The sequence below is a fragment of the Streptopelia decaocto genome (assembly GCF_964273445.1).
Source record: "Streptopelia decaocto genome assembly, chromosome: 7".
NCBI classification, from domain to species: Eukaryota; Metazoa; Chordata; class Aves; order Columbiformes; family Columbidae; genus Streptopelia; species Streptopelia decaocto.
In genome coordinates, this window is record NC_138661.1 from 68,611,658 (window position 1) to 68,746,858 (window position 135,201).

At 58.3% G+C, this 135,201-nt stretch overlaps 6 protein-coding genes across 13 annotated transcripts; 4 read left to right on the forward strand and 2 right to left on the reverse strand.

Annotated features, from left to right (window-relative positions):
• Positions 1-363: 363 nt before the first annotated feature.
• Positions 364-28,229, forward strand: CTNND1 (catenin delta 1). 5 transcript variants are annotated; one of them, XM_082057763.1, is made up of 20 exons: positions 364-571; positions 13,769-13,887; positions 14,553-14,866; positions 15,895-15,966; positions 16,186-16,344; positions 16,545-17,077; positions 20,853-21,316; positions 21,426-21,609; positions 21,835-21,952; positions 22,265-22,418; positions 22,817-22,834; positions 23,085-23,153; positions 23,870-23,997; positions 24,404-24,554; positions 24,857-25,049; positions 25,156-25,270; positions 25,673-25,760; positions 26,027-26,074; positions 26,171-26,268; positions 26,687-28,229. In XM_082057763.1, exons 3-20 carry the CDS (start codon positions 14,672-14,674, stop codon positions 26,696-26,698), a joined length of 2,799 nt encoding a protein of 932 aa, XP_081913889.1. In that variant the 5' UTR covers positions 364-571; positions 13,769-13,887; positions 14,553-14,671; the 3' UTR covers positions 26,699-28,229. The 5 variants fall into 5 exon arrangements, with proteins under 5 accessions (XP_081913889.1, XP_081913891.1, XP_081913892.1 ...); XM_082057765.1 differs by having other exon boundaries at positions 26,690-28,229; XM_082057764.1 differs by lacking the exon at positions 364-571 and adding an exon at positions 8,534-8,549.
• A 562-nt stretch (positions 28,230-28,791) lies between these two features.
• On the reverse strand, positions 28,792-31,943 carry LPXN (leupaxin). 2 transcript variants are annotated; one of them, XM_082057770.1, is made up of 9 exons: positions 31,799-31,943; positions 30,904-31,052; positions 30,761-30,816; positions 30,349-30,451; positions 30,126-30,281; positions 29,885-30,058; positions 29,738-29,819; positions 29,426-29,574; positions 28,792-29,351 (listed from the first exon to the last, which is right to left on the reverse strand). In XM_082057770.1, the coding sequence occupies exons 1-9, from the start codon at positions 31,809-31,811 to the stop codon at positions 29,085-29,087; spliced, it is 1,149 nt and encodes a 382-aa protein (XP_081913896.1). In that variant the 5' UTR covers positions 31,812-31,943; the 3' UTR covers positions 28,792-29,084. The 2 variants fall into 2 exon arrangements, with proteins under 2 accessions (XP_081913896.1, XP_081913895.1); XM_082057769.1 differs by having other exon boundaries at positions 30,349-30,454.
• Positions 31,944-34,666: 2,723 nt separating this feature from the next.
• On the forward strand, positions 34,667-54,007 carry ZFP91 (ZFP91 zinc finger protein, atypical E3 ubiquitin ligase). 2 transcript variants are annotated; one of them, XR_014184621.1, is made up of 12 exons: positions 34,667-35,097; positions 35,789-35,814; positions 44,675-44,881; positions 45,011-45,047; positions 45,726-45,812; positions 46,193-46,315; positions 48,450-48,500; positions 48,993-49,071; positions 49,328-49,442; positions 50,276-50,375; positions 50,712-52,245; positions 52,344-54,007. XR_014184621.1 is itself a non-coding variant. In XM_082058372.1 (11 exons), exons 1-11 carry the CDS (start codon positions 34,742-34,744, stop codon positions 51,220-51,222), a joined length of 1,692 nt encoding a protein of 563 aa, XP_081914498.1. In that variant the 5' UTR covers positions 34,667-34,741; the 3' UTR covers positions 51,223-54,007. The 2 variants fall into 2 exon arrangements, 1 of the variants encoding a protein (XP_081914498.1); XM_082058372.1 differs by having other exon boundaries at positions 50,712-54,007.
• Positions 54,008-54,136: 129 nt separating this feature from the next.
• On the forward strand, positions 54,137-55,951 carry CNTF (ciliary neurotrophic factor). The gene is made up of 2 exons (XM_082058381.1): positions 54,137-55,091; positions 55,398-55,951. Exons 1-2 carry the CDS (start codon positions 54,978-54,980, stop codon positions 55,869-55,871), a joined length of 588 nt encoding a protein of 195 aa, XP_081914507.1. The 5' UTR covers positions 54,137-54,977; the 3' UTR covers positions 55,872-55,951.
• A 3,634-nt stretch (positions 55,952-59,585) lies between these two features.
• Positions 59,586-69,296, forward strand: DTX4 (deltex E3 ubiquitin ligase 4). Of its 2 annotated transcripts, none has more exons than XM_082059515.1 (9): positions 59,586-59,919; positions 63,119-63,833; positions 64,749-64,810; positions 64,959-65,120; positions 65,259-65,320; positions 65,643-65,795; positions 66,503-66,691; positions 67,049-67,138; positions 67,527-69,296. In XM_082059515.1, exons 1-9 carry the CDS (start codon positions 59,709-59,711, stop codon positions 67,758-67,760), a joined length of 1,878 nt encoding a protein of 625 aa, XP_081915641.1. In that variant the 5' UTR covers positions 59,586-59,708; the 3' UTR covers positions 67,761-69,296. The 2 variants fall into 2 exon arrangements, with proteins under 2 accessions (XP_081915641.1, XP_081915642.1); XM_082059516.1 differs by having other exon boundaries at positions 66,503-66,664.
• Positions 69,297-69,442: 146 nt separating this feature from the next.
• On the reverse strand, positions 69,443-72,791 carry MPEG1 (macrophage expressed 1). Its single transcript, XM_082059512.1, has one exon. It carries the CDS (start codon positions 72,722-72,724, stop codon positions 70,574-70,576), a length of 2,151 nt encoding a protein of 716 aa, XP_081915638.1. The 5' UTR covers positions 72,725-72,791; the 3' UTR covers positions 69,443-70,573.
• Between the last annotated feature and the right edge of the window lie 62,410 nt (positions 72,792-135,201).

Genomic DNA, 135,201 nt, shown 5'->3' on the forward strand with positions numbered 1-135,201 from the left:
CCCAGCGGGACAGACCCCAGCGGGACAGACCCCACCGGGACTGACCCCAGCGGGACAGACCCCACCGGGACTGACCCCAGCGGGACAGACCCCACCGGGACAGACCCCAGCGGGACTGACCCCACCCGGACAGACCCCAGCGGGACAGACCCCACCGGGACTGACCCCAGCGGGACAGACCCCACCGGCGCTGACCCCACCGGACGCCCGCTCCGCCGCTGCCCCTCCCGCCCAATAGGCGGCGCGGGCGCCGCTGAGCTCCGCCCCCATTGGCGCGGGGCGCGCTGACGCCAGGGGGCGGAGCCCGGCCCCGCCCCGGCCCCGCCCCGCCCCGCCGGAGCAACTTCCATTTTAGGTGCGGGAGCGGCGCGGGGCGCACGGCGCGGCCAGGCCCGGCCCGACCCTCCGACCGCACCGCTCCGCCCGGCGGGGACCCGGCCGCCGCCCGCAGCTGCCGCCCCTTTCCGGGCGCCTCGCCTCTCGCCTCGGATCCCCGTGGAGCAGGCCGGGCGGCCGGGCCGCCGCGGGACGGAACCGCCACCCCCGCCCGTCGCCGAGGAGCCCGGCCACGGTGAGTCCCGCTCTCGGCGTTCCCGCCGCCGCCTGCCCGGGGGAGGGGGAGCCGGTGCGGGTCGGCGTCGGCCGGGCGCCGCGTGCCCCCGGGCGGGAGCGGGGCGGGTGGGGGCGGCCCTCCCCCTCGTCTCCCCGCGCCCCCCTCGGCGGGGCCGGGCCCGGCCGTGTCCTCCCGCCGGCGGCGGTGGGTGCCGGGCCCCCGGAGGCCCCTCGCTGCTGGGTGCCAGGCGGGGCCGCGCCCCGCGGGACCGGCCGGGTGGCGGTGCCCGGCCCTGGCGGGGGCGCTGGCAGAGCCCGGCCCGCCGGAGCCCGCGGGGAGCGACACAAAGGCGGCTGGGCCGGTGGCCGCCCCGCTCCCCGCCCGGTGCCGCCTCCGCCGTTCTCCCTGCCCGGAACAAAGGCCGCCCGTGTGCCAGCTTCCCGCGGCCGGCACCGGCACGGCCCCCCCGCCGCCTTTGTGCGGGCTCTGTGCTCGGTCCCTCCGCGGGGCTCGGCCCGGCTCTGCCTCCCGCCGCGGCCCCGGCCCGGCCGCCTCTGCCCGCCCGGGGACGGGCGCATCCCCGGGATCTCGTTCCCTGCGCCTTTGTTCGGCGGGGCAGGGGCTGGTGTGCCCGGGACGGTCAGAGCGTGGGAGGAGCGGGCAGGTCCCCTCCGCGGAGCAGCTCTGCGTTTAAACACAGCCCAGCGGCCTCGTCTGCCCGAGTCGCAGCTGCCAGGTGACACAGGAGCGCTCCCCGGGAGGCGCGACCCTGCTGTGCTCGCTGGGCTCAGCCGCCTGCTTTTTCTGTATTTCCCCTGTCTGCACTGTCATTGAGCAGCAGCTCAGCTGCCCAGCACCTTCTGTGCAAGGAGCAGGTGACCTTCTGTGGCATCACCGTCTCCTGCAACCTGGGCGCTCCCGTTCTCGGAGCACTGCGGAGCAGAGACTTAGCTTGGGGAGAGCAGGCGGAAGTTTGGGTGGCTCTGTGTCAGGAGGGCTCCTGCCCCCGGGGGGCACAGGCAGGCCCGCCGGCCTTGCAGAGTGACGTGGGGCACCTCTGTTGTGTCCCTGGGCTTTGAGTGCGGGAGCCTGGACAGCAAAGCTTCCTCTGATTGTTAGAGAGGGGGCTGGGCCTGCTGGAGGTGCCTCCCTCCCCAGCAAGGGCTTGGTGCCCTGGCTCTTCCATGGAGCTGGTGGTGATGGGGGTAACAGGGTGTTATTTGGGAGACCCGGGCTGTTCTTCCCCTGCGGGGAGCACTTGGCAGGGCTGAGGGCTCCTGTCCCGGGCTGTGGTGCCTGGCCATGTGCAGGCTGCTGGTGGGCTGGACTGGAGACCGGGGCTGCCTGGGTGTGGGGACTGTCCCCGTATCACCTGCAGCTGCCGACAGTTCCACCCTGTGTCCAGCCTGCACTGTGTGGGTGCTTTTGGACTCAGCTGCCTGGGTCTTGGGTGGAATTTAGAAGAGGCTTGTGCTTTGTGGGGAGCAGGGAAAGCTCAGCGCCTCCAGGACCCAGGCAGGCTGAGAGTCCTGCGGTCGGTGGTCACAGGCCGTGTTTGGAGCTTCCCTTCCTGCGCCTCGCCTTTCCTCCTCGCAGCTCTCCTGGACGTGGTGGATGGGGCTGAGTGGCTGGCTGGTGGCTCGTGGGCTCCCGTCCGCGGTGCCCACGGCGTGTTCTGTGTGTGCCGACCCGCAGGGCGGCTGGGGCAGCGGGAAGAGCATGAGCAGGGACACACTCGGTCCTCCCCGCGGACGCCTGCTCCGTCCTGCTCCCAGGGCTTTCTCGAGGCGGATTATCTTACCTACTGGTGTTCACTTGTGCACTTCAAAGAGAAAAAAGACAGTTTTTAAAAATCTGTTCCCTTTCCACTTGACCGGACTTGGCCGGGGCTCTGTTGCATGCAAACGACTGTCCTTTGCAATGTGCAGCATTTGCTGGAATCTCGTGCGGAGCCTTCCTGGAAGGGGTGGGAGGATGAAAGCGGTGGCTCTGCCGAGCACGCTGGGCTTGCCTGGGCTGCCGCGGAGGGCGAACCTCCTCCCTTCCCGCTCGGAGGTCAGGCCCCATCCCTGTGGCTGAGGAGCCCTCAGGACCATCCCTTCCAAAGGATGGGCTGGGAGTCAGAGCAGTGATCCAGCCCAGATCATGCGCCAGCAGTCCCTGTCCCTGGGATGCTTCTCCTTCCTTCAGCCTCTGGCAATGAAGATAAGACCTCGGTCCATTGTATCTGTGCTGGGAATGGCTTCAGGACAACCAGAAAATAATAGTGTAGCTTGGACCATGCCTGGAAGGTTCTTGCTTCTCAAAATAGCTTACCAGTGTCTGTGACCTTGGGGGACAGTGCTGGTTAAGTCTCTTGGTTTCTCTTCCCAACAGCCCCTTGTAACCATGTCTCATTTACTGCTGGCGAGGACAGATCCCTTTCCCAAGACTGTGGCCATACTGTGTTCGGGGACGTACAGAACTCTGCTGGCTCCGCAAGCCCAGGTCTCTGCAGCGTGGGTGTTTTCCGCTGTCCCTGCCACAACTGTGGGGCTGGGTCGGCCCATAAAAGGCAACAGGTGTTCCCTGGATGCGGTGACAAAAGCCAAGCCTGTTGGTGACTCAGCCGGCTCGGCCGTGGCGCAGGGCTTGGCCGCCGGAGGAGGCCGTCCCCGGGCACAGGGCACGGAGGCATCTCGGTGTCAGCCTGTCGGAAAGGGGCTGGATTTACGGGCTCTCGGCCAAAGTCCTCGACTTCGCCAAGGTGACCACAACCTTCTCTTTGCCTCTTACCATCCCAGGAAGCTGTCTGGGAGGGGGAAACTGTTCCTTAGAGCCAGCTCTTGTGCTGGAAACTCCCAGCAGCAGGGCAGTGAGTCCATCCGGCTCCTGCCTGTCTTGTGCTTTTTGCTAATCTGCCTTCCTCCCCGCGGAGCCCCGTGCCCGCTCTGCGCGGGCTGCCCTGCTTCCTCTGCTCTGGCGCGTTCCTGTGCAGCCTCAGCCTGTTGAGCGGCCTTTGGGGCAGCGGCGGTGCCGTCTGGCCCCACTGCCATGCTGTGCCCTGTCCCCATTTGTTTCCCCGGGGCAAGCTGGAGTTGTCCCCACGAGTGACCTGTGGTGCAGAGGGGCGGAATGAGGTGGCTGCTGAGTGTGGGGCAAACCAGTGACTAATGCGCACAAGCTGCCAGGCGCGGTGCCGGGATGGGTGAACCCGTACCCGGGGTGCCTGTCACCTCTGCTTCGTCTGCTTTGCCCAGCCCAGAGCAGCTGCAGGCCGGCGGTTGGCCGCGGGACGCGCGGTGTGCCCGAGCCTCGGACCAAGGTGGCAGAGAACAGCCTCAGCTGCCGTGCAGGGGAGATGAGCCTCCCCACAAGGGACAGTGACTGAGGAGCAGCAGCTGCCCGGGAGCTGGTCCCCGTGTCCCTAACCTTGTGCTGCAGAGCTCTTACCTGCTGCAAAAATGCTTGTGCCAGCGTGGGCCTGGACGCGTGATCCAGGCTGAGCGCGTCTCCCGTAAGTTTAGTTTGAACAGTTCATTGCCCAGGTGATGTGCCGATGGGAGAGCAGTTTCCTTTGTGAAACCGCAGCCCTGGCCTTTCAGCGTGGCAGAGGCGGGGGTGGCTCTGCGATGGCGGGGGTGCGGGCAGCCCGGCTGGATGCAGCGCTCAGCCAGCACCTCCGTGGGCCAGGAGCCACTGCCTTTCCAGCACGAGCAGGGGGCTCTGGGCAAGTTTGGGTGCGGGGCAAGCCCTGGGGACGACCCTCCTGCAGCCCGGCGGGGGTGGGCCTGCAGTCCTGGGATGCTCTTTGGACGCGCGCAGCCCTGGGGCTGGCTCCGGGTTTTCCCGGGCTGGCAGCAGCGCTGGGCTCGGGCGCGCGGGGCAGAGCTGCCGCGTCTCGGGCCCCGGCGCTCCCGCTCCGCGGGGCGTTGGCCCCGCTCGAAGTTCAGCTGCTCCTGCTGCGGTCGGGGCGCGGGGCCCGCGCGGCCCCCCTGCCCCGCCGCGGCCCTGGGTCGGGGGCGAGGGCGGGGGGCGGGCAGCAAGAGTTCTCTCCCTCGTGTCTCACCAGGGTCGTGCAGCAGCACCTCCTGGGTAGGAGGGCGATTACCTGGGGCCAGGTGGCCCAGCCTGGGAGCTGGGTGGCCTCGGAGCAGATGGACGTGGAGAACCGATTCCCACCCTGGCCAGGAGGAGGAAGGCCTGTTGCCGTCCTCAGCTGACACTTGTTCCTCTCACCCCCATCTCGCGTGATGGTCAGGCTTGTCTTTCCTGGCGAGAGCTCCCAGATCCCGGCTGCTTCCCCGTGGTGCTCCCGGCTGCCCCGGCGCAGCGGAGCTGGGGGTGCCGGGCAGCCGCGACGGGTGAGAGGGAGGGAGGGCGTCGAACTGCAAAGACGAGTTTTTCCGACCTGGAAGGGTGGGTCACCGGTCGTGTTTGCATGCCGCTGGCAGGCCCCTTGCCCAGTGGAGTAACGCATTCTTTAGCGTGTTGCTGCACGCAGCGCTGGCTGCCATGCCGGGCTCAGGCTGCCTCGCACCGGGGAGGGGGCTGTCGCCCCGGCCTGGGGAGGGGGGGCAGCCTGGGGGTGCTTCTGGGAGAAATCTGCTCTGATGTGGGGGGGTGCCTGCTTCAGGCTGACTTTGGAGCCCTTTTTCCACTCTGCTTTTTTCCCCCCTGTGCTCTTACCTGCAGGAGAGAGCTCCCGGGGCCCTGCAGCTCCCCGCGGGGGCACGCTGGTGTGGCACATGGGGAAGCCTGCTCTCCCTTGATCTCTGCCCAGTGACTGTCTGCAGCAGTGGCTTGGGTGGAAAACCACTTCCCTTCCACTTCCCTTCTCTGTTCCCCTTCCCTGGGTGGCGAGAGAAGCCACCCTGGGCAGGTGGGCAGTCCGGAGCGCAGCCGTGGCAGCAGCCGTGCTGTGAGGGGTCTCAGCTTCCCAGGGATGTCCCTGTCCTGCCTTGGGGACTCGCAGAGCGTCAGGCGGCCCTGTGTGTGTGTGCCGTTGGCTGGGGGAGCTGTGCACAAGCAGACGAGGTGTGCAAAAGGAGGCTGGAGAGCAGCGGCGCACGCTCGCTGTGGTCTCCGGGAACAGATGTGCTGGAGTTACGATGTGCAGATATCAAACCCATGTCTAGGCACAGCCGTGTCCTCGTGGCTTTAGAAAATAGCATCTTCTCGTCTCTGCTTGTAGGATGATCCAGGCTGGACAGGAATGCGATACCACCATGGGCAAGGAGCAGTAATATGTGTTCCCAGGGGCAGGACCCCTCCAGCAGGCCAGCCGGTGTCTGGTCTCCTGGGGACCACAGTGCCCGCTGGCTGGCACAGCCGGCTGGGCTGCCGGTGCCCGTGCCTGGTGTCCCCGGTTGGTTCCAGGGTGTCTGGGGGCGGCGGGGAGCGGCCCTTGGCAGGACGTTGTGTTTAGAAGCTGACGGGAAAGGGAAGTCACGATGTCATCTCCCGTCTGACCAGGAAACGCAGGTTTCCTTCCCCTCGGCTCGCGCAGGAGCCTGGGCTGCTCCTCAGCAGGCTGGGGGGCAGCAGCCAGCGGTGGCACCAGCAAAACATTTGGGCGGGGGCTGGGCAGGTGGGAGTCCTGCTCCTCGTTGTCCCCTGCTGCGGGCGCGAGCCCTGGCTCCAGCCAGCCCGCGTGCGCCTCGCCGGGCTGCGGGGCCGCTGTTCCCACAGCCCACCCGCGGCCAGCAGCCCCGTCCCCGCACCCAGCGCGATTCAGTCCCTGGCCCTTGCTGGTGCTTCTCCAGTGGCTTTCCTTCACCCATTCACTGCTGTTTGGCGGGACCCTCGGAGCTGTCTCCGCGCAATCAGAGAGCCGGGCACCTGATGAGGTCACGCGGGATGGAGCTTTCAGCCCGGCCCGGTGATGCTGCGGTGACTCAGGCTGCTGGCTGCCCTACCTGCTCGGGAGGGGGGGCTGGGGTCCCGCGGCTCCTGGGCGGCTCCCTGGGCTGCTCCTGCGCGGGTGGCTGAGGGTGGCTGGGCTTAATCTCGGCAGTTCCCTCCTGGCCGCTCCCACACCAAACATGACTTCAGCGCCTGCCTGTTTGCTCAGCCTGGGGAGGGGACAGGCGTGTGGCCCGTCTGGCAGAGGGAAGGGCGCCCTGTCTGCTCGGGGGGCCCTGGGCGCCTGCCCTTCTCCACACTCCTGGTAATGGCTCCTTGGCGACTCGAGTGCTCCTCGTAGGGACAGTGGATGAGGCAGGCTGGCCACGCTCCGGCCGAGCCCAGTGCTGTGGATCCCAGCGCTTCCAGCCCCCGTGCCCTCCTGCGCTGGTCGGAGCAGGGTACCCAGAACTGAGGGGGGCCAGGCCCTGGGCCAGCCTGGTACAGGTGCTGGGAGAGGAGATGATTTCAAATGGCTTCCCTGGGAAGAGGGATGTGAGGCTGCACTGAGGGCTCAGTGTTGGGGAACGGCGCCCAAATCCACGTGTGTTGGTGCTGGGCCGGACCGCGTTGTCCTGCGACTCTGCACCCTGTGCTGGCAGGGCTGTCCAGGGCAGCGGGTGCTTGTGCCCGTCGCCTGATGGAGGGAAGGTCCCTTCATTTTTCCCAGGACGCTGCCCACCGGGCTGCAGCCTCTGTGCTCGGGAGCAGCCAGCAGCAACATGAGCCCTTGAGGAGGGGGATCTGCCCTGGGATGGGTGCTGGAGCACCTTCACCCCAGCTCCATGTCTTCGTCACCCGGGCTGCCGGGGGGGGCAGCTCCCGTGGTGCTGCAGCCTTGAGTTTAATTGAGGGGGACTTTGCTCCCTGGGCTCTGCCAGCACAGCCCTTATCTCTGCAGAGCCGGGCTGGTGTTTGTTTTAGCTGTGGGAGAGAGGCAGCTGAATGGGCGGTGGGTGGGGGCAGAGACGGGGGTGAAGGGCGGGGGTGCTGTGGCTGGGGGGCAGCCCTGGCCTTCAGCACAACTCCAGGGCTCCAGCAAGCCCTGTGGGCGCAGGGACACCTCGCGTCCCCCATCAGGGTGGTGGCTGTTCCCTGGGTGCAGCAAGGAGCCAGGGATCTGCCCTACGATCCCCCCAGCTCACCTGCTGCTCCTGGGGCCGGGGGCTGGAGCCGGGGGCTGCCGGGGTGAAGCCGGAGCCTGCTGGCCGCCGGAGCGCGGCCGGCCCCGGGAATGCTCTGGCCCCGTTCCCGGAATCCGGCGCTGGGTGTTTGTTTGCTGCTGCGCCCCGAGGTCTGGTGCTACTGTGACAGGAAGCGGGAACGCCGGGGGGGGGCGGCCGGGATGTGCCTGTGAAATCCCTTTGTCCCCGCCGAGCGCTCAGCTGCACATTCCCACCGGGAGGAGAGAGCCGCCTTTGTGCGGCTGCCGGGCTCCCGGCATGTGAACCTCCCGGGGCCGGGCGCTGCGAACGCGGGGCTGGTGCGGAGGGGTGGCGGGGACCCCCCCTCGCTGCTGCCCCCGGGCTGGGCGACACGCACCCGGTACCTGGGCCGGCGCTGGGGCACCCCGGGGAGGCCGGGCGCGGTGGGGTGCTGCTGGCAGGAAGGCTCTGGCCCCGTGGCTGCGTCGCTCGGGGGTTGTGGGTGAGCAGTGTCTGCCTGGAGCCTGGTGGCTTGGCTGCTGTCTTGCTGGGAGGGATGCTTGTCCCCCCGAGGGCAGCTCCGTCTCTTGCTGTGGCGCTGGCTGTGCCCGCGGCCAGCGCGGAGGGGCGGCAGCTCCCGGGCGCTCTCAGCCCAGCGGGAGGGAAGGAGCCTCTGCCGTGCGTGTCCCGCTCAGAGGGACGGGTGGCCCCTCGCGTGCCGGGGCCAGCTGCCCCGCGGCCGGATTGCTGGCATACCAGCAGGACCAGCCCCGCTGTGCGGCCGGCCCCGCGCTGCTCCTCGCCGGCTGCTGCGCTGCCTCCCCTCCATCCCGCTCCATCCCGCTGGGGGGCCAGCGGGCCCACCTGGGGACCTCAGCTGGGCCGGGGCGGATCCCTTCCCCAGGGAATCGCCCACCGTGTTTCACAACCCCAGCTTTGCCCAGCCCCCTCCTGTGGATGCGGACCCGGTGGGCGTTGTGCATTGTCAGCCCCCTGCCCTTGCTGGGGGGCGACTGCCAGCCTTCTGCTTCCTCCCGCCCGGGGCAGCGCGGCCCCGCCCTGCGCCTTATCTCCCTCCTTATCTCCTGGATGCTGTCCCACTCCCTTATAAGGTGCGGTGTGCGTCCCTGCTTGCACCTCCAGGTAACTCCCCTCTGGGGCGGGGGCGGCTTTCCCAACCCGCCTACGTGCGGTCCCTGGCCGCGGTCCCTGGCCGCTGGGGTGGACCAGGCGGCCGTCCCGCTGCCGGTCTGACCAGTCGGGTGTGATGGGCACTGAGCGCCTCCATCCCAGTGTCACCCGGGGCGGCCGCCCCTGGTGCTTCACTCACCCCCTTGCTGGGGCCAGGTGCCCTGGGCACGGCTCCCGGGGAGGAGGGACAGGTAGGCGCCCGAGGCGGGAGCAGCCTGTTCCTGCCCGGGGAGGGCCGCTGGCCGCCCGCCAGCCCGTCCGGAGTCCGGTGCCCGTGCTCTGTAACCTTCCCGGCAGGGCTGGGCTGATGAGGCGGCCGAAGGCCTGGGCAGGAGGCGGGGAGCCGCTCTCGGAGCGGGGTCTGGCAGGGCTGGGCAGCGTCAGCGAGATGTCTTGCACAACCCACGGGCAGGGACGCGTCTGCCCGGGCAGGCGGGTCCCTCCGGGTGTGCCGGCTGCGGTGGGAGCTGGCAGCGCCGGGCGCGGGCACCTTCCTGCCGCAGGGCTGCCAGGAGAGAAGCAGCCACGGCCAGAACTCCATCACCCGCACAGGGACGTGGGACCTGCTCCCCACCGTCACCCGTCCTGCTCCCCCGTGGCCCGGGGGTGTCGTGCTCTCCTGGACTGCACACAGATGGGGACGAGCTTCATCTCGCGGGCTCTGTGCCTGCTTGCTGTGCCCTGGCTGGCGCTAGTGCTTGCCGCTTCAGGCAGGTGGAGGGCTGGGGACCGATGTGTGAGCCTGGACCCTGCCCTGGGGGGGTGGAAAGATGCCAAAGATGTTGGCTCATTTATTTTTTAGCTAATTGAGACTGACCAGAAGCCTGTGGTGAATTAGCAGGGCTGTGAACCCGTGCAGAGCAAGCAAGTGTAATGCACTGCGAGCGCTTGGACAATTGCAGGCTTGAATTATTGATGGGGTTTCTGTTTTTCCTAAGTGCATCATGATGGGCAACTGGAACCAGGAGAATTTGTTGCTTCCTCTGTCTGGATGGGGGTCTGGTGCCGAGAGCTGTCGATGTTCGCTTTCGAAGGGCGGGCAGCCAGCTGGCTCTCCTCAGAGTCCCTCAAATTGATAGGGAAAGGCACATTCTCTGAGTGATGTTGCCGTTGTTCTTGTATGTTCGGTGCTGGGGACCGTGGTGGGGCAGGAGCAGGTTCCTGCGGCAGCGCGTCCCTGCTGCCCCCGGCCGTGAGGTGGTCTGCGGTGCCGGCCGCGGCCTGCGGTGACCGCGCGGAGGGGCTGCTTCGCGGTGCCTCGCTGCGGCGGGGCGTCTGCCGCGGTGACAAACACTGACACTTGCTTGACAGGTGCCCGGGGACGCCAACAAGCAGCAGAGCTGCGGGCGGGCTGGGGCTCGCAGCCGGGCCGTGTGGCTCTGTGCGCAGGGGCTGCGGGCGCCTGGCATCTCCCGGCGGGGGGCTGGGGCAGCGCTGGCGGGCCGAGGCGGTTTCTGGCTCTGTAGGTGCTTGCGTTGGACGGTGTCCAAAATCCTCCCTGCGGCCGTGGCTCCAGGGGTCCCGGGACCACGGGCGGCAGCTCTGCGGGGACACGGAGCAGGGCCGGCGCGGGCGGGCGGCGTGCTGCCGCGGGCGCTGCTCTGGGTTTGCTGTGCCGTGTCTGCCCCTCTCCCGGCCTGTGCCGTGCAGTTCCCGCCCGCGCTGGGCTCCTGCTGGGGAGCCTGCGGGACCCGGGCTCCGCCCTTGGGCAGAGGAGGTGCGGGCGAGCTCAAGGTGCATATGGCTGTGGTTTGGCCCTGGAAATTACTTTTCCAGGCAAAGGATTTATTCTGGGAGAAAGCAATTCCCCCAGGAGGCGGGGGCAAGGGGCTTTGGAAACACGTGCCCCGCGCAGCTGCCCGCGGCGGCAGAGCTCTGGAGGGCTGGCCGGGACGGGTCTGCCCGGCCTCCGTCCCGCCGAGAGGGCGACGGCGGCACGTGCGGGGGTCGCGGCCGCCCCCGGAGCCCGCTGGCCGTGCCCGGGCTGCCGGGCCGCGCGGCGCCGCCTCGTGCCGCGGGCGGGGCAGCGGGGCCGCGCGGGCTCTGCGGCCGGTTCCGGGCCCCTGGTGCTGACAGACGCCGAGGAGCTGGCTCTGGTCTTCTGCCTGCGCTTTCATCTCTGGGCTTTTTTGTGTTGCCCTGAACTGAGCCAACTGAAATATTTTTGGCTTGCTGGGGTTTTTAAGTAACGGGTGTGTCAGCAAGTGCCTCTCTCATGATGAGAAGGCTTTCATGCAGCCGTCCTCGAGGATGGCCAGGGTCTGGCTTTGGAAGAATGCTCTGTAGTTGTATCTTCGGAGGGCTGGGAGGAGGAGGGGCAATGGGTGCAAAGCGGTCCCTGGAATTCCACCCTTGGGGGACCTGGCGCACTTGGATGTGAGCTGTCATGAGCAGCCTGCTGGCCCGCGTGGCCAGGCTGTCCCCATCGTCCCTGTCACCTCGCAGGTGACCGTGCCTGGGCTGATGTTGGGTGGGGGCGTCGGGCTGTGCTGTGCCCAGGCAGCCCCTCTCCCCAAAACACTGGTGTGTGGGCCGCTGCAGGAGGGGTTTGGGGCAGATCCTGCGCAGCTGGAGGGTGCGAGGCTGAGCGGCTGTTTGGGGTTTGTGTGTCAGCTGCACAGGACCGCGGTGCCCGGGATGGCGCTGGCGGCGTCTGCGGGGAGCGCCGGGGACCGCGCTCGCTGGCCTCGCTGGGCCTGCCGCCGCTGCTCGGCAATTTTGTCTTTAACCCTGGATCCCTGGAGGCTCTGTGGCTGGAACAAGGGCAGAGGGCGGTGGCGCGTCCTGACAGCAGGAGGGGAGCCGGGGAGCCCCTCAGCAGCCGGACCTGTCCTGCCGCGCCTCCTGCCGTGATGGAGCCGTGCCCGCTCCGGGCAGGGTGGTGACCGTGCGTGCGCACTCAGTCTCTGTCCCGCTGCTCAGCGTGGCCGGATCTGTGGAGAGACCCTCGGGGCTGCTCTGGAGCAGCAGTGGGGGGGGGCTGATGGGGCTGCAGGGCCAGACCCGCCGCCCGGCCCTCCCCGGCTGCCACCTGTCCCTGAGCCTTCCTGCTCCGACCTGGCGGCCCCACGGAAGGGAGAGCTGTGTGTCCCCTCACCTCCTGCCTGGGCCAGAGGGACACTTGCGAGTGCGCGGTGACAAGAGGAGCTGCCCGGCAGGGACCCGCGTTGTTCCTGCCCCGGCTGTTGTGTTTACTCCCCACGGAAGGGACGGGAAGGAAGCCGCCTCGCAGCTGCTCTGCCCTTATCTGGGGCCCTTAGCCCTGGAACTCTCATTGTTAGGCTGTGCTCCCCGGGGACGTGCAGAGGAGGGACGGCGGCGCAGGAATCTGCTGGGGTTGCTGTTTGTGCTGCCGCCCTCCCGGGCGCGCCGGCTGCTCCGCGTGCTGCTGGGGGCTGCACGCGAGCCCGTGCACAAGAGCAGAGGCTCAGTGGATCTCTCCCTGAATCCAGCATGTACCTTCTGGCTCCCCAGGAATCTGCCCCCTCTGTAGGGAAGGTCGAGGGCACGCCGAGGAGCCATCACGGCTGCTTGGGCACCGTCATGTCGTGGAGATCCTTTCTCTGCAGGGGGTTTCTGTCTGTAAAAGGGCTCAGTGAAATACCGCTCTGGCAACAAATCGCAACAAGCTGGTGGGCTCCTGGCTGACTTGAGGTGCCGAAGTTGTGCCGGGGGTCTGGGCGGTGGGACCATGCCCGGGGCTGTGGTGGGAGATGCTCCCCGGTGGATCCCGCAGGGAGTCCCCGGCTGCAGCAGGAGCTGCGCCGCGTGCCGCGGCTGGGGCCTGCGGGGGTCCCGGCGGCACAGGGTCAGGGTCCCTGCTTGAGGGAGGTGGATGCCCACCGGACACGGGCGACGTTTGACTCAAGGGTGAGAGCTGGGGTGTGTCAGCACTGTTCTGGGAGGCACAGCCTCTTGCTTTGAGATCTGTGGGGCAGCTGAGACCTCGGAGCAGCGAGGGTCAGTCATCCCTGCATTTCCATACAGGGCTCCAGGAGTCAGTCTGTTGAAAACTGCCGCAGGGCAAACCTGTGTGAGGAGTGGAAAGCTGCATGCGTGAGCCAGGGGTCGTGTCTGGAGCCTCCGAAAGGAGCGCGGGCTCCCGAGCCGGGGCGGTGGGCTGCGTCCCAGGCTGCGGGCTGGCGGGCGAGCGTCCCGGCGTCCCGCTGCACTGGGAGCCGCGGCAGTCTGCGGCGGCTGTGCCGCGGCTTTGGCTGTCGCTGGGCACACACGGGCACGAGTAGGGCAACGGGACTTCTTATTGATGAAAGCAGATTACAGGGTAACAGCAACCAGATGTTCAAGTGTGCTGCAGGCAGCCTCCAAAGCACTTGGAAAAAGTCCACCCTGCTTCGCTGGGCTCGTCGTGGTGGTGCCACGGTGGCTGGTCAGCACCAGCGCTGCCTGTGTCCCCGGGAAGCCAGGGGACAGCCACAGGGAGGAGCGGGGGAGGCATTTCAGGAAGGGTTTGGTCTGGGTATGCTTGAGGTACTGTGGGAAACAACAAAACAAAGCAAAGCCCTGCTCTGGGCTCCTCTGAACCAGCACCTGCGCGGGCTGGGACAGGAGGGTCGGGGCTCCGTGCGCGGTTTGGGCTCTGCGGGGCCGTACCAGGGCGGTGGCCCTGGGGGTGGGCAGAGCCGGAGCTGGAGACCGTGGGAAAGCGGTTTCCGAGCCGGCTGCGCGGCGCGAGCGAGTCCCCACACGCCCGCGTGACTGCTGGGGCTTGGGAGCTCCGGGCTTGTCGGGGCCTGGCGGGCGGGGGCCGAGCCCGCGCCGCTCCCCGCGCTGCCGGTCCGTCGGTGGGGAGCAGGCAGAGATGCTGGGGCTGCGGGGGGGCCGCGGCGTTTCCCCCCCGCCAGACACCGCTCTGTCCCTCAGAGACGGGGGCTGGGAGAGAGGAGCCGGGTTCCCTGGTCTGTCGCCTGCCCTGCCGTCTGTTTTGAGATCCCTGGTGTGACTTGTTGTTTGACCTCCTCTCCTGCCGTCCCTGCAGCTCTCTCCCCTCCTGCTTCCTCACTGTGGTGGCTGGGCTATTTCTTCCATGACTCTCTGCATCTAGACCTGGCTGTCCCGTGCCTTTGCCAATCAAACACGAACTTCCTCCTCTGACAGGTCTGTATGGAAGAATATTGCCTTTCTCTGTCAAAATATGTTGATTGTGGTGTGCTCACTCGCTGTTCTCCTTGGGGAGGGGATGTTGGAAAGGTCCAAGCCAGTGCCCATCCCTAGAGCTGTGGGCTGAGGACCTGAGGGGCTGTGGCATTGAGAGCCCTGGTGAGTTTTGGCAGCGAAGGGGCTCGTGGGGTCCCCTTCATGGGGATCCTGTCCCACTTCATCCCCTTTCCGGGGTCGGAAGGAGCTGTGGGGCTGGGCCGGTGTCCCCGCAGGACGTGGGTCGCTGCTCGTTCCGCAGGAGCGTCCCCACTGCTGGCTGCAAACAGCTTTTCCTGCAGCCCGAGGGCCCTCGCGGGAGAGGGACCCTCTTCAGCCCACAGCGGCTCCCGGGCCTGGCTCAGCTGGTTGGTGTCATGCGGGGGCCTTCTTAGCCCAGAGTGACGCTCCTCCAAGCCTAAATGCTGGAGCAAGGAGCATCTGACCCACACTGGGCGGTGCTGCGCCGAGACCCCCTCGACAGCTCTCTGGTGGTGGGTGGGAATGGATGTTAATGCTGTAAGAGAATTTTTTTTTCTTGTTTTGAGTATCTGTTTTAACAAAAATCAGTCTCTTCTGACTGCTCTTCTCTCCTCCTTTCCTCCCCCAAATCATGTGCGGTGAAGAGAGGGGCTCCTGCCCTTCTGGGTCTCTTTTCTTCCCCTCACCTTGACACCAAGCCACCTCCGCTCGTGCCTCCCCGCGCCCTCCGCCCCGCCCTGCCCGTCCCGGGCACCCGTCACCCATGGACGACTCGGAAGTGGAGTCGACCGCCAGCATCCTTGCCTCCGTCAAGGAGCAGGAGGCTCAGTTCGAGAAGCTGACCCGGGCGCTCGAGGAGGAGCGGCGCCATGTCTCGGCCCAGCTGGAACGAGTCCGGGTCTCCCCGCAGGACGCCAGCCCGGGCTTGGCCAACGGCACGCTCACCCGGCGGCACCAGGTAAAAAACCGCCTTGGCGGAGGGAGGTGTGGGGGCTCCCGGAGCCCCCGTCCGTCGGTCCTGCCTCGGGGCAGCCCCGGCTCCCTTCCCCGGCCCTCGGCTGTGCGAGGTGCGGGCGGTGAGGCTGGTCCCGACGCTCCGGTGCTGTACGTGCCCTGGGCTGGGGGGCTCTGGGCTGCGCAGACCCCCTTGGCTGCAGAGTCTGCTGGGAGGAGCGGCTGCAGGGTCCCGCTCCCAGCTCCGCTCTGGTTTGGGCAGGTTGGAGGCTGCCTGGTCAGTACTCGGGCATCTCTGCTCCCCATCCCACTCAGCTGCTTGGGAGGTGCTGACGTGCAGGGCTGGTGTGTTGCTGTGGGGAGCGTGTCTCCCTCTCGTCTGACAATGGGCACGTGCTTGGAGTCTGTCCCCAAACAGCGATACCAGGGCTGTGAAAGATCTCTGTTCTCTGCAGGGCTGGAAATGTGTTCTCATCTGCCTTGGCTTGAGGTCTCTCCCGTTCTCCCTTTCCTGGGCTCTGCTGTGGGGAGGGTGCTCAGGGTCTCTGGGCTGTGGAAGGTGGTGGTAGGAGAGACAGGGGCCGGGGGGGAGCACAGGAGTTGAACGGTGGCACAAACTCTGCAACCAGCCACCAAGCACCTGCGCTGTCCCCTTGCCACGCGGGGGACCCGTGGGGTGTCACCTGCGGCTGCTGTGTCCGGGGACGCGCCAGCTCTGCGGGGCCGTGCCGGGGAGCGGGGAGGGCTCTGGGCCGTGCCGCCAGGAGCGCGTGGGCGCCGCAGGAGAGCCGGGGTGTCCAGAGAGGCCGGTGTGTGACCTCGGCTCCTGCCCGGGCCGGAGCGGGGGCCGGTTTGCTGCACACCACACGGAGCCCCGAGCAGCGCGCTCCGCCCTGGAGGTGACACGGGAGGTCACCCGGGGTGTCCGTTGGGCAGGAGGTGGCCCGGCGGGGAAAGGGGGACGGACACGCGGGGTCCTGGCGGCGGGAGCACGGTGCAGTAACCAGCCTGCTGCGGTACTGTGTGTTTCAGAACGGCCGTTTCTTGGGCGATGCTGACCTGGAAAGGCAGAAATACCCAGATCTGAAGCTCAACGGGCCGCAGGTAAGGGGAGCTGAGCTCTCTGGCTGTGGGCAGCCTGCTTGCCAGGGGGTGCAGGGCTCCAGTGTCCCCACCTGAGCTGGGACAGGGGGACTTGGTGTGAAGGGGCCTTGGGTGTGGGGTTGTTGGTCTCCTCTCCCATGCCAGGAGGGTATTGGGACGCCCCAAGAGATGAGATGGGTGCTGGTGGTGGGGGCTGACTGCCTGTCCCTTGCCCCCCAGGACCACAGCCACCTCTTGTACAGCACCATCCCCAGGATGCAGGACCCAGGCCAGATTGTGGAGGAGACGTACACCATGGAGGAGGACCCAGAAGGGGCCATGTCAGTCGTGTCTGTGGAGACATCAGATGATGGGACAACCCGGCGTACAGAGACCACGGTACAGGCCTGGGGAGAGCATGGAGGGGACAGGGCTCTGGGCAGGGACCCGATGACCAGGGTGTCTGCCAGCTTGCCCAGCTATGAGCTGAAATGGGTGCGAATCTGCCTGGAGGAAGTGCTGGGCCAGAGCGGGACTCTGGGGACGCAGGAGTGCGGTGGGTTTCCTGATGGGAGCATGTCCTGCATCCATCCCCCTAGGTGAAGAAGGTGGTGAAGACGGTGACCACCCGGACAGTGCAGCAGGTGCCGATGGGGCCTGACGGGTTACCTTTGGAAACCTCCCCTGTCACCAGCAACTACGTCCAGACGATGGACAGGAACTTCCGCAAGAATGGCAACGGGGGCCCTGGCGGGTACCTGGGCCAGCCGGGCACAGCCACCCTCCCTCGCAACTATCACTACCCCGACGGCTACAGCCGCCCCTATGAGGACGGCTACCCGGGCAGCGATCACAGCTACGGCAGCCTGTCCCGTGTCACCCGCATTGACGAGCGCTACCGACCCTCCATGGACACCTACCGGGGCCCCAGCCGGCAGGACACCTACGGCCCCCAGCCTCAAGTGCGCGTCGGGGGCAGCAACATGGACCTCAACCACTTCCACCCCGAGCCCTACGGCCTGGAGGACGACCAGCGCAGCATGGGCTTTGAAGATGTGGACTACGGGCTCATGTCTGACTACGGCACGGCCAGGCGGGCAGGGACCCCGTCTGATCCTCGGCGGCGACTCAGGTACGGGGCGGGAGGCGCTGGGGCGGGGGGGTGCCGTGGGGTCCCTCTGATTTCACCCACTTCAGGGGAAGGAGGATTGTGGAGACAGCACCGTGAGCTGAATCACACGTGGTTCATGCAGGAGAAAACTTCCATCCGGTTCTAATTGTCTGCTTAATTGGTGGTTAAAACTCAGTTCTAATTGAGCTGATGGTCCTGCAGCGAGGAGTTCCACTGGGCGGCTGCATGTAGCTCCGGGCCCTGCCCTCTCCGTGCCACCTGTTCCACTGGCGGGACAGTGGGATCATCTGCACCCGGCCTGGCGCGGCGCGCAGAGCTGTGCGGGTGTGCGGCACAGCCCCGCGCCGGAGCAGCAGCCGCGGCACCGCGCTCCTGCCGAGCTGAGAGCGGCCAGGGAGCCGTGCTGAGTCCCGCTGTGCCCGGGCAGCGTTCCTGCAGCACGGGGCGGGGGGAGCGTTCCTGCAGTGTTCCTGCAGCGTTCCTGCAGCACGGGGCGGGGGGAGCGTTCCTGCAGCGTTCCTGCAGCGTTCCTGCAGCACGGGGCGGGGGGAGTGTTCCTGCAGCGTTCCTGCAGTGTCTGCAGCACGATTGTGCAGGGTAGGGCAGAAGAAGCTGCTCAACCTGTTTGGCAGTAGCAGCTTCTCCCCCCGTCTGGTCTGTTTGTCCGTGGGTGATTAGCAGCTCCCCAGCCCAAGGGCTGAGCACCAGCCCCGGGGCAGCCAGAGCAGGGCTTGGTGGTCCCTTCACCGCCCTGCTGGGGTGTGCAGCTGGGTGTCCTGGGGTGTCACAAGCCTGAGGCCGTGACTCTGCAGGCTGGTGCCTTGTGCCCGCTGTGTCTCTTGCAGAAATGCTGCTGCTGCCAGCTTGAGCCTCTTGTTCTGCTCTGCTTGCTGCCCAGGCAGTGAGCGGAGTCTGGGAGGTGCTGAGGTAGGAGTGAGGGTCTGAGCCTGGGTCCCAGGGCTGGGGAGGGGCTGTGCCAGCAGGTGGGGGTGGATGCACATCTCCCCAGGGCAGGGAGCAGACAGGTAAGGCTTGAGCAGAGGCTGCTTAAGCTCCCTGGGCATAAAACAGAGGCAGGAGAGGGAGACCCGAGGCAAAGGGGGCTCCGGCCAGCCCTGCCCAGGCTGCGCTCGGCTCCAGGTGCGCGCTGGGGATCCGCGGTGTCTCCTGGTGCGGAAGGGACTGAGGGAGGAGCTTTGCCCTTTCAGCGGGTGCCAGCACCGGTGTGACGGTTGCTGCGCTGAACCAGTTCAGGCGGTTGTTCACCCGGATTGATTTCCTGGCCCACCCTGCTGTGCGAGGCTGGAGGAGAGCAAGCAGGGCTCCGGCAGCCACCATGTCAGTTCTGAGCGCGTGGCCGGCATGGCTGTCCCCTTACGGGCAGCCCGGTGACGCAGTCGTGTCTGACTTGGGGCTGCAGAGGGAGCGAGTGCCAGCCCAGACGAGGCTCTGGCTGGTGAACCTTCCCTGGGTCTGTGTCCTGCCCGGCACACGGGGCCGGGAGCCCTCCCTGGGTGACCCAGTCTGAACTGCTCGGCCTTTGGGACCATGAATCCCCTCTGCTGGGCTGGGTGGTGCCTGTGTCCTTCAGCCTCTCCAGATCCTGGAGGAAGCATCTGCAGGAACCAGGTGTGGAACCAGGAGCTGCAGCTGGGTGCGAGACCAGGGGACCGGGCCCACAACAGGGGGAGAAGGTCCTGCTTCCCAGCACATCCAAGGAGCAGTCCAGGTGGAGATGTCGCCTTGCCCGCAGGGATGGGGTGGGTGCGGGGTATGGAGGGTGGGTCGGTGCACCCGTGAGCAGGCTCTTCCTCCCCAGGCAGACCGGTAAAGATCGCAGCAATCTGTGGAATCCAGGCACTGTTGAGCCTGGCGTGTCCCCTAACTTCTCAGTTACCATCGGTGCTCAGCTGCCCGGCTTGCGGGAAGGGAACAGGCACGATCAATGTCCCCCTTGCCTCAGAGGTGTTTGTCTCGAGCAGGGCCTGGCTGTTGATGGTTTCCTTCGGGGAGGCCGCCCTGCGGCACAGGAAGGCACAGGAGCGCGCTGGGCCAGACGCAGCGTGTGCGGCTGCCCGGAGCACGCGGTCCCCGCTCGTGGCTCTTCTAGAGCTGCCTCTGCAGGGGAGGGGCAGAGGGGGCTCAGTGGCAGCACAGGATGTGCTCCCCAGCCCCCCCAGCCCATCTCACCTCGGGGGCCGGGGGGTCCAGCACCAAGCGGCTGCCACAGCTGCTCAGGGTCTCCCTTCTGGGGTGCACGAGGTGTGACACGGAGCAGGGTCACTGCTGGCCATGTGGCACCAGTGCCGTGTCTGCAGCGCTGCTGTCGGCCACGCCGTGCTCCTGCCATGTACTGCTGCAGGTGGTGCAGGCGCTTGGTGCAGTGCTGTGGGGGCGACTGCGCAGCAGCCGGGCTCCTCGGCACCGCTCAGGAGCCAGACCGTGCGGCGAGCAGCGTGTTTCCCCGTCGGGACATGCCGAAAGCCACCCTCAGAGCGTGCTGTGCAGCGGCACGCGGGGATGTGGCCGTGAGCGTGGCTGCCAGCTGGAGCTGCTGGGTTCCGTGAGCCCTGTGCCCAGGCTGCAGGGAGAGCAGCGGCGCGAGGAGCAGCACTTGCTACTTTCCTTGCACCCTCCCCGCCCGCCCCTGATCTGGGGCTCTGCAGGTGGGTGAGCGCCCCAGAGCGGACGTGAGCCAGGGGATGCTCCCTCACCTTGGCCCCGGTTGTGTGTCCCCATGCCCGGGCACAGCAAGGGTGACAGCAACACTCAGGCCCCTCCGTTTAAGTGCTAAGTCCCATCCTGTCCCATTCTTTGAAATCGCCAGATTCCTCTGCATGGGTGGGGAAGGGATTATATTGCCTGCGACTACAAAAATAGGGTGAGAATCCAGGAGTTTGTGTAGTGTATGTTCCGGGCGTGTTAAATATCACCTTGGTGCATGGGGGCTGGTTGCGCTGCTGCAGCCTCCGCGTGCTGCCTGGGGCCCGCTCCCGCGCCGGCGGCTCCGTGGGTGACCTGGTCCTGCCCGGGGCTGTGCGACCCCTGCTCCTCCCGGGGCTGAGCCGAGCGGGGCTGGCCCTGCAGCCGGTGCCCCTCGGGCCAGCTCAGCCTGTCCCCGGGCAGCCGTGCAGCGTGTCACAGGGCGTCTGCAGGCAAACGGGTGGAGCCCTGCCCTGGGTAAAACCTTTGTTCTGGCCACGATGCTCTGAAACAGCGGCAGTCGCCTGGTCTGGTAGCAGCTCGTGTGTCCTGTGCTGCTGTGTGGCGATGGGATGTGGCGCTGGTACAGCCGGATGGTGCAGCAGAGAACGGCGTGGCCTGAAACCGGGCTCTGGGTGCCCGGTGCTGCTGTGCCGGTACCACTGTGCCGCCCGTGGCGGGGCCGGCTTGCTCCCCGGCCACCTGCGCTGAACTTGCCCTCTAGCGGCTGCAGGCCCGGGCTGCTTGGTGCCTCGGGCCAGCTCCTGCCCTGCAGAGGTGACGCAGAGGTGACACAGAGATCAGGATCAGCCTCTGACCCACGGGAAGCCCGGTGGGTGGGAGGGCGCTGGAGCAGCTGCTGCGTTGCCTTCTCCTGGGGACCAGCCCCGCTCTGCGCAGGCTGGGGACGCGCTGGGGCAGGATGGGCCCCGGTGCTGCGCTGCTGCCCGGCCCGGCCTGTGCGCTGTGGTGGGACCGGCCGCTGCGTCTGCTTCCGCCGTCGTGTGGCGGGCTGGGGGGGAACAGCATCCCGCGCCCGGGGCTCGTGCTGACGCTGCTGTCTCTCTCCTAGGAGTTATGAGGACATGCTGGTGGACGAAGTGGCCCCTGACCGGTACTACTGGGCGCCCCTGGCTCAGCACGAGCGGGGCAGCCTGGCCAGTCTGGACAGCCTGCGGAAGGGCGGCCCAGCCCCCGGCAGCTGGCGGCAGCCGGAGCTGCCCGAGGTGATCGCCATGCTGAGCTTCCGCCTGGACGCCGTCAAGTCCAACGCGGCCGCCTACCTGCAGCACCTCTGCTACCGGAACGACAAGGTGAAGACGGAGGTGCGCAAGCTGAAGGGCATTCCTGTGCTGGTGGGGCTGCTCGACCACCCCAAGAAGGAGGTGCACTATGGTGCCTGTGGAGCCCTCAAGAACATCTCCTACGGCAAGGACCAGGACAATAAGATTGCCATCAAGAACTGCGATGGGGTCCCTGCTCTGGTGCGCCTGCTGCGGAAGGCCCATGACATGGACCTCACAGAGGTCATCACAGGTAACGGCTCCAGGGAGGAGAGGGGCTCATCTGTTGGGTGAGGGGGCCACCGTGCAGGTTGTTAAGCCCATGTGCTCCGATTGATCACCTCCTGCTTGCGGCACTGCAGGAACCCTGTGGAACCTGTCCTCGCATGACTCCATCAAGATGGCCATTGTGGATCACGCGCTGCACGCCCTGACCGATGAGGTGGTCATTCCCCGCTCGGGCTGGGAGCGAGAGCCCAACGAGGACTCCAAACCGCGCCACATCGAGTGGGAGTCGGTGCTCACCAACACCGCCGGCTGCCTTCGGTACACGAGGGGCTGCTGGCAGAGCTGGGGTGGGCTGGGGCTGCTCTAGCGCTCTTCTGGGCACTCCTGGGGTTGCTGGGGCTGTGGAGAAGCTGCCCTCCCAGGACAGCGGCTGGCAGTGCAGCCCTTGGTCGCTGGAGGGGAGCTGCAGGACTGAGTCTGTGGTGCGAGTTCCTGGCCGGCCCTCAGCTGTCTCTCCTGTGACGGTTCTCTCTGCCCTGCCAGGAACGTGAGCTCGGAGCGGAGCGAGGCCCGTCGGAAGCTGCGGGAATGTGACGGGCTGGTAGACGCCCTGATCTACGTCGTCCAGTCCGAGGTCGGCCAGAAGGACTCGGACAGCAAGGTACCACGGAGGGGCTGTTCCGGGGCACACACAGAGCTCTGCCCTTGTCACCAACTCCAGCAGCGCTCTGCTCTTCATCCCAAGACGGATGAAGCATGGATAGGGATCTTCAGCAGGGAGGGATTGTTTTGGCCCAGTAGAATATGAATTGGTGATAGCAGAGCTGGCCATGGCTGCTTTGGGATGCGGGTGTCCCCCTGATCCCAGCTCAGGCCCCTTGGCCTGGCTCTGGTTGCACTCTGTGGTGGGGCCCTCACTTTGTAGCCACGGGCATGTGCTTTGCCGAGTCAAACTGTCTGACTTTCTCCCCAGCTGGTGGAGAACTGTGTGTGCCTGCTGAGAAACTTGTCCTACCAAGTCCACCGTGAAATCCCCCACGCCGAGCGCTACCAGGAGACGCCGCTGGCCCCTGCCAACGCCACCGGGCCCCCCGCGGCCAGCTGCTTCGGCACCAAGAAGGGCAAAGGTGCGTTGGGCGGCAGCAGCACGGAGGGAAGTGGCACGGAGACAGTTCTACTACGGTGAAGCTGGAGGGTGGTCTGGGGTGTCTGTGCTCCTGCCCTGGCGTCTCTCGTGTGGAGGCTAAGCTGCAGCTTTCTCCAGAGGCACAGTACTCAGTGTCTCCTCGGCTTTGGGAGCTACTGCTTGGCTTACCCAAAGTGTTTGACAAGCTAATGGTGGGTGCCTGTGGTGGTGGGACGGTGATGGAGAGATGTCCACTAACTGCACACCTTCCCTTTTCTCCTGTGTTGTCACCTTCCCTTCCCTTTGCTTTCTTGCCAAACGATCTGCCCCACGATGCTGTCGGCACTTCTCTCCTCCTGCCTCCCCTCTCTCCTGTCCTTCTCTCCGCTTCGCCAATAGACGAGTGGTTCTCCAGAGGTGAGTGTGCTCTTGGTTTTGATTTTTCCATGGTGGATTGGGTCCTTTCTCTAGCTCTGTGTGCCCCCTCCCAGCTGGGCATGTGCTGCCTGCAGTGTGGCTAATGTCCTTGATGTCCCTCCTGGGACATGCTGGCGGCTTAGCTTCAGCTCACCTGTGGGCTTGTTCTTGCAGCAAGTGGTAAAGAGCTGTTGGGCTGATATGGGTGGAGAGAGGAGGTGTCTTACACCTCTCTGCTTGTTCTTTGAAGGTAAAAAGCCGCCAGAAGACCCTGGTGCTGATACAGTGGATTTTCCCAAAAGAACAACTCCAGCCAAAGGTATGATCCTCCGTGTGTGTGCAGGGCTGCTTCTGCACAGCAGTCCAGGAGAGAAGAGAGTAGAGTTGATTTGAATTGAGAGCAGCCCCAGGAGAAGGACTTGGGGTGCTGGCTGATGAGAAGCTCAACATGACCCACAATGTGCACCCACAGCCCAGAGACCACCCGTGTCCTGGGCTGCGTCACCCGCAGCGTGGGCCGTGGGTTTGGGGATCCTGCCCCTCTGCCCCGCTCTGGTGAGACCCCCTGCAGTGCTGGTCCAGCTCCGGGTCCTCAGCACAGGACACACATGGACCTGCTGCAGAGGGGCCAGAGCAGCCCCAGGAATGACCCGAGGCTGGAGCAGCTCTGCTGGGGACAGGTGAGACAGCTGGGCTGTGCAGCTGGAGAGGAGAAGCTCCGGGAGACCTCGGAGCAGCCTCCAGTGCCCAAAGGAGGCTCATAGGGAAGATGAGGACACACTTTTTACAAGGGTAGTGACAGGCTGAGGGGTGATGGCTTTAAACTGATATAGAGGGGAGACTTAGATGAGAGACGAGGGAGAAATTCCTCCCCATGGGGGTGGTGAGACCCTGGCACAGGCTGCCCAGAGCTGCTGTGGATGCCCCATCCCTGGGTAGTAGTTTCCAGCCTTGTCTGCCCATCCTGCTCCTTCGGATGAGCAGGGTGCTGGCAGAGCCTGTCAGTAAGTCCTTCCTGCCCGTGTTCTCTGGCAGGCTACGAGCTCCTGTTCCAGCCAGAAGTGGTGCGGATATACATCTCTCTTCTGAAGGAGAGCAAGACCCCAGCTATCCTGGAGGCTTCGGCAGGAGCCATCCAGAACCTGTGCGCTGGCAGCTGGACGGTGAGTGTCCGGGCAGGGCCCAGGGGCGCTGGAGCGTCACCCGTGGGGCGCTGCCGTGTCGGGCTGTTGACTTGGTGCGCGGTCGCTGCCCAAGGAGATGCCGTGACAGCGCAGCTCAGGCGTGGGCTCTGCAGGGCTCTGTGCTCCTGCCATTCCTTCCCTCGGTGGGCTGGGGCGGGGATGAAGGTTTGGCACTGCCCTGCAGCTCCTTGACCTGCATTCTCTTCAAGTACCTGGGAAGTCTTGCTGGCCTGGCCTGCCGGGGGGCGTTGGGACAGTCTGTCCTGTCACGGGTGCAGCCAGGGCCCTTGGTTCCCGAGATGAGGGTGGGTGCCAAGGCTGCCGTGTTGTCCCTGGGGGACTGTGCCTGCCCAGGCTACACCGTGGTCTCCGTGTCTCCCCCCAGTACGGCCGGTACATCCGCTCGGCGCTGCGCCAGGAGAAGGGACTCTCTGCCATCGCCGACCTCCTCACCCACGACAGCGAGCGCGTGGTGAAGGCGGCGTCCGGAGCCCTGCGGAACCTGGCTGTCGACTTGCGTAACAAAGAGCTGATAGGTGAGGACATGGTGCTCTCTGTGTCCATCTGAGTTGGGCGGGAACGTCCTGACCTGGGCACTGAGGAGGAGTGTGGATGTGGGCACAGCACCAGCCCAGTGTGTGTCTGCTGTTCCTCTCCCAGAGCAGCATGTGCTGAGCTCCCCTGACAGCGACGCCCAAGTGGGTCACCTGTCCCTGAGCCTTCTGCAGGGATTTTTGTTTTGGTTGTTTGGTTTGGATTTGGTTCTTTGGTTGGTTTTGGTTTTTCCCCCCTTTTCAGTCCTCTTCCTTACTCACACCCAGCTCTTTCCCCTTCCCAGGTAAACATGCGATCCCCAACCTAGTGAAGAACTTGCCTGGAGGCCAGCAGACCCCAGCCAAAAACCTCTCTGAAGACACAGTCGTGTCAATCCTCAACACCATCAATGAAGTAATTGTAGACAACCTCGAGGCTGCCAAGAAGCTGCGGGAAACGCAGGGGATTGAGAAGTTGGTGCTGATCAACAAATCTGGGTATGCTCTGTGCTGAGGATAACGCAAGGGTCAGAGAAGGGCTTCTCCAGGACCTGCCTCGAGGTCATGGGTGTTTGCAAACATCTCTTCCTTCACCTCTTTCTAGGAACCGCTCCGAGAGAGAAGTCCGAGCAGCCGCCCTCGTCTTGCAGACAGTCTGGGGATATAAAGAGCTGCGGAAGCCCCTGGAGAAGGAAGGCTGGAAGAAGTCTGATTTCCAGGTGTGGGGGCGTGGGATGCTCTGTGGTGGCTGGGGCAGCAGTGGGGTCCTGCAGCAGGGAGAAGGGTCCTGGAGCTCAGCAGTGCTGGGTGTCAGCTCCGGCCTCGCTGGTGTCCTCTCTGCCGGTCCCCAGGGGACTTGCTCTGCAGAGCTCTGAGCCCCGTGGCCCACACAGCGCACAGATCAGCAGGCAGGAGGGCTCGTGGCACTGAGAGCCACCGCGGCTGTGCTGAAGAACCGGGTTCTCCAGGGCTCAGTTTCGTTCCCAAAAGCTGCGCCTGTCCTTGCTGCTGGGTGCAGCCGCGGGCGCTGGAGCTGTGGGGCCTTGGTGCTGGGGGCCGCAGGGTGGGATGTGCTGGTGGGGAGTGTCTGCCAGGGTGTGAGTGGTCACTGTCTGCCCCAGGTGAACCTGAGCAACACCTCTCGGACCCAGGGAGGCAGCTCGTTTGATGACAGCACCTTGCCTCTCATCGACAGGAACCAAAAAACAGGTACGTGCCTTCCCTTAGCACCTGTCCCCACTGTCCTTTCCACATGTGGGTACCCAGAACAGCTGGCCTTTGTCCCTTTGTCCCCTCCCTGCTCTTCAGCCCCGTCTTCCTTGGCAGCCATAGCTGCTCGCACAAGGCATCAGTTCGGGCTCTGGATGCCACCTCAGGGCTGGAAGAGATGCGCGCAGGTTCTGCTGTGTCCTCGGGTCGGTGGGTGGGCAGCGGCTGCCGGGCCGTGTCTGACCTGCTGCTCTCCGTGTTTGCAGACAAGAAATCCTCCCGGGAGGAGATCCAGATGAGCAACATGGGACCAGGTAGGAGAGGGGCCAGGGGCCTCTCGCCTGGGAGCGGGCAGAGCTCCCGCCTGCGGGGATGGCGCGGCTGACATGGCTGTCCCCTCCCCTGTTCAGACAACTATTCCACGCTCAATGAGAGGGACCACAGCAGGACGCTGGACCGGTCTGGGGACCTCGGAGACATGGAGCCAGTGAAGGCAGCGCCACTGATGGTGAGCAGCTCCGGCTGACGAGGGAGGGCTGAGCGGGCCTGGGCGCAGGAGATGACAATCGCTGTCCTGGCTGGCAGGACGGGAGAGCTGGGCTCCCACAACTAACACCCCCACCCCGCTCCGTCCCCCACTAACCCGTGTGTCTGCAGCAGGAGGAGGGGCAGGAACCACAGCCTGAGGTAGAGGAGGCGCAGGAGGATGCTGCCGTGTTTTCCCCTGTGTCGGTATGTCCCGCAGCATCCTGCCCAATCTGAACGGTGGTGACAGATCCTGCTGCGCTGTTAGGGGTGCTTTGGCCAGCCAAATCCCGCTCTGATCGCTGCTGCCTGAATCGCTGCCGGAGCCGCTGGGGCCGTGATCGCCCTCCGCTGCTCGCTCTGCTCTGGGCGTGCTAACGTCTCTCCCTCTCTCTCCACAGCAGAAGATCTAGCTGCCGTCCCCGCCTCCACTCAGTTTGGGTTGATAATATATTATATATATAAATATATATATATATAACTCTTCGTGGTGGAATGGACCGACTTTTACCTTGTCCTTATTTTTGCATTTTTGCTGGACTGTTTGTGCCAACGGGCCAGCCAAACGACTGGGCCTGGTCCCGGGGCAGCCCGGGCCGCTCTGCCTCCTCCAGACCGCTGCACCTCCCGTCCAGACACCTCAGCCGCTCGCTCTTCCCCCCGCGCTCCGGCCCCTCCTCGCTCCGGAGGGTCAGCCCTCCTGCCTGACTGCCGGGTCGGCCGGTGGGGATGCTGCAACAGGACTCGATCTCTGCCTTGACCAGGAGCTGCCTTCTCTCCCACGCTCCCCTCTGCTCAGAGACGACTGCAGGGACAGAGACTGGGACCTCACTCGCCGCCTTTTTTCGTTCGTGTTGTTGCCTATAGGATATATTTTTGTGCAGGATCACTCTTCAGCCAGGGCTGTGGGGACAATGGGCACGTCCCTCTCTGGCGGCGGGACCAGGGGAGGGGAGCTGGAGCACGGGGGGCAAGGGGAAGGAAAACAGCGTTAACTTCTCTTGCTTTGCTCTAGATGAAGCTTTGGGGACAGGGGATCTGGCTCTGGATCCCGCGGAGGGTCTGGATGGGGCCGCTGGCCCCTGCCTGGTGCCTGCGAGGAGGGGTGTGTATGTGGGAAGATGGTCAGTGCTGGGGTGCGGGACGGGGGTCCCTGCGGGGAGGAGCTGCGGCGGGACCGGGCGCGCCGTGCGGAGCCGGGATCGCCGCCCCGGCTGCCCGCGGCGCTGCCCGCGGACTTTCTCTCGACACGTGCCTTTCTTTTGCCACTGTGAAATAGCTCTCTGAATCGTACTGTCTGGCTCTGCGCTGGGGAAGGGCTGTCCCGGGCTGAGCTTCCCTTCCCCACCGGGAGCCCTCGCTGTCTGCGCTGGGGCTGGATGCCTATTTGGGGGGTCCCAGCCCCTCACTGATGGGGGGTGGGAGCCGTGACACCCCCCCTCCTCCCTGCATTTCGGTGCTGTGATCTCTTGGGGAGCCCTTGGGCTCCCCTGCAACTGGAAGCCTCTGCAGGAGGCTGCAAACTGGAGCGGGAGCCCCCCCAGCCTGGGGCTCCCCCAAATCGGGCTCGCGGGCGCGGGGAGGCTGCGGCGGGCAGCGCGGGGGGCAGGCTCCTGCCTGCACCCTGCCCGAACGCCCCGGCTCCGGCCGAGCCCTCTCTGGCTCCAGCCCCACCTCAGCTCAGTTTGGTTTTGTTCTGGGGTCTAACTGTTTTCTTTTCCTTTAAATATGTAAAACACTAATTCCTTTTTCAATTTTTAATTCCAAATGAACCAAAAAGCAGCTTCCCCTTTCTCTCCTGCCCTGGCTCTGCTGGGCCAGCGCTGCCCTGGGGAGGAGAGGAGCGGGGAGCAATGAGCTGTTCTTGTCTGATTCCTGTGCACACTCTTGTAACGCTTTTAAAACAAAATGATTTTTTTATATAAATAAAGTTTTTAAAGTGTGTCTCTGTGCCTCACACCTGGTGTTTTCTGCTTTGGGGCAGGGCTGTGCTCCTGAGCGTGGCTGGCAGCCCTGGCTCTGAAAGACGCCACCGTGTGACAAATGCTTTCCGGGGCTGGACTATCATTTCCTCCTCTTTCTAGCAAAAGATCGCAGGAAAAGTAAAAAGCGGGAGGTTCTGTACTGTGCCCCTTTTGCAGGGTGTTTGGGGCTGCTCAGAGCTGGCTGGAGCCCCCGCTTCCCCAGGCACGGGGTGTCCTGCTGGAGCCTCTCCCGTGCGCTCTCGGGGCGGGTGGACTTTGCACGAGTGAAGAAATACCGTAATTTCTCTAGTGCTGAGTGTCCCTAAACCCCGGAGCCAGGGGAGCCCCCCGGAGCCAGGGGAGCCCCCCGGAGCCAGGGGAGCCCCCCGGAGCCAGGGCTGCCCCTGCGGAGGGGCTGGGCTGCGCTGAGCTCGTCCCTCCCGGGGAACGCGGAGCCAGGCTGGACCAGCTTGGCTCCCTTTGCTTTCACCTGTGTGTCAGAGAAATCCTGTACATCCGTGGAAATAACTTTTTGGAAGCAGTTTGCTGGTGGAGCAGAGGCAGGGCCAGGTGTTTTATTGCTTCAGATGGAGGGGACAATGCCCAGGATGTGTGGCTTGGCAGGGACAATGCCAGGAATGTCTGAGCGGAGGGGGACAAGGATGGGGTCTGGCTTGGCAGAAACACTGCTGGGGACGCTGGGCTGCGCAGGACCAACACCAGGGACACGGCTGGCGGGACGACACGGGGTGTTTGGCTTAGCAGGGAGGAGGCCTGGCCTGACGGGGCCGGCAGTGGAGCCAGCCCGAAGGGCGCTGCGAGCCGGGGCTGGCGGTCAGAGGAACAGCTTGTCGTGGCAGGCCTGGCAGAACATCTTGTCGCCGCGCTCGCGGAAGGTGCCTTTCTGCAGCTGGCCCAGGCAGTAGGAACAGACGAAGTGCTCGGGGTGGTACCTGCGCCCGGCAGCCGTGACGCAGCGGCCGGTGACGGGGCGGCTGCAGCCGTGGCAGATGCTGCCCTGCCGCTGGTGGAAGTGCAGCTCGCAGTACGGACGACCCTCCAGCTCGAAGAAGGAGCCGCTGTCAAAACCGCTCAGGCACTCCTGGGGAGACGACGGGAGGCTGGGTCGGCCTCGGGACGCGCTCACCCCGCGTCCCGCCAGCCGGCCGCACTCACCGCGCACACGAAGCACTCGGGGTGCCAGACGCCCTGCAGCGCTGACAGGTAATTGTCCGTCACCGCGCGCTCGCAGCCCTGGCATTTTGGGGCAAACATGGCCAGGAAGTCCTGGCGGCAGTACGGCTTCCCGCCCCGCTCGTGGAAACCTGCGGGGACAGCGTCGAGATGGGCACCCCCAGGGGGCTGCGGTGGGGGCAGCGGGGCCTGGCCAGGGGCTGCCCGGGAAAACCTGGGCAAGGGGTGCGAGGGCTGGCGTTGCAGGGGTACCCGGGCTGGGGCAGGACCCCCACACCTGCCCTCTGGACTTACCGTCATCTCCAAACACCTTCCCACAGTGGGCACAGAAGAAGTGCTCGGGGTGCCAGGTCTGGTCCAGCGCCGTGAGGACTTTCTGCAGGAAGAGGTGCGGTGAGGTGCCGCGGTGGCGGGGGCCGGCGCGGGGGGCGGGGGCTGTACCTCACGGATGGGGCTGGCGCAGTAGGCGCAGAGCGGGGAGAAGGCTCGGTGATAGTCCTCCTCGCAGTACGCCCGCCCGCCGCGCTCGAAGAAGGGCCGGCCGCCCAGCTCCTGCCCGCAGCGGGCGCAGGTGAAGTGCTCGGGGTGCCAGGTTGTGCCCAGGGCTGTGAGAACCTGCGAGGACAGGGACGCCCTGAGCCGGGGCAGCGGCGGGGGGGGCGGGGGCTCGCCCAGGGCTCACCTTGCCAGCGACGGGCTTGCGGCAGGCGGCGCAGACGCCCGCGGGGGCAGCGGAGATGCCCAGCTCCTGCAGGTCCTGGGTGAGGCTGCCCAGCATCTTGTCCAGAGAGGGCTTGGGCTCTGCTGCCCCCCCGGCCCCCTGCCCTGCGGTCGCCAGCTGCGGGAAGGAGGACGGTGAGGACGGGGTGCGAACCAGGACCCGCCTGCCCCCGGACGGGGCTCACCTGGCTCTGCATGTGTCCCAGGTCGGCCAGGAGCTCGTCCAGCTGCCGGGCGGCTGCCCTGGGTGGGGGCGAGGGGAGCGGCGGCTGCGGGGCCGGCACAGGGCTGCTGGGCGGGGGTGAGCGGGGATGCTGCGGCTTCGAGGCTGAAGGTGCCTGGGACTGGGACCCCCCCGCAAGGCGCGCCCTTTCCCCACAGGCCCCAGCAGGGGACAGGGCCCTCCCCGGGGACACGCTGCGGGGAGGGGGCTGCTGGCAGCCCAGCCCTCACCCAGCAGCGCTGCCGCGATGCAACTCCCACCCCAGCTCGCAGAAGGACCTTTTCTCTGGGGGACGCACAGGAGGCCGGGTGACCCTGCAGGACACGTCTAAGTGATGTAAAGGGCAGCCCAGGATGGCTCTGGTCACGTTTTACCTGTACAGTGTTGTCAAAGCCTGTCCTGGAGACTGAGCACGAGCTGGCGGCTGCACCTGGAAGGACAAGCCCCTGCAGCAGAGCCAGCAGGATCCCCCGGCACCCTGCCCCGAGCTGAGCAGGCTCTCGGCCCCCCGCGTTACCTTCAGGGCCACCGAAGCGAGCGGCTCACGGCCGGGGGGGCCTGGGGGCCCAGCTGTGCCTGGCTCCGGGTTGCAGGCACTCGGCACCTGCCACCCGCCGTCCTTGGCATCTAGACAAGAGCTCTGCTCCAGTTCTGCCAGCAAAGCATCTGCACGGAGAGACCCGGCTCAGGACTGCAGCCACGGGCTGCCCTCCCTGCCTGGGCACCCCCCGAAAGCGCCACAGCGGCTCCCGCCAGGCACGGGCCAGGGCCCCGAGGGCTGCGTGGCCCTGAGCACGCTCCCCAGAGCCCCGTCCCCAGCGCGGGACAGGCCACTGCACCGCACAGCCCTCCTGAGCACGGGGACCTGGCAACAGGGTCCTGCTTCCCTCGCACACCAGCTCCAGCTCATGAAAAAACATCCACCGGCCCTTAAATTAAACCCAGCACAAGCCCTGGCACGGGAGAGCTAAACCGTGGTGCTTCCTGCACAGCCAGAGCAGCACTTCCCGTGGGAGGGCAAAGCGCTTTGTCCTCCAGCGCCCCTGGCCGTCCCTCGGCACCGCGCTGCCCTGGGTTCGGGACGCGGGGAGGACCCAGCGCAGCCGCCCCCCAGCCCCACCGCTGCCCTCGGGACGCGGTGCCTCCGGCGCCCCGGGACGTGGCGCTGCCCGCGGCCGCTCGGCCCTGCGCGGCCCAGCGCCGGCGCTGCCGCAGCCCATTTCCTGCCCGCGAGCGCTCTCCATTTTGGGCCAAGCACTCGCTTGGGCCCCGTGTGTCCCTGAGATGGGGCGGGCAGGGCCGGAAATGCAGCTCCATCGCTGCTCCCCTCCGCAGCAACCTCCCCAACCCACCGAAGGCACGACCCCGTGCCAGGCCTGGGTGCGGGACTGGCTCTGTAAGGCCCAGCTTACCCAAATCCTCCATCGCGCCCGACGGGGTCCCGGAGCCGTCAGCTGCCGGGCTGCGCTGCGCAGACTTTCGGTTCCGCTCCCCAGCGCCGCCTCCCCCAGGGCCGGGTTTGTCGCTCGGGGTTTCCCTTCGTGGCTGTGCAGTCGCGCCATGTGTACCGGGCGGCGGGCAGAATGCGGCGCAGGGGCTGGGCAAGGGGAGCTGGTGGCAATGCCAGGTTGGGGCTGGAAAGGGAAGGAACTGGGCAGCATGTTGTCCAGGGAGCTCCTGACTCGTAACAACATCCAAGTTCCATGGGCATCCCGTCCGGAAGCCGGAGCACATGTCTGGCAGACCCAGGCCCTTCCAGGGCCACTGGCCGCGTGACGAGGGATGGTGTCCCTGTGCCGGGTGGAAACGCATTAATGCCGCTGTGACGGCAGCAGCCACAGGACCTGCAGCGGGACCTCCAACAGCCTCGCCTTCCAAGAGGATGATCTTGGAGCCTCAACTTGGATTTCCAGGTAACGGTTACAGAATCCCAGGATGTCAGGGGTTGAAGGGCCCTGGAAAGCCCATCCAGTGCAATCCCCCCATGGAGCAGGAACACCCAGCTGAGGTTACACAGGAAGGTGTCCAGGCGGGTTGGAATGTCTGCACAGAAGGAGACTCCACAACCCCCTGGGCAGCCTGGGCCAGGCTCTGACACCCTCACCGGGAACAAGTGTCTTCTCAAATTTAAGTGAAACCTCCTGTGTTCCAGTTTGCACCCATTGCCCCTTGTCCTGTCCCTGGTTGTCACAAGAAGAGCCTGGCTCCATCCTCCTGACACTCCCCTTTCCATATTGATCCCCAGGAATGAGTCCCCCCTCAGTCTCCTCTTGTCCAGCTCCAGAGCCCCAGCTCCCTCAGCCTTTCCTCACACGGGAGATGCTCCACTCCCTGCAGCATCTTGGTGGCTGCGCTGGACTCTCTGCAGCAGTTCCCTGTCCTGCTGGAACTGAGGGGCCACAGCTGGACACAAGATTCCAGGTGTGGTCTCCCCAGGGCAGAGCAGAGGGGCAGGAGAACCTCTCTGACCTACTGACCACCCCCTTCTAACCCACCCCAGGTCCCATTGGCTTCCTGGCCACAAGGGCCCAGTGCTGGCTCATGGTCACCCTGCTGTCCCCAGGACCCCAGGTCCCTTTTCCCTAACAGTTAATCCTGTTGTGTCACTTCGACCCAGCTGCCAACTGGTGACCCCTGTGGCCCAGGGACTCCCGGTGTCGCGGTGCTGGGTTTGGGGTGCAGAGCGCTCCCCAGCACCATCGCTGCCCCGAGCGCCGTGCTCCCGCGCGCCGGCTCAGGGACGTGACCACCCCCCCTCGGGGAGGACGGGGCTTCTCCCTGTGTCCTGTGCCGCAGAAGGAGCAGAGTGTGTCTGTCTGTCTGTCTGTCCGGACCAGCCCGTGCAAGACAGAACACAGGGGCTGGGCACCCCCATTGCGGGAGGGCTTTTGATCCAGACACCCATCAGTGAGACTCCCTGTTCACTCCTGCAATGGAATTTATTTAATAAAATCCCGCCAGTTTAGCCAGTCTGTTCAAGAGCTGTGGGAAAGATGTATTTTCTGATGTCGCCAGTCTAAAATGGTCTGAAATGGTCAGCAGGATCAGCCAAACCCTCCTCTGCAGGAGATGCACAGCAACAGCCCTCACCCCGCAGCACGCCCGGCGGTCACGGCCCGCGGCCGGGGCGGCCACAGAGGCGGCGCCGGGGGCTCCTCGGCTCCCCGCGGGCCGTGTGAGCTCCGGAGGGCCCGGCCGGCCCCGCGGCAGCGGGCGGGGCGGGGCCGGGTCTGGCGCCGTGCTGCCCGGGCGCGGGTCCGCCGCACAGAGCTGCTCCAGCTGGCACCTCCGGCCCCCGGGGCTGGAGGACCCGGGCGCTCACACACGGTGCTCGGTGCGGGTGAGGCACCCGGGGCTCGGAGACACCGGGGGGCTGCTCCCCCGGCGCGGGGGCGCGGCGGTGAGCGGCTGCCGGACCCGCGGCCACCCGCTCGGCAGCGCGCGGGGCGGCTCCGGGGGGAGCGGGGCGGCCGCGCTCACCGGGACCCCGCAGGCCCGGCCCGGCCGCCGCTCCCGGCGTGCCCCGCGGCAACCCCGTCCCGCCGCCCGCGGAACTACAGCTCCCGGCAGGCAGCGCGCATGCGCAGCGGCCGGGCGGAAGTGGGCGGGGCGCCCACGGCAAGCCCCGCCCCTTTTGCGCCGGCCGCCATTTTGTCACCGACTTTCACCCGCCGCCCGACGGGGCGTTTTTTTTTTTCTTAAAGGCGAAGCGACAGCCAAAAGCCGGGCCTGCCGCCGGGCCTGCCGGGACCGCGAGCGGCGCCGCACGCCGCGGCAGGGACCGGCCGCGCGGGGCGGGAGGCGAGCGGCTTTCCCTGCCAGGCCGCGCCCGCAGGGCGAAGGGACTCGGGGGCAGCCGGAGGGGCGCAGGCAGCGGCGGCGGTAGGGAGCTCGGCGGTGCCGCGGGCCGGGCGGCGGCCGCGCGGCGGCCGGGCGAGCCGGGCGGCGGGCCGGCGGCCGAAGGGGCCGCGCTCAGGCGGGCGCCGCGGCGGGGCCGGCCGGGGGGGGAGCGGGAGCGCGAGCGCGGCGGCCCCAGCGGCGCCTGCGCGGCGTGGCGCACGCACGGGGCGCGCGGGGAGCGTCCCGTCGGTTGGCCGCGCGGCAGCGGGGGGCGGGCCCCGACGTAGCCGGGCCGCTCATTGGCCGGGCGGCGCGCGAGCGGCGGAGAAAGGCGGGAGGGCCTCGGGCTGGGGAGTCGGGGCTTGGGGCGGAACCGTTACTTTCCCCGCGCTCGCGGATTGGCTGGTGCACGTGGGGGTGGGCGGTGATTGGGCGCGGCTGAGGCGGGCGGGGGAGGTTTGGCGGGCCGGAGGGAGGAGCGCGCAGCGGCCGCGGCCCCGCCGCTCGCTGCCCTGATGCCGGCGGGCACGGAGCAGCCGGGGGGCGCCGAGGAGCAGCCGCCCGCCCAGGGCCCGCCTGCAGTGGCAGAGAGGCCGCCGTCCTCGGGCCGCCGCCGTCCGCCGCTGCCCGCCGCCGAGCAGGGAGAGGAGTCCGGCGGTAGCCGGGTGCTGAGGGGCGGCCGGGAGCGGGGCCGGGCCGCGGCCGCCGCCGTCTCGGCCGCAGCGGGAGCCGCCGCCGCTGCTGCCGCCGCCTCCCGTCGCCGTAAAGCTGAGTATCCCCGCCGCCGGCGGAGCAGCCCCGGGGCCAGGCCCGCCGCCGAGCAGCCCGCCGCCGAGACGCCGCCCGCTGCCAAGAAGGCTCCCCGGTCCGAGTGAGTGCTCCGCGGGGCCCGGGGCGGGGGCTGGCGGGGGCCCCGGCCGGGCGGCCTCTTCGCGTCCCGCTGGAGCGGCGCCTGCGCCCCGGGGCCGCCTCCCGCCGCGGGGCGCCCCGCGCCTCCGCCTCTTTGTTCCGGGCCGAGCTGGGGCCCGGCCGGTCTCTGCCCGGGAAGGCAGCGGCCCCGGCCGTGCAGCCCGCGGGCTGGCAGCAGAACCAGCGCGCCGGTGTGAGCCGCCCGGGCAGCGTCCCGGGGCCGCTGCTGCCTTTCCCGGCCCGCGTTCGCTCCGGTGCCGGGTCCGGGCGAGGGAGGCGGCCGGACTGGCCCTGGCTGCATCTCGCTGCTGCGGATCTGGGAGCGGGCGTCCGGGCACGTGCACGCGTGTGCTTGGACGCTCGGTACCGGAGCTGGTCTGCCTTGGTCTAACGGCAGAGTCCCTCTGACTTACCCGCAGCTACCGTGGGTGAGACCAGGCTTTGCCTGATGTGTTGTTATAGTTCGTGTAAACTTTCTCCAGATCAAATAATCCATGTTGTTTTAAGGGGTTGAAACCAGTGATTTATGAACAAGACAGTGGGTCTGTCCACAGCTGGGAATTAGGGCTTATTCTCTACATCGTTCAGTTTTTTGCTTCTGCCGCTAAACCATAGAAGCTGTCTCTTATGCTTGCCCTTTGTACTTTTTTCAGGTGCACAGATAAAGCAGCTGGTAAAGGTAAGAGCTCAGTTACTCACTCCTACTGTTATATTCCACCCAGAAAGTCAGGGCTTTCCCACAAAGGCAGTGAAGCATCTGTTGGATCTGCCTTTTAAAGAACATTCTGTTGCTTGATGACATGCAGCTTCTTTCCAAGGTCTCTCTCAACACTGTGGAAGTTTGATAAGCTGCTGCTGATGTTTGCACGTGCGAAGACTTATTCTTCCCAATAACCGCTAGGGCTGTGCTTCGCTGTCAGAAGCGGAGGCCATACCACAGGGTGGCAGCTCCTGTTTGCTGGTCCCGACTGGCCGGCAGAGCCTGGGCTCGCGGCTGTGGCAGCAGGTGTGGGTCCTTAAGAGGCAGGGGAAAGATATGTGCAATAAAGAGTATTCAAATATTTACTCTTGTCCTTTTCTAGCTTTAGTAGATGGTGATTTATTTCTTTTTATATGCTTATGTCTTCAGAGAGGAAAGATAAAAGTTTGGAAGGAGAGAGTAGCTCAATGGGTGTAATCAAGAAAGCCCCGACTGCAGAGAACTGTGACCAGGAGCAGAACTTCTGTTCTTCCACTGCAAACTCTGTGCATCCATCGAACAGCTCCTTGCACAAAAAAAAGTTAAAAGGCTCTGCTCCTTACCCGGTGCTGACTTTTGAAACGGTTCCAAGTGAAAGGCTTTGTGTCATGTTGGTTTTGGTCTGGCACTAGTGGACTGTCACAGAATGAGATGGTGAGGAAAGGTCATACACCTGTGCAAACGAATCCTCCTTTCTGCTGGAGCTGTTCTTGTTTGCAGGCGTTTGTGTCTTAAAGGCTGCCTTTATCCTTGTGATTCTGTAACTTCGTTTCTACAGGTCTGTAGCTTTATTCCATCTGGGTGTTGAAATCCATCACAGTTCTGCCTGGCAAGGTGTATTTGTGCAGACCGAAGCAGCATTAACCAGTGTGTGTTTTATCACCGGCCCTGCTGTGTGCATTCGCCTCTTGCTGCGCGGAGGGTCGGCAGAGTGTTGTGGGAGCTTCAACCTTTGAGGTCAAAGCAAAGCTGCTGAAATAAGTGAAAAGGCATGACATTGTCACTTAATAGATGTGTAGTGTTAACCTCATGTTTTAGTGGTGATTCTCAGTGTTTTGGATAACCTTAAGCAGAAACATTGATGTGGTAGTGGTGGAAAACAGGCAGAATAGTCCCATTTTTACCACAATTTATTGGGATATGCTTGGAAGCGACAAAGGTCACTCTGAACTTTCCCAGATTGGATGACTCTCTGCACTCTAGCTGCTTTAGACTTTAACTTTGGGCTCTGAGAGGTTCAGCTGTCCTTGAATGCGAGAGCGGAAAAAGTATTTATTACATTTTTTTGGGCTCTTTCTTGTTATTAGACCTGCAACCAAAATGGGTGGCGTGAACATCTACAGGAAAACTGGCGATGAGAACTGGCGCCGCCCTGGCCGCGCACTTGCGCTTGTTGGGGAAGACACAGAAACAGACTGAATAAAGTGTCTTGGGTCACACAGGAGGGACCCTGCCCTGCCGCTCCCTCCCTTTGGCCGTCAGCATGAAGTGTGTGAAGCCGCCTCATCAGGGGCTGGTGAGCTGCAGCTTTCCTGGCACCGCAGGGTTTTCGGTAGCCAGGCGTCCTCCCTGCTTCTGGAAGGTGAAACGCCATTCGGCGCTTCACCCCTGGGTGGAGCTGGGTTGAGGAAGAAATCCAGTAAGTCTGCTGAGTGGTTCTTAGTGCGGGCGTTTACTGGCATTGGTTCTGACGTAGAATTTAATTCTGCGTGGCGATTTGCATTATACTGCTATCCTTTGCTGTGAAATACCCAATCCAGTTCAGAACACAGAGTTCTCGTGAGCTCGGCCGTAGCTGTTACTCTGCGCGCAGGGCCAGTGGCCCGTGGAGCGGCGTGTTCTTGTGACGCGGCCACGTGTCTGTCGAGCAGGCGAAAAACGTGCTGCACCCACGTTTGTTCAGTGAGTTTTGTTGCTTTATGTTTGAGATTCTATTTTGAGGTAAGATCACTGGTGTTGCTGTTGGTAGAGAAGGCTGAGAGGCGATGGGCGCGATCGCGGGTGGGTTTGCGCGGTGGGCTGTGAGAGGTGCCGTACCAGAGGAGCGTCTGGTCGCGTTTTGCGCTCCTGCGCGGTGCCGCGGGGTCGGGCTGGGGAGCCGGCGCGGAGGTCGGGCTGCGCAGGGCTGGGGAGCCGGCGCGGAGGTCGGGCTGCGCAGGGCTGGGGAGCCGGCGCGGAGGTCGGGCTGCGCAGGGCTGGGGAGCCGGCGCGGAGGTCGGGCTGCGCAGGGCTGGGGAGCCGGCGCGGAGGTCGGGCTGCGGAGGACGGCGGGAGGATGGAGCCGAAGGTGCGCGCTGTGTCAGAATTACCACGGCAGCTGCACAGTCAGCGGTACCGATTGTATTTCCTATCTCGTCTGCTTAGTCATGCAATTACAGTATTTCCCTAATGTGTTTCTGTAGAAATATTAGTTACATAAGTAGAACATTTAATCTCAGCTTATAAATGAATTAATATAGCTAGAGCCAGACTATGTAGTATAATTCACGTTTGACTTGCCACGACGCTGTACGTTCTTGTGGAAATAATTTTCATTTTAGTTAGACCAGAATAATTTTAGTTACTGGAATATAGATTTAGTGAATACGCTTCATGTCCTTCCATCACTGAACTGAAAACTCGGTGCTTACTGTGACTCCTGAAGTCAGGTCAGCAGTCAAACAAAACCTGCTGCTCCCGTTTCATTTTACACCCAAACCAGTTTCTGACTCTTACCTGCCTCTGGTAAGGTTGTACCCCTGCTGCTGAGGAGCCTCCCGATGGTTCAGATGGCGTCTTCCCGTCAGTGGCCGCGGGCAGCGCGGGCTGTTGGTTGGTGCTCCGGTCCGGCCCCCGTGCTGATCCCACACGGCGCCTGGTCTCCGAGGTTCTGAGCCGAGCTGCAAGGAGGTGACTCCGGGGAGGGGACGAGCGCGCGGTTGGAAGCGTTTGCACAGGCACGATGTGCTGTGGATGAGCACTCGCGTTAATGAATCCCTGTCTCTAATGTTGCTCTTCTGTGTCACATGGCTGAAATGTGCTCCGTGCGGACCCTTGTTTGTGCAAGTTATTTTGTTTGCCTGTTTTCTTCTTGCACCTTTACACTGGACTTGATCCGTTTTTGTGACAATAAGAACGAGATCTGATGTAATACCTTAAGTGCATGTAGGTACACAGCAGTGCAGCAGAAGAGTTTGTTGGAGAGGTGAAACGGGGCCGTGTGCAGCCTGTGTTTAAAGCTGGGATCAAAGGCGACGTGGTGCCATGTGCGTGGAGCCACCTCCTCGGGGGTCCGGTCTCAAAGCAGAGGATTTTGCACCGCGGGTGATGCCGGCAGGACTCGTGTGTTTCTCCAGCACGCGGCCGCAGGAGCCGTGCGCTGGGCAGGGGCCGGGTGGGATACCCGCGTGAGGCGCTCGGAAGCGTCTCGGCGCCGCTGTGCGGCGTCTCCGCGGCCTGAGCGCGCTCGCGCTGCTCTCCCAGCGGTGGGCGCGCGAGCCCCGCGCCGGCTCCTCGGGGCTGGCAGTGCACGGCTGCTCCGCGGCAGCCCGCCGTGAACCCACGGGAAAACCGTGAGGCTCCACAGATTAAAAATGTGGAAAACTTTAAGGCTGTGGTTGTACAAAACAGTTTTGTAGCATAAATAATTCGCTTTATACCTCGTTATTTGTATTCGTAAAGCTTCATGCTTATTTCGCAGCTCTTCAGGGTGGGGAGCCATTTGGACAGAGGTTTACACTAGGATTTTTTTCTCAAGTTTCAGTTTTGCCTGTTCCATTATAAGGTTATATGTTTACTGTCTTATCTCTTTTACATTAAATCTAAGTTGCAGTCTGAGATGCATATATGTTGTGGTGCATTTATTTTCATAATAGTTTTGTAACTTAACTTGTAGTTTATTTTTCCTTACATGGATATTTTCTGAAAGTGTCTACTTTGCAGGGTTAGTAAGATGCTTGCCAATGCTTTATAAATCAAAGTTTAGGAAACATCTTGTTAGCAATCAACAAACTGCTGATTTTTAACAGTTGAAAGTCTTGTTTTTCTCTGCATGGAGGATAAAGTGGCATGGGTGTTTCTTACTGTTGTATGTCAGAAAGAGAAGAACCTGTTATCGCAGTGAGCTGCTGGCTGGAGGTGGGCTGGTGAATAGAAACGTGAACATCCGAACAAGCGCAGCTGGTACAAGCAGGTGTGGAGCAGCAGGCAGCTCCCAGGCCCGAGTACCCGGGCGGGTTTGAGCTGCGGCGCAGCAGGACGGCGCACGGCGATGCCAAAGGGACGGGTTGTGCCCCAGCGGGACCCCCGGCAGCTGCTGCCTTGCAGGACGACACCTGTGCTGGGGAAGCCTCCGCGCGCCCCTCGGCAGGGACGGCGGCTGGGTCCGCGCTCTGGAAACCTGCTTCTCTTTGCCAGCATACGGAGCAGCGTGTGGCCACTGCACCTGCGAGTTCCCAGGGATCAAGGCAGGAGAGCAGCGAACAGAGTGCGATCTGCAGGTCCTGTGATGAAGGAACTGCTGCTGCTTCGGGAAGTGAACGCAGTGGTTCGGGCTTTCCCTCTGCTTTGTGCAGTGAGTAACTGGTGTGTTCCCTCGGCTCGGGTCCGCTGCTCGGCCCTTGTCGCTCTTCACACTTGCTGCCTCCAGTGATGCAGAAAAGCAGCAGCGAGCGCGTTGTGCCTGAACACTCGTGTAGGGAGAATGCCGTGGGCCTGGAGAGCGATGTGTCTGTAGGTGAAGCGAGAGACAAAGCACGAGCAGGTGCCAGTCGCTGTCTTCATGTGCAGATCCTGCCTGCAAAGTGGATTTATGGTGTAGGGAGGAACCGGGAGGGTGAGTTTATCTCCTGGTCTGGGAGACAGTGGGCAAACCTGGGTATTTATCTCTTTTGCTTCAGTTTGTGGCAAAGCTGGTATATGTAGAAAAATACGATACAGGTTCTGTCATAGTGAAGCTTTCACTGGTTCAGTAACCCTGCGTGCTGTGCTCCTTGGACAGAATCAGTGCGAATGGGAACGCGTTTCTGCTGCACAGTGAGATGGGAACCTGTGCTGGCTGGCGTGCTGTGCAGGGTGAGCGGTGCTCAGTGTCTTCTGGCTGTCTAAACAACTAAAATAGCACAACATTATAGTCCTTTCCTCCCAGCCTTCCCTGTCTTGTCCCTTCTCTGAGTGACGGGTGTTTTCTTTAAGATTTAAAGGATGTTTGGTACCTCTTGGGCACCATCACCGAGATCTGTAAGTGTTCCTGCCTCAGACACTGTTCAGTTTAAAGGCTGTTGGGGAAGAATTAGCAGAATGGTGAAAGTTCCTCAGACTGAAAGCTGTTTATCATTAGGTAATTTAAGGGCAAGTTCAATGTAGGAGGAGCCCCATGAGCCGAAACTCCAAAAGGATTGGTAGGAGTTCAGAGAGCAGGTTTTCCGTCTCCGGAGCGGCTCCCGCACGGACCGCGGAGCCGCGGGGCGAGGGGCCGGTGCTGAGTGCTGGCGCTGGAGGGTCGCGGGGGTGTCGCTTTGCCAAGTTACAGCCTCCGTTGCCCCCTCGGTGGAACGCGGCTCGGGCCGAGGGCAGCGGTGCCGGCTGTGGGACCCGTTTGCAGCGGCTGATCGGAAAAGCAAGTGCTCGGCGCCTCTTGTCGCGTTGTGCTGAGGTACCTCGGTAGCTGTTGTGTCCGTGTTTTGTCCTTCCGGACCATGAGTCCTGGTGATGGCCTGGTGTCCATCGCCACTGCTGACACGTGCAGTGAAACAGCAGGATGCTGGCTGATAATCCACTGTCGTGTGTCTTGTGGGAGGACAGGAACCTTCCAGAGGAACGGTGGCTAGCCAGAGCTGGCGGTGTTGGCAAGTTCACGGAGTTTTAAATTCAGGAACGACTGCAGCCTTTCTAAGTTAAAACTTTCCTATGTTCCGGTCTCGAGAGATTCAAGCAGCACTTATTTTTGTTGGAAGAGCAGAGCCTGATTGTCTGTAACAGCAATGTGTATTCCCTCTGTCTTGTTTCTCTTGCTGCTTTGTGCCATGAGCCAAACCTTGGTAACCCAGGAGTGCAGCTTTCTGTGCAAACATTTGTGAGAGGAGGGGGTGACAGCGTTCAGATACAGGGCCGGGGTTTAACCAGGCCAAGTGTGGTACCCAGGGCAGGGCCAAAAATGACTGTGAGGTCCTGGCGTCATCACCTGAGAGACCTGGGCGTCTCCAGCGCCTTCCAGCAGCGGTGCAGAGCCGGGGCAGCCGCGTCCCCGTCCAGGGACAGCCGTGTTCCTCCCCCGAATGCAGATGTGACTGCTGGTACTGGCTGCCCCACGTCAGAGGTTTGGGGAGGGCTCCTCGAGTGCTCCGGTGAGAAGCGCCCGGTGCCCTGGGGCGCCAGGTCGGGCGGCAGGGGGGACATGCTGCTTTGCTGCTTCTCTTTCTGAGCCAGTCGCTGTCTCTGTATTTACTGGGTGGTTTGTAGCTGTGGGGTTGTTTCTATTTATTTATTTCAGTTTGGTTCTTGGTTTGTGTTTGTTTGTTGAGAAGCAGTCTGGATCCGTCAAAAGGCAACACTTGCAAAGGAAAAGGGACATTTAGGTGTGGGAAGGAGACATAAAATTTGTTAAGAACTCCTTGATTTCTCTTCCGCAGCTGCAGCCCCGGGCAGGGCCGCGGTGGACACTGGCTGCGGCGCCAGGGCAGCGCGCTTTGCAGATACAACTTTCCTCCCTGCATAGGGATCTCTGTCCACTGTTGGGAGGGTCTAGAATTATAAGAATTTTCAACTAATAGCCCTATGTTGCTTTACAAGTTCTACTATAAAGTAAATACTTGATGCTTCTCTTAACTGTGGGCCTTTTTGGAGGTGCATAGGTATTCACGGCATGTGGAAGTGCTGTGAATGTGTTAAACGAGCATGCTGAAGCAGAGGAAGAAGTAAACAGGAAAAGTCATCGGGAAAGGCTTATTAAACACCTTCAGAGAAGCGAAGCGGGATTGCGGGGCGAGTGGCGCGCTTTGTAGAAGCGTGTTCCGAGGGAGTCGGTTTCAGTTCCAGAAGTCTAGTCTCTAAAATACCGGCTCTTGCTCAGAAATCGGCCGATGCCTGATCTTGGCAGGGAATAGAGCTCTTTGAGGAGCAGCAGCGCGTGCTGGCGGCACGTGAAGGGGGAGCTTCTGGAGAATGGCTTCAGGTGTCTTTGGGTTCAGTTTAACATGCTAACATACTAAGGGTGTTCACAATTAGGATTAAAACCATAAAGCACTCAGAGTTCGCCTTGAGATCTGCTGAACCAAGAGGCCAGAAAAGGCGTAATTCCCGCTCTGATGAACAGGGATTTGTACGTGGGACACATCAGACTTGGTTGCTGTTGGACAGCAAAATTGTGCCTCACAGCCTGTATTCAGGTGGGATTTTTTCACTCGATGTTGGTTGCTCCCACCCTGTTAAATCAGTGATTGGGGAATGAGACCTGCAAAGCAAACTACATGCTAGAAGTGCAAGGATCATTTGGTTCAAAAGACCTGATGCAAAATCAGAGATTTCAGGTTGGGAGGGAGCTCAGGATGTCTCTGGTCCCAGCCGCTGTGTGGCACGGGTTCAGCACGGGGTTCACATTGTGCTGCTCAGGCTGGAGAAGTGGGGCCATGTGGACCGCCTGAGGTTCAACAGGGCCAAGCGCAGGACCCTGCGCCCGGACTGGGGCAGCCCTGGTGCCAGCACAGGCTGGGGAGCAGCCCCAGGAGAAGGACTTGGGGTGCTGGCTGATGAGAAGCTCAACATGACCCACAATGTGCACCCACAGCCCAGAGACCACCCGTGTCCTGGGCTGCGTCACCCGCAGCGTGGGCCGTGGGTTTGGGGATCCTGCCCCTCTGCCCCGCTCTGGTGAGACCCCCTGCAGTGCTGGTCCAGCTCCGGGTCCTCAGCACAGGACACACATGGACCTGCTGCAGAGGGGCCAGAGCAGCCCCAGGAATGACCCGAGGCTGGAGCAGCTCTGCTGGGGACAGGTGAGACAGCTGGGCTGTGCAGCTGGAGAGGAGAAGCTCCGGGAGACCTCGGAGCAGCCTCCAGTGCCCAAAGGAGGCTCATAGGGAAGATGAGGACACACTTTTTACAAGGGTAGTGACAGGCTGAGGGGTGATGGCTTTAAACTGATATAGAGGGGAGACTTAGATGAACAGTACCTGGGAATTTCAGTTTTTAAGGGATGAACTTGCTCACATAGACATTTTAGCCAGTGCCGTTATCTTGCCAAAACATATCTGGAGATCAGCCAAAAAGAAACCACCTGTAGAAGCTATAAATGAGCGTGAACACCTCAGGCTGGTGGCATTGTGATGCTTTTTGCAGAAACGTCTCGCTCAGGTTCCTCAGGGTTATTGCCAGGTGTACAGTCTTGATTAAATAGCCGTTTGGGGGTTCTCCAAACATGACTCTTAATGGGGTTTGATTTTGAAGCTGGCCTGTTGTAAAGCAGCTGCTGAGGTTTCTGAGTGTCTGTCTCGTAGTGCTTAGGGGACATCAGAGCCAGCAAGTACTCATCTTATAAGTCTTTATCAGAGGGTTTTTAGGTATTTGTGTCTTGGAGGCAGCAGGGAACGTGCTGAGAGTTTCAAGCGAAGGTTTGCAGAGGTGGGGCCGGGCTGTGTCCTGCCCGGCCTGGCAGAGCACGCTCCAGGTCTGAGGGGCTGCGGTTCCCCGTCAGCAGGCGGGGCAGTTGTGCTGTTCAACGCCGCACAACAGAGAGGAGTCCGATTGATGCTTTTTATTGTTTGTTTATTTATTTATTGTTGTATTGTTTATGATGTATTTAATGCGGTTGCAACGGGTGTTTCAGATCCCAAAGAAGAGAAGGAGGAAGAGGAGATCTGCAGCGTCCTGGGCCGCGGCTCCCCGGTGGGCGCGGGCCGGCCGGGCCGGGGCTGGCGCAGCAGCAGGGCCGCCCGCCAGCGCGACCCCGACGGCCCGCGCGCCTCCCGCGCCAGGGCCGGCTCCCTGCAGCTCGTCTGCAAGGCGGAGCCCAACACGGACCAGCTGCAGTACGGTACGTGGGCAGCGCCGGCGCGGGAACCGGCCGAGCGCGGAGCCCCGCGCCACGAGCACCCGGCGCCGCGAGACATGAGCTCGCTGCGGCCAACGCGTACTGAAAACTAATGGCGACTTTTCCTTTCAGAGGTCACAGAACAGCATCAGTCTCCCGCTGGAATCAGGTAGGAAACTTCTTAATTTGTGATACTTCTTCCTATTTAGTGTCCCAAGAAGGGAGAAGAAGGGCCTGAGTTTTCTTCAAAATAAATGGTTCTGTGAAAGGATCTGTGGGGTAATACCTTTGATTTCATTCAGTCCTGAGCCTTTGCGTTTTCAGTCTGAACGGACTGCAGATGTCAGGAGATATCTTGCAGAAAGGGATAGTAGGATTTGACCTGGGCATTCCAGCTGGTAGCTTTATTCCTTCAGGAGCACATGCTGCCGTTTGGGCTCAGGAGGAGAGGGCTGTGTTTGCGCTGTCATCGTGCTCCCCAGCCGGCACAACCCGCAAGCGTTCCCGGCCATGCCGGAGCAGGAGTGCTCAGTAGCAGTGTCTGCTGTCCCGGGAGCCGGAGCAGGAGTGCTCAGTAGCAGTGTCTCCCGTCCCGGGAGCTGGAGCAGGAGTGCTCAGTAGCAGTGTCTGCCGTCCCGGGAGCCGGAGCAGGAGTGCTCAGTAGCAGTGTCTGCCGTCCCGGGAGCTGGAGCAGGAGTGCTCAGTAGCAGTGTCTGCCGTCCCGGGAGCCGGAGCAGGAGTGCTCAGTAGCAGTGTCTGCCGTCCCGGGAGCCCGCGCGCGGAGGCTCTTGCAGTGGCGCTTCAGCTGTTGCTGCTGCAGGCCTCTGTTCTCTGTTTGTCCCAGCAGTGATGACGAGGAGATGCTCATCAGCGAGGAAGAAGTTCCCTTCAAAGATGATCCAAGAGATGAAACCTACAAGCCCCATCTAGAGAAGTATGTTGGATTACATACTTATTGTGGTTTTAGACCAAAAACCTGTGATATCTTAGTCGGATGAGCTTAATGCATCCCAGAGGATGTGTGCTGTTTGCTGTGCGGATGCACACAGCTGCCAAGGTGGAATGGCTCCTCTTGGACACGGTATTTTCTAGATATTGCCTACAGCTATCAGGACTCGTCTTTTCTAATGAACTTTAGCCTTTAGAACCCTGCTGGCTGCCAGATTCTTCCTTAATTCTTGGTCATACTTCTGCTTAGAAATGGGAATTGATAAGTAGACCTGAACTTGAATCCAGTTTTTGCTTAAATCTTTGTAAAAAGCAGACAATGGAAAGAATATTGGAGTAATATGTTGTATTTGTGTGTCTTTGCAGGGAGGCACCAAAGCAAAGGAGAAAAGCTAGCAAGGGAAAGGAGGAAAAAGTGAAACAGAAAGAGATTAAAGTGGAAGTGAAAGAAGAGAGTGAGTTTCGGGAAGATGAAGAACCGCCAAGGAAGTGAGTAGCGCTCTGCGGTTGCATGTCGCAGTGTGCGTCGCGTGTTTTGCGTTCTTGCTGGTGTGCAAGAGTGTGGTGTTGCTGTTGGCTTCCCTGCTGCTCTGGGACGGAAGGACGGCAGGACAGAACCTGTTGTTCTGGCGGCATCTTGGTTTCTAGGATCTTGTGCGTGTTCAGCGAGGAAAAACAAGAGTTGTTTTTTTTCAGTTAGTTCAAGTTGGGGAGTTTTTCTCTGTTCTGTGGTTAGTTGGCCTACCTGGGTGTGGCCACACGGTGTGAAATACTTCAGAGCGTTCTTAAAACTGGTGTCTGTTGTGATGTCTGAGGTGGAGTGGGCTGCATTAGAAAGCCGGTCTGAGAGGCAGCATCTCTTCTGCTGTGTGCTGGAGGCAGGCATGGGAATACTGCGTAAGCGTTTTCTTTCGGTTTGGGACTAACATACCAGAGCTCAGGAGAAACGGCCGAGTTCTTCCTTGTTTTGGAGAAGAAAGAATGAATTGTCGCTACCCAGTCAGTGACTAGTGCTTTGGCAGCAGCCTGGGGACCTTTGGGTTCGCTGCCAGCAGAACTTCACCGGCAGCCGAGGCAGCTGGGTTTGTGTGTGTCAGAACCGCGCTCTGGGACAGCGCGGGGGAGAAGGGCCTTTGTGCTTCAGCGCCTCCCTGAGCAGGGGGAGCCAACGGGCTCCCTCTGCTGGGGGCAGCGTGGGCTCCGCACCCTCGCTTTGCTTTCCCTTGCTGTTCCCGAGCTGCTGCAGAGCTGGTTTACGTTGGAGTGAGGATGCTGACGGTTTGAGAGCTTTTCTTTTTCTGCTAGAGATGGCTCTCTGAGGCTTGTGGTTGTTTGGATCAGACGCTCTTTTTGTGTGCAGTAAAACCTGTGCCTCTTCTGAAGCCTTGGCTCGAATGCTGTGTCTGTTCAGCATGGGACAGGCGTGGTTTCGCTATCAATAAAGACGTCTCAGTACAGGCTGGGAAGTGCTTCCAGCAACAAGTGTCTCTGCAGCGATACGATCAAGCAGGCACAACGTTTGGGGCAGAGCTGTTGCTTGGGACGATGAACTCTACATGTGAGCACATAGGTCTGCTCAGACAGAGCATAGATTTTTTGTCTTGACAGGTGTATAAGCGCTATAGTTAATTCAGAGGGCTGTAGAATAGCTGCTAGATCGTTAATCCCATTATTCCTAGTCATGCAGATGAATGTTTTTCACATGGTATGAAATGTTACCTAACAGAGCAGAGGAAATAAGGTGAAGCATCAATTCTGGACTGTTGGCAAAATGACATGTTTGTAAAAAGTGTGTTAGGAAATGGGAGGGGTGATGAGAACAAGCCACCTAAAGCGTGTGTTTCTCGAGAATGTTGCAGCCTCTGGCTCTGCCTCCAACTCCCACCAGGCTGACTTTTGTAGAGCTTGCAGTTAACAAGGCAATACCTTGCAAACTGCCTGCAGCAGAAGCCTGTGAGAGCAGGATCCTGTGTGCTGATGTGCAGCCTGGAAATGGATAAACTTAACTATAAGATTGCAAGTTGTTTGGACAGTTGCAGGTTTAAAAGAAAAAAGGGTTTGGTAAAGCAGCCCTTCCTCGCTGGGCTGCGGCAGAGGAGCTGGTGCTTCTTGCTGCGACCGCCGGGCTGTGGCGGGCAGGCGCCTGCGCTGCAGCGGCCGGGACAGCTGGCGGGAGCGTGTTCAGAGCGCGGCGCGGGCCCTGGCGGGGGCGCAGCTGGCGTGGGTGCTGGCACAGGCGGGGGAGCTGCGGTCTGCATGCACCACCTGGTGTGCAGGAAACCTGCCACAGGGTGCCGGGAGCACGGGGACCGCAGCTCCGGAGGAGCTGTCTGCGCCGTGTAGCAGGTCTGCAGAACGCGGGGACAGTTTGCGTGGAGACCTGCCCAGCCATCACAGGAGCGTTTCCTTAGAAACCCATCGGTGTTTCGATGGGGAGCGGGTGGGTGACTTGTGGAGCGGCAGACGTGCTGGGCGCAGTGTTACTCTTCAGCCTAAAAGCGCAGAAGAGTTCTGTGGTATTTCTTGTAGTGTGCTCCAGCTTTATAGCATGCCCTTTGAAAAGTCTGCCTGCCACCGGTGTAAAGAAGCCTCTTTCAGCTCTGTTTCTGTAACCCTGTTACAGGAGGGGAAGGAGGAGAAAGGACGACAAGAGCCCAAGGCTGCCCAAGAGAAGGTGAGTGGTTCTCTCAGGTCTGTTCTGACCTGCTCCCCTTGTGTTCTGCACAGAGATGTTGATTGTCTCAAAGCCACCTACCTCTCTCGCATTGTAGAGGAGTCTGCCTTAAAGGGAAACAACAAAAACAAGAAAATAGCGGCATGCCTTGACTTCCTCCTTTGCTTCCCCCTTCTCCACATAGGTGTGATTTCTTACAGCTGAACCAGCCCCCCTCTCCCCCATTTCTGAGTTGGTCCCTCGCCTGGCATTGCCTTGCAAGCAGCTTCTGGGAACTCTGTGTCTCTGGGGCTTCTCGGCTCTGGGGAGACCCCCAGGCAGCGCTGGGGCGGAGGCAGCTCGTGGGCCGCGTCTGTCAGCGCAGCCCGGACGGGCGCGTTGGAGCAGCAGCTCCTCTGCTCCGGCCTGGCCAGGCTGCCCTCGCGCTCGCTCGCGTCGCGCTGCCCGGGCGCGGTGCAGCAGCCAACTCTGCCCGTGTGCTCTCTGACGCAGGAAGAAGCCCCCGATACAGTACGTGCGCTGCGAGATGGAAGGCTGCGGCACGGTCCTGGCTCACCCGCGCTACCTGCAGGTGGGTGGGGATTTTTTACTTCTGTATGGCACGCGTGAGGGCAGGGAACGGCAGCTAATCCTCCGCTAACACTGGAGCTCTCCTTTCTAAATCTTCCTGGTAGACTTAATCAATTGTGGCCGCATGTGTCTCTGTATTTGTCCTGTTGCTAGATGTCCACTTTTGTTTGGCTTACTTCTCTCAATGGAGACCAAGGTGTTTGTGTTCCTGGTGTAGCCATTGAAAGAGTCTACAACTCTTCACTCTTCCTTTATAGCATCACATAAAGTACCAGCACTTGCTGAAGAAGAAATACGTGTGTCCTCACCCCTCCTGCGGTCGACTCTTCCGACTGCAGAAGCAGCTCCTGCGGCACGCCAAACACCACACAGGTACGGGGAGCGGGGAAGGAGTTACAGACTCCTCCGGGCAGAGAGCAGAGGAGCTAAAAAATGGAACAGCCTCCAGAGCTTCTGGGAGAGTGAAGCCAAGGCAGGTGGCATAGATTTGCAGCAGCAGCAGGGTATTATTTCCTTCTGGTTTACCATCTTTTAAGGAAATAAAAGAAATAGGCTATAGAGTATGTAATCACCCCCTGGCAAGTATGACTCAGGGGTTCTGTAAAGGAATAAACGAAGCCAAGCTTTATCCTAATTTCAGAGAATCCCAGGATGTCAGGGTTGAAGGGCCCTGGAAAGCCCATCCAGTGCAATCCCCCCATGGAGCAGGAACACCCAGATGAGGTTACACAGGAAGGTGTCCAGGCGGGTTGGAATGTCTGCACAGAAGGAGACTCCACAACCCCCCTGGGCAGCCTGGGCCAGGCTCTGCCACCCGCACTGGGAACAAGTTTCTTCTCAAATTTCAGTGGAACCTCCTGTGTTCCAGTTTGCACCCATTGCCCCTTGTCCTGTCACTGGTTGTCACCCAGAAGAGCCTGGCTCCATCCTCCTGACACTCACCCTTTATATATCTGTAAACATTAATGAGGTCTTCAGTATTGGTTGGAATGGATAAGTAGCTCTTAGGAGAGTCTTAATAATTCCTTAACTCTCCATATCAGCTGCTGCGGTGTGTTGTGGGACAGCCCTTCCTTGCTGCGCCTGCTGGCCTCCCCACACTTCCAGTGCTGCTGCTTCTTGGGCAGCTTTACTGGTGACATGTGAGAGCCGGGGAAGGGAGCAGGTCTGCGGGAGAGTGATGCTCCACTGGTGTTGCTTTTCAGATCAGAGGGATTACATCTGTGAGTACTGTGCCCGGGCCTTCAAGAGTTCTCATAACCTGGCGGTGCACCGCATGATCCACACGGGCGAGAAGCCCTTGCAGTGAGTACCCGTGCCTGCCTCTTGCTCTCGGCTTTGGGGGACCCCGCAGACACCCGCCCTTGGGCCGCACCGAGGGCGGCTCTGGAGTCAGGGCTGGCGCGTGCTTGTGGTGTCCCAGCTCTGCTCAGACACACACCGGTAGGAGTGTTCGGGCTGCCCCTTGCCTCACCTGCTCCTCGAGGCCGTGTCCCAGTAGCGATGTGAGGAGCAGAAGCCCTCTGCCAGTAAAACTGGAAGAGCTGGAGCTGTGGTGCCATCCCATTTTAGTGAACCCCTGCTGTTCTCCTGTCCCCACAAGTGTCCCTTACTTGTGACCTCCCCGTTCTCCCCTCTCAGGTGTGAGATCTGTGGATTCACCTGCCGACAGAAGGCTTCCCTCAACTGGCACATGAAGAAACACGATGCAGACTCCTTCTACCAGTTCTCCTGCAACATTTGTGGCAAGAAATTTGAGAAGAAGGACAGCGTTGTGGCCCACAAAGCCAAGAGTCACCCCGAAGTGCTCATTGCTGAAGCACTGGCGGCCAACGCGGGCGCCCTGATCACCAGCACTGACATCCTGGGCACGAACCCCGAGGCCATCGCGCCGCCCACCGACGGGCAGGGCCTCCCGCTCCTTCCCGACGCGCTGGGCAGCGCGGCCCCGGCAGACTGCCTGCTGCTGGGCCCTGACGCCGTGCCCAAGCCGTTCTGCGGCGGGGCCGAGCGCGTCAGCCTGGTGGCGGACGGGAAGCTGTTTGTGGGCAGCGGCAGCAGCGCGGCCCCGGAGGGGCTGGTGATGAACACGGAGATCCTGGGCACCGCCACCGAGGTGCTCATCGAAGATTCAGGCTCTGCTGGGCCCTAGTGGGCAGGGAGCTCGTGGGTGCTGGGACAGTTTGGACTCTGTATTTAAAAGGAAAAACAAAACAAACAAACACTTACTGAAAGAGGGCAAAGAAAACTTACAATACTAGTAAATAACCGAAGGGTCTGCTCCCCCAGCCTGGATCACAGCACATCTTCTTTCTCCCAACCACTTCTCTCTCCCGCTGCTCCTCTGTAGAAGGGGGCACGTGCTGCCATTACCAGAGCAAGCTGGACAGAGCGGCGGATTTCTCCGAGGGAGGGGCCCTACTGACACCCTTCACTCTGCCCCAAAGCAGGTGCCTTTCTGGCTCCTTGGTGTGGCCCCGCTCGCAGACTAGATAGCCTTTGGTGTGCTCTGGGTGAGTTTTTAGGACTCCCTCTCGCCCCGGTCCCGCCGTCTATGCATCGCTGCACTCCGGTCCTTGCAGTCTCACTCTTCCTCCGCGGGGCTGGGAGCGCGGTCGGCACTGCAGGCCCCTGGGCAGGCGAGCTGCGGAGCGGCGCTCCCCCGTGCCCGGCGCTCCCCCGTGCCCGGCGCTCCCCCGTGCCCGGCGCTCCCCCGTGCCCGGCGCTCCCCCGCGCGGCGCGGCCCGGAGCGCGGGAACGCCCTGGCGCGGAGATCCTGTTTGCTCGGAGAGGCCCGGGGGCCGCGGGAGCTCTGCGTGGGAGAGGCGAGGAGGAGCATCCCAGTCTGACGACAGTAATTTGCACTTTGAACATATGTTTCGTTTTTGTGTTGTGGTAACAAGATTCCTTATTTATTGATTTAAAAAGGGTCGGTATTTTTTAGTTATGTTCTTAGGGGGTGGGGATGGAAAGGGCTCGGGCTGTTTCCCAGCAGGCTCCTTGGCGCTGGCGAGCTGCGGGGAGCACGTCGTGCCGTCGGAACAGCGGCTGGGACGGCCAGGGTGAAGGCTCTGCGGTCAGATGTGTCTCGCAGCTTTTCCAGAGTAGAGGGAGAGCCCCTGGAGGGGAGCCGGTGTGCGGGGCGGTCTCTGCGGTGTTCTAGCGGGAGGATGAGGTGAGTGACGCGCGCTGTTGTCTCCCTCCCTCCCAGCTTGGGGTGAGCTCCTCGCATTAAATGCTCTTTTTTCTTCCCCTTCGCCCCCGGGCTTTCAGGGAAGAGCGTCATTAGCCAGGGACTTGTTCTCGGGACTTAGGACAGTTGTGAGCTGCTTGCTGCTGGGGGATGTTGTGCTTCTCGTCCAGCTGTGCCTCTCCAGGTCTAGACAGGTACAGAAGCAGGGGCTCCATGTGGTTATCTCAGGCTTGTTTCTCCAAGGCAACAGACTGACGTGGGACTAAGGGGCTGTCAGCGTCTCTCCCTGCCCCGTCGGGGGGGTTGTTGTGCAGCCATGTTCTCAAAGCTGCTCTCTTCTGCGCAAACAGCCCCGCTGTCCGTGAGACGTGGCGGCTCAAGCGTCGCCGGCCGGTGTAGTTAGGACAGCCCTTGGAAAAGTTTACATAGGATACGATGTGTCGGCTACGGAAACTTGGATCTTTTTGCTCTTATCTGAAACTTTGTGTGAAGATTCGGTGGCCTTGAATTGGTCGTGTTTTTGGAAAAGGTGAAGGATAACCTGGGCTTTTTGTTCATTTGCTTGTTTTTTTTCAGTTGGGTTTATGTGGCTGGGGGCAGAGCTGAAGGATCTTGTCTGAGCGCAAGGTCAGCCACGCTGGTGTGCGGCACACGGCAGCTGGGCTAAGTCAGGTACCTGGGGTCTGAGAATGGCAATAAAACATGGAATTCAATTGAAAACTGACCCTGAACACCCACTCTGTCCCCTGTGCTGCCTGGAAATCCAGCTGTGGCCCCAGCCCCACAGCTTGTGTTGGGCTGCGTGTCCTGATTTGCCCCCTCCCGCTGTTATGCTGATCCCTGCCAGAGCAAGTTGAAACACTTCTGGTGCTGGGGTGGTTCGTGGCGGAACAGTTTGCGCCCTGGTGTCTCACACCCTGGGTGCGGGCGCCCCACGTTCTTGCTGTGGCAGCAGCATGGCTCTGGTGCCACAGGAGACGTGTCCGGCCACGAGCCGCTCCGGGGACAAGGACAGGGCCCTGCGTCCCTGAACGCGCGTCTCCTGGGACCCTGCACGTCAGGTCCAGGGCGGTACCGCGTGAAATTAAAACACGTTCTTCAGTTGAGGCGATCCAGGTTCTTACTTCGATCACACCATTGTGATTTGCAGCAGGAAGCTTTCGGGTGGTCAGCCGGTCCCCTCCCCTTGCAAATGGGGGAGAATCAGCACCCTGAGACACTCAGCCCCGCGCTGGTGGTTTCTCGCCGGATCTGCTGTCCGGGAGCCGGGGGAGGCCGAGCTCGCCGTGCGGGGCACGTCCTGGGCCCCGCGGCCGGAGCTGTTCCTGGCGCCCCGGGAGCTGTGGAGCGGCAGAGCACGGCACAGAACACTAAATGGAGAGCTGTGGGTTTGTTTTCGGAGGGATGGCACTCAAAGCTTTTGGGTCAGGGACCTGCTCCCCTGGTGACACAAGGCGAGGGGGGTGCCTGGTTCCCTCAGCCTGAGCGAGCGCAGCCGTGGCTCCTCTGCCGCCCAGCCCCGGTCGCCCCGTGTCCCCGTGCACACTCCCCGTGGCTCTGTCCTGCCCCGGCCGCTGGCCTGTCCGTGCGGAGGGACCGGCGCAGCTCCTCCCTGCGCCGTTTGACGCCCTGCGCTGCCGCAGCCGCCCTGCAGCTCCTGCTCCCCTCGCTGTCTCCTTCACCCGCATGCAGTTTGCTTCAATAAATTATTGTAGTAGTTTGCAATAAACTTTTTTGTATTTTTTTCCCTGTATTTATTTTTTTCTCCCCCGGGAGGGGTGCAGGGCCCTTCCCCCGCCCAGGGTGCAGGTTGGGGCCGGGGCTGTGCAGCCCCAGCCCGGGGCTCTGGGCTACCAGTGGCGCTTTCTGCAGTAGCCACCAGGTGGCAACGGCGCCGCTGGGCTGGCCACCGGCCGGGGAGGCCCCAGCCCGCTTGGGGCAAGGCTCGGGTACTGTGATACCCAAGGGAAACTGCTTTTCAGCTCCTGTTTTTTCTCTTAATCTGGGTAATACATAACCAAAATAAACATGCTGAGGAAAAAACAAACCAACCGAAAGGGCTGTTTTTGTCTGGGTGCATGCAGCTCACCCGCGGCAGGCGGGGGGACCTGCTTCCTTGTCTGCAGCCCCTCTGGGGAAAGGGGTCGGAGCTGGGAGATCCAGCCCCGGGCAGCCGTGGGGATGAGAGGGCTGGAGGCAGCTGGGCCGGGCCTGGCTTTCTGCCGGGGTTTGGGCTGCAGCCGGTGCCGGGGCTGCAGCCCAGGGCTCCGTCCGTCCCTCGCGGGTGGGCCTGCGGCTCCGGCCCGGCCTGGGCTGCGGTGTTGAGCAATGTCGGGGCCGCTCGCCTCTTCCCAGCAGCAGCTTCCCGCACTCTGGCATGAGCTGGGGCTTGCGTCGTGCTGATCGCTGTGTGTCTGGCAGGGGGGAGTGGGTCAGAGCGGGGCTGGGAGCCCCTGGCCTCTGGGCAAGACTGTTCCGGGCAAGGCGCTCGGAGCAGTGAAGCATGGGGGAATTAGGGAAATAATCTGTTGCTGTTGATCCCAGAGGCGGGAATTTGCAGCATCGTGCCAGGCCCCAGGCGCGGAAGAGGGGGAGAGCCCGGCCAGCGGACGTGTGAGCAGAGCTCCCGGCTGGAATGCACCAGCTCAGCAGGGGATTGTCCTCCCGGGGCCGGGCAGGCGCTGCGCCCTGAGCCTGTGACGGCTGCCCAGGCCATGGCGGCCCCAGACAGCCCCTCAGCCGCCCTCCAGCGCCGTGACCTGTGCAGCCGAGGCATCCGCCTGGCTGGGAAGATGCGCTCGGACGTTGTTGACCTCCTGGACGCCTACGTGAGTTTGCCCGGGGGGCTGGGAGTGCTGGTGGGGTGGCCGCTGCTACCAGGGTCTGCGGGGCTCTGGGCAGCTGGTGCTGGAGCACAAGGGCTCTGGTGCACAGCAGAGATGAGGGATGAAACGCTGCCGGTATCTGCTCTGAGCCGATGCTTGGGCAAACCCTGAGCCCCTGGCCTTGCGCTGCCCCGAGCGTCTCCTGGCCAGTGTTGAAGCTGAACTGGGGTCCCCTGGAGCCGGTGCTGGTGGTGCGGGGAGCCCCCCGTTTCTCCTGCCAGGGCTGACCCCGGCCGCTCCCGCCCGCAGGTGGAACGTCAGGGCTTGGACGCCTCGGCCAGCGTGGCGGCAGTGGAGGGGGTGCCGGCGGCGGCAGCGGAGCGCTGGGACGAGCAGACGGGGACGCAGCGGTTGCTGGAGAACCTGGCGGCGTACCGCGCCTTCCGCGCGCTGCTGGCGCAGATGCTGGAGGAGCAGCGGGAGCAGCTGGGCGAGGCGGACGCCGCGCTGGGCCGGGCGCTGGCGGCCGTGCTGCTGCAGGTCTCGGCCTTCGCCTACCACCTCGAGGAGCTGCTGCGGCTGGAGAGCCGCGGGCCGCCCAGCGAGGAGGCGGCCGGGCCCCCCCCGGCCTCTCACCTCAGCCTCTTCGAGAGGAAGCTGCGGGGCCTGGGGGTGCTGCGGGAGCTGGCCCAGTGGGCCGTCAGGTCCACGCGGGACCTGCGGCAGCTCGCCAAGCCCAGCCCGGGCAGCAGCTCGGCCCCCAGCCCAGCTGAGAGCCTGTGAGGCGGGCGCGGGGCGGGGGGCTGGGGTTCGCTGGGCCGTGGGGGGCCCCTCGCCCATCCCTGCAGAGGGCTGCTGACAGCGACGGGGGTTGTTCAGGGGAGGGGGCGGCCGGGAGAGACAGTGTCATTAGTCCTGGGGTGCCACTCTCTGCGAGCCCTTTCCCTGTGGGGAGGCGGAGGCGTGGGCTGCGCTGTGCCCGGGGAGCGGGGGTCCCTGCGGGTGAGCCCGGGGGGGCTCGGGCTCTGCCTGCTGGGGGTTGACGTTGTCCCCCAGGGAGCAGTTTTGCCACTTACTCGCGGGCCTGGAGGCCGTAACCGTCAGCAGGCTGTGGCGCTGTGGCCTTTTCTTTGGGATTCGGTCGCTGCCCGGCTTGCCATGGCCAGGCGCTGCCTCCGGCGCACAGAAGATGCTTCGGGACTCTTGTGGTGGACACAAGGCAGGAGCAAAAGGGCAGAAGAATATCACCTAATGAAAGGAGGCTTGGGACCTGTCCCCTGGCTGCAACACAGGTCTCTTTTCTCCTGCCCTGCTCGCTTTTTCTGTGCTTTGAATTTCTGCTCTAACTGCCTGGGGCTTTTTTGAGAGGGAGGGAGTGTGGGGTTACAATCAGGAGGGGGACACATCAACCGCCTGTCCAAGGTAACAGAGAGGAGCTTGTAACTGAAGGCCATGATTCAGAAGACCCTCTGCAAGGAGGTTTGTGTCTCCAGGTGTTGTTTTGGGACTGAAGACAGCGCAGAGGGTTAAACAGCCCCAACCGCATCGCTCGCCCTGTGGAGCGGAATGCTGCGAGCTTGTGCAGCTGCCTGGGCCGTGTTTTCTTGCTGAATGGACGCGATGGCTTCTAGCTGCCGAGTGAATAAAAGGGCTGGGATATCTACTGTGGCGATGTGACTTCTTGGGGGAGGTGGGACAGTGGGGCTCAGCCTCACTGGAGAGCCTGGGCTGCCTATTCCCACCCCAGGGAAGGGTTGGTCTCAGTGGGGTTTGCAGGGGACGGGACCTGCTGGGAGGCCAGGGCAAAGGTGAAGGAGCTGGCGAGGGAGGAGGCTGAGGTGGCAGGAGGATCAGGAGGAGGTGGGGAGGGTCGCTGGAGTCGTTCCCCATGCTGGTGTGGCCCTGCGGGAGAGAAGGCAGCATGGAGGGACGCTGGCGGCACAGGGCGGGGAGGAGGCCGGGGACGCGCCTGGCTGGCCCTGCACAAAGCGGCTTTGTCCCGGCAGGCGGTGGTGGCACCAGGCGCAGCGCCTGTCCCAACACCAGTGTCTCTGTGGGCACGGGGGGCCCTGGGCGCTGCGGGAGGACGAAGCGCAACGGTGAGGCAGCGACCCCTGCGCCCACCCTGCCTGCCGCTCTGGCTGCATCAGGGCAAGCGGGGCCGCAGGGCTGGGGCTGCCCTGTGGCGTCGGGGTGAGGGCGGTTCGATGGTGCCTGTGGTTTTGTGCGTGATGCCCAAGAGGAAGAATGTGCACCTTCTTCAGTTGCTGCTTGCTGCCTAGCCTCAGCTTTGCAGGTTTGACTGGCTTATTTGAAATGTTTCTGTGTCCCTGCACTCGGGAATGACAATTTCTGGCCTTTTTTTTTTTCCAGGATTAGTCAAAGTGCGTCCCTTTCCCAGCAAGTATTTCTCTCTCCCAGTCTTGTCTGCCTTGTGCCCGTGAAGCCATCCGCTTTTCCCGTCGCGCCCCGCTGCCCAGCAGCGGCCGGGCGTTCGCAGGCACGTCCGTCTCTGAACCGAGCGACCCGCGCGGGCAGGAGCAGACCCCTCCTCCCTCACCCAGCCCCCGAGGTGACCTTCGCCTCCGGGGAGCCGGCCCCGGCGCTGGCAGCAGCCCCAGACACTCGATCCTCCGGGTCGGCTGTGGCCGTGCTGCCAGCTGAGCTTGGCCGCTGCGGAGCTGAAACAGCACAGGGGATTGAAGGTGGAGGAGGATCGTGCTCCAGGGGCTTCCACAGGCTGTGCCCAGCAGCACGAATCGCCATTTTTGCAACCTTGCTTATTCCTTCCTTGCTACCATGCCAGCAGTACTGGGCACGTCTGTTTGCAAAGCACCCGCAATGCTTTGGGCACCGCAACCAGCGTAAAACAACAAACTACAACCCAAACCTCCGTGGTCTGGCTGAGTGAGAGGTACCAGGTCCTGAGCTTTACCTGCCAGGAAGCGCCCACCGTGCAGTAGAGATGTGGCCAGGTCCAAGCCTGCTGGGTTTTAATGCTGTTTTTCAGCCGCAACCCCAAAGGGAAGCACTCGCACACTGATTTGGCGAGAGCGGGGCGCTGGCCGGCAGAGCTGCCCTGCTGCTGGCAGCCCCTTTGCACTTGCGTCGCACTTGCGTCGAGGGCAAGCTGGAAGAAGGACAGATTTGCTTGGACTTCTGCAGTTGGCCTCCTCTCTCACCACAGTGCTAGCCAGCTGGCATCACTGCCGTTAGTTCCCACCTGCTTCTTCGCCCCTTGTTTTTTCTTCTGTTCTTTCCTGTATAAAGATCTTGCTGATGGTTTCTCACGCGAGCGCTGCTGGCGGCCGCTCCGCGGGCTCGCGGCGCTGGGACACGCGTCTGTCAGGAGAGGGGCCGCACGGCTGCCGGGAGCCGGGCAGCGTCCAGCGGCAGCGCCGTGGGGCCCCGTGTCCTGGGGACGGGTCGCCCTTCGAGCCGACGTGGGCCATGGACCAGGGCACTTGCTAGTGCTGGTAAACTCGTGCGCATGGAACACAGATGCAATTTGTACAGTTCTCCCCAAAACAGGCAATGGTGGGTGTTTTGTTTAATGTCCAGGAAAACTAGTGGGTTTTGTGTCTGAACACAGGAGTGCTAAATGAGGTGAGACCTGATGGCTGCACCTGCCTGTTGGTGACATCCTGCTGTTCCGGGTGTCCCTGTGACGCTGTTCATGGGGCTCAGCAGAAGAATAAGCTCAGGATGAGCTTTTTATCGTGCTGCAGGGAAGGGCCAGCACTGTCTGCCCTGCTTCCAGGTGGCCACTGTGAAGCAGAGATGTCCGGGTGGCGCTGCCAGCGGGGCCACAGGGGGTTTGGTTGCACCAGTTCCACGTGCACAGCAAAGCCAAGGCGCGGGTACGTTGGAGGAGCTTCCTGAAGGATTTGCAGTCTCATGCCAGGCTGAAGCTGTGTGAAATCTCCCCAGGAAGCAATTCCCAGGGAGACCGAATTGCGGCGGGGACAGCTGGGGTTACAGCCCAGTGCCCGCGGGGAAACGTGGCGGTGTTGGGCTTTGGACCCATGTTTGCTGCTCAGGGCCCGCGGCCGGGGACAGCTGCAGACCAGGGGAGGGGACGCTCTCACACCGCGTGTCACTGTCTCGGCACACCGAGCGGGGTCCTGCCCCGGCGGCTCGGGGTGTGACCCCCGGACTGGTTGCCATTGCTGGGGGCTGGGGGGCACAGCGGGGTCTCCCTGCGGCGTCGGGGCTGCTGTCCCCGTTGGGGGTGTGGGGAGCACCGGGGGTCCTTGGCTGCGGGTGAACAGCGTGCACCGGGACGGGTCCCGGGGTGCCGGGTGCGGGAACACCGGGATCCGCGGGGTGCGCGCGGTCGCGCCCCCCACCCCGGGCCGGGAATGGTTTGTCCTGACCGCACTCCCCCCCCTCCCCCCCCCGACGGATGGTCCGTGCCGCCGGGCCGGGCGCGGTGACGTCAGGGGCGGGGCCGCCCCTCGCGCTCGGTGTGGGCGGGCCGCCTCCTGGCGGCGGGGCGCGGCGCTGCGCGAGGGGCGGCCCCGGCCGGCGCCGCTGGCGGACGCTGCGCCGCGCCGAGCATGCGAGTGCCGGCGGGGCGGGCTGCAGCGGCCGGCCGGAGCCGGGGCAGGCGGCGGAGCCATGCTGCTGGCCTCGGCCGTGGTGGTGTGGGAATGGCTGAACGAGCACGGGCGCTGGCGGCCCTACAGCCCGGCCGTCAGCCACCACATCGAGGCGGTGGCCCGCGGCGGCCCACGGGCGGGCGGCAGCGTCGTGCTGGGCCAGGCCGACAGCCGCCTGGCGCCCTACATCATCGACCTGCAGTCCATGCACCAGTTCCGCCAGGACACGGGTGAGTCAGCTGGACCCCTGCCCGCCGTGTGCAGCCCGGCCGGGCCTGCCCCGGGCTCCCCGGCCTGGCCTCGCCCCGCCCTGCGCCGCACAGCGCTGCCCGGTGCCGGGGCTGCCGGCCGGGCTTGCGGGGCGCTCCGTGCTCGGGAGCTGCACCGTGCTGCGCGTTCCAGCGCCGCCCGCTCTCGCTGCAGTTCGTGCTGCCCGCTCTGCAGCTGCATTGCACCGCCCGCTCCCGCCCGCGCTGCCCCGTCCCGGCCGCCGGGCTGTGCTGCCGGGCCCCGCGCTGCCTGCGCCGTCAGGTGCTTTCCTGCCTGACACGGCTCAGCTGGATTTGCTCTGTGAGGTCCCTCGTTGCGTTGCACTGGGTGGTGTGGAGTTCAGTGTGCTGCCAGGGCCGGTGTTGTGCAGCGCTGCCTGACCTGGAATTGCATTGCACGGTGTTGCACAATGCTGTGCTGCTGGGTCCCATGCTGCATTGCACTGCTGATCTGGAGCTGGCTCGTGCTGCACTGCTTTTCCCGGTCCCATATTGCATTGTGCTGCGTTGCCCTGCGTTTTGTCCCATCGCCTGCTCTGCCGTCCTGTTGCTGGCTGTGCTGCGCTGTGCTGGGTGCCGTGCCGCGTTATGCTACCCGATCCCGGATTGCATTGCCCTGTGCCCTGGTGTATCTGGATTTACCCTGCGTTGCCCGGCTCTGCCTGCCCACAGCTCTGCTCCTTGCTGCCTCGTCCCATGCCGCTGCCACCCCAGCTGTGCCGCCCAGGGCTGCCAGCCTGCGTTAGGCCGTCCCACCTGCTCCCCAGGTGCTTGCTGTACCCCGTGCCGAGCGGCCCTGCCCGTGCGTTCCTGGTCCCTTATGGAGTTGTGCTGCCCACCCTCCTCCCTGCTGCACCTCCCCGGGCTCTATTGCCTGCTACAGCCTTTTCCTTTCCCATCCCACAGTCCCTTTGGACGTGGAGCCCGTCCCCTGCAGACCCTTCCCAGGGCCCTGCCCTGCCATGCCCAGCTCCCTCTGTGCTGCCATTAGCCCCGAAGGCCTGATGCTGTATGGTGCCTGGGGGCCAAATCCTGCCCTGGGTCACAGCAGCCCACAGATGTGCCTAGGGTGGGGGCGCAAGCAGGTGGGGGGATGCTCAGGGAGGACACAGACGGGTGGGGAATCCCCAGGGCGGGGGCTTTGACAGGTAAAGGGAGGTATTTGGGGGCAGAGGGGGGCGCAACGACCGGCCGTGGGGGTCCCTAGGGTGGTGGGGCACGTGTCGTCCCGGGGGAGCTGGGCTGTGGGGCACAGGCACATGCCGGGGACAGGTTGGCACAGGGTATTTGTGCCCCCCAGCACCCCAGTGGTGGCCATAGGAAGGGGACCAGCCAACGTCTGTTGTCCCTGGGACAGGGGCTGCTGGGGGCAGTGGAGTGCCCAACACCCCGCCCTGTCCTCCCGGGGGCTGGCAGGGACCCTCCCCTGCCCGGGCTGTGGGGAAGGGAGACCTGGGCGGGCTGGGGCCAGCCTCTCAGGGCTATTGTCGCCTGGGGAGGAGGCCTGAAAGGGGGATTGTTCTGTCTCTCGCTGGGTTGCTGGGGATGTTGGTATTTTGGGTCATTAAACAGCTCTGATTTGGGGGGGTCGCGACCCTGGCAGGCCATGAATAGCTATTGTCCCTTTTCTTCCCCTGCTGAATGGGAGGCCGGCTGGCTGCGCAGGGCTGGGGGGACGGCCGCGTTCCCACACCGCTGCCTGGGGACTGCCAGATGCTGCTGCGTGCGCGCTGCCCTCCCCGCCTGGCGCCGGATTAGGATAAATCACCACCCGCTCCCCTCGGCCCCGCTTTGTGCTGCTGACGCCAGCGATTCTTCTCCCCCCCGGCACCCCTGTGCAGGACGGGGATGGGTGGCCTGGCTTGCCTGGGGTGCAGCTGCACCCCCTTCCCATAGCGGGGTGCCTGTTGTTAGTGCTAATAAGCAACTTTTCCTTTTGAACCCAGTTTTTCGTGGGAAGTGGTCCTGTGTGGGGGCTGACGGTGACGGCTGCTCCCAGTGGAGGAGGGGAGGAAAAGGGACTGAAATTCTTGCAGGCTTTGCAAGACACGTGGTGAAAAGCCGAAGAAGCAGGCTCGTTATTTCTTCTCTTCGAGCTTTCTCGTTCCTGCCACTGGCAGTGGGGCTGAGCCGTGGCGTTTCGCAGAAGGGCGCGGAGGCAGCGATGCTCAGCAGCCCATCCCACCTGTTAATCAAAAAACTCTGGGCACTAGTAGCATGCTCAGGATGCGATCCCTTGCCCAAGCCTGGCCGTGTTCAGCCTGCCCTGCTGTGCTGTGAAACATCCCAAAGAGGAGGACTTTCTCCTCATTCTAGGAGTTTCCAAAATTTGCATCCATGCTTTGAATGTGTCCTAGTCACCTGGGAGCGGTGACAAAGGAAACACCTAGGAAAAATAAGAATGCAAGCCACAAAGCCTTCGTGCTTTGCGCTCTCATCCCACTCTTAATGCTTACTTACGGGGGAGCAGGAGCTGGGCACGAGGCGCTACTCCCACTCCTGTGCTCAGCCTCGTGGGGATTTTCGCTGTGCCACGGGCTGGGTTTTTGTCGCAGCTGCAGACAGTGGGGCTGGCACAAGCCATGCCCCCGCGCGTGTGGGTGCGTGTGCGTCGCTGCTGCAGAGCTCAGACCTGCCTCCTTAAATCTTTTATTCCCCCATCCCAGTCCGTAGCTGAGAGGGAGACGGGGCCATGGTGGGCACTGCAGGAACCTGGTCCTGCCTAGCGTGTGGCTTCATGAGACTCCCGCGGCAGGTCCCGGGAGTGGGTTGGAGCAGCCGAGTTTGTGGTTCTGTGTTTCCCCATCAGGGCTGAGTGGCTGCACGGTGGGGCTGGGAGAGCAGCCGCCACCGTAAACTGATGGGGGTGAAACTGGCCCTTCCCTCACGCAGGTCACGCTGGGAGTGCACGTACAGCCCCGGCGCTCCCTCCCCCGTGGGTGTGCTGGTGGCGGGGTGGCCTGCAGGCAGCGGCCTGGGGGACCAGGGTACACCAGTCCCCTGGCAGGGCGGGGACAACAGCCAAGCCAGAGAGCTGTCCTGTTTGGTGTGGTGTCCCCGTGCTGAACGTCACCGGTGGGGCAGGTTGGGGTGGTTTTGCTCCCTACGTGCGGGTGGGTGCTGGCGCCAGGGTCTGACAGCGTCTCTCACCCTTCCCCAGGCACTATCCGTCCTGTCCGGCGCAGCTACTACGACCCATCGTCAGCGCCAGGCAAGGGTGTCGTGTGGGAGTGGGAGAATGACAGCGGGTCCTGGACGCCGTACGACATGGACGTGGGCATTACCATCCAGCGCGCCTACGAGAAGCAGCACCCGTGGGTGGACCTGAGCGCCATTGGCTTCTGCTACGTGATTGACTTTGCCACCATGGGCCAGATCAACCGGCAGACCCAGCGCAAGCGCCGTGTCCGCCGCCGCCTCGACATGGTCTACCCGCTGGTGTCGGGCACCCTGCCCAAGTCGCAGTCCTGGCCAGCAAGCCCTGGGGCAGCGGCAGCCCCCCTGGCCCCCACCTGCACCTGTCCCCAGTGCCTCCTGGTCATGAGCGTCAAAGCCACCGTGTCAGCCACCGGCCCTGGCACCGCCACCCTGCAGCCCCGCAAAGCCCCCCCTGCGCCACCCGCTGCCCTCAAAGCCCCCGCACCGGCCGCAGGGGCCAAGGCGCCCGACAGCGTGGCAGTGGCGCGTGGCTCACTGAAGCCGCCCGCAGCCCAGGGTGCCCGGCGGCAGGCGGCCAGCGCGCCGGCCCTGGGCTCTGCCGCCAGCCCCCCCGGCACAGGCAGCAGCAAGGCGGCGCACCCTGGCCTCGGCACCCTGAACCGCAGCCACCTCCAGCGTCTGGCCATCGCCCAGTCACGGGTGCTCATCGCCTCTGGGTGAGTCCCACCGTGTGGGAGCGAGAGGGCAGCTGCGGGGAGAACAGGGGCAGTGTGGTATTTTTATATATATAGATATATATATAGATATATCTTTTTTTAAATCAGTTAATTTTATTTTCCCCTCCCCAGGGCACAGGGACTGCAGCCCTGTGGACCCTCCCCACTGCAGGGGTGCTGTCACCCCTGAGCCTGGTGGGAGATGAACCTCAGCGGTCCCCAGCCTCCCGCAGGTGGAGGTCTCTGTGGGGCCCCTCGCCTTCCCCGCGAGTTCCCCAGGATGGGAGTGGGGACAGGGTGGCTTGTGCATCTCAATGAGTAGGCTGAGGCTGCTCTTTCTCTTGGTGGCAGGGCATGGGTGGGGGACGGTGAAAGGCCTGAAGAAAAGCCATTCAGGCCCCTTGAAAAGGGGTCCCTCCAGACCCCCACCCTCCCAAGACACATTTTTTGAAATGGGTGGGCATTTAATGAGCCTGTTTCTCCCCTTTGTCTGGCTCCGCCATCAACCTTCTGTTGCAGCCTGGCCCCTTTCCTCTCCCTCTCCTTTCTCCCCCTTCCCTGCGCTCCTGACGCGCTGGGAAACTTTCCCATGGAAGAGAGCCTCAAGGGGCGGGGGTGGAAAGAGCTGCGGCAGCGGCCGAAGGAGAACAGAGAAAAATAAACAACAGACAGGCTCAGGGAGTGGTGACAAAAAGGGGCCATGAATGGAAACACAGGCAGGGTTTCTAAAGAGTGAGAGAAAAGGCAGCAGTGGGGCAAGGGGGGCAGGTTGCCCCGTCGGGAGAGTCTCTGTTTCCAGCCAGAGCCCGTGCAGTTGCTCAGGCAACCGTTGTCCAGCCCCCACTGGCCCCGGGGGCTGCAGGGAAGTGGGTGCCTGTCGCTGGCCCTGACGTGGTCTCTGCTGGCTCCTTGCAGGGTCCCCACTGTGCCCGTGAAGAACCTCACCGGCTCCAGCCCTGTCAACCCAGCACTGGCAGGTGAGGATGGGGCTGCAGTGGGGCACCCGACGCCCGCAGCTGCTGGCCTCCTGGGGGGAACCCGCTCCAGCGGGGTGGTTTTCGGGGGAACATCTTGGGTTTGGGGTGATGCTTGTTCCTCAGTGTCATTTCTAACCCCCTCATCCAGGGATCACCGGGATCCTGATGAGCGCAGCTGGGCTGCCAGTCTGCCTGACACGTCCCCCCAAGCTGGTGCTGCATCCCCCGCCCGTCAGCAAAAGCGAGATCCAGTCCATCCCTGGTATCTCCCACACCTGTCGCAAGACCACCAAGAAACAGGCCAAGAAGGGTGAGAGGCCCTTGACCCCTGTTCCTGTTTGCCCTTCCCTAACTGGTTCACCTGTCCCCCGTGTCCCCTCCCACTGCCCCCAGCAGTGCGTGTCCCCCGTGCTGCCCTCCGTCCCCTCTGACTCCTGCTCTCCCTCAGGTAAAACCCCGGAGGAGGTACTGAAAAAATACCTGCAGAAGGTGCGGCATCCGCCAGATGAGGTGAGAGCAGCAGGGGTTGTGCTGGGGTGTCGCCGGGGCGCTTTGCTCTGGGAAGAGGGACTGGGGACATGGGTGATGCCCCTGTGCCACACAGAGGTCTCCCACCACCCCCGTGGCTCTGCCCTGTCCCCGTCCGCCTCCAAAGAGGGGCTGCATGCTGCATGTACGTGTTGGCCAGGCCCTGCGGTGGCCTGGGGTGACAGCACAGCACCAGGGATGGGTGCTGGTCCCTGGGCACGAGCGGGGCAGCTCATCAGCCCTGTGTCCTCGGCGAGGCTCCGGCTGCATCCACCCATCTGACCCTCTCCTTCCTCCTGCGCAGGACTGTACCATCTGCATGGAGCGCCTCTCTGCCCCCTCCGGCTACAAGGGACCCCAGCCGGCCGTCAAGCCTGACCTGGTGGGGAAGCTGGTGAAATGTGGCCACATCTTCCACCTCCACTGCCTGGTCGCCATGTACAACAACGGCAACAAGGTGCAAGGCTGCAGCCCGGAGGGCGCCCAAGCTCCTGGCCCACTGACCCGTGCTGAGCCCCACCTGTCCTCGGTGGGATGGTGCTCGAGTCCTGCTGCCCGCAGGGCTCTGACCCCCCGCCCTGGCGGGGAGTTCTGTTTTTAGCAGCAGCAAGCACTTTGGGACTGCTAAATCAGAAAGTAGGATTGTGTGGGTGTTTTTTCCCCCACTATGCCCAGCTTTATGTCCTTGTTTTCTTCCCCAGGGCCAGTGGCACTGAACTTTGATCCGTGCCTGTCTGAGCAGAGCTCCCTGGCGTCTGGTGCCGGGCAGAGCTTTTCCAGCCACAGGTGGGCTTTCCTGAGCCCCCTGCAAGTGGCCCTTGTGCTCGGCATTCCCAGGAAAATGCGTTTCACATGGTTTGGGGTTTTTAAATGTTTATTATCCTTCCCTCTTTGAAAAAAACAAACAAAAACTAACAAACCCAAAACAGAGGTGGGGAAGGTAGGAAGGACCGTAAAATGATGAGGAAGAGAATGCAGACCTCAGGTTTTTGGTTGAAGTTGGGTCACTGTAGCAAATTCTCCCAGCCCTATTCCCTGAGCGTGTTGGAAATCACTGTTTTCATGATGAAAATGTCACTTGGTGCTGCTCAGGGACAAAGTGTCCGGTCTGGCTCAGTGCTGGGGGATACCAGTTTCATTATGTTCCCGTCTTTTCCTGCTCAGGATGGGAGCCTGCAGTGTCCCACCTGCAAAACCATCTATGGGGTGAAGACGGGGACGCAGCCGCCAGGAAAGATGGAGTATCACCTCATCCCTCACGCGCTGCCGGGCCACTCTGACTGCAAAACCATCCGCATCATCTACAACATCCCGCCAGGAGTGCAGGTGCGGCCCGGCCCTACGCACAGCGGGGTACGTGGGTGGTCCCTTGTGGGGCTGGTGGCCCTTGTCACTGCTCCGTCACCCCTGGGTCATGCTGCAGCTCATGCCTTGCCTCACGGCTCTGGGTTCAACGGTGTCTCAGGAGCTCTGCGACCATGACCATAACGATGTTGTGGGAAGTCCCAGCTACCTCTGCGTTCAAGTGCTGACCCAGTCTGCCTGGTGGCCAGGGGACCGTGGTGTTGAGGGCCACCGTGCTGGAGGGCGGCTGCCCAGCACAGCAGCGAGCAGCTCTGCATCCGCTGAGGCTGGGGGGTTACCTTGTGCCCAGAGCATCATTCCGAGCTCTGAAAGGGTTTTGTTCCTCTCCCACTCCACACACTGCAGGGACCAGAGCATCCGAATCCTGGGAAGAGCTTCACTGCCCGCGGCTTCCCCCGGCACTGCTACCTGCCAGACAGCGAGAAGGGCAGAAAGGTGAGGGGCTCACACAGGCAGCTCGAGCTGGCCAGGGCATGCTCAAGGGCATAGTGAGGTGGGGAGGGAGCGAGCAGCTATTTGGAGCATGGGGAAAAGCAGATGGGGCTTATGCAGGCAGATGCTGGGTGGAGGTTTTGCCTGTAGCCCATCCAGCGTACTCTCTAGATGCCCAGTGATGTTCCCATGTGCCGGGGGGAGCTTTGCAGCGTGGTCCCGCTATTTGGTGATGGTTGGGCTGGGATCCCAAGCTCCCTGGTAGGGCTTGGCTGTGGGTTGCCAGTGTTGCTGGGGCACACCAGGGTGCTCAGGCGTGCAGAAATGAGCAGAAATGGCTGCGTCACCCACGCATTTACCTTCTTGCCTGTCCCACCTCTCCCCTTGACAGGTACTGAAGTTGCTGCTGGTAGCCTGGGACCGGCGTTTGATCTTTGCAATCGGGACCTCCAGCACCACAGGTGAGTCAGACACAGTGATCTGGAATGAGATCCACCACAAGACAGAGTTTGGCTCCAACCTCACTGGCCACGGCTACCCTGACATCAACTACCTGGACAATGTCCTGGCTGAGCTGGCGGCCCAGGGCATCACAGAGGAGAGCCTGACGCAGGAGAAGGACTGAGACCGCGGCAGGGAGGGAAGGGGTGCCCGTGCGCCCCCACAAGCATGAAGCTGCTGGAGAAACCCATCTCGGGGCTTTGCGGGGGCCACCTGGAGCACCCTGCTCCTGGTGGCACCCACCCAGGGGAGTAGCCCCAGGCTGGCTGGGAACATGGGAGAAGGTCCTTTTGGCCGTCCCCTTCCCGCCCACGAGGAGGGAGCTGAGCCGCACCGAGCCACGGGACTCTGTGCTGGTCTGGCTGTCCGGTCCCCACTGCCGCCATGCTGAGGGCTTTGGGGTGCCAGGCTCCCCCACTTCCTCGTCCGTCGGACACCTCTGGCACCCACCTGGTGCTGGGACGTGGCCTGGGTGAAAGGGCGGCCATGGGAGTCCCCCTCACTCTGCCTCGTCCCTCAGCCGTCTGTTTGTTCGTTTGTCCTGTCCGGTACCTCCCCACTGGTCTCCTGTGTCCACAGAGGCTGAGGGGGGCCAAATCTGCCTCAGCTGTCCCCCAGCCCCGTGCCCCCTTCTCCTCTTGGCTGTGTCTGAGCTGTGCCCTGCAGGATCCCCTTGTCTGGGCTGCCCCCCGCACCGTGCACTGGGGAGGGAGGGGGGGAGGCACATTTCCTGGCCTGGCTCCCACCCCACACTAGTGGGTTCCTTGAACTGTTTGTATGGGGGTGTCCCCGTGTTGAATTTTTATATACCTCGTGTTTTGGGGTTTGTCGTATATATGTACTTATAGTTGGTGGCGTTTTGGGAGGGGTGCTGGGGGAACGTCATGCTGTGGCCAGCCAGGGGGCTGAGCCCAGTGGCACTTGGGGGGGATGGGGTGGGGGCAGCACCACTCCCCCACGTCCGGGACCCCCACCCCGAAGGCAGTTAGTGCCCCACAGTGGGGCTGTCGCCAGTGGGTCCTGGTGGGACCAGGCACAGTGTGCGTGGGAGCTGCTGCCCTTCCCGCTGGGTCCCGGCACCACCTCACAGGTCCCGGGGGGGGCAGATAGCTGGCGGTGCGTTGGCAGTTTTGGGCTGTGGCCGGGGGGTTGGCGTGGGGAGTGTGGGTGTTGGGGGTGGGGGGGGGTTGCATGGGGTTCACACTGCCAACCCCTGGGGACTTTATAGGGCCTCTCAGAGCCACCTGTGATGCAGTGCTGGGGGGTACCATGGCTTTGGCGACTGTCCCGGAGGTGCTCTCCCCATTCATGGGGACTGGCTGTGCTCATGCCCCGGACCTGCAACACCCCCAGGGTTGGGGAGCGGAGTGGGGGCAGCAGCCGCCGCTGCCCAGGCTGTCTCCAGCCCTGCACCGCTGCTGCCAGGGGCTCGGGGCCTCCCAGCCTGTCTTGTTGCATTCCCCTCCTGGTTTTCCTGCGCCCCAGGGGACTCTGGTTGGGAGGGGTGCCCGTACCCATCCTGCTGTGCGTGGTTCTGTTGTCATCACCGTTTTTCCTCTCTGTGGCCGGGGGGGGTGTGTCACCCTCAGCTGCCCACCCCATGGAGCCGGTGGGGGGGGGTCAATAAAGCGGACGGCAAGGGATGCTCGCTGTCCCTGCACGGCCTGGCCTCTCTGTTGTCTTCTGTCCGTCGTCTGTGTGGCCAGGTGAGCGAGGGGGCACCGTGGGGAGGGCCAGGCACCCCTCATCTCCCCAGTGCTCCTTTGCCTGGGTCTGACCCCAGACGTCCTTAGCATGGAATGTTATCTTCTACCTCAAGGGAGGAAACCTCTTTCCCCAGGAAAACCCCTTTTTGGGCAGCTCTGCAGCGCTGCGATTTCTCCTCCACCCAAGCCCCAGGTCTTCCCCACCACAGAAAAGCCCTGGCTGGAGCTATGCAAAACCCTCCTGTGATCTAGGGGAGGAAACGGGGTTCCCCATCCTCCCCGGGTGCTGGCCCAATGGCTCTTAACATGACTCAGTCTTTTCACCACATGACTTATTTTTCTGTTTTAATGCCACGTTGCCTGCACAGTTAGTTGCTGGCTGAAATAAAGCTGACCGGTGCCTCTCTGCATGCGTGTGTATATCTATCCCGATAGATATACATGGAGATGGGTTGCCCCCTGTTTGCGGCGGGCAGGAATCGGCGGGTGACTCGCGAAGCGTTGCCAATGCGTGTGTGCCGGCCCTGGTGCCGGCAGCAGCCGGGGGGCTCTGCACCGGGGGTGGGGGCTGTTCCCAGAGCTGGCTGCGGCGCACTCCCTGGCCCAAGCAAGGTTTTTACAGGCAGCAAGTCTCTGCTGGGCGTGAACCGGGGCCCTGCCGGTGCTCTCGTGTGCCGGCGGAGGGGAGGGGGCTGCACAGCTTCCCCGGTGTTTTGAGTGCAGCCTGGGGCGATGAGGATGACTGTGATCAGGGTTTCCTTCTTGTATGGCCCAGTGTCCCCAGTGACCTGCTGAAGGGCCATGGGTCCCCTTTTTTTGGTTTTGGGGTGGGGTCACAGCTGGGACATGACTTGCAGTGGAAACTCGGTTATCTCTGAAGGGGCAGAGCCCTGGGCCTGGTTGCAGCGGGGAATGCAGCCGCAGAGGTGCCGGGGTCATGATGACGGGCTGACCCTGAGAGGCGGCCGCCACACTCAGCGGGGAGGGATGTCTGAAGGGCCCTGGAGCCTCCCAGGGGCTCAAGGCTGGAGCTTGGGGGTCTGGCGGAGGGTGAGAGCTTGTGTCGCTCTGTGGAGGGGTGAACGTGGGACCTCTGTGCGGACAGGGTCCCTCGGCCCAAGGTGGCTGGTGGCATGGCACAGCTTTGACCCCGGGAAGGAGGGTGGGCAGGGGGGTTTGCTGGGGTTTGGGGCACAAGGCAACACCTGGGAGCTATGGGGCAGGATGACGCTTATGCCATCAGCCCCTCTGTCTCTTGCTGGTACCCCTCACCCACGCTCAGCACAGTGCTGTCCTCGGGGCTCGCGGATGCCTGGCTGTCCCCTTTGCCCATTGTGCTGTACCCCCTTGCCCTGTACCTCCGGCGGCTGTACCAGACTGTTGCCAGGATGGTGGCCAGCCCTGCCAGAACTGCGGCGGTCACGCCAGCCACTTCGCCCCCTGTCAGCCCCTGGCCCTTCACCATCTCTGCCGCGTGATGCATCTCCTCTGGCTGGGCCAGCCGCCACGCCTGGCTCTGCCCGTCCCGGACCCAGGCGCTGTCCCCGTCCCCGCTGCTCACCAGCACCGTGTCGATGGCCGGCAGGTTGCTGGGGGGTCGGGTGAAGGGCGGCAGGCGTGCGGGCGGCAGCGAGCCCCCTGTGAAGATGCCAGCCTGGACACAGTACTGCACCTGGCAGCTATCGCTGATGAGCGCCAAGTGCTGGCTGAAGCCTGGGGGGCAGCTCTTGGCCTGGGGGTCTTTGGCAGTGCCCCGGTGCCGCCCCACCAAGGGGTTCCCTGCCTGGCAGCTGAAGAAGCCCCCGAAAGGCACCGCATACTGGCCACCGACCTCGTAGTCCTGGCTCACGCACACCCTGAGCTCGTCAAAGAGCCTCAGTGGGAGGTACCCCGAGGGGCAGGACTGGGCACCGGTGATGGCGTTGGCACTGTGGGTGCTGAACAGCCCTCCAAAGAGGTATCCTGAGTCTGGGTCCACCAGCCCGCTCGTAGCACACCAGTAGGCACTGAATTGCACCCGGGAGAGCCAAAAGACGTCCCGGCACTCACGGTGGCAGAAGATGCCCAGGATGCACTTGTTGTGGCACTCAAGGTGGCTGTGGCCTTCCTCCCGCTCCTGCACGCCCAGCAGCACCGGTGTGTAGGCGGTGGGGCAAGAGAAAGCCCCAGTGAGGGGGTTCCTCTGCTCTAGTGCCTGGCACAACGTGCTGGTGTCAGGGCCAGCCAGCCCAGCACACTCCTGGAAGACTCCCCCAAAGGTGAAGTTGGTCATGGTGCCCTTGCAGGAGCCATCGTCGGCATTGGCGTGAAAGTTGAAGTTGGATGAAGTGGCGTCTGTGCAGCCCGGGTAGGTGTTGAAGGTGTAGTAGCGGCGGATTGCCATTTCCACTCGCCTGGCCAGCTTCTTCACCGTGGGGGTGGGCAGCTCTGGCAGGGTGCCGGGGTTGATGAAGAAGTAAAGGGGCAGCCCTGAGCGGTCAAGAGCCACCAGCTGGTTTCTGATCCCCTCCTGCCAGCTCTTGAGGGTGATGCCTGGGTAGAAGGGGGCCCCGCCAACGCTCTCTACCCTGGAGTTGGTGCGATTACCCAGATACTGCCTGGTGAAGCCGGAGCTGCTGTTCAGGGACTCCTGGTTTTTCACGCTGATGATGCTGTGGAAGACCACGCCAGCCGAGGTGGTGACAGCATTCCGTGTGGCCCAGCTGTCCTTCAGGAAGCTTGCCTTGATCTGATCCTCTTGCACCAAGCTGGCTCCGGCATCCACGGAGGTGATGGTATGGGTGCCGTAGTTAAGCACCAGCACCTCTGCCAGAAAATCGGCCATCCGCGTCTGGTTGTTCTCCAGGTGGCTGGCAATAGTCAGCAGCTGCTTCTTGAAGCCCTTGTCCAGGACTGCTGCGGGGTCGACCTTGGCAGTGTAAACCACGTTCCTGACTTGCACTCGGGTGGTGACAGCGCGGTCTTTCACTTGGTGGGTCTTGGTCCGGTGGAAGTCATAGGAGAACTTGCCATTGATGGAGGAGAAGAGGGACAGCTCCAGGTTGATGGAGGCGGAGGTGAGGCTTTGGTAATCTTTCCAGGACTCGATGATCTCAGAGTTCATGTCCAGGTTGCTCTGCTTGCGAGGGATAGTGAAGACCTCATCAGGGATGATGTAAGATCCATCTTCTGTGGTCTTGCACAGTGAGTAGCCCAGGTTGATGACTCTGCCCATATCCACATTCCTGAGGTTGTCCCAGCCGCCCCCCGGCAGGACTTCCAGAGTTGGGAGGTTCAGGGCCTTCTTGCAGTCCGGAGAGCCCGCAGAGGAGGGCAGCTCAGCCCCTCTTGCCCAAGCCCCTGACACCCAGGCGAGCAGGACCCCCCACAGCACCCGGCCCATGTTGACCCGGTGCAGGGACCTCACCAGACGTCCGAGCGGTGAGGCTGGAGCTGGGAAATGAGCTGGCTGGGGTGCAGCTGCAGGGTGGTTCCTCCTTCTGGGGGCTGAATTAACAAAAGGGAAAGGAGAAGTGAGAACTGATGAATGTGAGAAAACACGGACTGCCACCGAGACAAGCGGGTGGGGAGCAGAAAGCAGAGGTGCCTGCCTGTTGCCTCCCTGTTGAGAGGGTTCCTTCTCCCCATGAAAGCTGCTCTGCTGGGGATGGGACAGAGAAATCTCACCCTCAGCTCTCCACTGTGCCCAGGGAATGTCGCTGTGTGAACCTCCCTCAGCTAGTGCATGGGTGGCTCCCCAGGTGAATCCTCTGTGCCCCTGGGTGACTCTGGCTCCTGCCTGCCACGCAAGGGACCTGTCCCCAGCCCCGCAGCCTTGGGGTTCCACTTACACGATGGGGTGAGATCTGGCCCTGGTCCCACAGGCTTTGCTGTTGACCCCAAGGCTTTCCTTTGTGGCGGAGGTGAGGAGGAGAAGCGGTGCCCTGTGGTTTCAGTGTGGGGGACAGTGCAATGCTGTGTCCCTTCTCTCTTGGGGAGGAGGCTGCCCGAGACACTTGGGCAGGTACTAGTGGGTTTGGAAGTTCCCCCATGGGGGGCAGCCCGTGGCACAGGTGTCCCCCATGCAGCACCATCTGCATTAGGGACCTCCACAGCCTCCTCTAGCCCATCACTGTCCTTCCCCCAGCCGAGAAAGCGCCTCCTGCTCAGGATCGGTGGTTCTGGTGGCACCGAGCCTAGGGATGCTGGTGTGCGGCTGGACCCACGTTCAGTGGCACAGGGCAGCTGCTGTGTGTTTTGGGGAATAAACCATTAAAGCAGCTTCTGCTGTGAAAGCTGTGACTCTTTCCATATGAATGGGATCACTTCCCCTATTTTTGCTGGTTAGTTCCTCTTCCCAGGATGGTTCTGGCAGATGAGAAGGCTGAAGTGAGAGCTGCGATGGAGGGGGGATGACTATAGATATGCGTGTGTGATTTTGCCAGGGTAATGTAATGCTGGGAGTGGGGGGGAAAGGATGACCTGGAATTTTTAGGGCTCTGTAAACCATCTTGACAGGGCCAGCTCATTCACCAGCACAGCGAGGAGCCCAGGGGGGCCCTGGGGACAGTTACACTGCACCACTGGGACCGGCGGTGGCCACCACACGCTCAGAGACGGCAAGGCTGGGCGGGAGGAGTAAGCGCATCCTGCCTGACCTCTGCGCACCCGAAGCCAGCTTTGGTCATTCCTGTTCCCTGCCTCATCTGATGCTGGCCGGTGCTTTGAGTTGCTCTTCAATTAATATCATTTAAACCCACTGTTTTTTTCCTCTTTCTGTCCCATGTTGCTTGTGCAACCTCTGTCACCGAAGGTGTAGAAAACAGTCTTTAATGTGGTTCTCCTTACGTCTGTCCGGCTCTCCCTCCGTCCTGCTCCCTGACTCTGTTTTCTTGCTGCATCTCTCTGCAGGCTCTTCATCCCGATTGTTTTCCTCCACCTCTCTCACCTTTTCTTTGGACCTTTCTCTCTCAGATCCTCAGTCTTCTCCCTTGTCTTACGTTTCTCTTTGTAGCCCTCTCTCTTGCTCCCCATCACTTCATTAAATATTAGTGGGGAGCGGGCGCGGGCGGGGCCGGGGCGGGCGGGGCCGGGGCGGGCGCGGGCGGGGCCGGGGCGGGCGCATGCGTGACCCCCGCAGGGCGGCGGGCCGGCCGCGCCGTGCGGTGCCGCGCCGTGCGGTGCCGCGCCGTGCGGTGCCGCTCCGAGCGGGGCGCAGCCGCGCCGGGCGTTGCGGGCCCGTGGGCGCGATGTACGGCGGTGCTGGCTCCCACCATTTCGCTGTGGTCGCCCTTTCTTCCACCAGGAAAGAACCATGGAAGGATTTTTCTACCCTGAAAACGGAGGCGGGGGAGTCCCGAGGGCTCTGCCCGTACGAGGTGCGTCTGCCGTGCGTGTCTGCGCTTCTCCTGAGGTACTTGTAGAGCGGACTGTAAGAATGCACTGACTCCCCTTCTATGTCTTTAATACGAAATGTTTTATCACAAATACTAGACATAAGGTCTGCTCCGGAGCGGGGTACGCCAGCGCACAGCTCACCTCCCTCCGTTTATTTTCTCTTCCTGAAAGCGTAATCTTCTGTTTCTGTGGGCTTACTGTTAAATGATACAGTGGAAATGATTCTGTACTAAAAGAGGGAAGGAGGTGTTTGTAAGAGCTCAGGTGTCCGGCAGAAACAGCTGTTTAATGACAAATGCTTTGTTCTTTTTCAGCCAACAGGTTTTTAAAATAGCTTAGAACAGTACTCAGAAAGCTGACTGAGATACGGGCACCTGGGCAGATCGGTTTTGTTCTGCGCATTTGCCAGGTGTTCCCAAGAAGCACTTTCAGCCTCGTAACTGGCGGCAGTGAGTCCTGGTGTGGTTTGGGTGAGTTATTGTTTCAATAATGACTTTTTTCTCTTAACGTACAGTGTGTAGTTCTGACTTCAGTTGGCAAGTAGTCTTCCAGAACGGCAGTGTTCCTCATTCCAAGAAGCTGCGTTTTATGAACCTGCCCTCCGAGTGGATCTTCCCAGGTGATGTAATGGGCAGTGGCCTCATCAGCAACAGGACCGTTCATTTTCTTTGAAACAACCAACCCAAGTCCATTTCCTTCCAGAGAGCCCAGCACAGCAGGCCTGGCAAAGGTCGGTGGCACCGCTGGGCTTTGGGTTCCCGGTTGTGACAGTCGAGCTGTCACAGACACGTGTTCCCCTGTGTGCTGCGGCGCAGCCAAAAGCGTTAGCGAGTCTGATGCTCCTTTTTCACAGCCTTATGCTGTACTGCAGGAATGGGGATATTTATTTATCTTTAAGTAAACCCATGTCTTCTATTTCACTGATTTTCCTATCATCAATGAAACTTTAAACAAAAAAATGGTCTAATTTACATGTTGAGTTCCATAGTTAAAAGAGTAATTGCTGAGTAGGCGCAGCATATAATTAGGTGTACTTAAGCAGATGGGTATTTGTTCTAGACGCTTACAAAGACAGGCAACTGGAGGCTATGAGTGTTTTCCCGATATTTGGCAGAGATGCTCTGGCGTACTTTATTTGTCTGGTTCCATGGCGCGTGTCCCCGGCGGGTCAGGGCTGCGCCTCTCGCTGGGCCCGTGCGGCCACGTGTCGCTGCTCATCGTGTCACACGCCACGTGGGAATCGGTATCTCTGTCTAAATACATCATTGTAATAATATGATTGTAATAATGTGCCAGCAGCTGCAAGTCTAAAAAGATATTTGTGTCCAAAGAAAAGGCTAAACAGGTGCATAAGTATAAATAGATATTCTAGGTAATGTGTTGATATATAAGCGTAAACAGATATTCTGTATAAGTTTAAGCATATATATACGTGTAAATACGTACGCAAGTGTGTAGATGTCTAAGTAGATATATATTACAGTGGAAATAGATGATACATATGAAACAAAGATATTCCCTAAATACATATGTATGTGTAAAAAGAGACATAAGAGTCAATGTCAGTGATGTATAAGGTTTTTAAAATGCAAAGAAATCCTGTTTATAGAAAGGATTAAGAAACTCATCCTCCCCTGGAAATGTCTCTGGCGGGTGCACTCGACGCCCCAGCCAAAGCAGCGGCGGTTCAGGCTCCGCAGAGGGAAGGGCCTGAGCTGCCCGGGGAGCAGAACGGCCCCTGCGCCCCGTCCGCGGTGGGAGCGGGGCTGCTGTGGTCTGTGTGCCAGCCAAGCGCTTTATTCCATGGCTGCGGCAGCCGGGAGCTGCTGCGAGCTCTCTGAGTGACTGTGTGTGGTGGGTTTTACTGCTCACAGGTCACTGGATGAGCCCAATTTAGTTTTCATGTATCACAGTATCACAGTATGTTTGGGATTGGAAGGGACCTCAGAAGCTCATCCAGTGCAATCCCCCCATGGAGCAGGAACACCCAGATGAGGTTACACAGGAAGGTGTCCAGGCGGGTTGGAATGTCTGCAGAGAAGGAGACTCCACAACCCCCCTGGGCAGCCTGGGCCAGGCTCTGCCACCCGCACTGAGAAGTTTCTTCTCAAATTTAAGTGGAACCTCTTGTGTTCCAGCTTGATCCCATTACCCCTTGTCCTATCATTGTTTGCCACTGAGAAGAGCCTGACTCCATCCTCGTGGCACTCACCCTTTATATATTTATAAACATTAATAAGGTCACCCCTCAGTCTCCTCTTGTCCAGCTCCAGAGCCCCAGCTCCCTCAGCCTTTCCTCACACGGGAGATGCTCCACTCCCTCCAGCATCTTGGTGGCTGCGCTGGACTCTCTCCAGCAGTTCCCTGTCCTGCTGGAACTGAGGGGCCACAGCTGGACACAAGATTCCAGGTGTGGTCTCCCCAGGGCAGAGCAGAGGGGCAGGAGAACCTCTCTGACCTACTGACCACCCCCTTCTAACCCACCCCAGGTCCCATTGGCTTCCTGGCCACAAGGGCCCAGTGCTGGCTCATGGTCACCCTGCTGTCCCCAGGACCCCCAGGTCCCTTTCCCCTACACTGCTCTCTAATATGTAATTTCCCAACCTACTGGAACCTGGGGTTGTTCCTGCCCAGATGCAGGACTCTACACTTTCCCTTGTTAAATTTCATCAGGTTATTCCCCGCCCAGCTCTCCAGCCTGTCCAGGTCTCTGATGGCAGCACAGCTTCCAGTGTCAGCCACTCCTCCCAGCTTGGTGTCATCAGCAAACTTGCTGACAGTCACTCTATTCCCTTGGCCAAATCGTTAATGAATATATTGAATAATAATGGCCCAGCACTGACCCCTGAGGCGCTGCACTAGATACTAGATAGGGACAGGGATTGATACGGGATCGGTACATCAGGGACAGGGATTGATACGGGATCGGTACATCAGGGACAGAGGTACGCGATGTTTCAAATGCAAACCTGAGTTTGTATTAAATGTCTCTTCGCATCTTAAAGAGAGTCTGTGCCTCATTTGCTACACCCCTTTATCTGTTTCCCAAATTGCGATTTAAACACCATTGTAAAAATAAAGCTTTCTCCCCTTAATTTTTTGTCACATATTGTAATTAGAATTAATAGAGATCTTGAAGCCCGTCCTAGCTAAACTGGAGAAAAGACAGCAGCCATGTGTATTTTTAAATAAAGACTAAATCAAGTCTGCTAGCTCAATATCTTTAAGCGTTTTCCTGTGATCACCTCCCTCCCAGGGTTTTGTGTCTGTTGTCACCCACGGCCACAGTGGATGAATCACCGTGGGCACAACGCCAGGAACCGCCTGTTGGTGTCCAGGATATCCACTCCAGCAGATGCTGTTAGTAGAAGAGCACATCATGGAACTGAAAAACCATCTGATTGTGTCATTATGCACATTCACTGCTCTTTTTTCTGCTTTATACCCCTTGTAGCACACGGAGCCCGATTTTCCTTCTCTAGGGCCTTTCACCCGGTTCACCGCACCCGTGTGATCATTGCGCTGCACGTGGGCAAAATCAGCCGTGCCCTGTGTTTCTCCTGTAAAATAGTAAGAATGATAATATAATCGGGCCAGGAACTGCCTTCACAGTGAATATTTGAAGGAACCCACTGCTAATGTATTGTTAATTGGTACTTGCATTATGAATTAGATGCAACAAAAATCCATACTTTCTTTTATCCTTTGCTGTACAGGAGGTGGTTGAACTTTTCTATAGCAGATTCAGTCACCTGTTGTAAAGCAAGATGCTTGTCTCCTGTGAGGAAGCAGGGTAGATTTATCCATACTCTATAAGCACCATGGATGAGCTATATAGAGTAAGAGCTTAAAAACAAACAAACCAACAACAAGAAGCTAATGATAAAAACAACAAAAGAGGCAAAAAAACCCCAAACAAACCAACCCAAAAGTGCAGAGGCTCCTGAACGCCCCCTGTCAGTGCTGTGATGTCCATTTTCCAGGGAGCCCGTGGGGTGTCCCCAGAACCACAGACACAGGTGGCCCGGCTGGGTGGTGCCAGCAGAGAACAGTTTGTGTGACCGACCCGCTGGGCTGCCCTGGGAAAGCCGGGGACAAAGGGCCGGGCCGGGGCATCGGGAGGTTGGTTCCAGCTCACGGAACAACTCACAGCGCCTGCGGAAACAGCCCCGAGCCGGGACGCGCCCCCGCCGTGTGCTCCTGTCCCACCGCCGCGGGCTGTCCTGGCTCTGGGCATCGCTGCGCAGGATCGTTTGAGAACCGTTCCTGAGGGATGCGAAGCACCCAGAACAGCAACACCTGCCCGGCTGCTGCTCAGCTGCGGGTAAGGGCTGGAACTGACCCCGTAACAGCCCCAGAGCTGCCACAGCTGCGGAGGAGCCGAGTTATTGCTGCAGACAAGACACGGGCACAGGCAGAGGCAATATATTTTATTAGGCCAGAAGACATCTTGAGGAAAAATAATACTTTATAAATGTCGGGGTTTTATCTTTTATCAGTGTGTCTGCCATGTCCGCGGCTCTGGGAAAGCGCGCTCAGGGAGCTCAGGCCGCCCACGGGTCAAGAAAAGGGCCCGCGCTGCGGGGCCCGGGGGGCGCTGCGTGACCGCGCTCGGTGCTGCCGTCTGGTGGCCACATCCCGGTACTGCAGCTGGGGAGCGGCGCCCTGTGCCCGTGCCGGGGGACGAGGGGGCGCTGCCGCTGCGGGCGGGGTCGTGCCGGTCAGAAAGGGGGGGCAGCGGTCGGACGAGCCGCCGGGAAACAAAGAGGCCCCCGGCTCTCCGGGGGCAGCCCCGCTGCGAGGGGAACGGGCGAGGCGGCAGCAGGAGGCGGCGGCGTCTCCTCGGTCCCGGGCACAGGGAAGAGAAACCTGCCGGCCGGAGCTCCTTAGGGCTCTCTCTGTTCACAATGAATTTATGGGTAGGTGACCACCCGCCGCCCTTTTCAGTGTAAAGCAAATGAGCGCGGTTTGTTGTTCCATTTTAAACGCGGCTGCTGGAAGCCGCGCGGCCAAAGGGCGTGGGGGTCTCGGCAGAGCAGGCGGGTGAGGATTCAGAATGGGCCAATCAGATCGCTCGGGAGGGCTGGAGAGGCGGAGCGCTGATAGGCGGGGAGAATGGCAATTGATGTGCGTAGGCAGCCAATGAGATTGCGAGAGAGGCGGGCGTTCAGGTGTCGGTACTGCGCATGCCCAAATTGCGCAGTCCTCAGTCAGGTCCAACCCTGAGGCGGGCACCTGGGCGTGGACCGCGGGAAGGCGCATCCAATGGGATCACGGCGCGGTGGGGTGGAAAGCAGCCAATCAGAGCGCGCCGACTCAATCCCGTTTGAACAGCTGCCTGCCTGGCCAACGCGTCCGTGGTGTCTCGGCGCGGGTAGCGGGAGTTAACGGGGAAACGGGGGTCGGGGCGAGAGGGGGGAGGCTGTGGAGCGCTCGTTTTGGCCTCTCCGTCCCGTTTGCCTCGCTCTCCCTCTCGCTGTGTCACCTTGTCTGGCTCCCTGTCACTGTCTTTCTCTGATAAGCTGACCTGCTCTTTGCTGTCCCTTTTTGTGGAATCACAGGCTCGTTCTGCTTGGAAAAGACACGTGCAATTTTAAATTTGGGGTTGACTTCTAGGGGTTTTTTTCCCCATTAGTGTAAATCGATGGCACGTTGTCCTGCGGCTCAATCCCCGTTCTGTCTGTGGAGTCTTCAATTTAGGATGTTCAGGTAAGAAAGTTTGTCCTTCCAGAAAAGGAGCAGTCATTGGTAGGACCGAGAGAGGCTTTGAAGTGCACGATCAGAATTGAAGCCAGATTGCACTTGCCGTTGCTGCTGTCAGTCTTGGCTTTCACTGGTTTCCCCACGGCTCCCTAGTGTTTGGGAGCGGTGAGCGGGCGGGTGATGATGCAGAGCGGGCCAATCAGATGGCGCGGGAGGGCTGGAGGGCTGGAGGAGCGGAGTACTGGTTGGCTGCCTAGGCACGTCAGTTGCCACTCTGTCCGCCTATCAGGTTGCTGGAGGGGCGGGCGTTGAGGGCTCCGTACTGCGCATGTCCCAAAGAGCGAGCGCTGATAGGCGGAGAACATGGTGATTGGCGTGCAGCCGGCAGCCAATGATGTTGCCGAAGAGGCGGGCGTTGCGGTCTCCCTACTGCGCATGCCCCAATAGCGAGCGCTGATAGGCAGCGAGAGAGGTGATTGACGTGTCCTAGGCAGCCAACCGGGACGCGGCAAGGGGCGGGTGCTGCGGTATCCCTACTGCGCATGTCCAAACCGCGAGCGCCTCGGTTGGGGGGGGGTAACCGGGATCGAACGGGAACGGGGGTCGGGGCTGCTGCGGAGCGCTCGCTGCGGCCGGCGGGGTCGGTGCCCGCGGAGCCCGGCGGGAGAGCGCGAGGGGAACGGAGCGGCGAGAGACGCGGCAGGTGAGTGCAGCCACGGGGACCGTGCCGTTGGAACGGGGGGAGCGGGATGGGCTCCGTTTCCCCCCCGCCCTTACGGCCGAGCTGGCGAAGCTGGTGGGCGGCGTGCGAGCCCGAGGGCAGGTGCGCTGAAGGCTTGCGGGCTGGAGCCGCGTCTCCCTCCGGCGCAGCGCCCGTGCCCGGTCCGGCAGTCCCTCCGGGAGCGGCGCAGCCCCCGTTAGTGGGGGCGCGTTTAAAAGCGGAGCTGAGGCGCGGTTGCAGGCTCGGTGCTGGGGCGCCGCTTCGGCGGGAGCTCGGGGCGAGGCGCGGCGGGTTCCGTGTCCTGTAGGCGCGGCTTCCGTGCCGCGGCTCTCCGTGTGCTTTTTTGTTTTGTTGCGTTTGATTTTTGTTTTTTTTTTTTTTTTTTTCGGGATTCCCGCGACACGTGGCGCGACCGCTCGCCCGGGGCTGCCGCGGCGCGCCTCAGTGCTGCCGCCCTGTGGCGAAACTCGGGTACTGCAGCGCACGGCCAGGGGGCAGAGACGCTGCTTGCCCCGCAGCAGCCAGAGGAGCCAGATAAGAAACACAAGCAGTCAGAGGTGCCAGATAAGAAAGAACCGTCAGAACCGGCAGGAGCTGCGGCTTCACAGCTCCATCAGCGTTGATCTTATGAGTCTGATGTTGATGCTAGTCATTTTGACTTACATTATGCTACAGTGTTCTGTTTGGCGCTGCTAGTGGGTAACAAATAATTGTGCTGTACCACAGCACGAGATGATAATATTTTGTAGATTTATACTGTCAAAGAATTTGCAAGTATATTGCAAAGGGGGGAATTCAAGAGAAGCTGCCAAGTTAGTGTATGCTGTGATGAAGTTATAGAACTCATACCCTCGTTAACCAGTTGATGTGAGGTAAAATGCTTTCTGACCCCCTGCACGCTGAGGGGATATTTTTCACCTTTTAGATCCTTCTGCATGAGAGGAGGGAGACAGAAGATTAAATAACACGTTGTTTAGAAGCAGAGTGCTTAGTTTCTATTTAATAGGTGTATTGTCAGTGTATTGGCCAGCGTGCCGCAGAGGAGCAGGAGGCGCCAGCCGGCCGGGGGCAGATGCCGGGTGCGTCTCCAGCTCGCCAGAGCTCCCCCTGAGCCTCCTCCCGCGGCCCCGCTCGCCCCGTGCAGCCGCCCCCAGCCGCGGCAGCTCCTGCGAACCCGTCCCGTGTTCCCGGGCCGCTCCCGAGCCCCACGGTGAAGGCGGCAGGCCGGCCCTCGGCACCTCTCCGGTGGCCCGTGCGGAAGGAGCAGGCTCAGGCAGGGGTGAGCTACGGTGCTAACAGCTGCTGCTTCTTCTTTCCCGCTCCCAGAGGCCACGCTGAGGATGCGGCCGTTCGCTGCCACCCCGGGGATGCCGTCGGCTGCGCCCGCCTCGGGCTGGCGAGGCTCGTCTGGCAGCGCGTCGGGAAAAGGGACGGGTGCTGCCGCGGCTGGAGCCGGAGAGGTAAAGAGGAAGAAATGCGGGGCCGTCGGCCCGACGTCTGCTTCCTGCGGCGGGCAAGAGAGGGAGCCCCTCTCTCCGGGTGGCGAAGGGTCCCTCTGCGTGGCGTGCAGCGGGCCAGGCCGTCAACGTGCGCGGCAGGTCCGTGCGCGTATCCCGGAGCGGGACGGCTGCGTGGCGAGCGAGCCAGCGAGGCTCCGTGTCCCCGAAGCCTCGTCTCGTAGCAGCCCTGACACCCCACCGTGTTCTCCTAGGCTGAGGACAGCCGAGCGCCCCGAGGGAGGAGAGGAGGGGACAGGAGCGTCTGAGCTGTTAGAAGCCTCCTGGCAGCCACCGAAAGCGAGAGCCGCTGTGAGTCCCTGGCCCTCGGGCCTCGTCCCCGGCTTCTGTGTCCTGGTGCCTCCCTGCCCCTCCGTCTCCTTTTTCCCCACGCTTTCTCTGGCCCGTTCTTGTCCCCGCTGTTCTCTTGTCCCCACTGCGCTCTCGTGTGCGTCCGTCCCCCCGCTGCGCTCTCGTGTGCGTCCGTCCCCCCGCTGCGCTCTCGTCCGTGTGCGTGTCCCCCCGCTGCGCTCTTGTCCGTGTGCGTGTCCCCCCGCTGCGCTCTTGTCCGTGTGCGTGTCCCCCCGCTGCGCTCTTGTCCGTGTGCGTGTCCCCCCGCTGCGCTCTTGTCCGTGTGCGTGTCCCCCCGCTGCGCTCTTGTCCGTGTGCGTGTCCCCCCGCTGCGCTCTCGTCCGTGTGCGTGTCCCCCCGCTGCGCTCTCGTCCGTGTGCGTGTCCCCCCGCTGCGCTCTCGTCCGTGTGCGTGTCCCCCCGCTGCGCTCTCGTCCGTGTGCGTGTCCCCCCGCTGCGCTCTCGTCCGTGTGCGTGTCCCCCCGCTGCGCTCTCGTCCGTGTGCGTGTCCCCCCGCTGCGCTCTCGTCTGTGTGTCCCCGCGCTCTTCTCTTCCTCTCTGTGTCTGTACGTGCTGCTCTGTCCCCCGACCTTCCTGTCTTTCTCTTTCCTTCCTCCCTCCCTTCGTCTTCTCTCTCTGTGCCTTTGTCGTGCTCAGCGTTGCTGGCGTTCTTCGTTCTGTACGGCGCTGTTCCCGTCCTCGTTCCTGTTCTGAGCCTTCGTGCTGCCCCCCGCCCCGTTTTTCTCTTTTTTTGTTGTTTTTTGCCTGCCCTCCGTCTCTCGGGCGGGCTCCTCATTCCTCTCTTTCTTCCTCCAGCCCCCTGTGCTCCCCGCGGTCTCTCTCGCTCTGCCATCGGTTTTGCCTGTTGCTCTCCCTCTTGCTTCCCGTTGATAGGAGGAACAAAAATCTTTTAGAAAGCCCTCGGCATAAGGTAGCAAGACCAGGCCTAACGTAACAGAAACCGAACAGAGAAAAACTGGCTCTACAGGGACTGGAGGTGGCGCAAAGCGGGATGTGGTTGGCTCGCAGGCTGGGAAAATGGAACGTTCCACTGAATGGAGAAGGAGCTACTTGAGTAGCAGCACAAAATGACAGTGGGCGTGCTCAAGAAATGAGGTCGAGAAGCCGACACCGGGGCGGGGGGGCACCGGGGACCGCTGGAGACCCTTGGTGGACACGCTGGCACACCAAGGATGGACTGCCAGCGAAGGGTGGGGTTATGGAAAGAGCTTCCGTCTAATGCATTAACTAAGCGCTGGGAGCAAATGAATATCCAATAGGTAGACGTAATAAATACCAAGAAGCGTGAGTCACATGCACGCTCGATTACAGGGGCGATCCTTGAGCGTGCGGTGCGCTGTATTGAAATTGCCTGCCGTTTAACACTTTCAGAACAGTGTTCAAGAGTCTTTTTTGCCGACGTTTTGGTACCTCCCCGCGTCCCGTGGTTTCTCGCTGCGTCCCCGTGTCCCGCTCCCTGCCCGTGGCCGCGTTCCTCTCTGTCCCATTGACCGTGCTGGGCTTTTTTCCTCCGTCTCCGCCGCGCCGATTTGTTTCTTCCTCTGCCCTGTTCCTCGGTGCTCTTCCGGCCTCTTTTCCTCTGTCCCCCCCGCTGCTGTGTTCTCTGCCTTGTTTTTTCAGATCCCTGTCCCTGTTTTCTCTTCTCGCTTGTGAAGAGAAGCTGCCAGGGGGCAGAGACGCTGTGTGACCCGCGGGGTTCGCAGTCAGGTCTCCGCGTGTCAGCGTCCGTCCCCCCGACGGGGGTCAGGTCCCCGTTTGTGTGCAGACAACATCCCTCCCTCGGTGCCTCCTTAGAACGTTTAATGACGTAAATATTGCTACTGCTAACGTTGTCGGCGCGGCTTCTTTCCTCAGCGGATCCGTCCTGCAGTCGGTGGCCCACGAATGCTTGGCAACAGCAGGAGCGGATTGAAAGGACCGGCCGCTGGAGGATGCCGAAGACTCCCGGGTCACCGATGGAAGCAGCTTTGCGTAAAGCAAGGGGTACGTGAAGGCGGGCGTGCGGGGACGGCTGCCCAGCACGTAGTGGGAGCTGAACCTTTACCTCCAGGGACTTCTGCCCAGAAAGCTGAAGAACTTGCTCTCCCGCGAGAGAGCGAAGTGGGGTATCGATATTGGCCGGCACGAACAGCTCCCTGCTCAGGCTGGCCAGCAGCATTGCCGTGCCGGGGGGCAGCTGCCGGCCTGTGGGCCGGGGGCTGCGGCTGTTTGGGGCGCTGCCCCCGCTTTGTTTTCCTAGGGGAGCCCCCCACTTTTGGGGGGTGGTGGTATGTGCACGTGTAAATGACACGATGTTCCTTTTGTTGCCATTTCAGGATCTATAGGCACGGCTGAGATTTGCATGGCTTGGAGTACTGAATGTATTAACCGAATAAAGCACGGGATCATACACGGTACAAACAGCTCCCCCAAAGAAGTGATCCCACCAATGGCCGGTAAGTATAGAATTCCATTTCTGTACTGGGACATGCGCAACTCGTTTTATCTCCTCTGCTATTTTCATGATAGCTTCCCCATTACCATCTATTTCTAAACAACACTCAGAAGTATTCCATTTCCCACAGACACCCCCTTCTTCAGCTAAAAGATAATCTAAGGCTACCCGATTTTGGTCCACTGCAGCCCTGGTCTGAGACAACTGTCTCGCTATGAGATTCAGTGCCTCAGCTGTCCGGTTGCTTCTTATTTCAACCACTGCTTGCAACCGGATAATTCGGTTTAGCATGTATATTGGGGTACGGTATCCCCAGCTTCCATCTTGGGCCCAGGTGGCTGGATCATAGTATTCAATTATCCTTTTCGCAGGCCATTCATCATCTTTCCAAGTTTGCGTTCCTCCTATGGGGACATTTGTTAAACCCCTCTTCTCTCTCTTTAAAGTTTCGTACAGAGGTTTCCCCAGATGACTCCCTTTTTCCTTTGGGAAAAGGAAAAATGCTGGTTGAATTATCCCTATTGTACAAGACCCTCTCCATTTAGGCATTAACTCATTCTAAGCTCTGTTCCCACATATCCAAAATAATCCATCGGGGGCTTTCCATGGTTCGTTGACATCGGTAGAGGCAGGATTCTGCCAAGATCTCCGTAAATCCCCCATTTCCTCCAAGGGGTTTGCTTTGCTTCGATTCTTCCAGCATATCGTTTCATTTCCCAGGCTACAATTTCGAGACCAATATCCATTAGGAGGACAAGATCCTCACGATGTCCCACTTTTATATGAAGTATTCACGTGAATGGGATGTTATACACAGTCGGTCAGTTTCTCGGTCACCTGTTTCTTGTTGCCCCTCTTGCAAGATGTGAATCTGACCTTAGCAACAAGTTAGCATTCCAGTGCTCTGTTTACCACAACACGTATCTGGTTCTCCAGGAAAATGCAGCTAATATGAAGCTTTAGCTGACAGGCAAATTCAGTAAAAGAGAAGCTTGTTTTGTAACAAAACCAGCACAGCCCCCCACCGCGAGGGGCATGTTTTTTTCCCCCAGGAGTTCCGGAGGGGGACCCAGGAGTTCAGGAGGGACCCGGGGGGACAGAAATGCCATTTGTGCCGCGGCGGGTCTCAGTGTCGCCGTCCTGTGGACAAAGCGCGGTGCTGCACCCGGCCTCCCCAATGTGGTGCCGCGGCGAAACTCGGGTACTGCAGCGCACGGCCAGGGGGCAGAGACGCTGTTTGCCCCGAAGCAGCCGGAGGTGCCAGATAAGAAACACAAGCAGTCAGAAGTGCCAGATAAGAAAGAACCGTCAGAACCGGCAGGAGCTGCGGCTTCATAGCTCCATCAGCGTTGATCTTATGAGTCTGATTTTGATGCTAGTCATTTTGACTTACATTATGCTACAGTGTTCTGTTTGGTACTGCTACTGGGTAACAAATAATTGTGCCGTACCATAGCACGAGATGATAATATAAGGAAGATGGCTCAGCCTCAGATAGGGCAGACGTGAAAGGAAGGGTGGGCTACACTGTCTGTACATGCTGGATTTTAGGAAAAATAAATTTATCACGGCCTTATTCAAATCTGACTGTCTAAAGCCAGGCATTTCTGTTCCTCAGAGCTCTGCCCCAGGGGAGCTGGTGTGCGGGAAAGTAAATTCAACTGGAGGCGGCTTAGTTTTTAAACTGCGTGATGTGCTTTTTCTGGGGTGGCATTAACCTGAGAAATTTGGGAACTCAGAAAAAACCATAAAATTTATCTGCACTGCCACTGCCTGTTGTCAGCCCAGCATTTTCATCAGGCAAGGCGAGGTCTAACCTGAGAATGGGCTGCTCACAACCAGAGACCCACGGTTCAGGGAAGCCAAAGGATTTTATCACGGGGTTGTTTTGGGAGATGTTCTGATATGTGACGGGTGTCTGCTTTTGGTCTTACACAGGAATAAATCAGTATGGCTTAATGCACCGTATATCAGCAGGTCTATGTGTCAGGTGGACTTAATGGGTCTGAACAGCTTCACCTGGGACCTCACCCACAGCCTGACCACAGGCCCTGGATCCTATTTAAGCTCAGCCCAGGGCTCTCACCTGCTCTTTGAGCTCTGCTGCAGGAGTGCTGGTCTGCAGCCTTGTTGTTGCCTGTGCTCCTTGGACTGATGCTGTCGGTAGGTGTCTCCTGGATGGCCCCTTGCGTATGTGTTGTGGCTTGTCTGGTCCTGTCTGCATTTGCTCCTGACTGGGTTCCTTGGGTGGCCCTGGGCCTGTTCATCCCTTGGTGGTTCTGTTTGCTGTGTCTGGGCTCTGTGGGAGCTGGGCAGAGCCCTCACTGGGGTTGCTCTTGGTTCCTTTCCCTCAGGGAGCATCTGGAGCAGTCGCTGTAATGAAGCTAAACCACCTTGTATGTTGCTTATGTGCATTGTCTTTTCAGGAAGTAAAGAAAGGAACTCTTTCTTCGTGAGCTGGGAGTTGCATTGTTTAAATTAGGGAGGAGTTCCCCCAGACCGTCGTGTTGGTGGGAGAGCATTTCTTCGTCCATGTGAGTAAGAGTACATGAGCTGGCCCCATCTGCCTCAGACATCAAGCTCTATGAAAGGGCATGAGTTTTTTGGGATCTTCCTCAAGCAAAGATAATATATAATGGTTTCTGACTTCTATGGCGCCTCTTTCCTGCTCTGAAATGGTAATTCTGACAAAGGCGCAATATCTGAGTATGTATTTCTGTAGCTGTCACCCTGATTTCACTAAAAAGCAATACTGCCCCCCATCTCTTTATTTTCCTGTTATAAAAATTACTGTGAGCAAATATGTCTCTTGTAGGCATGGACTTAAACTTTTGGAGTGAACAAGTAATTCTGGTTCACGGGAAATTATCACCTTGCCAAGGGAAGCAGATAACTACAGGAGTAAATCCTCACGGCTCGTTAAAACCACGCTGTGGGTCTAGCTGGTGACAAACCACATCTGTCAGACTGGAGATGAAAGTGGCTGTACCTTTGTCAAAGCACTGTGTAGGCTGAGGAGCTTGGTTGTTAGTATAGCTATGCTAATCTGAGAATGACGTTCAGATGGAGGCAAAGAAAGGCTGGGAAGGTGTCTGGGAACTCCCCGTGTTGTTGGCTGCAGTCTGGGAAAGTGGATGTGTTGCCGGATGCTGCTTCCCCAGCGCCTGGGACCACAGGGTGGGCAGCACTAGGGATACCTGCAAGACTTGCTTAACTTGTTTTTCTCAGGCTCCTTGGCTTTTTTTGAAGTATCAGTTTATTAGTGCTCTTCTCTAATTGACCTCTCATCACATTGAGTTTCACATCAGGTTGGTGATGGTCAAGTCACTTATTCCTTTTGTCTTTCTTTGGAGCTTGCTTTAGAGACTAGACCAAGTGGGCTGGCACCCTGGTTGAATTCACTGTGGTGGGTGATTTATTACTAATATACAGGGAAGGACCACTTTGGAGGTCCTGCTGAGATGGTACAGATGTAAATGGCATACAAAATAAAGATGGGAAATGGTAGCAATGCCTAGCAGTAAGCTGTCACCTCAGAGCAATAGTCCAATGAGGTCTGTGCCCAGGAGTTCCCTGGTTTCAGTCTTTTACTGGAGTTAAATCCAGTTTTAGCAGAAATCTTGACTGCAGCTAGTCTAGCTTTGGGCAAGAACAAGGCTGAGCTCCTTTAAATCAGTACTGAAATGGGTATCAGCTGCTGATTATCAACCAGCAAAGAACTGAAGTGTGAGGATGAATTAACATTGTGTGTCTTTTAGGATGAGTTGGCTGCTGTGTCCTGCAGCCTGGCTTCTGGAACCCCTGGGATCTGCAGTCCTGTAGGGGCTGGGAGTTGGAGTGGCAACTCTCACTCGAGTGTCAGAGGAAATTACACAGCCCTTCAAACTAAACCTTGCAAGCAGGGCTGAGGGGCTGTGAGTTATTGCTGTGATTAAGCTGATCCAGTCCTGAGGAGGCTAAAGGGTTGCTTAGCGATACTTTAGCAATGACTAACAGTGCTTTACTAGGCTTTCACTGTTTACTATGGCTTTAATACTGGCTCAGTGGGTTTTTTTTTAGTGGAACGTTCTTACTATTTTTGTAATGGTCTCCCTTCTTGAGAAACTGTCAAACTCATCACTTATAGTGACCAGGCAGCAGTTAGCAAGCATTTGATTGCTGATCATGTGTTGATTTTTTGGCCTGACCTCATTAAGTTTCTTTATCTCTACCTTCTCTTTCCCTAGCAGTCCTTAAATGAGCTACAGAGATTAGATAATTTAAGTGCTTTTCATATAAATGCCTCCTAGTCTGTTGACTTTTCCTAAACCACCCCTTGTCCGTGTGGAAGCTTATTTCTGGTACTTAAAGGAGAGATGGACTGGGGAAGAGATGGTCTGAACCAGCCCAGAGCCACATCTCACAGAAAACTTTATTATGGTCTTCTGTAAAGCCCTTTAACAGGACAAGATGTATATTGTTCATTTAATGTTCTTCAGCAGCATAACTGTTAAGACAGGTCTCCTTCCTGATGTCAAGAGGCTGCTCTAATATGTAGTATATTCACATAATTTCCGTTAAAAAGTATATTGAGGGCCAAGCTCTCTATTAGTATTTTTAAATTCTGAGCTGAAAAATGCAAGCACACATCAAATAAATGGAACTTCCTTTTCTCTACTGAGGTATCTGAGTCATGGCTGTCACCATCAAAAATGTCTAGTAATATTTTGGGGAAAGGAAAACCCATTAAAGCTGAGGAGGGCATCTGGAGGAGTGCAGAGGAGCAGGAGGCGCCAGCCGGCCGGGGGCAGGTGCCGGTGCAGAGACGCCGTGTGACCCGCGGGGTTCTCAGAGGTAAGAACCTTTCGATTTGTTCTCCTCAGGGCACGTCCCTTTGCCTCTGGCCCCCTCACAAGCTTACTCGCCTAATGTCGCCATAAGCAGAAGGGACGAAAAAGGGCAAAGAGGACAAGATCCTCATGATCTCCCACTTTTATATGAAGTATTCACGTGAATGGGATGTGCGGGAGGGACCCGGGATTTCTGGGGGGACAGAAAGGACGTTTGTGCCGCGGCGGGTCTCAGTGTCGCCGTCCTGTGGACAAAGCGCGGTGCTGCACCCGGCCGCCCCAATGCGGTGCCGCGGCGCGCCTCAGTGCTGCCGCCCTGTGGGGAAACTGGGGTACTGCAGCGCGCGGCCAGGGGGCAGAGACGCTGTTTGCCCCGAAGCAGCCAGAGGTGCCAGATAAGAAACACAAGCAGTCAGAAGTGCCAGATAAGAAAGAACCGTCAGAACCGGCAGGAGCTGCGGCTTCAGAGCTCTGTCAGCGTTGATCTTATGACTCTGATTTTGATGCGAGCCATTTTGACTTACATTGTGCTACAGTGTTCTGTTTGGCACTGCTAGCGGGTAACAAATACTTGTGCTGTACCACAGCACGAGGTGATAATATTTTGTAGATTTGTACTGCCAAAGAATTTGCAAGTATATTGCAAAGGGGGGAATTCAAGAGAAGCTGCTAAATTAATGTATAGTGTGATTAAGTTACAAAAGACAAGCCTGTCATCAGGCAGTTGACATAAGAAATGCTTTCTGGAAACGTGCAAAACGAGGGGCTATGTTTCAAGAACTCTCATGTGGAATTGCTGTGTTTCAGGGGGAGCTGTGACCGCCCCATGCTCAGCAGACCCCCAGCCCCGGTGGGGGGAGCAGCGCCGGAGCGGGAGACGCGGCACCGTCGTCCGTCCCCAGCGTGCCGGGGGGCGGCTGCCGGCCTGTGGGACGAGGCTGCGGCTGTTCGGGGCGCTGACCCCCGGGTTTGGGGGCTCTGGTATGTACGTATGTGAATGGCATTTTAAAGTAATGAGCTGCCCGCTGGGGCTGTTTTCCTTTTCTAACTTTTTTTTTTGGAGTGAATCAATGGGGGAACTCGGGGGATGACGATGATGTTACCGGAGGAGCAGGCCAGCGAGAGATGGGGGCTCACAGCCCCAAAATGCCTGAAGAATCAGGGTGTTCAGTGGCACTGCGGGGAGGAGAAATTTCTCCCTGTCCGCTGCAGGGAAAACAGAACAATCCCCCATCAAAGCTGTCCTAGAGAAATACTTGCTGTTTGTCATTCAGGCTCTAGAACGGCCCAGTGTCCCGTTAAAGGTTGCGGTGGTGCGGGTCAGGGATCCCCAGGCTGCGCCGGGCCCACAGGACGGCTGCTGGTGGAACCCAAAGTCCAGGACAACTTGTCGGAGGTAAGAACCTTTCGATTTGTTCTCCTCAGGACACGTCCCTTTGCCTCTGGCCCCCTCACAAGCTTACTCGCCCCCTGGTTCCCTCAGAAACCCATTTCCTTCCAGCTCCTCTGCGATGACCCTGCCTGCCTTTGGGTCCCTGCAGGCTCTTTGGTGGCATCACGGTGCCCGTTTGACCTCTTGCCCCATTAAATTCCCCTCTTTTCTCTCTTCCCCTCAAAACTTCCACATTTGCCCTTGACACATCCCAGAGGCCTCATTTTTTCCCTCTTGTCTCCTCTCAGGACCCCCCATCTGTTGGCGCCTGTCGAGGGCTTAGATTGCGGGTGACAGTAAAACCCTGGCAGGTGTATTGTTAACCCCCTCTCCCCCCCACTTCCCCCTTTTGCCCCTCCCTCTCCCCCCGTCCCACTCAGGACAGGCGATCGGGAGGGGGAGAAGGACAGAGAGAAGAGAGTTGGAAATATTAACAATGTTTTACTAATGCTACTGATAAGAATAGAGAAAATAATCCAAAATATACAAAACCAGTCTTGAATGTCTCAGCACCTGCAGAGCCGGCACCCGAAGCGTGGTGAGCCGGCACCCAGCCGTGGGGCTGGTTGGGCGCGTCGTTGGCGGAGCCGGCACCGACGATCTCTGGACGCGTCGAGGCGCTGCGGTGGGTTTTCCTGGAAATTCCAAGGCCCTGGTGTTTTATGATTGTAACTACTTACTTACTGTAAGACATTTAGAATGAAAACGTGAATAAGAGTAACCAGAAGAGTCTTTGGGAGTAAATAATGCCTGTCATCTACTCTAGCTGTTACTCAAAACTCTGCAGACAGTAATTATCTCCAATTGATGTAGTAAAATTTAAAAGAGTGGAATATAAATACTGGAGCACTAATTGGAAGTAATACCTGTGGAGAAAAACTCTCTAGTTTATAATAAAAAATAATGTGTGCTAGTTAATCCGGCTGGTAGTAATGTAATGATAAAAATGTTAAAGTGTAAATAAATGAAATTATTTAGGCGTGAGCAATAACTGAATTTAATTTCAGCTATTACTTGTTGGTGAACTAGGCAGCAGTTATTCCCAATCTGACTCCTAGTTTAAAAACCACATTGTTTGGAATTCCTTTGAAATGGTAAAGGCAGAAAACTAATGTGGAGTCATTGGTAGCTCCATTTGCACAACCGTTATGAAATAAACTGCAGGCACGAATGACTGCATAGGAAACAAAGTAAGGAAGCTTTAGATTTTAAACAGCATTGGAAAGTAATGGGGAGTGTTTAGTATTTAAATTATAACAGAGCCATGAGATTGGAGGCAACAAAGCTCAGAACCAAACGGAGTCAAAACGTTACTTTTTTTTTTTTTTTTTTTTTTTCAAAGAGAAGTAAAAAGGAACCACTAAGTAGCGGCTGTTTCTAAATGGTGAGGATTCAGAATGGGCCAATCAGATCGCTCGGGAGGGCTGGAGGGGCGGAGCGCTGATAGGCGGGGAGAATGGCAATTGATGTGCGTAGGCAGCCAATCAGGTTGCCGGAGGGGCGGGCTTTGGGGTGTCCGTACTGCGCATGCCCAAAGTGCGCAGTCCTCAGTCAGGTCCGACGTGAGGCGGGCACCTGGGCGCGGACCGCGGAAGGCGCATCCAATAGGAGGACGGCGCGGTGGGGTGGAAAGCAGCCAATCAGAGTGCGCCGACTCAATCCCGTTTGAACAGCTGCCTGCCTGGCCAACGCTTCCGTGGTGTCTCGGGGCGAGGGGGGGAGGCTGTGGAGCGCTCATTTTGGCCTCTCCGTCCCGTCTGCCTCGCTCTCCCTCTCTCTGTGTCACCTTGTCTGGCTCCCTGTCACTGCCTTTCTCTGATAAGCTGACCTGCTCTTTGCCCTCCTTTTTTGTGGAATCACAGGCTCATTCTGCTTGGAAAAGACACGTGCAATTTTAAATTTGGGGTTGACTTCTAGGGGTTTTTTTCCCCGTTAGTGTAAATCGATGGCACGTTGTCCTGCGGCTCAATCCCCGTTCTGTTCCGTGGAGTCTTCAATTTAGGATGTTCAGGTAAGAAAGTTTGTCCTTCCAGAAAAGGAGCAGTCATTGGTAGGACCGAGAGAGGCTTTGAAGTGCACGATCAGAATTGAAGCCAGATTGCACTTGCCGTTGCTGCTGTCCGTCTTGTCTCTCACTGGTTTCCCCACGGCTCCCTAGTGTTTGGGCATGTTTTTTCCCCAAGGAGAGGCCGTGCGGGTGAGGATTGAGAGGATTCAGAGCGGGCCAATGAGATGGCGCGGGAGGGCTGGAGGGCTGGAGGGGCGGAGCGCTGGTTGGGTGCCTAGGCACGTCAGTTGCCACTCTGTCCGCCTATCAGGTTGCTGGAGGGGCGGGCGTTGAGGGCTCCGTACTGCGCATGCCCCAAAGAGCGAGCGCTGATAGGCGGCGAGAGAGGTGATTGACGTGTCCTAGGCAGCGAACCGGGACGCGGCAAGGGGCGGGTGCTGCGGTATCCCTACTGCGCATGTCCAAACCGCGAGCGCCTCGGTTGGGGGGGGGGGGTAACCGGGATCGAACGGGAACGGGGGTCGGGGCTGCTGCGGAGCGCTCGCTGCGGCCGGCGGGGTCGGTGCCCGCGGAGCCCGGCGGGAGAGCTCGAGGGGAACGGAGCGGCGAGAGACGCGGCAGGTGAGTGCAGCCACGGGGACCGTGCCGTTGGAACGGGGGGAGCGGGATGGGCTCCGTTTCCCCCCCGCCCTTACGGCCGAGCTGGCGAAGCTGGTGGGCGGCGTGCGAGCCCGAGGGCAGGTGCGCTGAAGGCTTGCGGGCTGGAGCCGCGTCTCCCTCCGGCGCAGCGCCCGTGCCCGGTCCGGCAGTCCCTCCGGGAGCGGCGCAGCCCCCGTTAGTGGGGGCACGTTTAAAAGCGGAGCTGAGGCGCGGTTGCAGGCTCGGTGGTGGGGCGCCGCTTCGGCGGGAGCTCGGGGCGAGGCGCGGCGGGTTCCGTGTCCTGTAGGCGCGGCTTCCGTGCCGCGGCTCTCCGTGTGCTTTTTTGTTTTGTTGCGTTTGTTTTTTGGTTTTTTTTTTTTTCGGGATTCCCGCGACACGTGGCGCGACCGCTCGCCCGGGGCTGCCGCGGCGCGCCTCAGTGCTGCCGCCCTGTGGCGAAACTCGGGTACTGCAGCGCACGGCCAGGGGGCAGAGACGCTGCTTGCCCCGCAGCAGCCAGAGGAGCCAGATAAGAAACACAAGCAGTCAGAGGTGCCAGATAAGAAAGAACCGTCAGAACCGGCAGGAGCTGCGGCTTCACAGCTCCATCAGCGTTGATCTTATGAGTCTGATGTTGATGCTAGTCATTTTGACTTACATTATGCTACAGTGTTCTGTTTGGCGCTGCTAGTGGGTAACAAATAATTGTGCTGTACCACAGCACGAGATGATAATATTTTGTAGATTTATACTGTCAAAGAATTTGCAAGTATATTGCAAAGGGGGGAATTCAAGAGAAGCTGCCAAGTTAATGTATGCTGCCATGAAGTTATAGAACTCATACCCTCATTAACCAGCTGATGTGAGGGAAATGCTTTCTGACCCCCTGCACGCTGAGGGGATATTTTTCACCTTTTAGATCCTTCTGCATGAGAGGAGGGAGACGGAAGGTTAAGTAACACGTTGTTTAGAAGCAGAGTGCTTAGTTTCTATTTAACTAATAGATGTATTGTCAGTGGGAAATGAAACATTTATAACTAACATAATCAGTAATTTCTTAGGCTAGATATATTGTATGTTTAAAATTCCCCAAAATTGTAATGAATATGTAGCAGTTGTGTGACTATAAGCAATGCAAGAGCATCCAGTCGTGGGAGCACTTACAGAGGACGACCCCTGGAGCTCCCCAGTGCTGATGAAAGAAACATTGCCTGCTCAGCAGTGTCATTGACTCTGCTGTCTCGCTTATTGCTCCGTTTCAGTACGAGCCCGTCCCGTGGCCTCACAGGGCTGTCTTCTGTGGCGCTGCTGCGGGGAAGGCGCGAGATGCTTTCCCGCACCAGTGGGAGTGTTTGCTTTTATACTGAGCGTGTCCTAAACGGTGTCAGTTTGTCTTAATGCCGTCTGGCGTTGCTCCAGTCGCTCTGGTTTCTCAAGGCTGCCTTGCGTTTCGAGGCAGCCCATTTCCCTGGAATCCTGCGTTAGCTCAGCTGCTCTCCTGTCCCTTCTCCTGACTAGTTCCTCTGCTTTCTCCTGCTCTATTTTTTTCAGCCGCTGAACTCTAATTTGGAATTTCTGTTTTTCAGAGGCGGAGCTGTGAACGCCCGATGCTCAGCAGACCCCCCAGTCCAGGCGGGGAATGGAACGGGGATGCTCCAGGTGGGGAGCAGCGCCCGGGTGGGAGACGCGGCGCCGTCCTCCGTCCCCATCGTGCCGCAGAGGAGCAGGAGGCGCCAGCCGGCCGGGGGCAGATGCCGGGTGCGTCCCCAGCTCGCCAGAGCTCCCCCTGAGCCTCCTCCCGCGGCCCCGCTCGCCCCGTGCAGCCGCCCCCAGCCGCGGCAGCTCCTGCGAACCCGTCCCGTGTTCCCGGGCCGCTCCCGAGCCCCACGGTGAAGGCGGCAGGCCGGCCCTCGGCACCTCTCCGGTGGCCCGTGCGGAAGGAGCAGGCTCAGGCAGGGGTGAGCTACGGTGCTAACGGCTGCTGCTTCTTCTTTCCCGCTCCCAGAGGCCACGCTGAGGATGCGGCCGTTTGCTGCCACCCCGGGGATGCCGTCGGCTGCGCCCGCCTCGGGCTGGCGAGGCTCATCTGGCAGCGCGTCGGGAAAAGGGACGGGTGCTGCCGCGGCTGGAGCCGGAGAGGTAAAGAGGAAGAAATGCGGGGCCGTCGGCCCGACGTCTGCTTCCTGCGGCGGGCAAGAGAGGGAGCCCCTCTCTCCGGGTGGCGAAGGGTCCCTCTGCGTGGCGTGCAGCGGGCCAGGCCGTCAACGTGCGCGGCAGGTCCGTGCGCGTATCCCGGAGCGGGACGGCTGCGTGGCGAGCGAGCCAGCGAGGCTCCGTGTCCCCGAAGCCTCGTCTCGTAGCAGCCCTGACACCCCACCGTGTTCTCCTAGGCTGAGGACAGCCGAGCGCCCCGAGGGAGGAGAGGAGGGGACAGGAGCGTCTGAGCTGTTAGAAGCCTCCTGGCAGCCACCGAAAGCGAGAGCCGCTGTGAGTCCCTGGCCCTTGGGCCTCGTCCCCGGCTTCTGTGTCCTGGTGCCTCCCTGCCCCTCCGTCTCCTTTTTCCCCACGCTTTCTCTGGCCCGTTCTTGTCCCCGCTGTTCTCTTGTCCCCACTGCGCTCTCGTGTGCGTCCGTCCCCCCGCTGCGCTCTCGTGTGCGTCCGTCCCCCCGCTGCGCTCTCGTCCGTGTGCGTGTCCCCCCGCTGCGCTCTCGTCCGTGTGCGTGTCCCCCCGCTGCGCTCTCGTCCGTGTGCGTGTCCCCCCGCTGCGCTCTCGTCTGTGTGTCCCCGCGCTCTTCTCTTCCTCTCTGTGTCTGTACGTGCTGCTCTGTCCCCCGACCTTCCTGTCTTTCTCTTTCCTTCCTCCCTCCCTTCGTCTTCTCTCTCTGTGCCTTTGTCGTGCTCAGCGTTGCTGGCGTTCTTCGTTCTGTACGGCGCTGTTCCCGTCCTCGTTCCTGTTCTGAGCCTTCGTGCTGCCCCCCGCCCCGTTTTTCTCTTTTTTTGTTGTTTTTTGCCTGCCCTCCGTCTCTCGGGCGGGCTCCTCATTCCTCTCTTTCTTCCTCCAGCCCCCTGTGCTCCCCGCGGTCTCTCTCGCTCTGCCATCGGTTTTGCCTGTTGCTCTCCCTCTTGCTTCCCGTTGATAGGAGGAACAAAAATCTTTTAGAAAGCCGTCGGCATAAGGTAGCAAGACCAGGCCTAACGTAACAGAAACCGAACAGAGAAAAACTGGCTCTACAGGGACTGGAGGTGGCGCAAAGCGGGATGTGGTTGGCTCGCAGGCTGGGAAAATGGAACGTTCCACTGAATGGAGAAGGAGCTACTTGAGTAGCAGCACAAAATGACAGTGGGCGTGCTCAAGAAATGAGGTCGAGAAGCCGACACCGGGGCGGGGGGGCACCGGGGACCGCTGGAGACCCTTGGTGGACACGCTGGCACACCAAGGATGGACTGCCAGCGAAGGGTGGGGTTATGGAAAGAGCTTCCGTCTAATGCATTAACTAAGCGCTGGGAGCAAATGAATATCCAATAGGTAGACGTAATAAATACCAAGAAGCGTGAGTCACATGCACGCTCGATTACAGGGGCGATCCTTGAGCGTGCGGTGCGCTGTATTGAAATTGCCTGCCGTTTAACACTTTCAGAACAGTGTTCAAGAGTCTTTTTTGCCGACGTTTTGGTACCTCCCCGCGTCCCGTGGTTTCTCGCTGCGTCCCCGTGTCCCGCTCCCTGCCCGTGGCCGCGTTCCTCTCTGTCCCATTGACCGTGCTGGGCTTTTTTCCTCCGTCTCCGCCCCGCCGCGCCGATTTGTTTCTTCCTCTGCCCTGTTCCTCGGTGCTCTTCCGGCCTCTTTTCCTCTGTCCCCCCCGCTGCTGTGTTCTCTGCCTTGTTTTTTCAGATACCTGTCCCTGTTTTCTCTTCTCGCTTGTGAAGAGAAGCTGCCAGGGGGCAGAGACGCTGTGTGACCCGCGGGGTTCGCAGTCAGGTCTCCGCGTGTCAGCGTCCGTCCCCCCGACGGGGGTCAGGTCCCCGTTTGTGTGCAGACAACATCCCTCCCTCGGTGCCTCCTTAGAACGTTTAATGACGTAAATATTGCTACTGCTAACGTTGTCGGCGCGGCTTCTTTCCTCAGCGGATCCGTCCTGCAGTCGGTGGCCCACGAATGCTTGGCAACAGCAGGAGCGGATTGAAAGGACCGGCCGCTGGAGGATGCCGAAGACTCCCGGGTCACCGATGGAAGCAGCTTTGCGTAAAGCAAGGGGTACGTGAAGGCGGGCGTGCGGGGACGGCTGCCCAGCACGTAGTGGGAGCTGAACCTTTACCTCCAGGGACTTCTGCCCAGAAAGCTGAAGAACTTGCTCTCCCGCGAGAGAGCGAAGGGGGGTATCGATATTGGCCGGCACGAACAGCTCCCTGCTCAGCCTGGCCAGCAGCATTGCCGTGCCGGGGGACAGCTGCCGGCCTGTGGGCCGGGGGCTGCGGCTGTTTGGGGCGCTGCCCCCGCTTTGTTTTCCTAGGGGAGCCCCCCACTTTTGGGGGGTGGTGGTATGTGCACGTGTAAATGACACGATGTTCCTTTTGTTGCCATTTCAGGATCTATAGGCACGGCTGAGATTTGCATGGCTTGGAGTACTGAATGTATTAACCGAATAAAGCACGGGATCATACACGGTACAAACAGCTCCCCCAAAGAAGTGATCCCACCAATGGCCGGTAAGTATAGAATTCCATTTCTGTACTGGGACATGCGCAACTCGTTTTATCTCCTCTGCTATTTTCATGATAGCTTCCCCATTACCATCTATTTCTAAACAACACTCAGAAGTATTCCATTTCCTACAGACACCCCCTTCTTCAGCTAAAAGATAATCTAAGGCTACCCGATTTTGGTCCACTGCAGCCCTGGTCTGAGACAACTGTCTCGCTATGAGATTCAGTGCCTCAGCTGTCCGGTTGCTTCTTATTTCAACCACTGCTTGCAACCGGATAATTCGGTTTAGCATGTATATTGGGGTACGGTATCCCCAGCTTCCATCTTGGGCCCAGGTGGCTGGATCATAGTATTCAATTATCCTTTTCGCAGGCCATTCATCATCTTTCCAAGTTTGCGTTCCTCCTATGGGGACATTTGTTAAACCCCTCTTCTCTCTCTTTAAAGTTTCGTACAGAGGTTTCCCCAGATGACTCCCTTTTTCCTTTGGGAAAAGGAAAAATGCTGGTTGAATTATCCCTATTGTACAAGACCCTCTCCATTTAGGCATTAACTCATTCTAAGCTCTGTTCCCACATATCCAAAATAATCCATCGGGGGCTTTCCATGGTTCGTTGACATCGGTAGAGGCAGGATTCTGCCAAGATCTCCTTAAATCCCCCATTTCCTCCAAGGGGTTTGCTTTGCTTCGATTCTTCCAGCATATCGTTTCATTTCCCAGGCTACAATTTCGAGACCAATATCCATTAGGAGGACAAGATCCTCACGATGTCCCACTTTTATATGAAGTATTCACGTGAATGGGATGTTATACACAGTCGGTCAGTTTCTCGGTCACCTGTTTCTTGTTGCCCCTCTTGCAAGATGTGAATCTGACCTTAGCAACAAGTTAGCATTCCAGTGCTCTGTTTACCACAACACGTATCTGGTTCTCCAGGAAAATGCAGCTAATATGAAGCTTTAGCTGACAGGCAAATTCAGTAAAAGAGAAGCTTGTTTTGTAACAAAACCAGCACAGCCCCCCACCGCGAGGGGCATGTTTTTTTCCCCCAGGAGTTCCGGAGGGGGACCCAGGAGTTCAGGAGGGACCCGGGATTTCTGGGGGGACAGAAATGCCATTTGTGCCGCGGCGGGTCTCAGTGTCGCCGTCCTGTGGACAAAGCGCGGTGCTGCACCCGGCCTCCCCAATGCGGTGCCGCGGCGAAACTCGGGTACTGCAGCGCACGGCCAGGGGGCAGAGACGCTGTTTGCCCCGAAGCAGCCGGAGGTGCCAGATAAGAAACACAAGCAGTCAGAAGTGCCAGATAAGAAAGAACCGTCAGAACCGGCAGGAGCTGCGGCTTCATAGCTCCATCAGCGTTGATCTTATGAGTCTGATTTTGATGCTAGTCATTTTGACTTACATTATGCTACAGTGTTCTGTTTGGTACTGCTACTGGGTAACAAATAATTGTGCCGTACCATAGCACGAGATGATAATATAAGGAAGATGGCTCAGCCTCAGATAGGGCAGACGTGAAAGGAAGGGTGGGCTACACTGTCTATACATGCTGGATTTTAGGAAAAATAAATTTATCACGGCCTTATTCAAATCTGACTGTCTAAAGCCAGGCATTTCTGTTCCTCAGAGCTCTGCCCCAGGGGAGCTGGTGTGCGGGAAAGTAAATTCAACTGGAGGCGGCTTAGTTTTTAAACTGCGTGATGTGCTTTTTCTGGGGTGGCATTAACCTGAGAAATTTGGGAACTCAGAAAAAACCATAAAATTTATCTGCACTGCCACTGCCTGTTGTCAGCCCAGCATTTTCATCAGGCAAGGCGAGGTCTAACCTGAGAATGGGCTGCTCACAACCAGAGACCCACGGTTCAGGGAAGCCAAAGGATTTTATCACGGGGTTGTTTTGGGAGATGTTCTGATATGTGACGGGTGTCTGCTTTTGGTCTTACACAGGAATAAATCAGTATGGCTTAATGCACCGTATATCAGCAGGTCTATGTGTCAGGTGGACTTAATGGGTCTGAGCAGCTTCACCTGGGACCTCACCCACAGCCTGACCACAGGCCCTGGATCCTATTTAAGCTCAGCCCAGGGCTCTCACCTGCTCTTTGAGCTCTGCTGCAGGAGTGCTGGTCTGCAGCCTTGTTGTTGCCTGTGCTCCTTGGACTGATGCTGTCGGTAGGTGTCTCCTGGATGGCCCCTTGCGTATGTGTTGTGGCTTGTCTGGTCCTGTCTGCATTTGCTCCTGACTGGGTTCCTTGGGTGGCCCTGGGCCTGTTCATCCCTTGGTGGTTCTGTTTGCTGTGTCTGGGCTCTGTGGGAGCTGGGCAGAGCCCTCACTGGGGTTGCTCTTGGTTCCTTTCCCTCAGGGAGCATCTGGAGCAGTCGCTGTAATGAAGCTAAACCACCTTGTATGTTGCTTATGTGCATTGTCTTTTCAGGAAGTAAAGAAAGGAACTCTTTCTTCGTGAGCTGGGAGTTGCATTGTTTAAATTAGGGAGGAGTTCCCCCAGACCGTCGTGTTGGTGGGAGAGCATTTCTTCGTCCATGTGAGTAAGAGTACATGAGCTGGCCCCATCTGCCTCAGACATCAAGCTCTATGAAAGGGCATGAGTTTTTTGGGATCTTCCTCAAGCAAAGATAATATATAATGGTTTCTGACTTCTATGGCGCCTCTTTCCTGCTCTGAAATGGTAATTCTGACAAAGGCGCAATATCTGAGTATGTATTTCTGTAGCTGTCACCCTGATTTCACTAAAAAGCAATACTGCCCCCCATCTCTTTATTTTCCTGTTATAAAAATTACTGTGAGCAAATATGTCTCTTGTAGGCATGGACTTAAACTTTTGGAGTGAACAAGTAATTCTGGTTCACGGGAAATTATCACCTTGCCAAGGGAAGCAGATAACTACAGGAGTAAATCCTCACGGCTCGTTAAAACCACGCTGTGGGTCTAGCTGGTGACAAACCACATCTGTCAGACTGGAGATGAAAGTGGCTGTACCTTTGTCAAAGCACTGTGTAGGCTGAGGAGCTTGGTTGTTAGTATAGCTATGCTAATCTGAGAATGACGTTCAGATGGAGGCAAAGAAAGGCTGGGAAGGTGTCTGGGAACTCCCCGTGTTGTTGGCTGCAGTCTGGGAAAGTGGATGTGTTGCCGGATGCTGCTTCCCCAGCGCCTGGGACCACAGGGTGGGCAGCACTAGGGATACCTGCAAGACTTGTGTCGAGGGTTAAGATTGCGGGGTGACAATAAAACCCTGGCAGATGTATTGTTAACCCCCTCTCCCCCCCACTTCCCCCTTTTTGCCCCTCCCTCTCCCCCCTTCCCACTCAGGACAGGCGATCGGGAGGGAAAGAAGGACAGAGAGAAGAGAGTTGGAAAAATTAAAGATGTTTTACTAATGCTACTAATAAGGATAGAGAAAATAATACAAAATATACAAAACCAATCTTGAAAGTCTCAGCAACTGCAGAGCTGGCCACCAAAGTCCTGGATTAGACTCTGCAGCCAAGCGGAGCTGGATTCAGTCTCTCACTAGGCCTCAGTTCTCAGGGACGACCAGCCAGATCCTCTCCTAAGGTCGGCCATAAGCAGAAGGGGAAAAGGGACGAGATCCTTGTGATCTCCCACTTTTATATGAAGTATTCACGTGAATGGAATGTTATACACAGTTGGTCAGTTTCTTGGTCACTTGTTTCTCGTCGCCCCTCTCGCGAGATGTCCATCCGTGCTTATCAATATGTTTGCATTCCATTGCTAGGTTTACCAAAACATGTGTCTGGTTCTCCAGGAAAATGCAGTTAATATGAAGGCTTTAGCTGACAGGCAAAATTCACTGAAAGAGAAACTTGTTTTTTAGCAAAACCAGGACATTCCACCCCTTATAATATGCCATTTACTGAATACTTAAACCTTATCAATACAATCTATCAACACAATCTAATTAATCATTACTACTATATATATATATATATATATATATATATATGTACATATATACACAGGAGTAATTAATCAGTGGACCATCCTTTAAAAAGTTCATTAAGTTCATTTTGTCACAACAGTCTCCCAGGGCAGGAAAAAATGGTACAAGTGCATCTCATGACCACTTTTTGTGGGTTAAAAACATCAACTTCGAGGAATTTGTCAGGCGCCACTCGAAGAAGCTAGCTCTGGTTTCATCATCACTGTCTTGATCTGAAAAACACTTATTAAACACTGTTAGTACGGCAATTCACATCATGCAGTTCAGTATTGAATATTTTCACCCAAACTCAAATCCCCTTGAGGTACACACCGAACTTCTCCATCCTTAAGCATCACCCACCAGGTGCTGCCAGGTCCCTGGGCAAAAACAATCCCACGAATGGGCTTGCCTTTGCCTGAGGCAGGAGTAACCCAGACTGCCTTTCCTAGCATGTTTTTCATGTGTACTACAGGGACTTTATCTCCTTCTACAGTCCGCAGAATTTCTGATTGGGCAGGCCCGGCTCGATTGGTTGATCCCCTGGTGTTGACCAACCAAGTGGCTTTTGCTAAATGTGAATCCCAGTTTTTAAAGGTTCCACCACCAAGTGCCTTTAGTGTAGTTTTTAACAAACCATTGTACCTTTCAATTTTCCCAGAGGCTGGTGCATGATATGGAATATGATATACCCACTCAATACCATGTTCTTTGGCCCAATTGTCTACAATACTGTTTTTGAAATGAGTACCATTGTCTGATTCAATTCTTTCTGGCGTACCGTGTCGCCAAAGGACTTGCTTTTCAAGGCCCAAGATAGTATTTCGGGCTGTAGCATGAGGTACAGCATATGTTTCCAACCATCCAGTGGTTGCTTCCACCATTGTAAGTACATAACGCTTACCTTGACGAGTTTGTGGAAGTGTAATATAATCAATCTGCCAAGCTTCTCCATACTTATACTTTAACCATCGCCCCCCATACCATACAGGCTTTAAACGTTTCGCTTGTTTGATTTCAGCGCAAGTTTCACATTCATGAATAACCTGTGAAATAGTGTCCATAGTTAAATCCACCCCTCGATCGCGAGCCCATTTATATGTTGCATCTCTACCTTGATGCCCTGAAGCATCATGGGCCCACCGAGCTAGGAAAAGTTCACCTTTATGTTGCCAGTCCAAGTCCACCTCAGCTACTTTAATCTTAGCAGCTTGATCCGCTTGTTGGTTGTTTAGATGTTCCTCGGTGGCTCGACTTTTAGGCACATGAGCATCTACATGCCGAACTTTCACAGGCAGGCTTTCTAGCCGAGCAGCAATATCTTGCCACAGTGTGGCAGCCCAAATGGGTTTACCTCTACGCTGCCAGTTGCTTTTCTTCCATTGCTGTAGCCACCCCCACAAGGCATTTGCTACCATCCATGAGTCAGTATAGAGATAAAGTATTGGCCACTTCTCTCGTTCAGCAATGTCCAAAGCCAGCTGGATGGCTTTCACTTCTGCAAATTGACTAGATTCACCTTGTCCTTCAGTGGCTTCTGTAACTTGTCGTGTGGGACTCCACACAGCAGCTTTCCACCTTCGATGTTTTCCTACAAGACGACAGGATCCATCTGTGAACAGTGCATACTGCTTATCAGTCTCTGAAAGAGTATTATACAGTGGTGCTTCTTCAGCACGTTTTACTTCCTCCTCATCTGGAGACATCCCAAAGTCTTTAATTTCTGGCCAGTCTGTAATCACTTCTAAGATACCTGGGCGATTGGGACTTCCAATTCGAGCTCGTTGCGTGATCAATGCAATCCATTTACTCCACGTAACTTCGGTTGCATGATGTGGAGAGGGAACCGTCCCTTTGAACATCCAGCTCAGCACTGGCAGTCGAGGTGCTAGGAGGAGCTGTGCTTCAGTACCGATCACTTCTGAAGCAGCTCGAACTCCTTCATATGCTGCTAGTATCTCTTTTTCAGTTGGAGTATAGTTGGCCTCAGATCCTTTGTATCCTCGACTCCAAAAACCTAAGGGTCGACCTCGGGTTTCTCCTGGTGCTTTCTGCCAGAGGCTCCAGGTAAGTCCATTATCTCCGGCTGCGGTGTAGAGCACATTTTTAACATCTAGTCCAGTCCGAACTGGTCCAAGGGCCACCGCATGAGTTATCTCACGCTTAATTTGTTCAAAGGCTTGTCGTTGTTCAGGGCCCCACTCAAATTGGTTCTTTTTACGAGTCACTCGATAGAGAGGGCTCACAATGTGGCTGTAGTCAGGGATATGCATTCTCCAAAAACCTACAACGCCCAAGAAAGTCTGTGTCTCCTTTTTATTAGTAGGTGGAGACATTGCTGCAATTTTGTTGATCACATCCATTGGGATCTGACGACGGCCATCTTGCCATTTTATTCCTAAAAACTGGATCTCTCGTGCAGGTCCCTTGACCTTGCTTCGTTTTATGGCAAAACCAGCATCCAAAAGAATCTGAATTATTCTCTCACCTTTCTCGAAGACTTCTGTCGCTGTGTCGCCCCATACGATGATGTCATCAATATATTGCAAGTGTTCTGGAGCTTTACCTTGCTCCAGCGTGGTCTGGATCAGTCCATGGCAGATGGTAGGACTGTGTTTCCACCCCTGGGGCAAGCGATTCCACGTGTACTGGATGCCTCTCCATGTGAAAGCAAACTGCGGCCTGCACTCTGCTGCTACAGGAATAGAGAAAAATGCATTAGCAATGTCAATTGTAGCATACCACTTAGCTGCCTTTGACTCCAGTTTAAATTGCAGTTCTAGCATGTCAGGCACAGCAGCACTCAGTGGTGGTGTAACTTCATTCAGGCCACGATAGTCCACAGTTAGTCTCCACTCATCACTAGACTTACGCACTGGCCAGATTGGGCTGTTAAAGGGTGAGCGAGTCTTACTGATCACACCCTGGCTTTCCAACTGACGGATCAACTTCTGGATAGGAATCAAAGAGTCTCGATTGGTGCGATATTGCCGGCGATGCACCGTCGTGGTAGCAATTGGCACCTGCTGATCGTCAACCATCAGCAGTCCTACAACAGAAGGATCATCTGAAAGACCAGGCAAATCAGACAGCTGTTCAATTTTCTCAGTGTCCACAGCTGCTATACCAAATGCCCACCTATACCCTTTTGGGTCCTTAAAATACCCTCTCTTGAGGTAGTCTATGCCAAGGATGCACGGAGCATCTGGACCAGTCACAATGGGATGCTTTTGCCAGTTTTTTCCAGTTAGGCTCATTTCAGCCTCTACAACAGTCAGTTCCTGGGATCCCCCAGTCACTCCAAAAATATTGATGGATTGCGTTCCTTTATAATTAGAAGGAATTATCGTGCACTGTGCACCAGTGTCCACTAAAGCTTTGTACTCCTGGGGGTGTGTTGTACCAGGCCATCGTATTTGTACAGTCCAATAAACTCTGTTATCCCTTTCCTCCACCTGGTTGGAGGCAGGGCACCTCTAATTTCTGTTTTGCACAGTCTCTGGGTGTGAATTAGAGGTTCCTTCAAGAGCATCAGAATCTCTTCTGCTCCTTTTGTAAACTGGAGCAGCCACCTTCCTAGGAGTTTTTCCTTTTATCTCACGTACTCGTTCCTGAAGTTCTGAGGTAGGTCTTCCATGCCACTTATTCATGTTTTCTCCCTGCTCATGTAGGAAGAACCACAGTGAACCTCTTTTTGTGGGCTGCCTCTGTCCTCTCTCTCGAGACTGGAAATGCCTTTTCCTAACAGCTGAAACATAGGTTTGTGCAGGTCGTGAATGGTATGTGTCTTCTCTGAGTTCTTTGATTTCTTGCAACAGCTTTTCAAACCGATCATCAGATTTTTCACACAGTTTCTCTACAGCAGAGACACAAGCCCGTAGAGAACCAGCAAGGCTGTCCTCAAAGTTCCGGAGCTGCTCAATCACTTCAGTAATATCTTGTATACCTCGTGATGACCAGACCATTCCTGCCAATGACTTAGCATATGCAGGTGGTGCACTTTGTACAAATCTGCGCCACAGAGGTCGTGTACAATTGATTCTGTCTGGGTCTGTCCCCTCTTGGCTGTTTGGTTCAAAATAGATGATCTCTCGCACAGCTAATTCTCTCAGGAACTGAATACCTCTCTCCATAGTATTCCAGTTCCCTAACTTGGATATACAATCTTCCTTGTAGGGAAATCTTACTTTCATAGCTGCCAGGAGTCGGGCCCAGAGAGTAGTGGCATTAGACTCTCTTGAAATTGCCCTATCAATGGTGGAATCTCTTGACAGAGATCCCAGCTGCCTGGCTTCACCACCTTCCAATTCAATTGTCCCTGCCCCATTGTCCCAGCATCGGAGCAGCCAGGTTAAAATATTCTCGCCTTCACGACGACTAAAGTCTTTTCGCAGATCTCTCAGCTCACCTGGAGAAAAGGACCGAGTGATGGTCACTTCATCTCCTCCCTGTCCTGATGATGATGGCCCTTGGGTTGATGTTGGCCCTGTGCCATCATCTGCTGCACGGGTAGTCTTTCTAGTGACTTTCTTACAACCGGCAACTGATGCTGATATGGGTTTACCATCATTTGATTCACTTCCAGAGTCTGAATGACTGTCACAGTGGTTACTGTGGTTACAGCAGCAACAGTGCCCAGTGTGTGAAGAAGGGGGGGCTGCCTTAGCCTGTGAGGCTGGAGAAGTAACCTTATCAGTAGCGGCAGAGGAATTCTGCGTAGGAGTTGTACCTTCAGCCTGCGAAACGGCGGCAGCTGCTTTTGCTGTTTTGCTCTTTCTCGAGCGGCTAGGAGAGCTTTTTGCTAAAGTTTCCGAAGACGCACCGCAAATCTCAGGACAACAAAGAGACGCAAACCTCCTGTTGAACGCCATTTCTCTTAACAGAAGCACAAACTGACACACATTCAGCAAACCAGATAACACCATAACAGTTCTGTCAAAACTCCAAGGATATTCAAAATTCTCTAAAACATTTGCGAACTCTCCTAGCGACAAAACGAAAGTATTGTTAGTCAGCCTTTCTAAAGATTCGCTTGACCAATTAGCAAACACAGAGCCGTTCTGCTCTTTAATCTCTCCTGGAGGCTTTTCAAGGTAAAGCAGAAGCGAGTAGAAATTAATTAGCGGCTGCAGTACAATGAAATAAACCAGTGACAAACCACACAGTATCATCATAATCATTGTCCAGTTCCTTGTTGTTATATAATGAATACTTCGATTTAAAAAGAAAGCCCAACACAGATATGGAATCAGCGAGCACAATGTAGAAAACAACTGATACAACTTATGCCATAACATCTTTAAATCAATGTAATTCACTTTGCCTTAATACCACTGAATAACGTCCGAAGCAAACAGACGCGCGAGTATCACAACTCTAAGAGCTGGCACCATGCCAAGAAAACTGAAAGGTACGTTAGAGCAGTAGAAAAGCCAAAAATCTTTAAATTTACCCCTTTCTCTGGCCCCACGTTGGGCGCCAATTATCTGTCGAGGGTTAAGATTGCGGGGTGACAATAAAACCCTGGCAGATGTATTGTTAACCCCCTCTCCCCCCCACTTCCCCCTTTTTGCCCCTCCCTCTCCCCCCTTCCCACTCAGGACAGGCGATCGGGAGGGAAAGAAGGACAGAGAGAAGAGAGTTGGAAAAATTAAAGATGTTTTACTAATGCTACTAATAAGGATAGAGAAAATAATACAAAATATACAAAACCAATCTTGAAAGTCTCAGCAACTGCAGAGCTGGCCACCAAAGTCCTGGATTAGACTCTGCAGCCAAGCGGAGCTGGATTCAGTCTCTCACTAGGCCTCAGTTCTCAGGGACGACCAGCCAGATCCTCTCCTAAGGTCGGCCATAAGCAGAAGGGGAAAAGGGACGAGATCCTTGTGATCTCCCACTTTTATATGAAGTATTCACGTGAATGGAATGTTATACACAGTTGGTCAGTTTCTTGGTCACTTGTTTCTCGTCGCCCCTCTCGCGAGATGTCCATCCGTGCTTATCAATATGTTTGCATTCCATTGCTAGGTTTACCAAAACATGTGTCTGGTTCTCCAGGAAAATGCAGTTAATATGAAGGCTTTAGCTGACAGGCAAAATTCACTGAAAGAGAAACTTGTTTTTTAGCAAAACCAGGACAACTTGCTTAACTTGTTTTTCTCAGGCTCCTTGGCTTTTTTTGAAGTATCAGTTTATTAGTGCTCTTCTCTAATTGACCTCTCATCACATTGAGTTTCACATCAGGTTGGTGATGGTCAAGTCACTTATTCCTTTTGTCTTTCTTTGGAGCTTGCTTTAGAGACTAGACCAAGTGGGCTGGCACCCTGGTTGAATTCACTGTGGTGGGTGATTTATTACTAATATACAGGGAAGGACCACTTTGGAGGTCCTGCTGAGATGGTACAGATGTAAATGGCATACAAAATAAAGATGGGAAATGGTAGCAATGCCTAGCAGTAAGCTGTCACCTCAGAGCAATAGTCCAATGAGGTCTGTGCCCAGGAGTTCCCTGGTTTCAGTCTTTTACTGGAGTTAAATCCAGTTTTAGCAGAAATCTTGACTGCAGCTAGTCTAGCTTTGGGCAAGAACAAGGCTGAGCTCCTTTAAATCAGTACTGAAATGGGTATCAGCTGCTGATTATCAACCAGCAAAGAACTGAAGTGTGAGGATGAATTAACATTGTGTGTCTTTTAGGATGAGTTGGCTGCTGTGTCCTGCAGCCTGGCTTCTGGAACCCCTGGGATCTGCAGTCCTGTAGGGGCTGGGAGTTGGAGTGGCAACTCTCACTCGAGTGTCAGAGGAAATTACACAGCCCTTCAAACTAAACCTTGCAAGCAGGGCTGAGGGGCTGTGAGTTACTGCTGTGATTAAGCTGATCCAGTCCTGAGGAGGCTAAAGGGTTGCTTAGCGATACTTTAGCAATGACTAACAGTGCTTTACTAGGCTTTCACTGTTTACTATGGCTTTAATACTGGCTCAGTGGGTTTTTTTTTAGTGGAACGTTCTTACTATTTTTGTAATGGTCTCCCTTCTTGAGAAACTGTCAAACTCATCACTTACAGTGACCAGGCAGCAGTTAGCAAGCATTTGATTGCTGATCATGTGTTGATTTTTTGGCCTGACCTCATTAAGTTTCTTTATCTCTACCTTCTCTTTCCCTAGCAGTCCTTAAATGAGCTACAGAGATTAGATAATTTAAGTGCTTTTCATATAAATGCCTCCTAGTCTGTTGACTTTTCCTAAACCACCCCTTGTCCGTGTGGAAGCTTATTTCTGGTACTTAAAGGAGAGATGGACTGGGGAAGAGATGGTCTGAACCAGCCCAGAGCCACATCTCACAGAAAACTTTATTATGGTCTTCTGTAAAGCCCTTTAACAGGACAAGATGTATATTGTTCATTTAATGTTCTTCAGCAGCATAACTGTTAAGACAGGTCTCCTTCCTGATGTCAAGAGGCTGCTCTAATATGTAGTATATTCACATAATTTCCGTTAAAAAGTATATTGAGGGCCAAGCTCTCTATTAGTATTTTTAAATTCTGAGCTGAAAAATGCAAGCACACATCAAATAAATGGAACTTCCTTTTCTCTACTGAGGTATCTGAGTCATGGCTGTCACCATCAAAAATGTCTAGTAATATTTTGGGGAAAGGAAAACCCATTAAAGCTGAGGAGGGCATCTGGAGGAGTGCAGAGGAGCAGGAGGCGCCAGCCGGCCGGGGGCAGGTGCCGGTGCAGAGACGCCGTGTGACCCGCGGGGTTCTCAGAGGTAAGAACCTTTCGATTTGTTCTCCTCAGGGCACGTCCCTTTGCCTCTGGCCCCCTCACAAGCTTACTCGCCTAATGTCGCCATAAGCAGAAGGGACGAAAAAGGGCAAAGAGGACAAGATCCTCATGATCTCCCACTTTTATATGAAGTATTCACGTGAATGGGATGTGCGGGAGGGACCCGGGATTTCTGGGGGGACAGAAATGACGTTTGTGCCGCGGCGGGTCTCAGTGTCGCCGTCCTGTGGACAAAGCGCGGTGCTGCACCCGGCCGCCCCAATGCGGTGCCGCGGCGCGCCTCAGTGCTGCCGCCCTGTGGGGAAACTGGGGTACTGCAGCGCGCGGCCAGGGGGCAGAGACGCTGTTTGCCCCGAAGCAGCCAGAGGTGCCAGATAAGAAACACAAGCAGTCAGAAGTGCCAGATAAGAAAGAACCGTCAGAACCGGCAGGAGCTGCGGCTTCAGAGCTCTGTCAGCGTTGATCTTATGACTCTGATTTTGATGCGAGCCATTTTGACTTACATTGTGCTACAGTGTTCTGTTTGGCACTGCTAGCGGGTAACAAATACTTGTGCTGTACCACAGCACGAGGTGATAATATTTTGTAGATTTGTACTGCCAAAGAATTTGCAAGTATATTGCAAAGGGGGGAATTCAAGAGAAGCTGCTAAATTAATGTATAGTGTGATTAAGTTACAAAAGACAAGCCTGTCATCAGGCAGTTGACATAAGAAATGCTTTCTGGAAACGTGCAAAACGAGGGGCTATGTTTCAAGAACTCTCATGTGGAATTGCTGTGTTTCAGGGGGAGCTGTGACCGCCCCATGCTCAGCAGACCCCCAGCCCCGGTGGGGGGAGCAGCGCCGGAGCGGGAGACGCGGCACCGTCGTCCGTCCCCAGCGTGCCGGGGGGCGGCTGCCGGCCTGTGGGACGAGGCTGCGGCTGTTCGGGGCGCTGACCCCCGGGTTTGGGGGCTCTGGTATGTACGTATGTGAATGGCATTTTAAAGTAATGAGCTGCCCGCTGGGGCTGTTTTCCTTTTCTAACTTTTTTTTTTGGAGTGAATCAATGGGGGAACTCGGGGGATGACGATGATGTTACCGGAGGAGCAGGCCAGCGAGAGATGGGGGCTCACAGCCCCAAAATGCCTGAAGAATCAGGGTGTTCAGTGGCACTGCGGGGAGGAGAAATTTCTCCCTGTCCGCTGCAGGGAAAACAGAACAATCCCCCATCAAAGCTGTCCTAGAGAAATACTTGCTGTTTGTCATTCAGGCTCTAGAACGGCCCAGTGTCCCGTTAAAGGTTGCGGTGGTGCGGGTCAGGGATCCCCAGGCTGCGCCGGGCCCACAGGACGGCTGCTGGTGGAACCCAAAGTCCAGGACAACTTGTCGGAGGTAAGAACCTTTCGATTTGTTCTCCTCAGGACACGTCCCTTTGCCTCTGGCCCCCTCACAAGCTTACTCGCCCCCTGGTTCCCTCAGAAACCCATTTCCTTCCAGCTCCTCTGCGATGACCCTGCCTGCCTTTGGGTCCCTGCAGGCTCTTTGGTGGCATCACGGTGCCCGTTTGACCTCTTGCCCCATTAAATTCCCCTCTTTTCTCTCTTCCCCTCAAAACTTCCACATTTGCCCTTGACACATCCCAGAGGCCTCATTTTTTCCCTCTTGTCTCCTCTCAGGACCCCCCATCTGTTGGCGCCTGTCGAGGGCTTAGATTGCGGGTGACAGTAAAACCCTGGCAGGTGTATTGTTAACCCCCTCTCCCCCCCACTTCCCCCTTTTGCCCCTCCCTCTCCCCCCGTCCCACTCAGGACAGGCGATCGGGAGGGGGAGAAGGACAGAGAGAAGAGAGTTGGAAATATTAACAATGTTTTACTAATGCTACTGATAAGAATAGAGAAAATAATCCAAAATATACAAAACCAGTCTTGAATGTCTCAGCACCTGCAGAGCCGGCACCCGAAGCGTGGTGAGCCGGCACCCAGCCGTGGGGCTGGTTGGGCGCGTCGTTGGCGGAGCCGGCACCGACGATCTCTGGACGCGTCGAGGCGCTGCGGTGGGTTTTCCTGGAAATTCCAAGGCCCTGGTGTTTTATGATTGTAACTACTTACTTACTGTAAGACATTTAGAATGAAAACGTGAATAAGAGTAACCAGAAGAGTCTTTGGGAGTAAATAATGCCTGTCATCTACTCTAGCTGTTACTCAAAACTCTGCAGACAGTAATTATCTCCAATTGATGTAGTAAAATTTAAAAGAGTGGAATATAAATACTGGAGCACTAATTGGAAGTAATACCTGTGGAGAAAAACTCTCTAGTTTATAATAAAAAATAATGTGTGCTAGTTAATCCGGCTGGTAGTAATGTAATGATAAAAATGTTAAAGTGTAAATAAATGAAATTATTTAGGCGTGAGCAATAACTGAATTTAATTTCAGCTATTACTTGTTGGTGAACTAGGCAGCAGTTATTCCCAATCTGACTCCTAGTTTAAAAACCACATTGTTTGGAATTCCTTTGAAATGGTAAAGGCAGAAAACTAATGTGGAGTCATTGGTAGCTCCATTTGCACAACCGTTATGAAATAAACTGCAGGCACGAATGACTGCATAGGAAACAAAGTAAGGAAGCTTTAGATTTTAAACAGCATTGGAAAGTAATGGGGAGTGTTTAGTATTTAAATTATAACAGAGCCATGAGATTGGAGGCAACAAAGCTCAGAACCAAACGGAGTCAAAACGTTACTTTTTTTTTTTTTTTTTTTTTTTCAAAGAGAAGTAAAAAGGAACCACTAAGTAGCGGCTGTTTCTAAATGGTGAGGATTCAGAATGGGCCAATCAGATCGCTCGGGAGGGCTGGAGGGGCGGAGCGCTGATAGGCGGGGAGAATGGCAATTGATGTGCGTAGGCAGCCAATCAGGTTGCCGGAGGGGCGGGCTTTGGGGTGTCCGTACAGCGCATGCCCAAAGTGCGCAGTCCTCAGTCAGGTCCGACGTGAGGCGGGCACCTGGGCGCGGACCGCGGAAGGCGCATCCAATAGGAGGACGGCGCGGTGGGGTGGAAAGCAGCCAATCAGAGTGCGCCGACTCAATCCCGTTTGAACAGCTGCCTGCCTGGCCAACGCTTCCGTGGTGTCTCGGGGCGAGGGGGGGAGGCTGTGGAGCGCTCATTTTGGCCTCTCCGTCCCGTCTGCCTCGCTCTCCCTCTCTCTGTGTCACCTTGTCTGGCTCCCTGTCACTGCCTTTCTCTGATAAGCTGACCTGCTCTTTGCCCTCCTTTTTTGTGGAATCACAGGCTCATTCTGCTTGGAAAAGACACGTGCAATTTTAAATTTGGGGTTGACTTCTAGGGGTTTTTTTCCCCGTTAGTGTAAATCGATGGCACGTTGTCCTGCGGCTCAATCCCCGTTCTGTTCCGTGGAGTCTTCAATTTAGGATGTTCAGGTAAGAAAGTTTGTCCTTCCAGAAAAGGAGCAGTCATTGGTAGGACCGAGAGAGGCTTTGAAGTGCACGATCAGAATTGAAGCCAGATTGCACTTGCCGTTGCTGCTGTCCGTCTTGTCTCTCACTGGTTTCCCCACGGCTCCCTAGTGTTTGGGCATGTTTTTTCCCCAAGGAGAGGCCGTGCGGGTGAGGATTGAGAGGATTCAGAGCGGGCCAATGAGATGGCGCGGGAGGGCTGGAGGGCTGGAGGGGCGGAGCGCTGGTTGGGTGCCTAGGCACGTCAGTTGCCACTCTGTCCGCCTATCAGGTTGCTGGAGGGGCGGGCGTTGAGGGCTCCGTACTGCGCATGCCCCAAAGAGCGAGCGCTGATAGGCGGCGAGAGAGGTGATTGACGTGTCCTAGGCAGCGAACCGGGACGCGGCAAGGGGCGGGTGCTGCGGTATCCCTACTGCGCATGTCCAAACCGCGAGCGCCTCGGTTGGGGGGGGGGGGTAACCGGGATCGAACGGGAACGGGGGTCGGGGCTGCTGCGGAGCGCTCGCTGCGGCCGGCGGGGTCGGTGCCCGCGGAGCCCGGCGGGAGAGCTCGAGGGGAACGGAGCGGCGAGAGACGCGGCAGGTGAGTGCAGCCACGGGGACCGTGCCGTTGGAACGGGGGGAGCGGGATGGGCTCCGTTTCCCCCCCGCCCTTACGGCCGAGCTGGCGAAGCTGGTGGGCGGCGTGCGAGCCCGAGGGCAGGTGCGCTGAAGGCTTGCGGGCTGGAGCCGCGTCTCCCTCCGGCGCAGCGCCCGTGCCCGGTCCGGCAGTCCCTCCGGGAGCGGCGCAGCCCCCGTTAGTGGGGGCACGTTTAAAAGCGGAGCTGAGGCGCGGTTGCAGGCTCGGTGGTGGGGCGCCGCTTCGGCGGGAGCTCGGGGCGAGGCGCGGCGGGTTCCGTGTCCTGTAGGCGCGGCTTCCGTGCCGCGGCTCTCCGTGTGCTTTTTTGTTTTGTTGCGTTTGTTTTTTGGTTTTTTTTTTTTTCGGGATTCCCGCGACACGTGGCGCGACCGCTCGCCCGGGGCTGCCGCGGCGCGCCTCAGTGCTGCCGCCCTGTGGCGAAACTCGGGTACTGCAGCGCACGGCCAGGGGGCAGAGACGCTGCTTGCCCCGCAGCAGCCAGAGGAGCCAGATAAGAAACACAAGCAGTCAGAGGTGCCAGATAAGAAAGAACCGTCAGAACCGGCAGGAGCTGCGGCTTCACAGCTCCATCAGCGTTGATCTTATGAGTCTGATGTTGATGCTAGTCATTTTGACTTACATTATGCTACAGTGTTCTGTTTGGCGCTGCTAGTGGGTAACAAATAATTGTGCTGTACCACAGCACGAGATGATAATATTTTGTAGATTTATACTGTCAAAGAATTTGCAAGTATATTGCAAAGGGGGGAATTCAAGAGAAGCTGCCAAGTTAATGTATGCTGCCATGAAGTTATAGAACTCATACCCTCATTAACCAGCTGATGTGAGGGAAATGCTTTCTGACCCCCTGCACGCTGAGGGGATATTTTTCACCTTTTAGATCCTTCTGCATGAGAGGAGGGAGACGGAAGGTTAAGTAACACGTTGTTTAGAAGCAGAGTGCTTAGTTTCTATTTAACTAATAGATGTATTGTCAGTGGGAAATGAAACATTTATAACTAACATAATCAGTAATTTCTTAGGCTAGATATATTGTATGTTTAAAATTCCCCAAAATTGTAATGAATATGTAGCAGTTGTGTGACTATAAGCAATGCAAGAGCATCCAGTCGTGGGAGCACTTACAGAGGACGACCCCTGGAGCTCCCCAGTGCTGATGAAAGAAACATTGCCTGCTCAGCAGTGTCATTGACTCTGCTGTCTCGCTTATTGCTCCGTTTCAGTACGAGCCCGTCCCGTGGCCTCACAGGGCTGTCTTCTGTGGCGCTGCTGCGGGGAAGGCGCGAGATGCTTTCCCGCACCAGTGGGAGTGTTTGCTTTTATACTGAGCGTGTCCTAAACGGTGTCAGTTTGTCTTAATGCCGTCTGGCGTTGCTCCAGTCGCTCTGGTTTCTCAAGGCTGCCTTGCGTTTCGAGGCAGCCCATTTCCCTGGAATCCTGCGTTAGCTCAGCTGCTCTCCTGTCCCTTCTCCTGACTAGTTCCTCTGCTTTCTCCTGCTCTATTTTTTTCAGCCGCTGAACTCTAATTTGGAATTTCTGTTTTTCAGAGGCGGAGCTGTGAACGCCCGATGCTCAGCAGACCCCCCAGTCCAGGCGGGGAATGGAACGGGGATGCTCCAGGTGGGGAGCAGCGCCCGGGTGGGAGACGCGGCGCCGTCCTCCGTCCCCATCGTGCCGCAGAGGAGCAGGAGGCGCCAGCCGGCCGGGGGCAGATGCCGGGTGCGTCCCCAGCTCGCCAGAGCTCCCCCTGAGCCTCCTCCCGCGGCCCCGCTCGCCCCGTGCAGCCGCCCCCAGCCGCGGCAGCTCCTGCGAACCCGTCCCGTGTTCCCGGGCCGCTCCCGAGCCCCACGGTGAAGGCGGCAGGCCGGCCCTCGGCACCTCTCCGGTGGCCCGTGCGGAAGGAGCAGGCTCAGGCAGGGGTGAGCTACGGTGCTAACGGCTGCTGCTTCTTCTTTCCCGCTCCCAGAGGCCACGCTGAGGATGCGGCCGTTTGCTGCCACCCCGGGGATGCCGTCGGCTGCGCCCGCCTCGGGCTGGCGAGGCTCATCTGGCAGCGCGTCGGGAAAAGGGACGGGTGCTGCCGCGGCTGGAGCCGGAGAGGTAAAGAGGAAGAAATGCGGGGCCGTCGGCCCGACGTCTGCTTCCTGCGGCGGGCAAGAGAGGGAGCCCCTCTCTCCGGGTGGCGAAGGGTCCCTCTGCGTGGCGTGCAGCGGGCCAGGCCGTCAACGTGCGCGGCAGGTCCGTGCGCGTATCCCGGAGCGGGACGGCTGCGTGGCGAGCGAGCCAGCGAGGCTCCGTGTCCCCGAAGCCTCGTCTCGTAGCAGCCCTGACACCCCACCGTGTTCTCCTAGGCTGAGGACAGCCGAGCGCCCCGAGGGAGGAGAGGAGGGGACAGGAGCGTCTGAGCTGTTAGAAGCCTCCTGGCAGCCACCGAAAGCGAGAGCCGCTGTGAGTCCCTGGCCCTCGGGCCTCGTCCCCGGCTTCTGTGTCCTGGTGCCTCCCTGCCCCTCCGTCTCCTTTTTCCCCACGCTTTCTCTGGCCCGTTCTTGTCCCCGCTGTTCTCTTGTCCCCACTGCGCTCTCGTGTGCGTCCGTCCCCCCGCTGCGCTCTCGTGTGCGTCCGTCCCCCCGCTGCGCTCTCGTCCGTGTGTCTGTCCCCCCGCTGCGCTCTCGTCCGTGTGTCTGTCCCCCCGCTGCGCTCTCGTCCGTGTGCGTGTCCCCCCGCTGCGCTCTCGTCTGTGTGTCCCCGCGCTCTTCTCTTCCTCTCTGTGTCTGTACGTGCTGCTCTGTCCCCCGACCTTCCTGTCTTTCTCTTTCCTTCCTCCCTCCATTCGTCTTCTCTCTCTGTGCCTTTGTCGTGCTCAGCGTTGCTGGCGTTCTTCGTTCTGTACGGCGCTGTTCCTGTCCTCGTTCCTGTTCTGAGCCTTCGTGCTGCCCCCCGCCCCGTTTTTCTCTTTTTTTGTTGTTTTTTGCCTGCCCTCCGTCTCTCGGGCGGGCTCCTCATTCCTCTCTTTCTTCCTCCAGCCCCCTGTGCTCCCCGCGGTCTCTCTCGCTCTGCCATCGGTTTTGCCTGTTGCTCTCCCTCTTGCTTCCCGTTGATAGGAGGAACAAAAATCTTTTAGAAAGCCGTCGGCATAAGGTAGCAAGACCAGGCCTAACGTAACAGAAACCGAACAGAGAAAAACTGGCTCTACAGGGACTGGAGGTGGCGCAAAGCGGGATGTGGTTGGCTCGCAGGCTGGGAAAATGGAACGTTCCACTGAATGGAGAAGGAGCTACTTGAGTAGCAGCACAAAATGACAGTGGGCGTGCTCAAGAAATGAGGTCGAGAAGCCGACACCGGGGCGGGGGGGCACCGGGGACCGCTGGAGACCCTTGGTGGACACGCTGGCACACCAAGGATGGACTGCCAGCGAAGGGTGGGGTTATGGAAAGAGCTTCCGTCTAATGCATTAACTAAGCGCTGGGAGCAAATGAATATCCAATAGGTAGACGTAATAAATACCAAGAAGCGTGAGTCACATGCACGCTCGATTACAGGGGCGATCCTTGAGCGTGCGGTGCGCTGTATTGAAATTGCCTGCCGTTTAACACTTTCAGAACAGTGTTCAAGAGTCTTTTTTGCCGACGTTTTGGTACCTCCCCGCGTCCCGTGGTTTCTCGCTGCGTCCCCGTGTCCCGCTCCCTGCCCGTGGCCGCGTTCCTCTCTGTCCCATTGACCGTGCTGGGCTTTTTTCCTCCGTCTCCGCCCCGCCGCGCCGATTTGTTTCTTCCTCTGCCCTGTTCCTCGGTGCTCTTCCGGCCTCTTTTCCTCTGTCCCCCCCGCTGCTGTGTTCTCTGCCTTGTTTTTTCAGATCCCTGTCCCTGTTTTCTCTTCTCGCTTGTGAAGAGAAGCTGCCAGGGGGCAGAGACGCTGTGTGACCCGCGGGGTTCGCAGTCAGGTCTCCGCGTGTCAGCGTCCGTCCCCCCGACGGGGGTCAGGTCCCCGTTTGTGTGCAGACAACATCCCTCCCTCGGTGCCTCCTTAGAACGTTTAATGACGTAAATATTGCTACTGCTAACGTTGTCGGCGCGGCTTCTTTCCTCAGCGGATCCGTCCTGCAGTCGGTGGCCCACGAATGCTTGGCAACAGCAGGAGCGGATTGAAAGGACCGGCCGCTGGAGGATGCCGAAGACTCCCGGGTCACCGATGGAAGCAGCTTTGCGTAAAGCAAGGGGTACGTGAAGGCGGGCGTGCGGGGACGGCTGCCCAGCACGTAATGGGAGCTGAACCTTTACCTCCAGGGACTTCTGCCCAGAAAGCTGAAGAACTTGCTCTCCCGCGAGAGAGCGAAGGGGGGTATCGATATTGGCCGGCACGAACAGCTCCCTGCTCAGGCTGGCCAGCAGCATTGCCGTGCTGGGGGGCAGCTGCCGGCCTGTGGGCCGGGGGCTGCGGCTGTTTGGGGCGCTGCCCCCGCTTTGTTTTCCTAGGGGAGCCCCCCACTTTTGGGGGGTGGTGGTATGTGCACGTGTAAATGACACGATGTTCCTTTTGTTGCCATTTCAGGATCTATAGGCACGGCTGAGATTTGCATGGCTTGGAGTACTGAATGTATTAACCGAATAAAGCACGGGATCATACACGGTACAAACAGCTCCCCCAAAGAAGTGATCCCACCAATGGCCGGTAAGTATAGAATTCCATTTCTGTACTGGGACATGCGCAACTCGTTTTATCTCCTCTGCTATTTTCATGATAGCTTCCCCATTACCATCTATTTCTAAACAACACTCAGAAGTATTCCATTTCCTACAGACACCCCCTTCTTCAGCTAAAAGATAATCTAAGGCTACCCGATTTTGGTCCACTGCAGCCCTGGTCTGAGACAACTGTCTCGCTATGAGATTCAGTGCCTCAGCTGTCCGGTTGCTTCTTATTTCAACCACTGCTTGCAACCGGATAATTCGGTTTAGCATGTATATTGGGGTACGGTATCCCCAGCTTCCATCTTGGGCCCAGGTGGCTGGATCATAGTATTCAATTATCCTTTTCGCAGGCCATTCATCATCTTTCCAAGTTTGCGTTCCTCCTATGGGGACATTTGTTAAACCCCTCTTCTCTCTCTTTAAAGTTTCGTACAGAGGTTTCCCCAGATGACTCCCTTTTTCCTTTGGGAAAAGGAAAAATGCTGGTTGAATTATCCCTATTGTACAAGACCCTCTCCATTTAGGCATTAACTCATTCTAAGCTCTGTTCCCACATATCCAAAATAATCCATCGGGGGCTTTCCATGGTTCGTTGACATCGGTAGAGGCAGGATTCTGCCAAGATCTCCTTAAATCCCCCATTTCCTCCAAGGGGTTTGCTTTGCTTCGATTCTTCCAGCATATCGTTTCATTTCCCAGGCTACAATTTCGAGACCAATATCCATTAGGAGGACAAGATCCTCACGATGTCCCACTTTTATATGAAGTATTCACGTGAATGGGATGTTATACACAGTCGGTCAGTTTCTCGGTCACCTGTTTCTTGTTGCCCCTCTTGCAAGATGTGAATCTGACCTTAGCAACAAGTTAGCATTCCAGTGCTCTGTTTACCACAACACGTATCTGGTTCTCCAGGAAAATGCAGCTAATATGAAGCTTTAGCTGACAGGCAAATTCAGTAAAAGAGAAGCTTGTTTTGTAACAAAACCAGCACAGCCCCCCACCGCGAGGGGCATGTTTTTTTCCCCCAGGAGTTCCGGAGGGGGACCCAGGAGTTCAGGAGGGACCCGGGATTTCTGGGGGGACAGAAATGCCATTTGTGCCGCGGCGGGTCTCAGTGTCGCCGTCCTGTGGACAAAGCGCGGTGCTGCACCCGGCCTCCCCAATGCGGTGCCGCGGCGAAACTCGGGTACTGCAGCGCACGGCCAGGGGGCAGAGACGCTGTTTGCCCCGAAGCAGCCGGAGGTGCCAGATAAGAAACACAAGCAGTCAGAAGTGCCAGATAAGAAAGAACCGTCAGAACCGGCAGGAGCTGCGGCTTCATAGCTCCATCAGCGTTGATCTTATGAGTCTGATTTTGATGCGAGCCATTTTGACTTACATTATGCTACAGTGTTCTGTTTGGTACTGCTACTGGGTAACAAATAATTGTGCCGTACCATAGCACGAGATGATAATATAAGGAAGATGGCTCAGCCTCAGATAGGGCAGACGTGAAAGGAAGGGTGGGCTACACTGTCTATACATGCTGGATTTTAGGAAAAATAAATTTATCACGGCCTTATTCAAATCTGACTGTCTAAAGCCAGGCATTTCTGTTCCTCAGAGCTCTGCCCCAGGGGAGCTGGTGTGCGGGAAAGTAAATTCAACTGGAGGCGGCTTAGTTTTTAAACTGCGTGATGTGCTTTTTCTGGGGTGGCATTAACCTGAGAAATTTGGGAACTCAGAAAAAAACATAAAATTTATCTGCACTGCCACTGCCTGTTGTCAGCCCAGCATTTTCATCAGGCAAGGCGAGGTCTAACCTGAGAATGGGCTGCTCACAACCAGAGACCCACGGTTCAGGGAAGCCAAAGGATTTTATCACGGGGTTGTTTTGGGAGATGTTCTGATATGTGACGGGTGTCTGCTTTTGGTCTTACACAGGAATAAATCAGTATGGCTTAATGCACCGTATATCAGCAGGTCTATGTGTCAGGTGGACTTAATGGGTCTGAACAGCTTCACCTGGGACCTCACCCACAGCCTGACCACAGGCCCTGGATCCTATTTAAGCTCAGCCCAGGGCTCTCACCTGCTCTTTGAGCTCTGCTGCAGGAGTGCTGGTCTGCAGCCTTGTTGTTGCCTGTGCTCCTTGGACTGATGCTGTCGGTAGGTGTCTCCTGGATGGCCCCTTGCGTATGTGTTGTGGCTTGTCTGGTCCTGTCTGCATTTGCTCCTGACTGGGTTCCTTGGGTGGCCCTGGGCCTGTTCATCCCTTGGTGGTTCTGTTTGCTGTGTCTGGGCTCTGTGGGAGCTGGGCAGAGCCCTCACTGGGGTTGCTCTTGGTTCCTTTCCCTCAGGGAGCATCTGGAGCAGTCGCTGTAATGAAGCTAAACCACCTTGTATGTTGCTTATGTGCATTGTCTTTTCAGGAAGTAAAGAAAGGAACTCTTTCTTCGTGAGCTGGGAGTTGCATTGTTTAAATTAGGGAGGAGTTCCCCCAGACCGTCGTGTTGGTGGGAGAGCATTTCTTCGTCCATGTGAGTAAGAGTACATGAGCTGGCCCCATCTGCCTCAGACATCAAGCTCTATGAAAGGGCATGAGTTTTTTGGGATCTTCCTCAAGCAAAGGTAATATATAATGGTTTCTGACTTCTATGGCGCCTCTTTCCTGCTCTGAAATGGTAATTCTGACAAAGGCGCAATATCTGAGTATGTATTTCTGTAGCTGTCACCCTGATTTCACTAAAAAGCAATACTGCCCCCCATCTCTTTATTTTCCTGTTATAAAAATTACTGTGAGCAAATATGTCTCTTGTAGGCATGGACTTAAACTTTTGGAGTGAACAAGTAATTCTGGTTCACGGGAAATTATCACCTTGCCAAGGGAAGCAGATAACTACAGGAGTAAATCCTCACGGCTCGTTAAAACCACGCTGTGGGTCTAGCTGGTGACAAACCACATCTGTCAGACTGGAGATGAAAGTGGCTGTACCTTTGTCAAAGCACTGTGTAGGCTGAGGAGCTTGGTTGTTAGTATAGCTATGCTAATCTGAGAATGACGTTCAGATGGAGGCAAAGAAAGGCTGGGAAGGTGTCTGGGAACTCCCCGTGTTGTTGGCTGCAGTCTGGGAAAGTGGATGTGTTGCCGGATGCTGCTTCCCCAGCGCCTGGGACCACAGGGTGGGCAGCACTAGGGATACCTGCAAGACTTGCTTAACTTGTTTTTCTCAGGCTCCTTGGCTTTTTTTGAAGTATCAGTTTATTAGTGCTCTTCTCTAATTGACCTCTCATCACATTGAGTTTCACATCAGGTTGGTGATGGTCAAGTCACTTATTCCTTTTGTCTTTCTTTGGAGCTTGCTTTAGAGACTAGACCAAGTGGGCTGGCACCCTGGTTGAATTCACTGTGGTGGGTGATTTATTACTAATATACAGGGAAGGACCACTTTGGAGGTCCTGCTGAGATGGTACAGATGTAAATGGCATACAAAATAAAGATGGGAAATGGTAGCAATGCCTAGCAGTAAGCTGTCACCTCAGAGCAATAGTCCAATGAGGTCTGTGCCCAGGAGTTCCCTGGTTTCAGTCTTTTACTGGAGTTAAATCCAGTTTTAGCAGAAATCTTGACTGCAGCTAGTCTAGCTTTGGGCAAGAACAAGGCTGAGCTCCTTTAAATCAGTACTGAAATGGGTATCAGCTGCTGATTATCAACCAGCAAAGAACTGAAGTGTGAGGATGAATTAACATTGTGTGTCTTTTAGGATGAGTTGGCTGCTGTGTCCTGCAGCCTGGCTTCTGGAACCCCTGGGATCTGCAGTCCTGTAGGGGCTGGGAGTTGGAGTGGCAACTCTCACTCGAGTGTCAGAGGAAATTACACAGCCCTTCAAACTAAACCTTGCAAGCAGGGCTGAGGGGCTGTGAGTTATTGCTGTGATTAAGCTGATCCAGTCCTGAGGAGGCTAAAGGGTTGCTTAGCGATACTTTAGCAATGACTAACAGTGCTTTACTAGGCTTTCACTGTTTACTATGGCTTTAATACTGGCTCAGTGGGTTTTTTTTTAGTGGAACGTTCTTACTATTTTTGTAATGGTCTCCCTTCTTGAGAAACTGTCAAACTCATCACTTACAGTGACCAGGCAGCAGTTAGCAAGCATTTGATTGCTGATCATGTGTTGATTTTTTGGCCTGACCTCATTAAGTTTCTTTATCTCTACCTTCTCTTTCCCTAGCAGTCCTTAAATGAGCTACAGAGATTAGATAATTTAAGTGCTTTTCATATAAATGCCTCCTAGTCTGTTGACTTTTCCTAAACCACCCCTTGTCCGTGTGGAAGCTTATTTCTGGTACTTAAAGGAGAGATGGACTGGGGAAGAGATGGTCTGAACCAGCCCAGAGCCACATCTCACAGAAAACTTTATTATGGTCTTCTGTAAAGCCCTTTAACAGGACAAGATGTATATTGTTCATTTAATGTTCTTCAGCAGCATAACTGTTAAGACAGGTCTCCTTCCTGATGTCAAGAGGCTGCTCTAATATGTAGTATATTCACATAATTTCCGTTAAAAAGTATATTGAGGGCCAAGCTCTCTATTAGTATTTTTAAATTCTGAGCTGAAAAATGCAAGCACACATCAAATAAATGGAACTTCCTTTTCTCTACTGAGGTATCTGAGTCATGGCTGTCACCATCAAAAATGTCTAGTAATATTTTGGGGAAAGGAAAACCCATTAAAGCTGAGGAGGGCATCTGGAGGAGTGCAGAGGAGCAGGAGGCGCCAGCCGGCCGGGGGCAGGTGCCGGTGCAGAGACGCCGTGTGACCCGCGGGGTTCTCAGAGGTAAGAACCTTTCGATTTGTTCTCCTCAGGGCACGTCCCTTTGCCTCTGGCCCCCTCACAAGCTTACTCGCCTAATGTCGCCATAAGCAGAAGGGACGAAAAAGGGCAAAGAGGACAAGATCCTCATGATCTCCCACTTTTATATGAAGTATTCACGTGAATGGGATGTGCGGGAGGGACCCGGGATTTCTGGGGGGACAGAAATGACGTTTGTGCCGCGGCGGGTCTCAGTGTCGCCGTCCTGTGGACAAAGCGCGGTGCTGCACCCGGCCGCCCCAATGCGGTGCCGCGGCGCGCCTCAGTGCTGCCGCCCTGTGGGGAAACTCGGGTACTGCAGCGCACGGCCAGGGGGCAGAGACGCTGTTTGCCTCGAAGCAGCCAGAGGTGCCAGATAAGAAACACAAGCAGTCAGAAGTGCCAGATAAGAAAGAACCGTCAGAACCGGCAGGAGCTGCGGCTTCAGAGCTCTGTCAGCGTTGATCTTATGACTCTGATTTTGATGCGAGCCATTTTGACTTACATTGTGCTACAGTGTTCTGTTTGGCACTGCTAGCGGGTAACAAATACTTGTGCTGTACCACAGCACGAGGTGATAATATTTTGTAGATTTGTACTGCCAAAGAATTTGCAAGTATATTGCAAAGGGGGGAATTCAAGAGAAGCTGCTAAATTAATGTATAGTGTGATTAAGTTACAAAAGACAAGCCTGTCATCAGGCAGTTGACATAAGAAATGCTTTCTGGAAACGTGCAAAACGAGGGGCTATGTTTCAAGAACTCTCATGTGGAATTGCTGTGTTTCAGGGGGAGCTGTGACCGCCCCATGCTCAGCAGACCCCCAGCCCCGGTGGGGGGAGCAGCGCCGGAGCGGGAGACGCGGCACCGTCGTCCGTCCCCAGCGGGCCGGGGGGCGGCTGCCGGCCTGTGGGACGAGGCTGCGGCTGTTCGGGGCGCTGACCCCCGGGTTTGGGGGCTCTGGTATGTACGTATGTGAATGGCATTTTAAAGTAATGAGCTGCCCGCTGGGGCTGTTTTCCTTTTCTAACTTTTTTTTTTGGAGTGAATCAATGGGGGAACTCGGGGGATGACGATGATGTTACCGGAGGAGCAGGCCAGCGAGAGATGGGGGCTCACAGCCCCAAAATGCCTGAAGAATCAGGGTGTTCAGTGGTAGTGTGGGGAGGAGAAATTTCTCCCTGTCCGCTGCAGGGAAAACAGAACAATCCCCCATCAAAGCTGTCCTAGAGAAATACTTGCTGTTTGTCATTCAGGCTCTAGAACGGCCCAGTGTCCCGTTAAAGGTTGCGGTGGTGCGGGTCAGGGATCCCCAGGCTGCGCCGGGCCCACAGGACGGCTGCTGGTGGAACCCAAAGTCCAGGACAACTTGTCGGAGGTAAGAACCTTTCGATTTGTTCTCCTCAGGACACGTCCCTTTGCCTCTGGCCCCCTCACAAGCTTACTCGCCCCCTGGTTCCCTCAGAAACCCATTTCCTTCCAGCTCCTCTGCGATGACCCTGCCTGCCTTTGGGTCCCTGCAGGCTCTTTGGTGGCATCACGGTGCCCGTTTGACCTCTTGCCCCATTAAATTCCCCTCTTTTCTCTCTTCCCCTCAAAACTTCCACATTTGCCCTTGACACATCCCAGAGGCCTCATTTTTTCCCTCTTGTCTCCTCTCAGGACCCCCCATCTGTTGGCGCCTGTCGAGGGCTTAGATTGCGGGTGACAGTAAAACCCTGGCAGGTGTATTGTTAACCCCCTCTCCCCCCCACTTCCCCCTTTTGCCCCTCCCTCTCCCCCCGTCCCACTCAGGACAGGCGATCGGGAGGGGGAGAAGGACAGAGAGAAGAGAGTTGGAAATATTAACAATGTTTTACTAATGCTACTGATAAGAATAGAGAAAATAATCCAAAATATACAAAACCAGTCTTGAATGTCTCAGCACCTGCAGAGCCGGCACCCGAAGCGTGGTGAGCCGGCACCCAGCCGTGGGGCTGGTTGGGCGCGTCGTTGGCGGAGCCGGCACCGACGATCTCTGGACGCGTCGAGGCGCTGCGGTGGGTTTTCCTGGAAATTCCAAGGCCCTGGTGTTTTATGATTGTAACTACTTACTTACTGTAAGACATTTAGAATGAAAACGTGAATAAGAGTAACCAGAAGAGTCTTTGGGAGTAAATAATGCCTGTCATCTACTCTAGCTGTTACTCAAAACTCTGCAGACAGTAATTATCTCCAATTGATGTAGTAAAATTTAAAAGAGTGGAATATAAATACTGGAGCACTAATTGGAAGTAATACCTGTGGAGAAAAACTCTCTAGTTTATAATAAAAAATAATGTGTGCTAGTTAATCCGGCTGGTAGTAATGTAATGATAAAAATGTTAAAGTGTAAATAAATGAAATTATTTAGGCGTGAGCAATAACTGAATTTAATTTCAGCTATTACTTGTTGGTGAACTAGGCAGCAGTTATTCCCAATCTGACTCCTAGTTTAAAAACCACATTGTTTGGAATTCCTTTGAAATGGTAAAGGCAGAAAACTAATGTGGAGTCATTGGTAGCTCCATTTGCACAACCGTTATGAAATAAACTGCAGGCACGAATGACTGCATAGGAAACAAAGTAAGGAAGCTTTAGATTTTAAACAGCATTGGAAAGTAATGGGGAGTGTTTAGTATTTAAATTATAACAGAGCCATGAGATTGGAGGCAACAAAGCTCAGAACCAAACGGAGTCAAAACGTTACTTTTTTTTTTTTTTTTTTTTTTTTCAAAGAGAAGTAAAAAGGAACCACTAAGTAGCGGCTGTTTCTAAATGGTGAGGATTCAGAATGGGCCAATCAGATCGCTCGGGAGGGCTGGAGGGGCGGAGCGCTGATAGGCGGGGAGAATGGCAATTGATGTGCGTAGGCAGCCAATCAGGTTGCCGGAGGGGCGGGCTTTGGGGTGTCCGTACTGCGCATGCCCAAAGTGCGCAGTCCTCAGTCAGGTCCGACGTGAGGCGGGCACCTGGGCGCGGACCGCGGAAGGCGCATCCAATAGGAGGACGGCGCGGTGGGGTGGAAAGCAGCCAATCAGAGTGCGCCGACTCAATCCCGTTTGAACAGCTGCCTGCCTGGCCAACGCTTCCGTGGTGTCTCGGGGCGAGGGGGGGAGGCTGTGGAGCGCTCATTTTGGCCTCTCCGTCCCGTTTGCCTCGCTCTCCCTCTCTCTGTGTCACCTTGTCTGGCTCCCTGTCACTGCCTTTCTCTGATAAGCTGACCTGCTCTTTGCCCTCCTTTTTTGTGGAATCACAGGCTCATTCTGCTTGGAAAAGACACGTGCAATTTTAAATTTGGGGTTGACTTCTAGGGGTTTTTTTCCCCGTTAGTGTAAATCGATGGCACGTTGTCCTGCGGCTCAATCCCCGTTCTGTTCCGTGGAGTCTTCAATTTAGGATGTTCAGGTAAGAAAGTTTGTCCTTCCAGAAAAGGAGCAGTCATTGGTAGGACCGAGAGAGGCTTTGAAGTGCACGATCAGAATTGAAGCCAGATTGCACTTGCCGTTGCTGCTGTCCGTCTTGTCTCTCACTGGTTTCCCCACGGCTCCCTAGTGTTTGGGCATGTTTTTTCCCCAAGGAGAGGCCGTGCGGGTGAGGATTGAGAGGATTCAGAGCGGGCCAATGAGATGGCGCGGGAGGGCTGGAGGGCTGGAGGGGCGGAGCGCTGGTTGGGTGCCTAGGCACGTCAGTTGCCACTCTGTCCGCCTATCAGGTTGCTGGAGGGGCGGGCGTTGAGGGCTCCGTACTGCGCATGCCCCAAAGAGCGAGCGCTGATAGGCGGCGAGAGAGGTGATTGACGTGTCCTAGGCAGCGAACCGGGACGCGGCAAGGGGCGGGTGCTGCGGTATCCCTACTGCGCATGTCCAAACCGCGAGCGCCTCGGTTGGGGGGGGGGGGTAACCGGGATCGAACGGGAACGGGGGTCGGGGCTGCTGCGGAGCGCTCGCTGCGGCCGGCGGGGTCGGTGCCCGCGGAGCCCGGCGGGAGAGCTCGAGGGGAACGGAGCGGCGAGAGACGCGGCAGGTGAGTGCAGCCACGGGGACCGTGCCGTTGGAACGGGGGGAGCGGGATGGGCTCCGTTTCCCCCCCGCCCTTACCGGCCGAGCTGGCGAAGCTGGTGGGCGGCGTGCGAGCCCGAGGGCAGGTGCGCTGAAGGCTTGCGGGCTGGAGCCGCGTCTCCCTCCGGCGCAGCGCCCGTGCCCGGTCCGGCAGTCCCTCCGGGAGCGGCGCAGCCCCCGTTAGTGGGGGCACGTTTAAAAGCGGAGCTGAGGCGCGGTTGCAGGCTCGGTGGTGGGGCGCCGCTTCGGCGGGAGCTCGGGGCGAGGCGCGGCGGGTTCCGTGTCCTGTAGGCGCGGCTTCCGTGCCGCGGCTCTCCGTGTGCTTTTTTGTTTTGTTGCGTTTGTTTTTTGGTTTTTTTTTTTTTCGGGATTCCCGCGACACGTGGCGCGACCGCTCGCCCGGGGCTGCCGCGGCGCGCCTCAGTGCTGCCGCCCTGTGGCGAAACTCGGGTACTGCAGCGCACGGCCAGGGGGCAGAGACGCTGCTTGCCCCGCAGCAGCCAGAGGAGCCAGATAAGAAACACAAGCAGTCAGAGGTGCCAGATAAGAAAGAACCGTCAGAACCGGCAGGAGCTGCGGCTTCACAGCTCCATCAGCGTTGATCTATGAGTCTGATGTTGATGCTAGTCATTTTGACTTACATTATGCTACAGTGTTCTGTTTGGCGCTGCTAGTGGGTAACAAATAATTGTGCTGTACCACAGCACGAGATGATAATATTTTGTAGATTTATACTGTCAAAGAATTTGCAAGTATATTGCAAAGGGGGGAATTCAAGAGAAGCTGCCAAGTTAATGTATGCTGCCATGAAGTTATAGAACTCATACCCTCATTAACCAGCTGATGTGAGGGAAATGCTTTCTGACCCCCTGCACGCTGAGGGGATATTTTTCACCTTTTAGATCCTTCTGCATGAGAGGAGGGAGACGGAAGGTTAAGTAACACGTTGTTTAGAAGCAGAGTGCTTAGTTTCTATTTAACTAATAGATGTATTGTCAGTGGGAAATGAAACATTTATAACTAACATAATCAGTAATTTCTTAGGCTAGATATATTGTATGTTTAAAATTCCCCAAAATTGTAATGAATATGTAGCAGTTGTGTGACTATAAGCAATGCAAGAGCATCCAGTCGTGGGAGCACTTACAGAGGACGACCCCTGGAGCTCCCCAGTGCTGATGAAAGAAACATTGCCTGCTCAGCAGTGTCATTGACTCTGCTGTCTCGCTTATTGCTCCGTTTCAGTACGAGCCCGTCCCGTGGCCTCACAGGGCTGTCTTCTGTGGCGCTGCTGCGGGGAAGGCGCGAGATGCTTTCCCGCACCAGTGGGAGTGTTTGCTTTTATACTGAGCGTGTCCTAAACGGTGTCAGTTTGTCTTAATGCCGTCTGGCGTTGCTCCAGTCGCTCTGGTTTCTCAAGGCTGCCTTGCGTTTCGAGGCAGCCCATTTCCCTGGAATCCTGCGTTAGCTCAGCTGCTCTCCTGTCCGTTCTCCTGACTAGTTCCTCTGCTTTCTCCTGCTCTATTTTTTTCAGCCGCTGAACTCTAATTTGGAATTTCTGTTTTTCAGAGGCGGAGCTGTGAACGCCCGATGCTCAGCAGACCCCCCAGTCCAGGCGGGGAATGGAACGGGGATGCTCCAGGTGGGGAGCAGCGCCCGGGTGGGAGACGCGGCGCCGTCCTCCGTCCCCATCGTGCCGCAGAGGAGCAGGAGGCGCCAGCCGGCCGGGGGCAGATGCCGGGTGCGTCCCCAGCTCGCCAGAGCTCCCCCTGAGCCTCCTCCCGCGGCCCCGCTCGCCCCGTGCAGCCGCCCCCAGCCGCGGCAGCTCCTGCGAACCCGTCCCGTGTTCCCGGGCCGCTCCCGAGCCCCACGGTGAAGGCGGCAGGCCGGCCCTCGGCACCTCTCCGGTGGCCCGTGCGGAAGGAGCAGGCTCAGGCAGGGGTGAGCTACGGTGCTAACGGCTGCTGCTTCTTCTTTCCCGCTCCCAGAGGCCACGCTGAGGATGCGGCCGTTTGCTGCCACCCCGGGGATGCCGTCGGCTGCGCCCGCCTCGGGCTGGCGAGGCTCATCTGGCAGCGCGTCGGGAAAAGGGACGGGTGCTGCCGCGGCTGGAGCCGGAGAGGTAAAGAGGAAGAAATGCGGGGCCGTCGGCCCGACGTCTGCTTCCTGCGGCGGGCAAGAGAGGGAGCCCCTCTCTCCGGGTGGCGAAGGGTCCCTCTGCGTGGCGTGCAGCGGGCCAGGCCGTCAACGTGCGCGGCAGGTCCGTGCGCGTATCCCGGAGCGGGACGGCTGCGTGGCGAGCGAGCCAGCGAGGCTCCGTGTCCCCGAAGCCTCGTCTCGTAGCAGCCCTGACACCCCACCGTGTTCTCCTAGGCTGAGGACAGCCGAGCGCCCCGAGGGAGGAGAGGAGGGGACAGGAGCGTCTGAGCTGTTAGAAGCCTCCTGGCAGCCACCGAAAGCGAGAGCCGCTGTGAGTCCCTGGCCCTCGGGCCTCGTCCCCGGCTTCTGTGTCCTGGTGCCTCCCTGCCCCTCCGTCTCCTTTTTCCCCACGCTTTCTCTGGCCCGTTCTTGTCCCCGCTGTTCTCTTGTCCCCACTGCGCTCTCGTGTGCGTCCGTCCCCCCGCTGCGCTCTCGTGTGCGTCCGTCCCCCCGCTGCGCTCTCGTCCGTGTGTCTGTCCCCCCGCTGCGCTCTCGTCCGTGTGTCTGTCCCCCCGCTGCGCTCTCGTCCGTGTGCGTGTCCCCCCGCTGCGCTCTCGTCTGTGTGTCCCCGCGCTCTTCTCTTCCTCTCTGTGTCTGTACGTGCTGTTCTGTCCCCCGACCTTCCTGTCTTTCTCTTTCCTTCCTCCCTCCCTTCGTCTTCTCTCTCTGTGCCTTTGTCGTGCTCAGCGTTGCTGGCTTTCTTCATTCTGTACGGCGCTGTTCCCGTCCTCGTTCCTGTTCTGAGCCTTCGTGCTGCCCCCCGCCCCGTTTTTCTCTTTTTTTGTTGTTTTTTGCCTGCCCTCCGTCTCTCGGGCGGGCTCCTCATTCCTCTCTTTCTTCCTCCAGCCCCCTGTGCTCCCCGCGGTCTCTCTCGCTCTGCCATCGGTTTTGCCTGTTGCTCTCCCTCTTGCTTCCCGTTGATAGGAGGAACAAAAATCTTTTAGAAAGCCGTCGGCATAAGGTAGCAAGACCAGGCCTAACGTAACAGAAACCGAACAGAGAAAAACTGGCTCTACAGGGACTGGAGGTGGCGCAAAGCGGGATGTGGTTGGCTCGCAGGCTGGGAAAATGGAACGTTCCACTGAATGGAGAAGGAGCTACTTGAGTAGCAGCACAAAATGACAGTGGGCGTGCTCAAGAAATGAGGTCGAGAAGCCGACACCGGGGCGGGGGGGCACCGGGGACCGCTGGAGACCCTTGGTGGACACGCTGGCACACCAAGGATGGACTGCCAGCGAAGGGTGGGGTTATGGAAAGAGCTTCCGTCTAATGCATTAACTAAGCGCTGGGAGCAAATGAATATCCAATAGGTAGACGTAATAAATACCAAGAAGCGTGAGTCACATGCACGCTCGATTACAGGGGCGATCCTTGAGCGTGCGGTGCGCTGTATTGAAATTGCCTGCCGTTTAACACTTTCAGAACAGTGTTCAAGAGTCTTTTTTGCCGACGTTTTGGTACCTCCCCGCGTCCCGTGGTTTCTCGCTGCGTCCCCGTGTCCCGCTCCCTGCCCGTGGCCGCGTTCCTCTCTGTCCCATTGACCGTGCTGGGCTTTTTTCCTCCGTCTCCGCCCCGCCGCGCCGATTTGTTTCTTCCTCTGCCCTGTTCCTCGGTGCTCTTCCGGCCTCTTTTCCTCTGTCCCCCCCGCTGCTGTGTTCTCTGCCTTGTTTTTTCAGATACCTGTCCCTGTTTTCTCTTCTCGCTTGTGAAGAGAAGCTGCCAGGGGGCAGAGACGCTGTGTGACCCGCGGGGTTCGCAGTCAGGTCTCCGCGTGTCAGCGTCCGTCCCCCCGACGGGGGTCAGGTCCCCGTTTGTGTGCAGACAACATCCCTCCCTCGGTGCCTCCTTAGAACGTTTAATGACGTAAATATTGCTACTGCTAACGTTGTCGGCGCGGCTTCTTTCCTCAGCGGATCCGTCCTGCAGTCGGTGGCCCACGAATGCTTGGCAACAGCAGGAGCGGATTGAAAGGACCGGCCGCTGGAGGATGCCGAAGACTCCCGGGTCACCGATGGAAGCAGCTTTGCGTAAAGCAAGGGGTACGTGAAGGCGGGCGTGCGGGGACGGCTGCCCAGCACGTAATGGGAGCTGAACCTTTACCTCCAGGGACTTCTGCCCAGAAAGCTGAAGAACTTGCTCTCCCGCGAGAGAGCGAAGGGGGGTATCGATATTGGCCGGCACGAACAGCTCCCTGCTCAGCCTGGCCAGCAGCATTGCCGTGCCGGGGGGCAGCTGCCGGCCTGTGGGCCGGGGGCTGCGGCTGTTTGGGGCGCTGCCCCCGCTTTGTTTTCCTAGGGGAGCCCCCCACTTTTGGGGGGTGGTGGTATGTGCACGTGTAAATGACACGATGTTCCTTTTGTTGCCATTTCAGGATCTATAGGCACGGCTGAGATTTGCATGGCTTGGAGTACTGAATGTATTAACCGAATAAAGCACGGGATCATACACGGTACAAACAGCTCCCCCAAAGAAGTGATCCCACCAATGGCCGGTAAGTATAGAATTCCATTTCTGTACTGGGACATGCGCAACTCGTTTTATCTCCTCTGCTATTTTCATGATAGCTTCCCCATTACCATCTATTTCTAAACAACACTCAGAAGTATTCCATTTCCTACAGACACCCCCTTCTTCAGCTAAAAGATAATCTAAGGCTACCCGATTTTGGTCCACTGCAGCCCTGGTCTGAGACAACTGTCTCGCTATGAGATTCAGTGCCTCAGCTGTCCGGTTGCTTCTTATTTCAACCACTGCTTGCAACCGGATAATTCGGTTTAGCATGTATATTGGGGTACGGTATCCCCAGCTTCCATCTTGGGCCCAGGTGGCTGGATCATAGTATTCAATTATCCTTTTCGCAGGCCATTCATCATCTTTCCAAGTTTGCGTTCCTCCTATGGGGACATTTGTTAAACCCCTCTTCTCTCTCTTTAAAGTTTCGTACAGAGGTTTCCCCAGATGACTCCCTTTTTCCTTTGGGAAAAGGAAAAATGCTGGTTGAATTATCCCTATTGTACAAGACCCTCTCCATTTAGGCATTAACTCATTCTAAGCTCTGTTCCCACATATCCAAAATAATCCATCGGGGGCTTTCCATGGTTCGTTGACATCGGTAGAGGCAGGATTCTGCCAAGATCTCCTTAAATCCCCCATTTCCTCCAAGGGGTTTGCTTTGCTTCGATTCTTCCAGCATATCGTTTCATTTCCCAGGCTACAATTTCGAGACCAATATCCATTAGGAGGACAAGATCCTCACGATGTCCCACTTTTATATGAAGTATTCACGTGAATGGGATGTTATACACAGTCGGTCAGTTTCTCGGTCACCTGTTTCTTGTTGCCCCTCTTGCAAGATGTGAATCTGACCTTAGCAACAAGTTAGCATTCCAGTGCTCTGTTTACCACAACACGTATCTGGTTCTCCAGGAAAATGCAGCTAATATGAAGCTTTAGCTGACAGGCAAATTCAGTAAAAGAGAAGCTTGTTTTGTAACAAAACCAGCACAGCCCCCCACCGCGAGGGGCATGTTTTTTTCCCCCAGGAGTTCCGGAGGGGGACCCAGGAGTTCAGGAGGGACCCGGGATTTCTGGGGGGACAGAAATGCCATTTGTGCCGCGGCGGGTCTCAGTGTCGCCGTCCTGTGGACAAAGCGCGGTGCTGCACCCGGCCTCCCCAATGCGGTGCCGCGGCGAAACTCGGGTACTGCAGCGCACGGCCAGGGGGCAGAGACGCTGTTTGCCCCGAAGCAGCCGGAGGTGCCAGATAAGAAACACAAGCAGTCAGAAGTGCCAGATAAGAAAGAACCGTCAGAACCGGCAGGAGCTGCGGCTTCATAGCTCCATCAGCGTTGATCTTATGAGTCTGATTTTGATGCTAGTCATTTTGACTTACATTATGCTACAGTGTTCTGTTTGGTACTGCTACTGGGTAACAAATAATTGTGCCGTACCATAGCACGAGATGATAATATAAGGAAGATGGCTCAGCCTCAGATAGGGCAGACGTGAAAGGAAGGGTGGGCTACACTGTCTATACATGCTGGATTTTAGGAAAAATAAATTTATCACGGCCTTATTCAAATCTGACTGTCTAAAGCCAGGCATTTCTGTTCCTCAGAGCTCTGCCCCAGGGGAGCTGGTGTGCGGGAAAGTAAATTCAACTGGAGGCGGCTTAGTTTTTAAACTGCGTGATGTGCTTTTTCTGGGGTGGCATTAACCTGAGAAATTTGGGAACTCAGAAAAAACCATAAAATTTATCTGCACTGCCACTGCCTGTTGTCAGCCCAGCATTTTCATCAGGCAAGGCGAGGTCTAACCTGAGAATGGGCTGCTCACAACCAGAGACCCACGGTTCAGGGAAGCCAAAGGATTTTATCACGGGGTTGTTTTGGGAGATGTTCTGATATGTGACGGGTGTCTGCTTTTGGTCTTACACAGGAATAAATCAGTATGGCTTAATGCACCGTATATCAGCAGGTCTATGTGTCAGGTGGACTTAA

What these genes read in the sequence shown, in the direction of transcription:
- ZFP91 (XM_082058372.1), top strand. Translation starts at nt 34,742, where the DNA reads ATGCCGGCGGGCACGGAGCAGCCGGGGGGCGCCGAGGAGCAGCCGCCC. An exon ending in AAGAAGGCTCCCCGGTCCGA is followed by an intron (nt 35,098 to 35,788) that starts GTGAGTGCTCCG and finishes TACTTTTTTCAG; the next exon opens with GTGCACAGATAAAGCAGCTG. An exon ending in AGATAAAGCAGCTGGTAAAG is followed by an intron (nt 35,815 to 44,674) that starts GTAAGAGCTCAG and finishes CGGGTGTTTCAG; the next exon opens with ATCCCAAAGAAGAGAAGGAG.
- LPXN (XM_082057769.1), bottom strand. An exon ending in GCAAGCCCGTCGCTGGCAAG is followed by an intron (nt 30,059 to 30,125) that starts GTGAGCCCTGGG and finishes CTGTCCTCGCAG; the next exon opens with GTTCTCACAGCCCTGGGCAC. An exon ending in GAAGGTGTTTGGAGATGACG is followed by an intron (nt 29,575 to 29,737) that starts GTAAGTCCAGAG and finishes CTGTCCCCGCAG; the next exon opens with GTTTCCACGAGCGGGGCGGG.
- CNTF (XM_082058381.1), top strand. Translation starts at nt 54,978, where the DNA reads ATGGCGGCCCCAGACAGCCCCTCAGCCGCCCTCCAGCGCCGTGACCTG. An exon ending in TTGACCTCCTGGACGCCTAC is followed by an intron (nt 55,092 to 55,397) that starts GTGAGTTTGCCC and finishes TCCCGCCCGCAG; the next exon opens with GTGGAACGTCAGGGCTTGGA.
- DTX4 (XM_082059515.1), top strand. Translation starts at nt 59,709, where the DNA reads ATGCTGCTGGCCTCGGCCGTGGTGGTGTGGGAATGGCTGAACGAGCAC. An exon ending in TGCGGCATCCGCCAGATGAG is followed by an intron (nt 65,321 to 65,642) that starts GTGAGAGCAGCA and finishes CCTCCTGCGCAG; the next exon opens with GACTGTACCATCTGCATGGA. An exon ending in ACAGCGAGAAGGGCAGAAAG is followed by an intron (nt 67,139 to 67,526) that starts GTGAGGGGCTCA and finishes TCCCCTTGACAG; the next exon opens with GTACTGAAGTTGCTGCTGGT.
- MPEG1 (XM_082059512.1), bottom strand. Translation starts at nt 72,724, where the DNA reads ATGGGCCGGGTGCTGTGGGGGGTCCTGCTCGCCTGGGTGTCAGGGGCT.
- CTNND1 (XM_082057763.1), top strand. Translation starts at nt 14,672, where the DNA reads ATGGACGACTCGGAAGTGGAGTCGACCGCCAGCATCCTTGCCTCCGTC. An exon ending in CGCTCACCCGGCGGCACCAG is followed by an intron (nt 14,867 to 15,894) that starts GTAAAAAACCGC and finishes TGTGTGTTTCAG; the next exon opens with AACGGCCGTTTCTTGGGCGA. An exon ending in AAGAACAACTCCAGCCAAAG is followed by an intron (nt 23,154 to 23,869) that starts GTATGATCCTCC and finishes GTTCTCTGGCAG; the next exon opens with GCTACGAGCTCCTGTTCCAG.